Raw genomic sequence first — 137,030 nt, forward strand, 5'->3', positions numbered from 1 at the left:
AAATTAGACCGCAAAAGCACAAGTGGTGGATGCCAATTATTAGGTGCATCACTTGTTAGCTGGTTTAGTAGAAAGCAACATTGTGTTGCTCTGTCTACAACTGAGTCAGAATACATAGCTATAGGCGAATGTGTTGCACAAATATTATGGATGATGCATACTCTAAAAGATTTCAACTTAAATATCACAAATGTAAAAGTATTAATTGACAATATAAGTTCAATTAACTTAACCAAGAATCCTGTGCATCATTCAAGAACTAAACATATTGAAATTAGACACCACTTCATCAGGGATCATGTTACTAAAGGCGATATTGAACTCAAGTACATTGAGTCCAAATCAAATTTAGCTGACATTTTTACAAAACCTCTCCCTGAAAGTGAATTTAGCAACTTACGACGAAAATTATGGATGTGCTTAATAGACTAGGATCTTTCAAAAATGATTTTACCAAATTATAAGTCAAATTTATTTGTTTTCAAACTTTCCATTTTTAGATTTTCAAAAACAGTTTTGGCCTTAGACTAGTTTTGAATCCTTAGAAAGCATGTACCTATAGGACTAGTTTTTGAGCATCTCACCAACACCCTAGGTTTACCTTGCTTGTGTTTGACAAACATAGAAAGGGGTGAGATGCATAGGCCAACTGTCTGGACTTAAGATGCTTATTTCAGTGCATCAACATAAGTCTGGACGTTAAATACAACTCAGATATTAATCAGATTAAAAGTTCATCAGTCAAGTCAAACACTGACTGGTTATAATTAACTTAATCTGACTAACCATGTGAAAGCTACTATCTTCTGATAGCTAGTTAGTACCTAATTGGTTAGACAGCTGGTTAAAGTTAAATATCAAGTTCAGGGGGAGAATTAACTCAAATTTTGTGTGTTTGAAAAATGCCTTTTAAAACCTAACATATGTTTGAACATTGAATTTAACTAAGTATTTGAAAAATGTGAAAGTTTAATCCCACCTGATTTTCAAACCTGATTTGAAAAGTTAACTATTTCAAAATTTAGCTTTTATCAAATTAGCCTTAAAAAATTAATTTTTGACAAAAAAAAAAATTTGGTTTGAAAAATCAAAGTTGAAAAAACTTACCTTTTTGAAAATTAGATGTTACTTAAACATAAAAAGTAAATTTGAAAAACCTATTTTTGAAAATTTCCACACGCTTGAGAGTTAAACTTGATTAACTTTAAATATACTTTTCAAAACTCAACTTGTCTCCCCCAAGTCAACTTGACTATTTTTTGACTTGGTGTTAAAAATTACACTTTTATCTTTCAAATTTTGAACCAAACTTAGATATCTTTCAAAATTTGATTACCTGTTACAATAACTCTTCACTATGATTATTTACCTTTGTTCATTTTTGATCCGGTAGTAAGAGTGGGCCCCCCCCTTCTTGCAAAGTCAACGCCAAGTGGAAGTCACCGGAACAGCCGCCCACCCAGAGGAGAGTGTGGTCCGACCGGACGGACGGCCGTAGACGGTCGGTCCGATTGGACTGTCGGCCGGTCGATGGAATCGAGTACCTGGAGGGGTCCGGCCGGCTCGCACTTATAGTTGGGAGGCACCCTGTCAAATCGGGGTTCCGACGCTCAGTTAAAAAGGTCATGGACCGAGCTGACCTTTTGACCGACCGCAGTCATAAAGCACCCCTGTTAGTCTCCACAAAGCACAAGTAAACCATTGCGGATGTCCGGTCGGATGTTTAGGTATCCGTCCGCTCGGACTACAAGTTTGGAGTAAAGGAAAAGGCCAGAGGATTTCTTTCTTTGACAACCTGTAGGTTTCACGTGTGTGCCATGCTCCAAATCTTGTGACAGGGGATTCTGCTGTCCCATCGATGGCATGCTTTGACTGTAGCGATATGGGTCAGGTAAACTTTCTGACAGCCGCGTACCTAGGAAAGGACAGAGGACACTTATGCACTTCGGGATTCCGCTGTCCCATCGAGGGCATGCTCTGACTGTAGCGATAGGGGTCAGGTAAGCTTTCTGACAGCCGCATACCTAGGAAAGGACAGAGGACACTTATGCACTTCAGTACGCGTGCCCAAACTTGACAACGCTCTATATAAAGAACCTCAGGTTTCACCGGCAGGAGGATTCTGGTACGTACTCTGAGACTTCTGGAGCCACCTTGTTCATCGTGATTTACCTGACTTGAGCGTCGGAGGGTCGTCATTGGATTCCCGGCTCGACTCCTGTGCAGGATAGCCGAGCATCTCGACACTAGTTGGAGATCTACATCAGCGAGCCTTGAGCGCCACGTGCCCAGCCTGCTGACTCGGTTGACAGATCAAATTGGCGCCTGTCGGGAAACGCCCCGCATCCGATCGAGACAATGGACGAGGCCGACGACAACACACGTGACGCTTTCAACGAAGAACTCGGCCTGGTCGAGATAAAGGCCGCCAAACTCATAGAGCAAAACAAAAGCATCCGCCGGCAAGGGCAAAGAAGCAACATCTGCCTCATGGCCGGCGGAAGCACCTCAAGCCACCGTCGCATTTCACCGAGCCTTGTTTCGCACTCCAGAAGCCGCACCAGATAGATCCTCTTCGGATGAAATGCCAAGGCGAGATAGGAAAAGCCCCCCGGGCAGACTCATCTCCCGAGCGGACCAATCGCCAATTTCTAAGATATTTTACGAGACCCTCTGCCCAAGCACCACGTGCCTCGACGATCGCGAATACAATGGAACAACGGACCCGGATGATCATCTGGGTAAATTCGATAATACTACACCAATACACAGATGGAGTAAAGTGTAGAGTTTTCCTTACCACCCTCTCGGGATCGGCTCAGCGGTGGTTTCGAAGGTTGCCGGACGGATCCATCACGAGCTTCAAGGAATTCCGACTTCCTCCACCACTTCGCAAGAGTCGGCGCTATCAAAAGACAAGTGTCAGCTTGTTTGCCATCAAGCAAGAGCCGAAAGAATCGCTTCGAGGCTATATTCAGCGATTCAACCAAGTGGCGATGGATATCCCAATGGCCACATCGGAGACGATGATGAATGCCTTCACGCAAGGCCTTGTGGATGGGGACTTCTTCCGGTCGCTCATCCGAAAGCCGCCCCGAGATTATGATCACATGCTACATCGGGCCAACGAATATATAAATGTGGAAGAAGCGCAAGCCGCTCGGAAAAAGGAAACTCCAGCCGAGCGCGCACCTGTTCATGCCGAGCGGAAACAGCACACCGCTCAGCAGCCACCCAGAGGACCGAGGGCCGAAGCAATTCGATCCCCTCACGTAAGATCGCACGTACAAGAAGTGGATGCCGCTCGGCCCAAGCCAAAGAAGAGGTGGACCCCTATGTTCTGCAAATTCCACCAAACGGATACGCATAACACGAGGGATTGCCGAAGCCTTCCCTTTGTGTCCAATCCTGTTCCCCGGAGAGCCGAACGACGGTCTCCTCCCCTCGACAGGAGGCAAAGGACCCAGGAAGCCGACCGGACCCGCATAGAGAGGCGACATCACCAGACGTCCGATCGGCATAGATCCCCAAGACAGGAGAGTCGCCGGACGTCCAGAGAACGGTCCCGACCGTCCGCTCGGGAGGAGGAAAATAGGAGCAATACTTCCCGGGGCGAGATCAACGTTATTGCTGGCGGACCGACCGGAGGAGATTCCAACCGAGCCGAAAGGCGCCGTCCGACGGCAGATCCACGTCATAGCCAAGAGCGGGCAAGTGGACCGGAAATCACTTTCGGACCGAGACTTGGAAGGAGTAGAAGTGCCCCATGACGACGCGCCGCTGCTCATTAAAGCTGTAATAGCAAATTACACTATTCATCGCATATTCGTTGACACAGGAGTTCGGTCAACATCATATTCAAGAAGGCGTTCGATCATGCAAATTGATCGAGCCGAGTCCGCCCATGACTACCCCGCTCTACGGGTTTACGGCAACGGTTCACGGTCGGACAGATCCCGGTGGCCACCCCTCCGGGGAAGAGCCGCCAGAGGACCAGGACAATAAACTTGTGGTGGTCGACTCTCCATCATCCTACAATGTCATTCTGGGACGACCGACGCTCGGCGAATTCCGAGCGATTGTTTCAACCTTCCACCGGAAGATAAAGTTCCCGTGGAAGACAAAGTAGGAGAAGTGCGTGGAGATCAACTAGCAGCTCGGCGATGCTATATAGAGATGATCCGAGCGAAGCTTCTTCCGCTCGGAAGGGCCCCGAATCGAGGTACACGCCATAACCGAGAAACCTCCTGCTTTAATTTATGATGAAAAGGAGGAAGTTCAGATCCATCCGACCCGATCGGAGGCCACCACTTTCATCGCCTCGGATCTAGAGGAAAAACAGAAGAAGAAGGCGATCCAATGCCTCCAGCAAAATCATGATGTCTTTGTTTGGTCGACACACGAGTTGCCCGGAATTTCGCCGAGCCTAGCGCAGCATGAGTTGCATGTCCGACCTGACGCTTGGCCAGTGAAGCAGAAAAAAAGAGATTTTAGCGCCGAGCAGAATGCCATCGGAAGTAGAGAAACTTCTGGAGGCCGGCCACATACGCGAGGTGCAGTTCCCGAGCTGGCTAGCCAACGTGGTGTTGGTCTCCAAGCCGGGCGGCAAGTGGAGAGTTTGCATTGACTTTCGGGACTTAAACAAAGCATGTCCCAAAGATTTTTATCCTCTGCCCGGATAGATCAGCTGGTGGACTCTACGGCCAGAATTAATTTGCATGCTCGCGCCTACCGGGCTATCACTGTACCGCCGCCAAGATCGGGAAAAGGTTAGCTTCGTGATCGCCGGCACTTTCATCATACAACGTGATGCCGCTCGGATTGAAGAATCCGGGCCACCTATCAACGCTTGATGAACAAAGTGTTCAGGGAGCAGATAGGGCGGAATCTGGAAGTTTATGTGGACGACATTCTTATTAAACGTCCTAGCGGCAGATCTCTTTAAAGACATGGAAGAGACATTCAGAGCACGCAAATCTGAGTCAAGTGAATCCCGTAGTGCTGTCGAGCAAAGGAGGGACGCTTGGGATACGAGTGACCGAGCGGGAATCAAGCCAACCCTAAGGTGAAAGCTCACAAGACATGCTTCCTCCCGAAACACAAGGGAAGTGCAACGGTTGACCGGTCGGATAATCGCTTTGTCCATATTCATCTCCAAAACCGACCGGAGCCTGCCATTCTTCAAGATCTTGCGCTACTAAGTTCCAGTGGAACTAAGAGTGTGACCGAGCATTTGAAGAGTTGAAAACATATCTGAATTCTCTGCCTATACTTGTCAAGCCGATCGGGGGTGAGTCACTTTATATGTATCTATCGTCAACTGAGCATGCTGTAGGCTCAGCACTTGTGAGGGCGAACGGTGAAGAGCAACCGGTGTATTTTCTGAGCCATATTTTGAAAGATGCTGAATCTCGCTACACCGGGCTCGAGAAGTTGGCCTTTGCTTTGGTTCTAGCCGCTCGGCGCCTTCGACCGTATTTCTTGGCTCACACAATCATTGTGATGACCAACAGTCCCTTCGGAAGAGTCTGTTGAATCCGAAGCGTCCGGACGGCTTATCAAGTGGACGATGGAAATTAGCGAGTTTGACATCTAGTACCAGCCTCAAAAGCCCAATCAAGCTGAAGTGCAGAGGCCAGAGCCGGAAGCTCTGTGGAGGATATATGTGGATGGGTCTTCCACTCGACTCGGAAGCGGGATTGGGATATTGCTTATCTCACCGCAAGAAGAAAAGATGCACCTATCCGTCCGGCTGGACTACAAGGCCACCAACAATGAGGCAGAGTATGAGGCCCTTATAGCCGGATTACAGGCAGCACGGCATGTGGGAGCTGGTCGGGTGACTCTCTATTCGGATTCACAGTTGGCCGCTCAGCAACTTTCCGGCACCTTTGAAATCAACTGTGTTCGGCTTAAACTCTACGCTGAGGCCTTTGAAAAACTCAAAGCTACTTTCCGAGAAGTGCTTATTCAGAAGATTCCCCGAACGGAGAACCAGGCGGCCGATGAGTTGGCCAAACTCGCGAGCTCAATAACGCCGATCGCCATTCAGCAGCCAATTGAAAAAACGCTGATGGTGGCGCATGTCGACCGGATGCAAGGCCTCGCGTTTCCAAGTGACTGGAGGACACCTATTATAGAATTCCTCCATTCGGCCACCACACCATCCGATGAATATGCAGCCCGGCTCCTCGGAAGAAGAGCGGTCGGTTTACACTCATCGGAGATCAGCTTTACAAGAAAGCTTTCGCGTCCTCGCTAAAATGTGTAGCTCGGAGGACTCGACACATCCTCCGTGAAGTACATCAAGGATCATGTGGAGGTCATCCGGGAGGACGCCAAGAAGATCCTCTTGGCCGGATACTTTGGCCAACTTTACAAGCGGATGCTGCTCACTGTATCTACATGCCTTTCATGCGGAAGTATCATCTCCCACCGACCGGCAGAGGAGATGAAAGCATCAACCATCTCATGTCCGTTCGATCGGTGGGAATGGATATTGTGGGTCCATTTCCGATGGCGACCGAGGCAGAGGAAATTTTACTAGTGGCGGTAGACTATTTCTCCAAGTGGGTGGAGGCCGAGGCTGGCAAAGATCATCGAGCAAATGGTTAAAAATTCATCTGGCAGCAGACATCATTTGTCGGTTCGGCATCCTCGCCGGCTGGTGTCCGGCAACGGTGGCAGTTCACAGGGAAGATGTTGGAGGATTGGTGCCAAAGCTACGGCATTGAGCAACATTTCACGTCCGTGGCCTATCCTCGAGCAACGGTCAAGTGAAGTCGCCAACCGGAAATTCTTCAGATCGCGTGCTCGGCCGACCATTTGGGAGGAGTTTACTGGATGAAGTGCCGAGCGTCTTGTGGGCTATCCGAACGACGCCAAAAGAAGGGACGGGAGTCACACCGTTCCATTTGGTATATGGCGGTGAGGCTGTCATACCGGTCGAAGTCGGCGTTGAGTCAGCCAGGATCCAGAACTATGATGATGACAACACCGAACGAAGAAACATGGAGCTGGACTTGGTAGAAGAGGAGAGGGCAAAGGCAGCCGTTCGGCTGATGGCGTACCGTCAGCGGATGAAGCAAAACTACAACCGGCGCGTAATTCCCAGATCGTTCCAAGTCGGCGATCTTGTCTGGAAGAAAGTCAAGCCGGTCGGCGACGTCGGCAAGCTTGAAGCGCCATGGGCAGGCCCTTTCAAAATCATCGAAAAGCTCCGCTCGGGCGCATATTATCTGGAGGATGAGGACGGACGGCAGCTAGATAGGCCGTGGAGCGCGAACCACCTCCAGCCTTACCGGGCGGGGTGAAAGGTGTATCACTGTAAATCACCCTGTGTATTTCATTTTTCGACTAAATACTTGAAATGCAGAGATGAAAAGTCAAAGGAGCGAATATAAGGCATTATCATCGTAGCGCGAAGGCCCCCGAGCCGATCGGCCGGGAGGTTTATGTGGTTAAGACTTGTAAGCAAATAACCCGTGCCGTTCGGCCGGAAGTAAATTGGTCGAGCCAAACGCTCGAAGCACGAAGGCCCCGCGCCGTTCGGCCGGAGGTAAATGGGTCGAGCCAAACGCTCGAAGATCGAAGGCCCCGTGCCATTCGGACGGAGGTATATTATCCGAGCCAAAATACTCGATGAAGTAGATCCTGAGCCGTGCGGCCAGGAAGGCATTATCCAAGCTGGGGGAAAGGCAAAGAGCTACGCCGAACGGAAGTGTCAAAATTAGCCTTGACGACCGTCTAGCCCAAGCGTTAAACCAGAGCCGCCACCGACCGCTATAAATATCCACGCCGACGAGCACCGTCGTTAAAGATCAAGAGCGGCGGTGCCTATAAACCCTCCGAGCGGAAGACCGGACGAGCACCGTTAAAGATCAAGAGACGAGCCGGCGTCTATAAACCCTCCGAGCGGAAGACCGACGAGCACCGTCGTTAAAGATCAAGAGACGAGCCGGCATCTATAAACCCTCCGAGCGGAAGACCGACGAGCACCGTCGTTAAAGATCAAGAGACGAGCCGGCATCTATAAACCCTCCGAGGAAGATCGACGAGCACCGTCGTTAAAGATCAAGAGACAAGCCGGCGTCTATAAACCCTCCGAGCGGAAGACCGACGAGCACCGTCGTTAAAGATCAAGAGACGAGCAGGCGGCGTCTATAAACCCTCCGGCGGAAGACCGGACGAGCACCGTCGTTAAAGATCAAGAGACGAGGCGGCGTCTATAAACCCTCGAGCGGAAGACCGGCGAGCACCGTCGTTAAAGATCAAGAGACGAGCCGGCGTCTAACCCTCCGGCGGAAGACCGACGAGCACCGGTCGTTAAAGATCAAGAGACGAGCGGCGTCTATAAACCCTCCGCGGAAGACCGACGAGCACCGTCGTTAAAGATCAAGAGACGAGCCGGGGTCTATAAACCCTCCGGCGGAAGACCGACGAGCACCGTCGTTAAAGATCAAGAGACGAGCCGGCGTCTATAAACCCTCCGAGCGGAAGACCGGCGAGCACCGTCGTTAAAGATCAAGAGACGAGCCGGCGCCTATAAACCCTCCGAAGCGGAAGACCGACGAGCACCGTCGTTAAAGATCAAGAGACGAGCCGGCCTATAAACCCTCCGGCGGAAGACCGGCTAGCACCGTCGTTAAAGATCAAGAGACGAGCCGGCGTCTATAAACCCTCCGAGCGGAAGACCGACGAGCACCGTCGTTAAAGATCAAGAGACGAGCGGCGTCTATAAACCCTCCGGCGGAAGACCGACGAGCACCGTCGTTAAAGATCAAGAGACGAGCCGGCCTCTATAAACCCCCGGGCGGAAGACCGACGAGCACCGCGTTAAAGATCAAGAGACGAGCCGGCGTCTATAACCCTCCGGAAGACCGACGAGCACCGTCGTTAAAGATCAAGAGACGAGCCGGCGTCTGTAAACCCTCCGAGCGGAAGACCGACGAGCACCGTCGTTAAAGATCAAGAGACGAGCCGGCGTCTATAAACCCTCCGAGCGGAAGACCGACGAGCACCGTCGTTAAAGATCAAGAGACGAGCCGGCGTCTATAAACCCTCCGAGCGGAAGACCGACGAGCACCGTCGTTAAAGATCAAGAGACGAGCCGGCGGCTATAGGAAGACCGACGAGCACCGTTAAAGATCAAGAGACGAGCCGGCGTCTATAAACCCTCCGAGCGGAAGACCGACGAGCACCGTCGTTAAAGATCGAGAGCCGCGCCGACCGGCTATAAATATCCGCGCCGACGAGCACCGTCGTTAAAGATCAAGAGACAAGCCGGCGTCTATAAATAGTCCGGGCGGACTAACCGACGAGCTCCGTCGTTAAAAATCGAGAGACGAGTCGGCGTCTATAAATAATCCGAGCAGGCCAACCGTCGAGCTCCGAGGTTGAACATCGAGAGGTTCGGATCGTCTCATAACCAGCGATTCTTGGTAGCAACACAGAATTATGTGCGGCCGAACGGAAGAGCTGGAGAAAATACTCCAGCGATTCTCCAAAGGTGTGATGTGACAGGAGATGAGCGGACAGCACAAGTGTTAGCAAGGGGACAGTGCAAGAAGATAAAATACACTAAAGGAAAGCATTTCATTAAAATTAAAACCTTAGGCCGAGTGGCCTAAATACAAAAGGGTTCATGATCAGCCGAGCGGCTAAATTACAAGAATTACTCGATGTAGTCGTAGAGGTCCCTCGGAATGTTGCTCAGAAGCTCCACCTGATCGCCGCCCGGAATATTGGTGGACTCCGGAAGAAGGCCCTTCGACTTCAGATAGGTCATAGTAGCCGTAATTGCCAAGTCGAAAGCCGAGTACATCCGCTCGCAAATTTTCTCTGAGAACTCGGGCGATCGGATGTGGCTTTGTCGGAGAGCGGCGACTCGGCTCGGCTCGTCATCCTGGTATTCTTTGAAGGTTGCCTGGGAGCTTGTGAGGGCCTCATTCAAACGTTCGATCTTCTCCGCATCAGCCGAGCGGCCTGCCTTCTCCCGATCGAGCTGCTCCGTCAGCTCTTTTATCTTCGACTCCAGGCCCCGGGCCTCCACGTTTTTCTTCTCCAGATCGGAGATGGCTGTGTTCTTCCGAGTGGTGGCCAGAGTTATCTTTGTGTCAAGCGACTTGACCTGTCACTCGGACTCGGCTAGGGCGTGGGCCTGGTCAGCTGTTTTCTTCTGCTCAGCAGCCAGCAGAGTTTGAGCTTTCTTCAGCTCTTTTTGCAGTTCGGAGTAGGAAGGTCCTTGGGAGCCGCTCGGACCACCTGCCGCCCGCAGTTGCCTTATCTCCTCGTCCGCCATAGCCAGACGGCTGGAAACTGCTATCTCTTCCACCCACCTCTGAAACGAGAAGGCGCAGTTGTTAGAAGCCGAGCGGAAATATTTTAGTCAAAACAAAAAACAAAAAACAACGAAGAACTTACCCCCGTAGCCGCTTGCATGTGGCTGTTGGCTAAGTGTGCTACGCGCGCCCGAGCGTCGGCCCACATCTCGGCGAGGGGCCCTTTCAAAGTAATAGTGTGCTCGGGCACGGTTGTCCGGTCACCGGCAGCAACTCTTGATGGGGAGATGAAGAGTAGCCCGTACTGTGCGACCATGACCGAGGATCAGAAGCTGGCGCAGAAGATCGCGAATGGATGGTCGAACGTTGGACCGAGCGGCGAGCGGGGAGAGTGTCGACCGGAGTGGCCTCGACCGGAGTGGCCTCGACCGAGCGCGATCAGCTCGTCCGGTCGGCGTCCCGGACGAAATGGTCTCGCACAGCGCCTTCCCTTCGCGGTCGGCCCGGCGTCGAGGGTTGGACCTGAGGTAGCCGAGCGAAGCGGGTCTCCACTGCGTCTCTTTGCAATGGCTGATCCTCCTCCCGAACGGACCCTTCCTCGGGGCCCGGGTAGCTCCGCTGTCCACTGCTTGTGAGAGGCCTGAGCGGCCGATTCACCTGGGTGCCGCTTTCTCCTTCGTGAGAACCGACCGGTTGAATACCCAGCACCTTCATTTCTTTGGCTGCCACGGCCTCCAGCGCCGCTGCCTTTCTCTTTAGAACGCCGGCCATCACCGAGTGCAGAGAAAAAGAAATCGGTTAGCAATTAAAGCAAGTGCCAAAGCAAAGTTCTTACCGAGTCGGTCGGAAGTGGGGTCCGTATAGGACTCAGCCCCAAAATGTACATCACTCCCTCGTGAAGAAGCTTGTTGATGTCAAGCCGTAGACCGGCTAGTACATTTCGGCGTGAAGATAATCCGGTCGGGTCTTGAATTTCTTCAGTTCGGGGAGGTAGACTGACTTGCCACTGGGTCGGAAAGTTTGGCTGACTGGGCATGCGGAGGTAGAAATAATAGTCCTTCCAATGTTTATTGGAAGTGGGTAGTTTATTGAAGAAGACCAGACCGGGCCGAGCTTGGAACATAAAGGTGCCCGGCTCGGCTTGCTTAGGATAATAGAAGTAAAAGAAGACCTCCGGTCGGAGGGGGATGTTGTGAATCTTAAACAAAACGACAACGCCGCAGAGCAGACGAAAGGTATTTGGTACTAAACTGCCGAGCGGCACGCTAAAATAGTTACAGACGTCTACTATAAAAGGATGTACGGGGAACCGCAGACCGGCGATGAATTGGTCGCGAAAGACACAGAAACCGCCGCGCGGTGGTCTGTGAGGCCGAGCGGCAGGACCAGCTAGGCGAACTTCGATATCCTCGGGGATTTCGAAATTGTCAGCCAAAATATCAAAATCCCGTTGTTCGAAACGAGATCGCATGGTAGTATACCATGGGCCTAGGGATTGTTCTTCGGGATGAGAAGAACTGGCCATGATCGGGACAGAAGAAATCAAAAAGGAAGTTTCAAAGACGAGGAAATGGAGTTTCAAAAACTAGAGCAGAAGTGCGAATTAGATATCGGAAAGGAAAAAGGAGAGATCTAAAACCTTACTGGGGGAAGAGGGATCGAAGAAAGGCGCCGGATAGCGTCAAAGGGCAGAAGCGAGATCGCCGGAGCTCCAGAGCGCAGAAAGCAACAATAGAGGTGACGGAGGCGTGTGAAGGTGAGGAGGAAATGAAGAATTTATAGGGTGAGGGCCGGGCGGCCTCCACCGTCGGATCCAGGTCACGGGAATCAATGCATACATCTAGCCGTTTATTTCGAATTGCTTCGGTCACATCAAAATATCATGCAACCGCCTCCGTACTATGATGGCATTGCTCCACGTGGCAGTCAATCATTCGGAGCATTTAATGAAGGTATGATCGACATTGATGTCGAAGATTGGCGCAGAACGCAAGGAGATCCGGCGAAAGCCATCATTGATTCATTCAAGGATATCTCTGCCTCTGACCGGGCGGAGAGTATTAGCATGGAGGAGCCGTTCGGCTAGACTCACAGTCCAGTCAGTCGGACTATGCGCCTCCTTCGACTAGACTTGAAGGGAAGGCAAGTGATCCAGTAGTAAGAGTGGGCCCCCCCGCTTCTTGCAAAGTCAACGCCAAGTGGAAGTCACCGGAACAGCCGCCCACCCAGAGGAGAGTGTGGTCCGACCGGACGGACGGCCGTAGACGGTCGGTCCGATTGGACTGTCGGCGATGGAATCGAGTACTGGAGGGGTCCGGCCGGCTCGCACTTATAGTTGGGAGGCACCCTGTCAAATCGGGGTTCCGACGCTCGATTAAAAAGGTCATGGACCGAGCTGACCTTTGACCGACCGCAGTCATAAAGCACCCCTGTTTATTAGTCTCCACAAAGCACAAGTAAACCATTGCGGATGTCCGGTCGGATGTTTAGGTATCCGTCCGCTCGGACTACAAGTTTGGAGTAAAGGAAAAGGCCGGAGGATTTCTTCTTTGACAACCTGTAGGTTTCACGTGTGTGCCATGCTCCAAATCTTGTGGGGATTCTGCTGTCCCATCGATGGCATGCTTTGACTGTAGCGATATGGGTCAGGTAAACTTTCTGACAGCCGCGTACCTAGGAAAGGACAGAGGACACTTATGCACTTCGGGATTCCGCTGTCCCATCGAGGGCATGCTCTGACTGTAGCGATAGGGGTCAGGTAAGCTTTCTGACAGCCGCATACCTAGGAAAGGACAGAGGACACTTATGCACTTCAGTACGCGTGCCCAAACTTGACAACGCTCTATATAAAGAACCTCAGGTTTCACCGGCAGGAGGATTCTGGTACGTACTCTGAGACTTCTGGAGCCACCTTGTTCATCGTGATTTACCTGACTTGAGCGTCGGAGGGTCGTCGCTGGGAATCCCCTTCCCGGCTCGACTTCTGTGCAGGATAGCCGGAGCATCTCGACACTAGTTGGAGATCTACATCAGCGAGCCTTGGAGCGCCACGTGCCCAGCGTCTGTTGACTTCTGGTTCGGACAGGATCAATTTTTTTGATGAATGCCAAAGGGGGAGGAGGGTTAGGTGGTTAAGTTAGCTAAACCAATTTGAAAACACAAAACTAACTTTAAAACCACACAAATGCATGTTGTTTCTTGCATATGCTTTCACTAACTTAACCAGGTTGTCATTCCATCAAAAAGGGGGAGATTGTTGGTGCGGCTAGCACTAACGATTTAACCTAGGTTTTGATGAATGACAAATAGGTTAAGTTAGTCTTGTTGTTGTCTGACACTTTGATCGAGTGTGCAGGAGAAGTCCAGCTAGGTCGACGGGTTGACCGGATAGCTGGCGAGAAGTCCAAGCGGGTCGACGGGCTGACCGGACGCTTGGCGAGAAGTCCAGCTAGGTCGACGGGCTGACCGGATAGCTGGCGAAGTCCAAGCGGTCGACGGGCTGACCGGACGCTGGCGAGAAGTCGACGGTCGACGGGGCCGGACCGGACGTCCGTGTAAGTGAGGTAAGTCACCGGAGAGGAGGATGTGAGGACGCGTTCCCGAAGAGGGACATTAGGCGTCGATCCGCTTAGATCCATTTCGGATGTAAGTCGAGATCGTGACTAGATTCCGGCTTCGAAAGGCGGAATCTAAGTCATACTCTTTATCCATCTGTTGAACTTTAACTGTGCTAACAATTTGTTTTACAGGATGTATATTTGCCTCGGACTAACTTTGTTTTGGCAGAAAAGGAGTCTTCTCGGAACAAGGTGGTCCGCGCCGGAGGATCCGGGGCCGGAGGTCGGCACGGAAGGATCCGGCGCCGGAAGGCGGTTTATCCAGCCAAGTCGCCGCCACGTGGAGCATCTTGGTTTGAGCAGCGACGTCTCCAGGCGCTTGGAAGGGATCCAGGCGCCCGGACGATATAAAGAAGCCCAGTGCGGAGCTTGAATCAATTTTTGAGAACTCTTCTACCGGTCTTGCCGCTCAACGTTCAAGTCGACGTTAACAACGCTCGACAAAAGTGCTCCTCCTGTTTATTTAATTTTCTTTGTCGATATTGCTTTATTATTACTAGCATTTCCTGTTATTCGTAATCTTATTTCGACTTGTTAGTGATTGCCCAACGAAGTGGTCAAGGACCACGGTCTTTGAGTAGGAGTCGTCACAGGCTCCGAACAAAGTAAAAACATCTGTGTCTACTTTATTTTTCCGCTGCGTTTATACTCGTCTTTTTCGAATCGATATTCACCCCCTCATCGAATCTAACGGTCCCACAAGAGCACTTTACGTGCCGGGCACGACATACTCCGAATGCATCTTCCCACATGTGGCACACTGAGGGTACTTGGTCTGCTTATTGACCACCTTTCGTTTTATTCCACTGCTTCCTCTTTCCACCGAGTTTCCTTTCCAATCGGTATTGTGCGATTTTGTGCTCCGGTCCGTGCTTGGTTCTTGCCCTTGTTCATTGCTTCTGATAGTGCTCGTAATCAGGGCACTGCCGACTAGCTCCTCTGCAGTCTGCGGTCTATTAACTCCGCCGGCTACGTTCAGAGCTATCTCGGGTCGGAGTATCTTTAACATTAACCGGACCCTTTCTTTTTCGGACAGTTCTGGCACAGACGGGCTAGGCGGTTGAACCTCTTAACGGCTTCATTAACGGATAGATCACCTTGCCGAACTCGGTGAACTCGTTATAGTGCTTGTTGGTCACTCGCATATGGAAGAATTCCTCTAAGAACTCTGTCTCAAAATCGTCCACACTGCATTTGGTTTATTTGTCTTTTCTCCTTTACTCGTCCCACCACATCCGGCATCTCCGGTAAGATAGAACGACGCACATTTGACCTTCTCGTGTTCGGGCCAATCCAATAATTCCATTATGTTCTCCACGGTTTTGAGCCAGGCTTGCGCATCCCATGGTTCACGGCTTCCGAGAATGCTTCGGCTTAAGCCTTTGCCATCGAATCGAGATAGGCCTCTTGTCGGACCATCGAGTAGGGCTGCCGGGCATTGTGCGGCCAGAGGTACAACAGTAGTGGATTCACCGTGGGTGTCGTTGCCTTGCACGACCCATCAAGGTAGTGATCAGCCGTTGCTCGCGATCCGATCGGAGGTCCGCGACTCTACCGTGTCGATCCGTGGAGTCATCGTTCCTCGGTCGGGCATTGCGTGTCCTAACCATGTTTATCTAAATAAGGGCAAACAGACTAGTGTAAGTGGTTATCGTTTTTAGCCAATCTAACCAATTGTTTTGTTTCTATCTATTTGTTCTGGTATTATTCCTAACCTACCAATATGTAATCCTAATCTAATTTATAACTAAAAGTATAGAATAAAGCATCAAACATAAGCAAGTAGAACATGAAACTAAAGCATAAACAACATAAGGAAAAATAAGGAATATAATGACAAACAATGTAACATAAGGAAATAAAGCATAAGCAATGTAGTAAAGAAAATGAAGCATAGGCAATATAACAAGAAAGAAAAAAAAAATAAAGCATAAGTCATATAATAATGAAAATTAAGCATAAACATGTAACAAGAAAATTAAACATAAGCATATAACAAGTAAATTTAGCATAAACATTCTTACTTGGAGCGGCAGGTAGGAGGCTTGATGTGTGTGTAGTGAGCTGGCAATAACCTGGCTCTGATACCAACCTGTAACGCCCGCCCTCCCTGCTAACCCTAAGGGACGGGGCTACGATACTCTACGTACATATTACAGCGGAAGACTTAAAAACATTTTCTTAGTTTAATAAAAACCGAACTACACTAATATGGTTTCCATAACATGATAACAAGATAAATAAAATATAACATCAAGTCAACCATATAGTACTACAATTTACGAAACCAAAGCGTAATTCTTAAAAGGTTCTTAAGCAGGTTCTTATTTGGTTGCCTAGCCACCGCCACACACATCTCTTTGCCTCTCCTGCTGCTCCTTTAGCTCATCCAGCTTTTTCCTTTATCTGTGGTACAAGGAAAGTAAGCTATGAGCAATCATGGCTCAGTAAGTTCCTTTCCAACTCACTAAAACCAAAAATCATTACATAATCAAAGAATATATCAACATAACATGATCTCAACTAGTCATGACATAACATATCATACTCTTTAAGCATATCATGCAACATAACAAAATCATAATTAGTCATGGCATATCATCTCTTAATGCATAGCATGAAATATAACATAATCATATCTAATCATGGCATCTCATCTCTTAAAGCATAGCATGAAACATATCATAGTCATATCTAATCATGGCATATCATAAATCATAGCATTATCACAACATAATCATAAAGTATATGCAATATGATTTTGAAAACATGTATCCGAAAAACATGTGTATGTCTCATGATCTTTAAAACCATTTCTTCTTACATATATATTTGAACATAATATCAACATATTCAGGGCCCCGGCTTGTACCATACATACATAACATAAATGCGCGCGTCCTAAGTATATCCAAGGTAGCAAGTCTTGAATCATACTAGGAACTAGGTCAAGATCACAAAGCATGGCCTAGGGGCTTACTTAAAGAGTCCATCCCTTATCAGCCTAGATCACAAAGCAAGGCCTAGGGACGTACTAAGGAGCCCATCCCTTATTAGCCTAGATCACAAAGCAAGGCTTAGGGGCGTACTAAGGAGCCCATCCCTTATTAGCCTAGATCACAAAGCAAGGCCTATAGACTAATTAGGAGTCCACCCTTGGTACAAGTCTTACAAAGTAAAGTAGCATGTATCAAAATGCATCATTTAGTCACATAGCATAGCATAAAAGTATGCATCACTTAGGCATACATTATGTCATAAAAGTATGCATCACTTAGGCATACATCATATCATAAAAAGTATGCATCACTTAGGCATACATCATGTCTTGAGAAAGTATGCATCACTTAGGCATACATCATATCATAAAAAGTATGCATCACTTAGGCATACATCATGTCTTAAGAAAGCATGCATATTTCTATCCACATAGCATATCATAAAAACAAGCATATTCCAAGCACATAGCATATCATTAAAGCATGTATATTTCTACTCACATAGCACATCATAAAAGTATGCATATTCTAAGCACATAGCATATCATTAAAGCATGCATATTTCTAAGCACATAACATATCATTAAAACATGCATATCTCTATCCACATATCATATCATAAAAAGGTATAAATCACAAGCATACATGGTTAAGCATAAGGGTGTATCATGTGATTATACTATCATAAGAAACATGGTAACATAGTTAACTTGGGTTCTAAGCTTCCTAAACCCTTGGGTTCCTATCATGGCCGAACCCCCTTAGGTCTCAATTTAGGTAAAAACAACCTCCAAGCATGTGAAACCTAAATTATCATTACATGAATTTCATAGGAAGCATTATAAGTATGATTTACTTGGTTTCTAAGTTCTCCAAGTCCTTAAACTCATGTGGCCGAACCCTATCAGTATATAAACAAGGTCCCAAATGTCATGAAAGGATGGAAACCTTAAACCATATTTATAGCATTTTTTTTTCAAGTAACATAGTAAGCATATTGAGCTAGTTCCTAAGTCCTTCAAGCCCTTAACATATGTCATAGTTAAACTTTTAACAAGTGTTCATTAGGGCTAAAAACAAACATACAAGCATGTGAATTTGAACTAACATCATGTATAAATTCATAACAAAACATTATACAACATGTATGGCCGAAACATACCCTAGCCTCAATTAGGTCATTAAACAACATATAGCATGGGAACTTTGTCTTTCTACTTATCATATTCCATGTAAAGTGACATAAGCATATTTAATTCTTGTTCTAGGGTTTCTAGGGCATCTATTTCTTCATGGCCGAAACATACAATGGTCCATTTAGGTCATGGAAAAATTATACAAGCATGTGACACAATCAACACATTATCCTATTTTCATAAGAAGCACTTTTAACACATTTGGTTTCATTTCTAAGGCCTCTAGGTCTTTTAAACCCTACTTGGCTGAAACTCAACAGTATATAAACTTGCTTCAAATATCCTAAAAGCATAAGAAATCATACAAGTTTCATAGCATGTATAAAGACAAGCATAATAAACATACATGTGAATTGTGTCTTAGGCGTCCTAGGTTTCTTTCCCTTTTTCTTTTATTTTTCCTCATGGCCGAAACCTACCATTCTTTAAACTAGGTTTTAAGTGGCCTAAAGCATGGAAAACCTAAGTAAGTTTCATGGCAAAAATTACTAAGAACATCATATACAAAGTTGGTTCATAAACAAGCTAGGACCCTTGTGATCTTACATGTCATATATCATGTAACTAATTTTCCCTATACTCAATTTAAACATAAGAACATTAAAAAACTTTCATATCATAATTTCACAGAGGTCTTGAGCATATTAGAATTTTGTTTAAGCTTTTCTAAACTATCCATCTTATCATGGCCGAAAATCTAAAATAAGAGTTCATGAATTTCTAGCAATGTTCAACATGCAATTCTTTAAGAAAACTCTATATTCTATCATACAAACATGGTTACTTAAATTTAAAGGTCTTCCTAACCCTAAGCCCTTTTCTTGGCCGAAACATATAAATGGATTTCTTTTGGTTCCAAGTAACTTTTAAGCAAGAAAACCAATAAAAGATCCTTAATAGTTCATGGAGAGAATCTTGCATTAGTTTGGTTACACAATATTTTCCCTAACCTCTTTAAAATATTTTTGGCCAAAATTCTAAGGTTAGGTACTCCTCTGATCAAGCATCATTTAGGTATAAAAACATGAAGAAAATCCTTCCTACATAGCATAGAAAAAATATCATGAAATAAGGACTTGTTTAAACCTTCCTAGATTTGAAAACCCTTTCTTTGGCCGAATTTTTCTTAAATTCTTTCCTAGGTTTTCTAATCCTTATAAAATCTGAAAATCACATAAAAAGCCTTGTACCACAGGTGAGGGGAAGCTTACATCCTTTTCGCTTGTGGATCTAAGGTATGGTGATGGAAGAAGTAGCCTCTTCTTCTAGTTCCTTTCCCTTGATTCCCTTGCTAAGTCCTCCTTGTATCTTAGGCTTTCTTAGGGGAAAAACCTTGGCTTTGGGGCCGAAGATGGAGGAGAGGGGACTGATGGTTTCGGTGAGGGAGAGGAAGAATGAGAGAGAATGAGAGAAAAATAAACTTCTCTTTTCTTGCTCCCTTTTATGTTAAGGGGGAAGAGGTAGCAAGATTAATTTTTGCTTTCCTTCTCCCTTAACCCATTTTCTATTTTTCTTTAATTTATTTTATTTTCTAATTTATTCTCACCATTCATGATGAAATAAGGGGGAATGAATCCCCTTAATTCCTCTTTAAATTTTTGGCAAAAGCAAAGAGGAAGAGGGAGAGAAAGGGAGGAAGGCAAGTTGCCTTTCTCTTGCTCTTTTCTTGTCTTCTTTTGGCTAGCTTTTACTCTCACCCTTATCATGAATTTCCCTCCTTTGCTATCAACATCTTCTCTCTATCCCAATTGATTTCTACTAATTAATTCTATGAATAATATAAGAGGTTCAAGGTTCAATCCTTGACCTTCACTTCTTTTTATTTCATTTTATTTATTTTTGCTTCAACTCACTTCCTATTATTTTTCTAAGGCGAAATCCCACATTCATATATTTATCTTACAAGCTTAGTGGGTATTACAGCCGGCCGGAGAGAAGAAAATAGAAAGGGGAAGGTGGCCGCGTGCCCTAGCGCAGAAGAGGAAGAACTCCCAAGAGGCTACTGTGTCGTGCGTGAGGAGAAGAAGAGGGAATTTTCTTAACGGGTCAGGTAAGTTTCTTAATGGTTTCGGGTTTGGGTCCATTAGGGCTTAGATCCGAATCCAATAAGGATTGAAATTGGGCTAAAATTTTAGAAATTGGGCTTTAAGAGTGGCTTTAATGAATTAAATTTTCATGTTGGGCTTCTTCGACCACCGGAATTAAAGGGGAGTTGGTTCTAATTTCACTTTCTTTTGCATTTTAATTCATGCTTTGTTAATAAATTCTTGCTTCATACGTTTCTTTAGTTTCATACTTAGCAATTGCAATTTATTTCCACACTTTGCTTTCATATTTTGCATTTAGTTAGTACATAGCATTTCATTTGAATAAAAGTCCCCATGGGAATTTTCTAAGTAATATTTGTAAGATGGTAAAAGTTTCTTAAATTTGATCATTAAATTTAGGTCATTTAACATGATTGGATGCCTTTCTTACATGATATTGGTTAAAATGGTAGGGAATTCCAATTTGATTGATTGAGCTTGTTTGCATAAATATTACCTAGTGAGGTCCACTTTAAGCCTATACCTCATTATTTTCTTTGTGAGACATGCACTCATAGCAATTGAACTCTAGAACTTGCTTGGTTTCTTTTCAAAGTCACAATAGCATATGGATGCATGGAAAAGAAGGATAATTATCATTGAACTCTTTTCTTTTGTCTATTTCAATGTCTAATTCATTTTCCCCATAATTTTCTAAGAACATTTTCAAATAGCATTCTAACTCTTGATAACTTTGCTTGTCAATCTTTTATTGAGAGTTTTTGGTTGAATTCTTGATGAGCTTGATCGACTAGATGGACAAAGAATTAAGTGTGGGGGAGGAAATTACATATGATCAAAGTTCATGATGATTGGGAATTTTGAGATTGGAGTGGAATGTTTTTCTGAATAGGGAAGATGTGAATTGATGGTGCATTAGATTGAATGCTTAACTTAATCATTCCTTGAGTTTATTCATGTATAGAGCAAGCTTAAATAGTCTTGAATTCTAGAAATTGTTACTTTGGTGATACATTCAAGCTATTTGAAGACATAGGTTGAAGAAGATTTAAAAAAAATACTGAATCTGAACATTGTGTTGGAGCTATCTGATCAGGAAACAATGGAATTCAAGCTTGCATTTACTGGAAGCTAAATGAGAATTAAAGATTATGGCTTGATTAGAGAGAAGGAAAGCTTAAATTCTGAAAATCTCAAGTTGCTGGAAACTCAATGAAGTTGCTGAATTCTATTCTTTGGGCAGTATTCTATGCTAATTTTTGGAGTATAGTTTTTAGCCAAATGAATTGAATTCAAATTAATTGTTAGTGAGCAATTGATTTCCATAGTTCATAAAGATTCAGGAATTTCAGAAATTCAGTTATAAAAACCTGAATGCAGAAGTTCTAGAATTGTGTTTAACAGAATTGTGTTTCAGAATTCAAAAGTTGAAGCAATTCCATTTGAGTCCAAGGTTTCTGTTGGAAGAAAAGAAAAGATGAATTTGTTTGGTTGATACTCAAGTAGGACAGTTCAAAATTTTCTGTGCCAAATTGATTACAGATTATCAACCAGAAGTCATAACCAAGTGAATTCTTTGAGTGCTACTTGACATTTGAAATGCTGTAACTTCAGGTTTGATGCTGAACTGAAAACTGTTAATGTATGAAACTGGAATCTGGAAAATGAAAATCTGAAACCTGCTGAACTGTGCTAGTTTTTGATGTTGAAATGTAGTGAAATATGACACTCGAGCTGAGAATCTGAATTATGCTACTGCTGGAGCAGTAGTGGTTCTGCAGAATGCTGGAATTTACCTGGATTATCAACTCTGAAACTCTAGAATTGAAGGCTGAGTTCCTGAAAGGCAGATTCTGAAGATGTGTTTGCTGAGTTCTTATAATGCTTTTTGATCAGTGAAGGACAATTTCAGAAATGCTGGAAAGACAGGCCACTCATTTTCAGGATAGGTAGAATTTTGGAAGTTGAAAGTTGGATCAGCAGCAACAGATTTTAATTCTGTAGGACTGATGTATCAACTGAGGTTTGTGACCATGAACTTTTGGAAGCCGTAAACCCTTGAATTCAGGGATTCTATGATGAAGGTGTGACTCTGAAATGCAAGAAATGAAGAATTTGTTTGCCACAACTAACACTTGATTCAGAATTCTGAAATTCTGAATTATGGAACTTATATTTAGTGATGTATCAGCTTGAGTTCTCGTTGTTGTTTGCTGTTTATTTATCCTCAAGCTTTCCGAATCCAGAATTCAGTCTTTGTTGAATCTAATAGGTTTTGCTGGATTCCAGAATCAAGAATTCAGGCTTGTTGAAACTGATTTAGACTATTTGAGATTCTATTTCTACGATTCTGGATTTACTGGAAGCTTCAATTAGTAATCAGTATACTGGATTGAAGATTGATGTTGAGTGATTCATGAACCTTAAGCTTGAAAGAGAATTCAAGTTATTGTATCAAAAGTGATGTGCTTATTTCAGAAGTTGTTGAAACTGCATAGTTTCACTGCATTGCTGGAAATTATAGGTTGCTGTAATATTTGACATCAAGGATACAATCTACAAGCCATTTCAAAATGGAAGTTAAGCTTCTCTAAATCTGAAAATGAGAATTAAGAGTGGAACTTCAAAAGAAATCAGAAATGGAATGCAGGAATTGTGAAAATTCTGTAAAAAATTGAGAGCTGTGGGAGTATCAAGAATTCAGAAATGAAATCAAAAGGGAATGATGCTGAAAGAACAGGAAATCACAAAGAGCAGTAATCTGGAAATGCAGATTTTGCAGAATGAAATGCACATTTTTGTGCCAATTTGGGAAATGAATGGTGATGAACTAGAGTTTATGAAACTGGGAATTCTTTCAAGTATGCATTGTAAAGGGTCTTAACAAACAAGACAAAGAAGAATTGAGATTTTTGTTCGCTAAACAATGCAAAGTTGATACAAAGTTATGAGGAAAATGCTGAAATCTGTACCTTGCTGTGTAGAAAGGAGTTTAAAGCTATTTGTTCATGGAAATAATTTGAAACTCAACTGTTGTTTAAGTGTTGATAGATGCTGATCTTGTTTCAATAGAGTTTACAAGATTTAAGACTAAGAATTGGATGAAAACAAATACACAGAGTTAGGAATTGAAACTGGAAACCAAATCTGCAGTTTGGGTTTTGCAGTTTGTAATTGCAGCAGGTTGAAGTTAAATTCGAGCTATATTTTTGTATTATTGCGCATATGTAAGTTGATACATTGAACTTGCGAATTAGCTACCGAGCCATATTTCTGGAACTTGAAGTTGATTTCTGTTAAACACAATTCTAGTATTCCTTGTTCTGTTTAATTTGCAAATTCTGCAAATCAGAATTATTTGTCCAGGATTGGCATTTTAAAAGTAACTTCTTTTCCTCATAGATCTCGAGATCAATAAAAGTAGGCTTCATGGAAACTTGAAGTAGATTAGTATCACAATCAGTTCAGCAATTGATTTGGTTTGTGTGGAGTTAGATACCCAATTTCAGAACTGTCCTGCTAGAGATGTTTATGATTGAATCTGCAAGCTGAGTTCTGGTTCCAACCTCCAATTGTACCTTACTTGTGTAATAATTGTCCAGTTACTATATGCATTTGAATTTCAATTTCAATATCATGGAATTCACTCCATTCCTTGCACCATATCAGAATTGAATTCAAAGGTTGGCACAAAACAGGGCTGATCTCTGATTTCTGAACACTAGTTACAGAATCTGAACTCTAACAGAATCTGTTTACAGAAATCAACAATTAGGAGCAAGTGTTCCGAAATGTTGATACAAGAAGCAACTGGAAAGTCTGTATATTGGTAAGGGTTTATAAACTGAAATTATGAAACAGAATCAGTTGAAGTTGTTGATGCTGTGCTGATTGAAGCTGAATTCTGTAAACAAGACTGCTGAAGGTGTTCAATGATGATCAATTTGGTTTCCTACCAATACAATAGAATTGCACATCTATAGCCGAGTGGAATTGAGTGTTAGTTGTAAAAGCAAGAGAAGAAAAGGTTGTGATTTTTGGAACTCATATTGCTTTAATTCTGAAACTGGAAACTGAGTTATAAATTTCAGAATTCAACAGTGAATTCTGACTTTGATTTGTTAAGCTATCGGTCTTTGATTGTTATTTGATGCTCTATCTTTTTCAAGTCTCTCATGTGCAAAATTTTGAGGCTACAAGAAATTAAAATTCTGATACTAAACCTGGGAAACATCCTGTTGAAATCAGATTTGAATGCAGAAGCTTGTGATTTCTGGAATTGGCTAGCTGCACTTAAGTTCCTAAATCAGTAAGTTGGTATTGATTGACATTAGAGAATTGTTGACACTATTTTGTGCCAGAATTGTATGCAATTCCATTAGTTTCACTTTATCCACTTTATTGCTGAAGAATTTCTGAACTTTTCTGCTAAAATTTTGAGAATTCTGAGAAATAGAGAAAGCTGCAGAATGAAGATAAGTATACTATAATAGTAAAAGAGTATCAAGTTTTTGAATGTGTGATGTATTTCATTGTCCGAGACGGCCAATGCTTTAAGTGTGTGGGGAGGGATTCCTTATTCATTATAGTTGATTTGAGATGATTTGAGTTCAAATGCTGGAATTGAAGTGGAATTGAAGTGCAAAAAACAGTGAGAGAAAAAAAATTAGCACATCAAGAGAGTATCAAGTGGAAGAGAGAGTATCAAGATTCTATGTTTGCCATCAAATTGAAGGGGATGTTAGCTTGATATTTTGAATTGATAAAAACAAATGGTATTCATCTCTTTTCACATCAAAATGGTCAACTTATCAAGTATATTCCTCCAATACTCTTACCTTCTCATTTTCTTCATTAATACTTTTCTTTTGCCATTTTCATTCACTTCAATTGTTCTTCTTGCTTCCATTTCAATTATTCATGATAAATTCCTTTTGATTCATGTATGCTATGTTTTATGGTGGTGGAGAATTAGAAAATAAGCAAGCTTATGGTAGTGAAATGTTGTGAGTTGCATTGAGTTGAACTCCACTAATATGCATGTTTGAGTGTGAGGGCTAGAATAGGTAAATTCCTTGTGAGATTGCAACTTGCTTAATTTTTCAATTGGATTGAAACTACCATACCTACTGATTATTGTTTGGATTGTATTCATGATTGTTAGTGATTTTTAAGATGATCTTAGTTAAATTTTTTTTACCATTTTCTAGGTATTGCTAGGGAATTTTCTATGGAGATGATTTTTAGTTTTCTTTACTTGAACGGGACGTCCAAGATTAAGTGTGGGGGATTTGATAACCATGATTTTGGCTATATTGTCTTGATTCATAATGCATGCTTTTGATGGTTTATTCATAGCTTAATCTCACATATACATTATATTTCATAATTGCATGTGACCTTGGACTTAATTGTAATTTAGCTAATTATCATGGTATTTGATGCTAATCTTTGATTATTATTTTGTAGGCATCAAAAAGGTCATGGATCCGATCAAATCAAACCGCATTTGGGCTCAAATCAAGGGCTTAATGAGGCGATCAAACCTTGGAGCATTATGAGCCGTCCATTGAAGATTTGAGAGATCTGAGCCATCCGTCAAGCATCTGGTCCATCCGACCTAATGAGGAGCAGATCTCATCCATTGATGAATATCCAGAAGTTTTGATCCAGATCTGACCTCATCCAGCCGTTGATCAAGGCCCGGATTATTCTGGACCGTCCGATCAGATAAGAAGGGGTTTAAAACATTGAGAAGCTACAGTGTACACCTTGGGCTCGGCGTGTTCGCGATTTTGCTACAGTGTTACTCCTTCTTCTTCCTTGCGGCGCCGTTGCTCCCAATTCGATTTCCAGATCCGGTGCTTCTTCTTTTTCAACGACAACAATCATCCAGCTGCCGACGTTCATCTTCCGGTGATCAGAGAGCTTGAAGGAGGTCTCCAGATGGCGATTTTGAGTCTGTTCCGCCGCTGCATACCCGGTTGAGGAGGTTTCCAGATCGGCGTATTCGCATCCATCAGATGCTGAAGGGAGGTCTCTTGGAAGCTACTGATTTCTTTCCAATCTCCATTTCACAGCAATACTTGGACGATGTGGCCAATTCGATCCGGTTTGTAAATTCACAGATTCATGCTCTGTTCTTCGGCTGGTGAGGTTATTAGAGGAATGTGAGCTGAAGGGAGGTTTCCTGGAGCTAGGATCGTTCCCTGGTAATAGCTGTAGACTTCGGGATTGTTGTTGAATGCTTATAGGGGTTCCGAGAGCATTTCTGTTGGTTTTACAGCAGATTGGAGGAGTTTGAGCTTGGATCCGGATTAAGGAATGTTTAGGGTTTTAGTTTCCTTAACTTTGTCTTTGAATTGTCCATGAATTTGCTCAGATCATCAGATCTGATTTTGTTCCTTTCCATTTCATTTTGTTTGAATCTCAATTGCAATTCTATTACTGTTTTCTTACTTGCAATCCAATTCCTTTAGATTTCTGTAATTTTAAACCCATGTTCAGTTTCAAAATTAGTTTGCAATTAGTTTTGGTTTCGAATTAGAGTTCTGATTTACATTAGTTATTTAATTTTAGTTATTTAGTTAGCTAACATTGTGTTCAAAATTGAATCTATGGTTGATGTGATGAGGATAAACTTGTGAATGCTTAACTCGAGATTTTTGGTTGTGGTCATCTGTTCAATGCATCTGTGATTGAGAATTTGAGCTTAATGATTGAATTTAGTGTGAGTGAGGATTGGATGATACTTCGGTTTTACAAGTTTGGTTGAAATCTTGAGTATACTTATTACTTGTTATCTTTGCTCTATGCACCGGAATAGTTATGACTGAGAAGGAATTCAAATGTTGAATGCTAACTTTAGCTTGTTGATTGTTACCTAAATTGTATGTTGAAGATCATGTGAAGTGATTGGATAAATTGTTAATGGAAGAATTCGATTTAATGATACTAAATTGATCCTAATGTTTTGAGATGAAGTGGAAAATGTTTGGATAAGAAACACATTTCTTTGAGTCATTTTAAATTGTTCTAGTGTACTTTTGGGGTTTAGTTGTATTCAAGTTAAATTAGATTTTTTATTGGAACCAATTCTAGAATGCACACACATACTAGTTATCCTTGGAAAAATACGACTTGGGACTCCTTACTACACGCATTTTCTTTAACTTAAATGGGTTCCAATCTTTATTAATTTGGGGTGACTTGTGATATGCAAAAAGGTCGACACCACTACTCCTCATGTCTCTATCAGCATCAAATACTAAACAATAGATCATCAAATCAAATACCTACTAATAGATGATCAAAAGATAACATATCATCGCACATGATCTCACCATATCCACCAAACTCCAATCATCCTCAACATCAATCAATCATACCAGATAGTCCCCTAAACAATGATAGAGAAAAATGAAATCATTCAACCCTCAACACCTACTGCCAACAAACTAAATGTATCCCAAAAAGTCTGCCAAATCTCATCATCTCATCCTCTTAAATAATCAAATATCCACAGTAAAGAAATGTCAAGCCAAAGTCAAAGGGCCACGTAACCTACTGACTAAGACACTATCCATCAAGGAGATATCTCTACAACTCTCATAATCATCCCATATATGCCCCTCAACAAATATCGATAAAAGGTCAAAACCCTCTAATCTGAGATATAAACTACAATATCTGGTAAAATGATCATGTGGTCAGGGTCTTGAGCCACCTGATAGAGACAATGTTAGCTGAGTCGTCTAACCATTGTCTTGTACCCCATCACACTGTGATTGCTCCACCCTGAGGTCAACCTCCAGTATCGAGCAATGAACACAAAGATAGAGGAACGCAACAACTAAATAGCAAATCAAAATATCTGTCAATCGACGCTCTACCCCTCGAAGATCATCATCTGAAATTATACCTAGTTACGGTCGAACCTCCTAGGTATTACTCAACTAACACCACTTCCTCCGCACCAATGCGAGGTATATATCCCTAAGTACATCATGGATATCTAATCATATCCAATAGTTCCATGAGTCAGGATCTCCCATGGAACAATGTTAGGCGAGTCGACTGATCATCGCCTTATAATCTATCATGCTAACGAAGAAGTAGAGAACTACTCTCTCTCCAAACACCTCAAGGAAATCACTAAGTGATGACCTGGTCTCCAAAAACATTCTCTGCTTCTTCCTTCACGTGGTACCGAATCACATAAAGGTTAAGCAGCTAACTTCAACTCTCTCATGTCAGTACAAATCATATATCCAAATGTACTCTCCAACTCATACGCCCTAGTAATGGATGTATCTCATAAGTGTTAAGCAGGTAGCTTTACACTTTTCCACATCAGTGGAAGTATCCTATCCAAATGTACCTCCTAAGTCAATCAATTAGGTGCAGACAGTCCATGGTCAAAGTCCCCATGAAATAGGATACGACAATCCTCTATAGGCTAACCCAACCGATAATGGTATACGGCTAATTCAGTCTTTTCTACGATGGTAGAAGTCATGTACTCAAATGTATCTCCTAAATATCTAACCAAGCACAAGTAACCCCAAAGATCCGAATCTTTAGAAATAGAGTATAACGATACCCTAATGATCGAACTGCTAAATAAATCAGTCGTCAACTAACTGATCTAATAAGGGTAAATCAATCCTCGTCAAAATCAACTAAGGTAAAATCGATCCACCACTACCCAAGTCAACGAGGGTAATCTACTAACCTAACCAACATGAGTAAATCAATACTCTACTAGTCAAAACAACAGGAGTACAAAACCAACTAAGATAAGTCTGACCACAACAACATAAGTCAACCAGGTAAATCAATCATAGACTGACTGAAGACACAGGAGTACACCGATTCTCTACCAACAGAGTCAACATGAGTATATAGATACCCCCACTACCCAGCTAAGAATAACAGAGACTGTATAAGACTCTAACTCTCAACCACTAGTAGTAGTAGACACTAAAACTACTGGTAGTATGATATGAAAAATCCCCTGAGATTGTAAATCCTTGATCTCCAATAGGGTCAACCGTGATCAGTGATTGACCCAACACATGAAATGCATGCTACAAGCAACTGAACAAGTACTAACAAAAGTGAACTAGCACATGTCATAACGAACTATCATGGGCAACAATACATACACTAACAGAAATGTATGATCACAATATGCAAACATACCTCCTATAGCCTGGAGATGTCCTGCTGCTGCCTGGTCCCAAAGCCCGAAAAGTCACATCAAGAAAACCGAATCACGGAATCCAAAACACGAATAACAGACAACGAACCTGCTCTGATACCACTAAATTGTCACGCCCCCAAAGGAGTCTCTGCTAGACAAAAATCCGGCAGCATCTCCCTTGTACCGGTGACAATCTGAAGCATCAATACAAGCAAAATACATCAGCCACATGCGGCTGGAATATCTATATACACAACCACGCAGTTATATATAAAACAGCCCACACGGCTGTACCAAAACACAGCGGAAAAACGAAAAAAGAAAGCTCAATACAACACAATCAACACACTGCTAGCCGGTTATGCTTTATACAACAACCACAACAACAAATACAACAACCCACCAAATACAACAAATACAAATAAAACATATACAAAACCAAAAACGACCTTCGGATGTGACGTAGGACCCAGCAGACAGGATACTCCGAACGACACCAACCATCTACAAGCTACCTGAAAACATAAATGTATACATGCGGTGGTGAGTATAGGTAACTCAGCGGGTAATAGGAAAGACAGTGCATAGCCTACAAATAAAACATGGAGATCAAAAGTATACAGTCTCAGTAGGGAATCAAAGAACATGATCCTACTATCATAATCAATGCACCTGAACATATCAGACCTACTAACCTGACACACATACTGTACAAACCACAACCAACATAATGATAGATACATACCCAATCTGGAATCGACACCTGGTACAATGGTCAGTAAACTCACCAGATCTGCAACAACTGCACATACATGTAAAATAAATGACATGTATGCAGCATGACAACCATATGCAACAATCATATCGCAAACAAATGCAACATACCACAAACACATGCAACTAGTATCTACTAGGCATGTATGCAAATATATCTCCAAAGATGCACCGCGCATCAAATGCAAATGTGCATGCATGCTCCATGGTCACCCCCGCCACCTCTCTAGACACCACAACCCCTGTATGGCCGAGAGACTTGGGTCCGTGACAAACCGTACTAGCCTCCAGTACATGCACCGCTATAGGCGGCCGAAGCGGGTGGTCAGCTAAGTAGTTATATAACTACATAGCTAAGGGTCCCTGACCACTCATAACTCAAACCCTCTGCCTACTCTGACAGAACACTGAGCGGCTGAATGATCGCGACAGGACTAGCTCCAAGCTACCACTCTCCAACAGTGGTCGAAAGGACAGCTATAAAAGACTGACGACTCTCTCCACCACAAGGAAGACAATAGTCGTCATCAATGCAATGAATGATGAACATGATATATATATAATCATGATACGAACACCGTCATCATCCATGCAACTCTAAATCCACCTAAGTACCCCACAACATGAGTATAATCATCATGATACCTCCATATATCCCACCAAACATATGTATATAACTACACATGTATAGTCAATCAAAAATCTCCTATAACCCCAACAGACACACATACACACCCCACATGTACAATCAACATGTATCCTCCAGTAAAAACACATCAAACACGTGTATAAACCACAGACATACAATCAACACAACTCCAATCACCACACCAGACAGAAGTATACATGACATACCAATGGACAAACCCCATATGAATACCACCAACGAAGTATCCCCTACCATACATACTCTACATGTAAAAATACCACAGAGTATAGATAACCAAAGTGCAGACTGTATAAGAATTAAATAGATCATCACAAGGGTCAAGCATCGGTATCAAGCAGGAAAACAACAAACGAACATGATATAAGATAAAGCATCCTAAACCATCACATAAAATCATGCACTAAGCTCAATAAAAATCTACATAGAGCCAAGGAAGAAATACCCGCCTTTATCTGTAGATCGCGTCCAAAATAAATCTCACGTCGTGATAATCGTCCCATATTAAGGTCCTGCATCAATCAATATATATATATTTTATTTAGCTAAATTCATATGAATTAAAATAGCTAAGTAAAATCCCTACCCAATCAGGATAACTCCACTCAAATCTATCTCTGATTAATCCTCCAATTAATCCTTTATCACACTCCTTCTAGATCCCAACATAAGTCCATAATCTATTAATCAATCCAAAACTCATTAATCAACACATCTTAAATCCAACTCACATAATTCATCATCAATCAAACACTAATCCAAACTCATCATAAATCCTTCTAATCTTAAACTAAACACCCCACATCTAATAATCAATCTAATGATCCCAATGACAAACCTGAAATCATGATATTCGTCCACCCTACATAATCCATCATTTAATCCATGACTTCGCACAATCAAACACTCATCAACCAAACTACACAGATTACAACCTTAAATGAAATCTGATACACGCTATATTAACCCAATACCATCATCAACACTCCACCAATTCATCACCGAAAGGCAAACGGACTTCCAATTCCATAATGAAATCAATCCAATGCACTAAACAACCATGAATTTATTTCACACTAAGAAGAAAACTAGTGGTAGACACTTACCTTGAGGGATGGCAACAAATCCAGTAGCTCAACAGTGCTACACTCCACTGTCCAGAACTACAACAGTCAAGCATACACCAACTCTTCTAAGTATCAATCCAGAATACCAATTATACAGCAAAGGGTTTGTTGAAACCCTAATTCACAGCCCTAAACTCACCTTCATAGCCCTCCACCTCTTCACCCAAGCCCCTGACAGCCGCAAGAAATGAAGAAGATGAAGTCCTGCTCAAGGAAGATCCATCACTAGATTGATCCGAAACATCCTCCACCCTAGATCAAGAAGAATATCAAGAAAAGAAACAAATTCACATGAGATTCTTGAACTCACAGCATTACCCAACACTGCCCTTACCTCAATCGGTCGCCTCCAATGGTGTCGCACGATCCACTCCAACTGGTGATGCTCTGGTTCACCTTCCAGCGAACAGATTGAAGAAGAGAAGCGAAAGGAGCTCAATTGGCCAAGAATGATACGAATCGACTCCTCCCTGCCGTACCCTAGCCCCCCCCCCCCCTCCGGTGGAGTGGATGCCACCCGCACAACCCCAACCGAAGTGAGGATCACTCCGTCGGAGATGGTCGGAACCGTCTAGATCCGACGATGTTTACCCTCCGATGATGCGACGAAGTCGAGATCGCAGATGGGCAGGCTCTCCGTTGGTGTCGGGTGTGTCGAGTCGTCCGAAGGAGAGAGAGGAAGAAGGGAGGCTCGGTCGGCCGACGATGGGCTAAGCGGCGTCGACTCGATCGAAGAACCCGCAGTGCTGTGGCTCAGCATCGTCGGGAGAGAAATCGGCAGAAGAATGCTCGACGGAGGAGAAAGGATCGGGAAGAGAAGAGATAAGGAATCAGGAAAAAGAGGAAGGAATTTAGGGATTAATAAACTTAGGTTAACTTAATTAACCCCTAAGTTTATTCCTCAATCAACTCCTATTTAAGGGGTATTCCAAACAGATTTTCATTGTACCCCGAATCCATCCCCTCTAAACGGGTCATATGACCTCCGTTTAAATTCCGAAAAATTTCTAAAAATTCCAAAAAAAAATCCAATATGATTTTTCGTCCAATAACATTTATTATTTAAATTTTGCAGTATCTTACATAAAATTGGACCCAAATCAGACAAGTACTATTTTGTAGGATATCCCAAGGAAACAAAGAGATATTACTTCTATAATCCCACAGAAGGCAAGGTGTTTGTTGCCAGAATGGTGTCTTTCTAGAAAGGGAATTTATCTCTAGAAAGACTAGTGGGAGTGAAGTTGATCTTGAAGAAATTCAAGATACACAAACTAGCACCAATGCCTTGATGAAAATTGAACAGGTACCACAAGAAGTTGTGGAACAACAACCTGTTCAAGTAGCACATGCTCTACGCAGATCTGATAGGACCCGTCGTCAACTTAAGAGATATTCATTTCTCTTGTCTGACCACGGTGATGTAGAGCTTATTGGTCTCGATGAGCCTACATCTTGTCAGGAAGCTGTACAGGGCCCAGATTCTGAGAAATGGCTAGAGGCCATGAGATCCGAAATGGAATCCATATACACTAACCAAGTATGGACTTTGGTTGATCCACCTGAAGGGATCAAACCCATTGGGTGTAAGTGGGTCTTCAAAGTGAAGACTGACATGGATGGGCATAAGCATACCTATAAAGGTAGATTGGTAGCTAAACGTTTCAAGCAAATTCATGGTATAGACTATGATGAAACTTTTTCACCAGTTGCGATGCTTAAGTTCATTTGGATTTTACTTGCTATTGAAGCTTACTATGATTATGAGATCTAACAGATGGATGTCAAAACTACATTTCTTAACAGAAATCTACTCGAGGATGTGTACATAACACAACCTGAGGGTTTTATGGATCCAAAGAATGCTGGAAAGGTTTGTAAGTTACAAAGATCCATTTATGGATTAAAGCAAGCTTCTAGAAGTTGGAATCTTCGATTCGATGATGCGGTCAAAATGTTTGGTTTCATCAAGAATGAAGATGAACCTTGTGTCTACATGAAGGTTAGTGGGAGCACAGTCATCTTTCTCATATTGTATGTAGATGACATACTTCTCATTGGAAATGATATCACTACTCTTCAGTCAGTGAAGACTTGGCTTGGGAATTGTTTTTCAATGAAAGACTTAGGTGAGGCAGCCTATATTTTAGGCCTTAAGATCTATAGAGATAGATCTGAAAGATTTCTTGGCCTAAGTCAGAGTACATACATTGACAAGGTGCTTAAACGTTTTTCCATGGAGAATTCCAAGAAAGGATTCTTGCCTATGTCACATGGTGTGAGTCTTTCAAAGACTCAATGTCCCTCTTCTAAGGTAGAAAGGGACCGCATGGATCAGATTCCTTATGCATCTGCTATAGGGTCTATCATGTACGCTATGCTTTGTACTCGCCCAGATGTCTCATATACTTTAAGCATGACGAGCAGATACCAGTCAGATCTAGGTGAAGGTCACTAGACAGCAGTTAAGAATATTCTTAAGTACTTGAGAAGGACTCAAGATTATTTCTTGATCTTTGGAGGTGATGAAGAGCTTGTTGTAAAGGGTTACACTGATGCTAGCTTCCAAACATACTATCGATCGCAATCAAGGTATATGTTTTGCTTAAATGGTGGTGCTGTGAGCTAGAAGAGTTCGAAGCAGGACACAGTCGCTGATTCTACAATAGAGACTGAGTACATTGTTGCTTCAGCTGCAACAAAGGAGGCTGTTTGGATCAGGAAGTTCATTATAGAGCTTGGTGTTGTTCCTAGTATAGCGAGTCCAATAGACCTCTATTGTGATAACGATAGGGCTATTGCACAGGCTAAGGAACCTCGCTCTTATTAGAGATCCAAACACATACTATGGCGATTCCATCTCATTCGAGAGATCATCGATAGAGGAGATGTGAAAATATGCAAAGTACCGACCGATGCTAACATTGTAAATCCTTTAACCAAGGCTTTGGCATAGAGATAGCATGATGGTCACACTAGGTCCATAGGTATTCGATATCTTAGTGATTGGTATTAGTGCTAGTGGGATATTGTTAGTATTAGACCTAGTACCAATTATAAGATGATTGTAAAGGGTACATTATTATATCATATTTCATTATAAATAAAAGGCAAAGTTGGTTATTATATTTATTTTAGTTCAGTGTCGATTGAATAAATATAATAATGTCCTTGAGTAGTAGGTTCTTATCTACATCATATTAATTAGTTGAATTGATAGTGAGATATGTAGATATATATAGAGCACTACTCTTAACTATTCCTAGTCAAACATTAATATACAATGACAATATTAATGTGTTGAGACTAGCATGTAGGTCAACGGATGACTTAATCTCACAAGTCATGGATATGAGATATCAGGTTAACACATGGGTATATATTAGAGAATATATACTGAATGTCCTACCATGAGAATGTTTCATGGATCGTTATATAAGTGTCATAAACATTCTCATGTGACTATTGGTATGAATAGTCCTTGGACCTGAAGTCACTACGGTTCCCTACATAAGGAGTTATGTAATTTGGTATTGGCAAACGTCACCTGTAACAAGGTGGATAATAAAGTCAATCTCTGGGTATGCAATGAATTATGCTGAGGGATGTGAGTGATGTAGATGGGATCTATCCCTTCCATATGAATAAAGTGATATCTATGGGCCCCTTGATTAGTAGGACACAAGAAAAGCATGACCATGCTCAAATGAGTCAATATGAGATATTGAGCTTATTTGATTGAGTGTGTCTACTTAGATATCAAGAAACACAAAGGTTGATAAGAGGATGATACGGTCTATGCCTCATTGATCAATCTAGATATCAAGGATAGAGGGACCAAGTCATACAAGATAATAGCCACGGACAGGTTAGGTCGGATCTTGACCTTCTCGTCACTTGGGTAGCAATGATGCCTTGCTAGATGTCACTCATTGCTTATGTATCTAGATGTTAATTTGGATACATTGCCAACGTTACGAGAACATATTAGGGCACACACAAAGAACAAGTAGATTTGGAGATATATTCATATGATAAATAATTGGATTAAGTCTAATCCGAATTGGACTTATTGAGTTAGACTCAATTGAATCTAATTATTGGATTAAGTCCAATTCAAACTAGACTAGAGAAAGTCAATTCAAATTAATAAAATAGTGTTTCATTGAATTCAAATTGTATGAGGATTAATTGAGTAAGGCTCAATTGAATTAGACTTGAGTTAGACTCAAGTGGATTAGACTTGAGTTAGACTCAAGTGAGACTTAATGGAGGTATTCATTGAATTTTGAATTTAATGAATTATTTCATTCAATTCAATTTTCGAAATTGATTTTAAAATGAGGAGTTTTGAAAATGAGGAGTTTTTAAATGTGGTCCTTAATCGAGATTGAATGAGCATTAAGGCTCATTAATGGAATTAATGATCATTAAGTGTTTTCATTGGATGAAAATACTTAAGCCATGTTTTCTTCTCATTTTTTTGTAACCTCTTCATTGTCTCCTTCCTCTCCTCTCCTCTTTGTCGAGATCCATTCTCAAGGTTGCTAGCACAACCTTAGGTGAAAGGCATCTCCACTTAGTGAGTTTGTGAGACAAACGAACCCTTGTTCATGTGGATACCATAGAGGCGTGAGCGTGTGTTCGTGCTGAGATCCGATCAGTCGGGAGTCCGTGAGCATGCTACATAGGTATATACTCTATCATGTATTTATAAAAACTTAGTATATGTAGGAATTTTCTTTTTCCCTTCGCATGGATCTTCTGGAGGATATAGATTTTTCCGCTGCGCATTTGTGTGTTTAGCAACATATATCCTTACAGTTTTAGGGTATGAAAATTCATGATGATAACCATTTTCAAGACAAAATAGATTAAAATTATGATTCTTAAATTTGCCTCCATTATCACTTCTAATTTATTTAATTTTTTAGTCTTTTTCATTTTCAATTTGTTTGCAAAAGTTTCTGAAAACTTCAAATGTTTCATATTTATTTTTTAAGAATTTTACCCAGGTAAATCTCGAGTGATCATCTATTATTACTAGGCAATAGAGGCTCCCATTTGTTGGGATCTTGTATGACCGGCTAGAAGGGGGGTTGAATAATCTGTGCCCCAAAATCATTAGCTTCCTACACTTGTTAGTTTATGCAGTGGAATAATACAAAACAAACAAGCTAAAGACTAAGAGTGTAACAACCCAAATTTCCTCATTACGAGTTCTAATAGTACTTAAAAATATTTAGAAATGCATTAGAAATATTCTAGAGATTTTTAGAATATTTTTATGTAATTTTTGGAGTTCGTTTGGTATTTTTACCAAAAGAAAGAAGTTTAAAAAAATAAAGAGGTTTGGTCGAGGTTCGAACCCGTGACCTCCAACCCAGTCCAAGCCTTAAGCGAAGCGTGATGACCAAGAATCCAGCAGGGCCATGATGATTAAGGAAGGAGCGAAATTTATTTAAGAAGTAATAGTTAACAGAATATTGGAGTTATAAAGAGAGGAACTTAGGGCTTGATTTCTTACGTGACCTAACCTTTCTCCTCTCCTCTTCTCTCTCGCGCGTGGCACCTCTGTTCGGGCGAATCCGAAGCCGAGTTTAGGGCATCGTCTCCGGCGGCCGGCGAGGGGCTAAATCCGTGGGTTCTTTACACGGTTGAGATCCTCTCGTCGAGGAGAAGCTGTGGGCACAAAGAAGGGGTCGGAAGTTGCACATCTCCGAAACCCTAGAGGTCTTTTGATTCGGATTGTGAGTCCAAGAAGCAAGGTAAGTGCTCTCACCTGCAGTAAGAGTAGTTTCCTTCGATTGGTTTTCGATTGGTTTGGTTTCCGGATAGAAATGGGTAAGCAAGTTTTGAGTTCTTATTGTGATGGTTCATAAGCTATGTTCTAAGGACGTGTTTTAAAGATATTCAAAGTTCTTTAAATAACAGAGAATTAGAACTGAATAAATTTGTTCAACCAGTCAAAAAGGTTGTAAGTATAACAAGTTTTTAAGCATATAGTAATTTCTGTAATAACCTTGAAACTATGAATTGAGACAGATATTATATTGATTTATTTATGGGAAGAGAATGCATAAATTTAAGGGAATATTAGATTCAGAAAAGATGATGATCAAATGTTGATGACGTAAATTAAGGATGGAAACTTTACTTTCAGATTATTTAATTAACACTTTCAAAAATATAGCATTGAGGAAAGAGTTATTCATAACATTAAGGTTACAGAAGCTTTTAGGAGTGTAAGTATTGAAGTTATCGCTATTACTTTTTAAACGGTTCAAAATATATGTACGATTTGGATAACTAAGGTATTCAAGAGAAGTTAACAATTTTCTTCCAACAATTGGAATAAGAGATTTTAGTATTTATTCATACTAATAAATTGGAATAAATATTCTTCTAATTATAAATGGATCATGTTGATGATGAAACAGAAAGTTTAGAAAGCAGTTGTTGATACTAGATGAGTGGGGAAACTGAAATAATTGAAATCAATTTGGAAGTTTTAATGTAGTTTAGATCTCCTTGTAGTGCAGTTTAGATCTCCTTGTAGTGCAGAATTTTAGTGCAGTATAGATCTCCTTGTAGTGCAGAATTTTAGTGCAGTTTCTTTAAGTAACTCGTGCTTTAGCATTAGTGCAGATTTCTGTTAAGGTTTAGTGCAGATTTCTGTTAAGCTTTAGTGCAGATTTTGTTAAGCATTAGTGCAGATTCCTGTTAAGCATTAGTGCAGATTCCTGTTAAGCATTAGTGCAGATTTTTCATTAAGCATTTCAGTTCCAGATTTTGAGTTCCCTATCAGTATTTTGAGTTTGTAAGAAAGATAAAGGAAAGAAAGAAAAAGGCCAAGGTCTTAAGTAGATCCCAAAGTCAAGACTTTAGGGATTTTGGCACACAAGGTGCTTGTTAAAATGCCAAGGCATTTAAAGAAGAAGTAATTAAGATATTTTACTTGAGAGGCTAGTACCCGACTTCCGAGGTTGTCGTTAAACAAATCCAGGTGATCGTTTCCAAGGTCTCGGCCCTGGTAAGACCGAGGTCTTTACCTTTATAGGACTGGTGGCTCGCTACCCCAGTTTCTATTAGGGAGCGCGCATTGGTACTAAGCCTGGGCCCAAGAAAAGATTATTATTTTGAAGTATAAAAGTATAAATTTTAAACAAGTGAAATAAGCTTCACATAGGTTTAAAATTCAACAAGTTTAGTTCTTTATGCTAGCATGATTGTATAGATTTGCTTTATATGTATAGCATTTCAGTATGTTTCTTTGGCTATTAGATGAGCATGAGTAGTATCTTCTTTTGAGCATTCAGTTTCTAGATTTCTTCCAGTCACATGCATATTCGAGTTTTGTGAGTTAGATAGCGCTTACTAAGCAATTTTGCTTATAGTTGCATTTTCCTCTTACTGCAGATAATGGAAAGGAAAAGCTATAGCAAAGGAAGGCGACAAGGAGGTGCAGATGGATGTGTGATGCCTAGACTATAGAAGCCTTGGGATTTAGCATAAGAATTTATTAAGATTGTTTTGTATTCAGATTATTGAATATTTTATGTTAGAACTTTTCCTTTTTATTATCAGAGTGACTTTATGTATTTAGAATTCTTCCTTTTAATTGCTATATACAATAGTTCCATGATTTGAGTTGTAGTATTATTGCATGCATGTTCTGATTAATACATATATTTCAGCATGTTTAGATTGATGTATAGTTTTAGTTGTGTATACATGCTGGAGTAGAATGTAGAGATAAGTTATTCATGTTTCCGCTGTCATTAATTGCATGTTTAGAGAGTTTTATGTATTGATATTCACATATGTGCAATGTTAGTTAAGATAAGTTAGTAGTCCAGTAGCGCTCCGCCCTCACAGACTAGTAGTGAGGAGGGTGGGGTGTTACAAAGAGAGAATAAGCAAACCAATACACGTTGATGTAACGTGGTTTGGAGATTAAGGCTCCTATTCCACGGTTGTCCGTAAGATGGACGATCCCTCAATTCATCAGTGGATTAATCTTTGGCAAACTCTGGCTATCTCAAACCTCCTTGTGGGTGGAGAAACCTCACCACAACTCTAATCAAGACCTCTTTGAACACAAAGAACTCTTGAGTACTTATTGACTACTAATTAAGGTTAACCACCAATAATTTTGTCAGCCTTAACCAAGCTCCAAAGCCTTGGATATATAGGCCACGAGTTGGAAAACTCCACCTACTAGTCGACTGGTGAAGTGTCAGTTGATTGCCCTCTGTGGAGATTTGACCGTTACAACCCAACGGTTTGATACCAGTTGACTGGTGAAAGTACCAATCGACTGCTCTACACTGATCAAGCGAACAAAAGCAGTACTAGTCGACTGCTATTTCCATGGGAGTCAAATAGGTCCAGATGAAATAATTCTAGTATTGAATTAGTTTAAATCTGATTAGTTGATTTATGGGTTAATTTAGTTTACTTTCCTTGTTGACAGACATCACCGATTGTTGAATATAAATTAGGTATTTTTGGTAAGTATCTAACTAAGCCATTTAATTTTGTTAAGTTTCTAAAGTTTGTGTGGGACATTCTTCTATGTCATAACCAGGTTTCTTCTTTTTGTGTCAAGTGACACTTAAGTAAAGAGATGGTTAGATTGATTGGATAGATGTTTTCTTTCCTAAACCTTTTTAGGTTTATATTAGGGTTATCTAAGTGCTTAATTAAGCATTCAGAAGATAGGAACCTAACCTTATATCCAGAATCACACAATTGAATAATCCTAACTAGATTGTATTTAAAATTATCAATAAGTAGTACCTTTTTAACAATAAAGTCAGTTTTGAGTTTGATATTACCTATCCCAATTACCTTAAGTTTGTCATTGTTTCCAAAGGCAACCATTCCTAGGCTTTTGTATGTTAGTTGAGTGAACTTTGTATGATCGTCAGTCATGTGTCTAGAACAACTAGTGTCTAAAATCCACCTAGTTTCCTAAAAAAGATAGAAGTTTTTTTAGTTAAATTTTTAATTTTAATTTTCAATTTAAGTTTTAAATTTATTTTTAAGTTTAATTTTAGTTTTAGTTTTTAAATTTAAGTTTTAACTTTAATTTTTTATTTTATTTTAATTTGATTTATTTTTTAAATTTGAATTTTGAGTTTGAATTTTAAATTTTGATTTTTGAATTTCCATTTAATTTTGAATCCTTAATCATCTCACCCAATCTACTTTTTCAATCAGGGAATCCTAAAATTTTATGAGATGAGTTATGTTGAATTTTAGGATTTGGTTTAACTTTGTGTTAGATTCAAGTTTAGCTTTAGGTTCAACAAACAAACATTCTTTGGATAAGCTTCTAAGTTGTGGTAAGTCACCTGGACATCATTAGAGTAACCACTCCTTCGAAGTTTTCCAAATAGTTTTATCCACTGAACTTATTAACAAAACATTGGTCTAACCAGCTAGGATTGGTAAGGGGTAGCTTCAGTTAATTTCACTAAGCCAAATACACCAGGTCGAAGTCATATCTCCCTAGACATGCATAGATAGAGCTTCTCTAACCTACTATTATCCAAAACTTCTCCAGTGCTATTTTTCAAGTTAAACTTTTATCCCTTTTTGACCTAATCCTAATTACTCAGCCGGGTAAACTGTTATTTTGGAGGTGTCGGCTAATTTGGAGTCTTCCCTTGAATTATTGACCTTTTAGGTTTTGGGTTTGTGTCAATTGATTTTATAGTTATAATAGACTTGGTTGTAGTTCAAGTTTAGGTTAATTTTTTTTTATTTAATTTAGATTTATTTGATTTTATTTTATTTTTTTGGTTTAAATTTTTAATTTTTAAGATTGAGAGTGAGTTATTTGATTTATTTTGATTCATGTAGTGAATGTTAATTTTTGGTACATAGTATTGGTTGAGTCCTACTTGCATGGTTAGACACGCTTTTAGAACCTTAGTTTGATTTTTATTTTGAGTGACTAGAGATATAAATGTTTTATTAGTTGAGCTAGACTCATATTCGAGTTCAGACTTATTATACACATTTTTTTATGATCCAAGTATCATATCTAGGTACTTGGATCGAGTTGTGAATTTTTCTAATAATTGTTTTAGTTCAACTACTTCTCCTTTCAAACTGAAATTCTCCTCTTCAAGTTTTGTAACTTGAGTTGGAGTTTTAGCTTGAATCGGCTCGGTCATTGAGATTGATTTTAATTGTTCATTAATTATTTTCTTTTAGAAATTTAGTTCATTTATTTGATCTTCATACAAGGTTAATTTCTTATGTAAACATGCAATTATTTTTAAAAAAAAAATCTGCTTAAAGTAGATTGTACCTCATCTGAACCTTCATAAACAAGTGCGGACTTGTGGCTTGATTTGATTTTGCACCCGTCTTCCGATTCGCTTTTTGATCCTGGTCCATATGCCATTACCATGAGGTAGTTGGTGTGTTTTGGTTCGTCGCTGTCTGATTCATCCGCGGATGATTCATTCTATGTTGCTTTGAGGGCTTTCTTTTTCTTGAGATTCAAACAATCATTCTTATAATGTCCCTTCTTGTTGCATCCAAAGCATGTGACGTTCGTCTTGTTGTCACTGGAGTTTGAAGTGGAGTTAATCTTCTGCAGATCTCTTTTGGTGAAGTTCTTCTTTCTCCTAGTGAATATCTTTTTTACCAGGTTCACTAGGTATTCTTCATCGTTTAAGTCTTGGTCGGAGTCAATTTCAAGTTTTGGTTTGGTTCTGGCTTTTTCTTTGATGTTCCTGCAATAAAAGTAGCACCTTTCTCGGGTTCTGCGTTAGTCTGTTCGTGCATCTCTAATTCACAGAAAAGTTCATCTAATTTCAATTTAGATAAATTTCTCGAGATCTTATAGGTATCCACAATGGATGCCCATAGTGCATTTCGAGGAAATGCATTTAGAGTGTACCTTATAAGATCTCAGTTCTCCATCTAGTGGTTGATTGTGTGAAGTCCATTGAGGATGTCTTCTATTATCATGTGCAGTTGACTGGCAGTCTCACCTTCCTACATTTTGATGTTAAATAATTTATTTAAAAATAGGTCTCTTTTGTTACCTTTGTGTCGTTGGTTCCATCATGTAGCTCTATGAGTTTGTCTCATAGCTCTTTTGCATTTTCGTGTGGGTTGACGCGGTTTAGCTCCTCCTTTGTTAATTCACACTGGATTGTGTTGAGGGCCTTGAAGTCGATCTGGGCCTTCTTCTTCATTTCTGGATTCTAATTTTTTGGGTTTATTGAAATTTAGGCGTTGTCGATGAGTACCTTCTATCCTTTGGTGACACGGAACTACTGGTTGAAATCAGTCTTCATGTACACTTTCATCCACCTCTTCCAGTAGGGGAAGTCGTCTCCATTAAAAAGAGGAGAACGAGCAGTGTTGTATCCTTCATTTTAGGTCATTTAGATCTGAAATAGAAAACTTGAAGAAGGTACCAAGACTTGGTCTTGGATTAGCAGAGTTTGAGGAAAAAAAAGTGTATCGAGGAACTCGAGTGGTACTGCACCAACTTTGAAAAAAAATGGACGAAAAAGAGTTATTTGAATAGATAAACTTTTACCAATTCAAATAGAATGTGAAAAACTAAAATCCAAACTAAAACGATTTCCCCTTGGCTTGATTGGTGGTTGCACCAATTCAAAGCAGAACCTACTCTGATACCACTTAATGGATCGAGACGCATGTGAGAGGGAGAGGGGTGAATCACGTGGTTTTGCAAAACAAGTATTTTTCATTTTTAAGAACAAAGCGCATAGCGGAAAACTAAGTAAGAAAGTGAAAATAGAAAAGCAAGTAAAAGAACACACGTTCGGTTTTACTTAGTTCGGAGCCTTCGGCGACTCCTACTCCAAGACCCAGGTCCCACAGATCTATCGATGGGTAATCTATGAAAATATCTCTTCTGGTACCTCCGGAAGAGGGAATCGAATATAAAAGAATTCGGAACAAGAGCAACACACTACACTTATCCCTTTGTAGTAATTAAGTACATAAATGAACAAGATTACCAAACACTCTTTCAATAGGGTCGGCTTGAGCTCGGTGTTTGGTCGGCTTCTTAGTACTAGATGAGCATTGCAACATCACAGCAGAGTTGTAGTAGGAAGCCGGAGTGTTCGGAAGTCCAATCAAAAGCGTAGATGATCGTATGAGTGTTGTCTTTTGAAGCTTGGTCGAGTTCCCCTTATAAAGGGTGTGGAAAGTGTCTTCCATAGCCATTGAAGACACCTTTAATGTGACAAATTCTATCTCGACTTCGTTGTACCTTATCTGCGATGAGGTCCAAAATTTATCTCGCAGAAGGCGCCTTCTATTAATAGTGTTAAGGCGCCTTCCACTGATTAAAGGCACCTTCCACTGTTTGAAGGTACCTTCCATCCCCTGGAAGGTACCTCGGGTACTGTTCACATGAGGCTTTTTTCTGCTCTTCTTATCCTGCAAAGCGTGTTAGTCCAATAAACTAATAATAACCTGCAAGACAAGTGTTATCACAATAATACTGAGTAGTAATTAGACTCTGTCTCCCCGAGACCAGGATCTAGTCAAGGTCTCAGTTTAGGGATCTGAAATGGTCCTAAACTGGATCGACACCTATTGTCCCTCAACTAGGATGCGTCCTCACCAAGTCATTCTTCTCTAGTGATTTACTTTTACTTATCAATTTACAGTCGGTTTGACTAGTCTCTTGACCCACCAGGTCTACAAATCCAACTAAACTTCTACCAATTGTCCACCAGACTTCCTTCCAGATATCAGGTCAACTCGTTGACCTATCTGGACTTCGCACAAGTTGTCCGGTCCCACAGACCTAGCTGAATTTCAGCCTAGTGTCTGGTCTTCCAGACTCGTCAATTTCTGCACACTTGGTAAACTACTTAGATCACAAAGACATTTAACTTAACTCATTTGTCATTTATCAAAACCTTATTTAGACCGTTAGTGTAAATTGCACCAATAGAGAGGAGGCCGACAATCGAAGAACACCGACAGCAACACTAACGCCGAGATTATCAAAGGTATGCCGGGGCATCTGCCGAGCGAGAATGCCCATCAACTCGAAAGGAGGAAAATCATAGCAATGTTGCTTGGGGATACATTGGAATGATCGCAGGAGGCTTGACCAATGACGACTCTAACCGGGCTCGGAAGTCGCATGTCCGACGGTTAGAAATTCACGTCGTCAGATGCAGCAAGGAAAAAGTAGAAGGACCAGACATCAGTTTCGGTCCTCAAGACTCAAAAGGAGTGGAAGTTCCTTATGATGATGGGTTAATCATCTGAGCGGTAATGACTAATTATAGTATTCATCGAACTTTTATAGATATTGGCAGCTCGGTGAACATTATATTCAAGAAGATGTTTGATCAACTGCAAATTGACCGGAGCAAGTTGCAACCCATAATAACTCCCTTGTACGGGTTCATATACAATGAGGTATTATCGATCGGACATACTCGGCTGACCATATCCCTCGGAGAAGAGCAGCTCAAGAGGACGAGGACGATGAACTTCATCGTGGTGGACGCCTCGTCTGCCTACAATGCCATTTTGGGCCAACCGGCGCTGAACGTGTTTCTAGCAGTCATGTCCACATTCTAACAGAAGATCAAGTTCCCCATGGATAACTTAGTTGGAGAAGTCAAGGGCGACCAGTTGGCTGCTCGGCGGTGCTACGTCAAAATGATGAAAACTGAGTCACGAGCCGCGCGGAAGGCTCAAGGATGGGTAGTAAGCTCGTGAATTAATTTGTATAACATGTAAAAATGTTCATGCTATGAATGTAGAAAGTTTTGAATGAAAAATGATCAAGTGTCAAAGACTCTTGACCCAATCAGGCGAGTTATAAGTGAGCAGTGCTCACACACCTCCAAACTCTTGAGCCGTTCGGCCAAGTTATAAGTGAGCGAAGCTTTCACACCAAGTGTCAAAGACACTCTACCCGATCAAGTGAGTTATAAGTGAGTGGTGCTCTCACGTCTCTAGACTCTTGAGTTGTTCAATCAAGTTATAAGCGAGCGAAGCCCTCACGTTATGTGTTAAAGACTCGCAGGCCATGTGGCTAAGTTATGAGATCGCTAGACTCCATAGTGAAGAGCTTAAGAGCGGCGACTATAAATCCTTGAGCAGCAAAAATCATATCCGAGAGGTGGCTCTAAACCCAAGGACTCTTGATCAGAAAAAAGAGTTTTAGAACACACTAACTATCCAATCAGTTGGACTTACAACCTCCTTCGACTAGACTTGAGGGGAAGACTTGTGATATAGTGATGAAGAGGGGCCCTACCAATGGCTCAAAGTAGAAGAAAAGTGGCTAACATGGAGGTGAAAGTCAGAATAGTCAAAGGCCTAGGCCCATGAAGCAAACCAATTAAGTCGAGCGGCGGTATCATCTGTCTGGTCGTGTGTGACCATCCGGTAGACCCAAAGCGCGTTCAAACTATTGGGGATCGGACTACCGGCTTAAAGGGGAGTTGGATAAACGGCGCCCCCAAATCGATCGCTCTTTCTACACTTGTTAGTATGCGCAGTGGAATATACAAAAACAAACAAGCTAAAGGAAGTTAAACTAAAGACAAGAAAGAATGCAAACCAAGCTACACGATCATTTACGTGGTTCGGAGATAAAGCTCCTACTCCACGGCGTGTCCGTAAGGTGGACGATCCCTATCCATCGGTGGATTACTCCCTGAAAGACCTCCGGCTAGCTTACGTAGCTCCTTGTGGGTGGAGAAACCTCACCACAACTCTCACCAAGGACTCTTTACAAGCTAGGGCACAGGTAGACTACTAATAAGGGTTAACCACCTCTATTTTGTCAACCTCAACCAAGCTCCCAAGGCTTAGTTATATATGCCACGGGTTGTAAAACCCCGCCTACCAGTCGACTGCATGTTTTTGCAGTCGACTGCCCTCTGTGGAAATTCGACCGTTATATCCCAACGGCTCGATACCAGTCTACTGCTCCACACTATCAGAGCGAACAGAAACATTCTGTTCACTGCCAGTCAACTGCACCAGTCGACTGTTACAGTAACGTTACAGTATTGCTATAGTAACGCTACAGTAAAACCCTAAAACTAGGATTTTACTCCGAGTACAATCTCTCAGCACTCGTATCCTCACCCTTATGACTCACTTGATGCTTCTTTGCAGCCTTGACCTCTTGTCTTCAAACTCACTTCCTTTGGCTCTCGTCCCTCGGATGCATACAAGCTCGTGGCTCGTCCTCAATGTCATCCTTCGCGTATGCCTTGAAGTAGCTTCCCTCAGCTCTTGTCCTTGCTGCCTTGTCCACGGTCCCTCGGATGCTCCATCCTTCACCGAACCCGAAGTCATTAACCTAAGTCACATGTGTAACCTGCAGTCCTGCACAACTCAAGTACACATATCAAATACAAGGGTGAACCAAACTTAAACTCTTTGCCCAAACACCAAAACACATGGTCGCACGGACCATTGGGATTGCTCCAACACAAACGACTGCTCTTCAAAAGCCCGCGACTAAGGCTAATAGATAAGCAGCAACTCTCCCGGACTACTGCCCCCAAGTGGGAGGCGTGTCTGGTCAGACAAACATAAGCCCTCCAACAATAGTACAATCGAATGAAAAGCAGGACAATAGCTCTGCTCATTACGTCCGGACTGGGACTACCTGGCCGAGCAATGGTCGGTCGACCGTGTACAGACAAATCGTACTTTAGAAGTTTCTAGTCTGTCACATCAGAAAGTTATATGACTATTTAAGAAATGGTGTTAGAGATACTTTTTGAATTGTCTTTTCCTAGGATACCTAGGAAAACGTGCCTATGGTTTGAGATGTATGCACGAACACTACAGTGATACTATGAAAGGGGGTTCTCATCTACAGACGGAGGTATGCGCAACTTCATTTTCTACATGTTTTAGCTACAATTCTTCATTTTTTCCACTAGTCAAAAATTGACTTGAACTTTGGAGGGTCAATGTCGGGAACCTCTTCCCAGCCCGACACTGATATTTTTTTGTGTTGCAGGACTACATGGAGTTTTTGTTTCGTTAACCTTCAAGTCACATCCCCAGCTTGTCATCTTCTTCATTTACAGAGAGGATTACTGCTCATTAGCAACGTTCAAAGAATTGAATGTTGTTAATGTGGGAATATTATAATACCCATCCACCTTGATTTGTAATTGTTGGTCCCTTTGAAGGTCGGTAAGAGGGGAGGGGTGAATTGCCCTGAAAAATTAATTCAACCTTTCTCGGATTTTTAACTAGATAACAAAACTTGTAATTAAAAAAAAATAGAGACTAATTAAAAGCAGACACAAACGAGTTACTTGGTTTGCAATCAGGGGATTGCTAATCCAAGGAAATGATGGTGCACTATCTGACGATCTCCTTCGGGCGGAGTACCCTTTTTACAGCGTTGACAGCACAAAAGAATAGTAAAGCATAGAGAAAATGGATTACAAGTTGATTGATTTAACTGTGCAAATCAGTGCTATATTTATAGCACTGGTCGGGGCACCCCGAAGGGTTCGGGCGCTCTGGCGGGGATAAAACTTTATCCCCCAACGTGCAGATCGCATTAGAATCGATCTAGTCAAAATCTTCAGTCCGGGTGCCCGGAAGGGTTCCGGGCACCCCGGGTTGTTCCGGGCGCCCAAAGCCCTAAAGTCAATAAGAGTTGACTTTTTCCGTTTGCGACCTCTTCTCCGGTTCAGCTCATCTCGGTCCGGTATTCCGCTCCGGCTCAGCTAACATGGGTGATCTCGGCCATCCGAAATAGGGCTCACCAGAACCCAAGTTCCGGCTTCTCCTCGAGCAGCCTTCCTTCCCGGTTTCTCATCCCTCGAACGCCACGTACGTTCTTCTCGTCCACCAGTGTACTCTTCCGCGGCACCTCGTCCCTCGAACGCACCGAGCCCATCGGCTCTCTCCCCGTGTCGTCCTTCTCGCTAGCCGCGTCTTCCGCTCGACTTCCTGTGTTTCTAAGCTCCTGCACACTTAGACACAAGGGTTAGACAAAATAGGACCTAACTTAATTTGTTTGATCACATCAAAACACCTTGGGGTTCCAATAATCTCCCCCTTTTTAATGTGAGAATTTGGAAAAAAAAATTATACCTCCCCTTAGACTTAACAATCCTCTCTCCCTTTGATCACATAAAAAATGGGGTTCTTTAACAAGTCTAAGGTTAACTCTAACTCAAAAAAAAAAAAATAAGTGTTTAAAAAAAAACTAAGTTAGAAAATTTGAGAATTTTTCAAAAAGATTTGCAAAAATTTCTAAGTGATCAAATTTCTAAAAGAAATTTAAAGCAAATTGCAACAAAAAAAAATTCTAATAAAAAAAATTCTAAGTTTTTGAAAATATAATTTTCAGTTTAAGTTTCAAACATAATTCAAAATTTTCTTTAGAAGAAATTTTCATAAGTGAAAAAAAAAATAGTAGGAAAATTTCTAAAAAATTCTCTAAGTTCAAGTTTTCTTTTTAAGAAAAATCATAATTTTTAAAAAAAAAATAAAGTAAATTTAAATTTGTAACATAAAGTTTTTAAAAAAAATTGTAAATTTTTGTAAACATAAATATTTTTGAAAATATTTTCTAAAACAAATTGAATAACCTTTTAAATCATTAATTAATTTCAATTTTAATGTTTTTTCAGTTAGTCAATTAAACTTTTTATTTTAATACTTGGCTTCCAGGTAGTGGCGAGGCACTAGGCCTTCTTGGTTATTGGAGCAATAACCACTTCTTTAGACAAAGCCTTATAAAGAAATTATCTGTTTAATTTTCTCATTGAAAATGCTAAGTCTAATTTTAATTTTTAAATTAAACAAGTTTTTGGAACTCAATAGAGGTTCCTTCCTACAAGGTTAATCAAGTATTTTCTAGGTACATAGACTTTTGATATTTTTCTGATTTGATTTTGGTGAAACCTATAGTACCAATTTAATCCTCTATAATTTTTAAAAGCAGAAATGTTTGAACATGTAGAGTTTTTCAATCTTTCTATTTCTTCCTTTAATTTTTCATTTTCAAGTTTAATTTTATCAAAATCCTCTATTAGACTGATTTTGCCAAAATTCTTTTTATTTCTAATTTTTTTTTTTAATTTGGTATTTTTATTTTCTAATTTATACATGGATTTAGTCATAGCCTTAATACCAAAATAAAGCTGATCAGGAGGTAAGAGACATACCTCACTTACCATATCAGACTTGTAGCCTGACTCTCCCCCTGTTTCGCTGCATTCATCTGAGGTCGCTCCCCCTTCATCAATGTTGTGTTCTGATGTACTTTGCCCTTCATAGCTTGCCATCAGTGCAATCCCAACATATTCTTCTCAGATGATGAAGTGTCGTCCCAAGTGGCTTTAGGTTCTTGTGCTTCTTGGGTATCTTGACGTTGTCCTTCTTAAGTTCTAGGCAATCCTCTTTTAAGTGTCCTTCCTTTTGACACTGGTAGCAACAAACCCTTCTTCTATTTCTTGGATACTTCTTATTCTGCATTTCTTTAAACTTATTAGATCTAAAAAACTTTTTAAAATTTCTTACCATATACGCTTCTTGATCTTCTTCTGAGTCAGACTCGGGTTCCTCCTTCTTGGTTGCGTGTAGCGTCATAATCTGGCTTGAATCCTTTGTTGTCCTGCACATCTGGTTTCATGTAATTCAAGGGTAGAAAACAACTCCTCTAGGGTACTTACCTCCAGGTCCTTTGAAATATAGTAGGCGTCGATGATTGACGTCCATTCTGGAGTTCTGGAAAAGGCGTTGAGTGCATAGCATATGGTGTCCCGGTTTGTTATCGTTTCACCGAGGTTCTCGAGACTGGTAATCAATTCTTTTACCTTCGTGTGTAGATCGGCTACCTTCTCACCTTTTTCCAGACGAATGTTCGTTAGTTTGTTCCGAAGGATGTCTCTTATTGCTAGCTTGGCTTCAGATGTCCCTTCATGGAGTTCCAGGAACTTCTCCCAGAGTTCTTTGGCCAACGAGTAGCTTCCTATGCGGTTGACTTCTTGAGGTGGCAGCACGCTCAGTAGATGATATTCCGCCCGATTGTTTGCTACGGAGTCATTTTGCTCCTTCTTCATCCAAAGGCTCTCTTCTTTTTCTTCTCCATTTTGGTTCGTCGGAGCTACAAAATCGTATTTTATAATTAAACGAATTTCGAAATCAATTTTTAGGAATACCTCTATCCGACGCTTCCAGTGTGCGAAGTGCCCCTCGAATTTTGGTGGAATGATGCTTGGTCTAGCCATCTTGTTGCTTCGATTGGCGGTTAGTCCTCTTGAAGCGTCCTTTGCTTTGATACCACTTGTTGGTCCCTTTGAAGGTCAGCAAGAGGGAAGGGGTGAATTGCCCTGAAAAATTAATTCAACTTTTCTCGAATTTTTAACTAGATAACAAAACTTGTAATTAAAAAAAACAAAGACTAATTAAAAGCAGACACAAACGAGTTACTTGGTTTGCAATCAGGGATTTGCTAATCCAAGGAAATGATGGTGCACTATCTGATGATCTTCTTCGGGCGAAGTAGCCTCTTTACAGCGTTGACAGCACAAAAGAATAGTAAAGCACAGTGAAAATGGATTACAAGTTGATTGATTTAACTGTGCAGATCAGTGCTATATTTATAGCACTGGTTGGAGTGCCCCGAAGGGTTCCGGGTGCCCTGAGAGGATAAAACTTTATCCCCCGACGTTCAGATTGCGTTAGAATTGATCTGGTCAAAATCTTCAGTCCGGGTGCCCGGAAGGGTTCCGGGCACCCCGGGCTATTCCGGCCGGCCGGAATGGTTCCGGGCACCCCAAGCCCTAAAGTCAACAGGAGTTGACTTTTTTCGTTCGCGACATCTTCTCTGGTTCAGCTCGTCTCGGTCCGGGTCTTCCACTCCGCCTCCGCTAGCTTGAGTGATCTCGGCCATCCGGAATAGGGCTTACCCGAACCCAAGTTCCGACCTTCTCCTCGAGCAGCCTTCCTTCCCGGTTTCTCGTCCCTCGAACACCGCGTACGTTATTCTCGTTCACATGTGTACTCTTCCGCGGCACCTCGTCCCTCGGACGCACCGAGCCCGTCAGCTCTCTCCCCGTGCCGTCCTTCTCGCTAGCCGCGTCTTCCGCTCGACTTCCTGTGTTTCTAAGCTCCTGCACACTTAGACACAAGGGTTAGACAAAATAGGACCTAACTTAATTTGTTTGATCACATCAAAAAACCTTGGGATTCCATCAGTAATACCAATTGAGGGGGCGTTTAGTTCTTTCCTAATAATAGGAATCGGAATGGGAATCATTATATTGTGGAATGGGAATGGATATGAGCATGGATATCACTCTTAAAAGTAATGTTTGGTTGGTTACATATTTTCTATCGGAATAAATCAAAATTTCTTTTTTTACCCTTAAAGGAAAATAAGAGAAAAAATTATATATGAGAGAAAGATGAATGCGAGAGAAAAATATGATGAAAGAGAATGATGAGAGAGAAAGCATGATGAGAGAGAAAATGTGATGAGAAAGAATGAAGAGAGAGAAAGTGTGATGAGAGAAAATGAGAAAAGAGAGTGTGATAGGAGAGAGCATGATGAGAGAAGATGAGAGAGAAAATATGATGTGAGAGAAAGTATGATGGGAGAGGATGAAGAGAGAGAAAATGTAATGAGAAAAAATGAGGAGAGAGTGTGTGATGAGAGAGAAAGTATGGTGAGAGAGAAAGTATGATGAGAAAAAAAGAAAACAGTGAGTGTGATGGGAGAGATTGAGGAGAGAGAAAGTATGATGAGGGAGGAAGTATGATGAGAGAGAAAGTGTGTTGAGGAAAAAAAGGATGGAGTGTGACAAGAGAGATTGAGGAGAGAGAAAGTGTGATGAGAAAAAAAGAGAAAAGAGAGTGTGATGGGAGAGATTGAGGAGAGAGAAAGTATGATGAGAGAGAAAGTGTAATGAGAAAAAAAAAGAGGAAGAGAGTGTAATAGGAGAGATTAAGGAGAGAGAAAATGTGTGAAAATATTATGAGAGAGAAAATATGATGAGAGAGAACAAGGAGAGAGAAGTGATATGAAAGAAAAAATAAATAAATATATTTTGATATTTGATATTAAGGGAGAAAATTTTAGTTTTAGGTCAAGAGTATTTTTGGAATAAGGGAATATTTTGATTGATGAAAATAGGGTGATGGCTCATTGAAGGGGAGTACATGGGAATGAGTTATTACCCAATTTCAAGGATTCATTCCCTTATTTGTATTCCTATTCGTATAATCCAAACATTAACAATGACAATCAATGATTCTCATTCTCATTCCCCACTCCTATTCCCCTAAACCAAACGCCCCCTGAATATTATAACACCTACAAATTAATAAGAATGTGGAATGCTCTAGTGGAAGCGCCACATCAGCGGCCCCCCTAGAACCGGTCCCACGGATATGGAGGGAGGTAAATGCAGATACACAGGTGGAAAGTGCATAGCGGAGATGTTAACCCCAGACAGTGACACCCCGGGGATCGACCCCTGGACCTTTCAGCCACAGAACCATGCACTTCCCATCTATGTTACGCCCTGGGGACAATGTGGATGCTCTAGTGATTGCATTATGGGTGGTAATGTCTTACCCCATGTCACATTCACAAAGAAACAGGGATCCTCAGAATTGAGGTTTCAAGACTTAGAAATCGAAGATAAACATCTATAAGTAGTGTTTCTTCAGAGGTTATATATTGATGTTTATCCATATATACCTGGTGTAGCCTCAGGTTCTTCCTCTTTCCATTAGGTTCCGAAGGACTGGGAGTTAGATCCATATTGGGATGATGAACCAAAACAGCCACTACAACTGAGTCATGTCAGAAAGTTTCCCAGCAAATAGAGGTCGGCTTATGGTGCAGACCCACTCAAATCTGTGCGTCTTGTTGACCATTTCGTTATCCATCGGAAACCAAACTCTGCTGTCGGTTCAACCAGTTGATTCCAGTTCTGGTTCAGATCTAAACTAATGCATGAACTTTCTTGCAAGTGAACAAATTATCACGGGCAGAACTGTTCCATACACTTCTATTAATGCTCCTGCTGCAGGTTTAGTCAACTTTGTAGCATAGCATTATCATCATTCAAACGCCCCTCGAGTCAAACCTGACTTTCATCGGTGGCTTAAGTTCTGATTTGATGTAATTATTAGTATATGTCCAGCAGCCATAGTAACGGAAAAACATGAGAAGGATTATGAAACTCTGGTTTGTATGTATCGAATACTACATTATCAATTGTTACACACACAACATCAATTCCTGAGTTAACAGAAGCTTTTTGCACTCTGAACTGGCTTTAGTCTCTTGTAATTCCTTGTTTTTTTTTTTTTTTTTTTTTTTGCCTATAATTGCATTCTAACGTACTTGTTTTAACTTTTAACGATGCTAAAGTTTCAAAGGAATTTTCGGACTTTTTTATTATTCTTTTTTTTTTCTGTCTTTTCATTTTGTTTTCATAATTGTATCATGCTCAAAAAAAGACGTTCATGTGGATGCTGGTCTTGCAGTGAAACTTCTCGAACTCTACCATCATTTCGAATAACAAATAAAAAGGCTTCTCCTCTCTATTTTATGTATGAGCTGGCATAGACTAAATTTCAGTAAAAAACATAATTATTTCATCGTCATTGAAATTATATTCATTTGTTTACGAAAATTAGTTGCCTTAATTTATTTCTTTTATTTTCGTCCAATTAAATTTCTTTAGGGTAATTTTATTTTATTTTTTTTTCTAAACAAATTATAAAATTAATAATAATTATTAATTTATTACAATAAAAATCGCGAAAACCTAGTCCTGGCTGTAGACGAATACTTAATTGGCATCGAATCGATACCAAGGTTTGATGATCTATAGACCAGTCGTTCGGGCACCGCCGCGCCGCCGCACATCTCTAGAAGCCGAGCCCGATGAACACTTTCTTCTCCTCCCTACTGTTCTCCTCCGCTTCGGTTGATCTCTCTTATGTCCTTACTGGTTCTCTTTTATTCATAACTCGCAAATATCAATTATGAAGACATTCAAGAAATCTTTTTTACCGGACTACAGAAAACATTCAAGAAGTCATTTCACAGAGGATTCTTTTTTATCGGAATACAAAAAACATTAAGAACCTATCATCTTCCCCGCAAAGATCGTTCTGTACCTAGCTGTTGATACGTACCACCAAGTCCGGTTCGAAGGCTTAGGGAGGCGTTTGTGTCGTCGTCTGAGTCTCCGGGGTTTGAATCCGAGTAGTTTGCGACTGAGTCTGTTTTTGCGTCGTCGTGGTCGTCCTCATCGTCGCCGTCATCTTCTGTGTCATCGTCGTCGATTGAGTCTGGGATTGAGTCGTCGTCGATTGTGCCTGGGATTGAGTCGTAGTTGATTGTGTCTGGGTCATGCTGCTATGGCACCGGGGGTCACGAGCCATTGGAGGGGTGGAGGGTGGAGGGTTGGAGGTTGGGGAGAGATTTATATGCAGATTTGGATGATGTATAAGAGAAAAATGATATGCACAAGTAAAAAAATTTAAAGAAAAGTTCAAAAGATAGATATATAAAATGATGAAGCCCATAAACAAAAAATGATGGATCATAACTTTACATGTTTATCCTTAACTTTTCGTTGAGCATATCATTACTATTGCTGTTTTAAATGTAACGGAGCATATCATTAGTATTGCCGTTTTAATTGGATCAGAATTACCCTACTTTATGTCAGCTTTCACTCGCTCCTCTACCTGTCTCCGCCTCCAGTTTATTGGTCTCCTTCTCTCGCCGGGATCCAGAACCCTAATTTTTGAAAAGCGGAGGAGCGAAGATGAGAGAGATCCTTCACATCCAGGGTGGGCAGGGCGGGAACCAGATCGGGGCCAAGTTTTGGGAGGTAATCTGCGACGAGCACGGCATCGACGGCACTGGGAAGTACACCGGCGATTCGGACCTCCAGCTCGAGAGGATCAACGTCTATTACAATGAGGCCAGCGGTGGGCGCTACGTCCCTCGCGCGGTGCTCATGGATCTTGAGCCCGGAACTATGGATTCCGTCCGATCTGGGTCCTTTGGCCAGGTTTTTAGACCGGATAACTTCGTCTTCGGCTAGTCCGGTGCTGGTAACAATTGGGCCAAAGGGCATTACACGGAGGGTGCTGAGCTCATTGACTCGGTGCTTGATGTGGTCAGGAAGGAGGCAGAGAACTGCGACTGCTTGCAGGGTATGACCTTCCTAGTTCAAAATAGGATTTAGTTCTTAGTGGATCCGTGCTATTTTCATGTAATTTCTGATCGTTGTTAAAATTAGGCTAAAGTGTGGATCTGTAGGTTTTCCTTTATTTTTCAAACGTCTTGGGTGTTGATTGATCCCCTCTAGTTTGAACCATTTTATCTTAAAATATTCTGAATACTGTGCTCTGTGTTTAAATTTTCATATAAATATATGAAATCAGCGTGTAAAAATGTGAGTTCTTTTCTTTTCTACTGGATAGTATAAGGATCTGATTCTTCAGTTTTTATCGAAAGATGGTCTTGTGTGTGGGGGGGATTTACTCTATCCATCATAGAAATAGAACCGTTTGTTGTGAGATTTACCATACCATCAGTCTCCATCTTTTTTAATTTCTTGTTTTTCTTAAATTTGTCATTGATTATGTGATATCAATGTTGGTACATCTACATCTGACTAATGTAATTGATGATACTATAGTTATTTTAGCTATTGTTAATAGTGGCATACATGTTGGCCGACTTATATAAAACTTCTGATCGATCAATATGTGTTAATTGTTGGTAATTTTAGCTATTGTTTTTCTTATGTTCCCTTTGACTCTTTTTCTTTGTATGTTAGATTGTCTAGCATTTGTTTTCTGTTATTCTATTTACTCAACTTTAGTAAATTCTTGTCCCATGGTATGTTGTATAACGTGGTTCTTTTGAGTTATGAAATCATTCCTAGAGTTCGTTCATAGAAACCACTGGTTCTAAACAATCTGCGATGCTAAGAGATTGAATATATATATATATATATATATATATATATATATATATATATATATATATATAAACCTCATTCATGTAGTAAATAATCTATCCAACAAAAGGGGTGTGCTGTGGATGTCAGACTTTGGAATCTAACTTCTCCGTCTTACTTTGTTGTGGCATCATTTGTTTGCCTTTTCCAATCTCAGATGCAGAAAAGGAGCGCGGTGGCCTCTTTCAAAATCCTTTTATTATTGTCATTACATGGCGTTTGTTTATTTTTTATTTATTTTTTCTTGGTCATGTCATTGTCCTTTGTCATATGCCTGAGAATGTTTTTTTTAACCTGTTTCTTTCATTATTCTGTAGGGTTCCAAGTGTGCCATTCTTTGGGAGGAGGTACTGGGTCAGGCATGGGGACCCTTCTTATCTCAAAGATCAGGGAGGAATATCCAGATAGAATGATGCTTACCTTCTCAGTGTTCCCCTCTCCCAAGGTGTCTAATACTGTTGTCGAGCCATACAATGCTACACTGTCAGTTCATCAACTTGTTGAGAATGCTGATGAATGTATGGTACTTGACAACGAAGCACTGTATGATATCTGTTTCCGCACCTTGAAGCTTTCAAATCCTACCTGTGAGTATTCCTTTGCATGGGGTTCTCAGTTTCTTGTCTATCAATTTTCCATTTTGAATATTGGGCTAGTGTTTGTTCCTCTCTGTTATGATCAATTATCGTTTAATGCCAATGTTTCTTTTTAATGTCAGTTGGTGATCTCAATCACCTAATCTCTGCTACAATGAGCGGTGTCACTTGCTGTCTTCGCTTCCCTGGACAGCTTAATTCTGACCTTCGGAAGCTTGCAGTCAACCTCATCCCTTTTCCTCGCCTCCACTTTTTCATGGTAGGATTTGTACCCCTCACATCAAGGGGCTCGCAACAATATCGGGCTCTCACTGTTCCTGAATTAACCCAACATATGTGGGATGCCAAGAATATGATGTGTGCTGCTGATCCTCGCCATGGCCGATACTTGACCGCTTCAGCCATGTTCCGTAGGAAGATGAGCACTAAGGAAGTTGACGAGCAAATGCTCAATGTACAGAACAAGAATTCATCCTACTTTGTGGAGTGGATACCAAACAATGTGAAGTCCAGTGTGTGTGATATTCCACCCAAGGGACTCAAGATGGCATCTACTTTCATTGGCAACTCGACCTCCATCCAAGAAATGTTCAGGAGGGTTAGCGAACAATTCACAGCCATGTTCGGGAGGAAATCGTGCAGAATGAAGCAGCAACATCGTTTAGTTAGAAATGATGATTCAAAGCAGAGGCCAAATGCGGTGGAAAATAGCTCTCGGAGTTAAAGACTCGTCGTTCGTGGAAGGAATAAGGACTTGGAAGATGCTACAAGATCAAAAACGAATAGGAGTGAAAGATTTTTCATTCGTGTAAGGACCAAGGACTTGGAAGATGCTATAGGATCAAAAAGGAATAAAAGTGATGACCAACGAGGTTTGGATGAAGGGATGTTACAGAAAGGAGCCCCAAGGAGAAACAACAATACTAGTAATCTACACAACTATGGTAATGGTAATTCTAGAGCTTTGAGGAAATTTCACTCGCAAGACGAATTAAATGATACAGGACACGACGCAGATGGCTAGTATTTTATTAAAAGAAAAGTGGGTCATTTTGAGAGACAGATGGATATATCTCAAAAGAATAGGGAAACAGTAGGAGTTGATAAACTTGAAACTTCCAGCGGAAATAGTACCAAACATAGTAGCTACTCCCATTAATCAGGGGGTGAATCTCGCCCTAGACGCTCAAAGCCTGTAAGTGGAGAACTAACTGAATCAAACAGTCCATGGTCAAGTAATGCTGATTTAAATGGAGGCATTGATGATCACGAGATTAGTTATATCAATGACCATCATCCAAAAGATAGTAAGGTGGCAAAGACTGTGCACGGGTGTGTAATTAATAATTCTATAAAGAGGTTAGATTCTACTGAAGAAAGTATAGAGAGAAAGTCAGAGGAATTCGTGATGATAAAAAAGGAACAAAATGCTAAGAAATTTTATGCAAGTGATGCAAACAAGGTCAGCCCTGGTTCAAATATGACTACTAATCACAAGCTCCATTTGACAAATTAATAAGAATGTGGATGCTCTAGTGATTGCATTATGGATGGTAATGTCTTACCCATGTCACATTCACAAAGAAACAGGGATCCTCAGAATTGAAGCTTTAGGACTTAAAAATCGAAGATAAACATCTATTATAAGCAGTGTTTCTTCAGAGGTTATATATAGATGTTTATCCATATATACCTTGTGTAACCTCAGGTTCTTCCTCTTTCCATTAGGTTCCGAAGGACTGGGAGTTAGATCCACATTGGGATGCTGAACTAAAACAGCCACTACAACTGAGCCATGTCAGAAAGTTTCCCAGCAAATGGAGGTCGACTTATGGTGCAGACCAGTTCTGGTTCAGATCTAAACTAATGCATGTACTTTCTTGCAAGTGAACAAATTATCACAGGCAGAAGTGTTCCATACACTTCTATTACTGCTCCTGCTGCAGGTTTAGTCAACTTTGGAGCATAGTCAGCCATTATCATCATTCAAACGCCCCTCGAGTCAAACCTGACTTTCATCGGTGGCTTAAGTTCTGATTTGATGTAATTATTAGTATATGTCCAGCAGTCATAGAAACAGAAAAACGCGAGAAGGATTCGGATCATATGAAACTCTGGTTTCTATGTATCGCATACTGCATTATCAATTGTTACACAGAACATTTTTTTTTGGGCTAACAGAAACTTTTTGCAGTCAGAACTGGCTTTAGTCTCTTGTAATTCCTTGTGATTTTTTGCTTTAACTTTTAACGATGCCAAAGTTTCAAAGGAATTTTGTGACATTTTGGCTATTTTATTTCGGTCTATGCTTGCCCCCGCACTCTCGTTAATTCATCTTAGGATCAATACGGAGGAGGTAAATTACGGATGACTACTAACCCATCTTATCTCGGCTTTACCGAGATTTGAATTCGCTAACCATTATACTATCCCAAGGGGATGTGTGTTATGTGGATGCTGGATTTACAGTGAACCTCTTGAACCCTACCATCATTTCGAATAACAAATAAAAAGGCTTCGCCTCTCTGTTTTATGGATGAGCTTGCATAGATTAAATTTCAGTAAAAATCATAATTATTTCATTGTCATTGAAATGATAATTATTCATTTGTTTACGAAAATTAATTGGCTTAACTTATTTCTTTTACTTTCGTCCAATTAAATATCTTTAGGGTAATTTTATTTTATTTTCCTTTTTTTCTAAACAAATTATAAAATTAATAATAATTAATAATTTATTACAATAAAAATAGCGAAAACCTAGTCCTCGCTCAAGACGAATAGTTTTTGGCATCGAATCGAGACAAGGTCTGCTGCTCAAATCAGTCGTCCGGCCGCCACCGCATCGCCGCTCATCTCTCGAAGCCTAGCGCGATGGCGTCGAGAAGGGTTGCGAGCCTCCTCCGCCGTTTCGCCATCTGCTCTGCGTCGCGGCATCCCACTCCTATCCACAGTCCTCTTCCGTTCTTGTTGCTCCCGCTTCCGTCGGCGACCGCTGACTCGCCTTCTCACCTCGGCCTCTCCCCCCCGAACCCTTTCTTCTCCTCTCGACTGTTCTCCTCCGCTTCAGGTGATCTCTCTTATGTCCCCCTTTTTTTTGTGCTATGCTGGTTTTTGTTATTGAGTTCGTGAATGCAAGCAGGTCCGTCAAACATTGTTCTTATTCAGTCTGGGGATCAGCTCACTGACGCGCTGAAGAAGGCCCAGGGTTAGTTGGTTCTTATGCTAGTGTTTTATTTGCTCATTGTCAGACCCGTGTGAACTTGCTGTCGAGAATCTATATTCTGAGTGGTTGCAGATGATAAAGTGCCAGCCATCTTTTACTTCACGGCTGTGTGGTGCGGACCTTGTAAGATTCTCTCTTGATGCTGGTTGCATGTTATTTTACTTTTGATGTCTAAGTGCTACAATAACAAATAGTTACCAACGGTCAGGTTTGCATAACTTTGACATGATCTTTCGCTTGTGCATCAACCAGCATTTTTGCATGTCGTTCTTGCTTTGTGGAATATCTTGTTAGATTTCTAAATCCATGTGTGTATATGGAATGTGGATACTTAATATCTTGGAATAACTTGCCTCAATTTGGTGTTACTGAAAGTGAAAGAAAAACTGTCATTTCAATGTATGTCTGAGCAATGCACACTTCCTATTATATTAACACTTCAAAGTGACTTTGGTTTACAAAATAGTCCTTTACTAGTTGAGCATTCTTACCCCCTTGTGGATAGAAGATCTTTATTTTGAGAGCTGGGAACAACCTCTTTAATATATGCAAGGCAAAATGGCACATTGACTCTTCTTTGATGCTGCACTGGTTGGAACCTCCTGCAGTTAGATCCCCGTTTCTTAGATGAACATATTGCTGTGATTACTTGAACAGGAGTATTTGTTTTACTTGATCAAATATTCTTTGAAGTACATTGTTATCACTTAAAATATGATTAGTACTTTAATGTGATAGATTGGTATACTTCATTCTGCTCAAAGACCACAGTGGTGCATAAAGTTTTCCACCTAGATGTCTGGACAACTGCTACTTATGTGGTTATCTTAATGAAAAATGTGGCATGTGTTATTATTTAAAGTTGATCTTTTTTTATATAAAAAAAATCATGTTCAGGCAGGGTTATAGCCCCATTTATTGAGGAAATGAGCCACAAATTTTCGCATGTCACAACGTACAAGGTTGACATTGATCAGGTAATTAACTTGAATTTCTAATTTAGTTTTTGTTTTATTTTTTTTTTTTTAAGTTATGAAAGTGGCCGATACTAAAATGGTTGAGGGTTATCATTATTCCATCATAGTTTACTATGTCGTGATTATTTCAGATTGCTCTAGATTAGCCCTTTAATAAAAGCTCTTATCATGAGTATTAGGTAAAGTTGTCATTCAATGATGAAAATCTCCTCTCTTGAACCATGGTTGCTATATCTGCACGGCAGCTTATCTATTCTTCCTTCTTCTAATGCCTAAACGATTGCATTTGTAGGAGTTACACTTTCTTTTTTGTGTGAAGTAACAAAGAAATTTTGGTTCCTCTTCAAGTTCAATTAATAATTTAATATAATCTCCTCTTTTTTTTTCTAATTTAAGTACCCTTTGCTTATTGCTGTCATATCAGTTAAACAGAATACAAATAAAATTATTTATAATTTTATTTGTATGAACTTCTTAGCATATGTCAAATTATTACTTTTGAGAATAACTGATTTTTTTAGATTTTATGATTAGCTTCCACTTAATTAACAGCTTGTTTTTATCTGTACTAACCAGGAATAAAATTGTAGCACAATTTAAAAGTATGGCAAACCCATGGGCGAAGTTTTAGTTGAAATGCTCATTATGGTGTTAATTCTTAATGTTGGTTTTCTTTGCCATTATTAGGGAGACATGTAAAGATACAACCTCTTACAAAACAATGCTAGTTGGGTACCATTCTTAGGCTTGCCTGAATATCAAAGGAGCATCTATAATCTGCATTCCATGGCTATATCATGACTGATTGGCAAATGTTCATATCTTTGTTCACTTTGATTTTCTGTAGATTTTTTTTTTTCATGAAGACATTTATCTACTGAAAAATTGACAAGATTTAATCATTCTTTCCATCTCTCTTTCTCTCTGCTTCTTCTTCTTGGACAAATGATTTTCTGCATATACAAAAATTGTATGAAAAAGTCTAGATTTGGGAACATATTTAGTCTTTTTTGTTAGTTTCACAATTTAAATATGTAATTTGGTTTTTGAGATTTCGCTGCTGTACAAGTTTTGTTGTTTCATAATAATCTCACCCTTGGACAACTGACTTGGCTTGTAGGAGGGCCTTGGAAGTATACTGAGCAGTCTGCAGATTCACTCTGTGGTATGTGTGATACAGAACCATCTAAAAATAAGAAACGCGTGTCAAGTCAAAATTCTTATTTTCCATATATTGTTATATTTTGTCATGACGATTTTGGCAGATATTTCTTCTTCATGATTCATTGTATTTAATTATTTTGAAATATACATTGGAAGAGGATAAAGTAAGTGGTATAGAAATAAAAGCTCTTTGTTTTGTGCAAACTAGGCATTTTATCTATAGATGGAACTACCAGATGTATTTCGCCGTGAAATTGTTGGTCTGTGATGCATATAAAAACTAAATTTGCGCCCTTCGAAATGGCATTCTCTTTGTTATCAAATGCTGTTGAAGTTGACATTTTAGGATTAGCCATGGTGGCATTGTTGGCAATTTCAGCTGATTGTCCGAAGAGATAATTGTTGAATCTGTGCCTAACCCGAAGTGGGCCTAATGATTTTAATGAAAACAAATTTTGTAGTGTTATCATAGGTAGCTAGTTCTCCAATCTATGTTAAAAAAAATTCCCTCAGATGTTGATGTGACCTGCTTATGTTGCTCCCAAGAAGTGCATATCTAGTTTTCTGTTATCCAAGCACCAGTTTTGTGCTTGTAACAATTCCTTAATTTGGCACCTTTTTATTTATCAGTTATCATTACAAATTTGTTTCTAACAAGTCTTTTTAATATGGCATGCCTATATTAAGCTAATCGGTATTATATTTATGTTCTAACAACTCTTACACATGCTTGCTTTTTTTTGTTTTCCTTTCTTGATTACAATGCTAATTAGAGAGAATGTTTCTTCGATTATGTGACAATCAGCGATTGAGCAATTATATATGCATATCATGTCAATCTTCTGTCAAAGATCTTATAAATATTTATTATTTTGCTCATATGTTACAATGTATGAACTTTTATGCACAGATTGTTTACTAGCTTATACCTTTCCACTCAAGTAAACTCGGTTATCATGTAAGATAGATGCCTAGATGGAGCTACCTCTAGTCAAATCTTTAATATAAGCATGAGGGTGGGCGCATGACATCTTTGACGTAATGACCAGGGGTTTACCTCACCATGCACCTAACGCCTGTGTACTAGTATTTACCTCACCTTCATATCTGTGGAGTCGACACTAGGAGGCCATTAAGGTAGCGAATCTACCCTTTTTTAATATAAGCATGACCAGGAGTTGATTCTCGAGAATTGACGGCTTGTGGTCACCCCATCATGCGTCTAACACCTGTGTATCTACATTTTCCTCCCTCCATATTCGTAGGGTCAGCACTAGGGGGACCGTTAAGGTAACAGATCTACCTTTTTTTAATGCAAGTATGTTCGTCCTCATGGGATGTCTAGTTGGCTAGAGGGTGGTAGATTTACTATAAAGAGACAAGGTCAATTCTCGATGGGCGCATCCCCTCAGGGAAAAATTTCTTCCATCCCCTAGCTACTTTGCGGTCGGCTGGCTATAAGCTGACCTCGTAACCTAGGAAGATTTCTTGAGTGAGTGTAATCATCTTTTTGCTATAATTTAATATAAGCATGAATGCATTAATTTTAGAATAAAGCTCTATGCAAATAAATGCTATAGTTTTGTTTTTTTTACAGTAAGAGTTTGTTCTCAGTAAGTAGACATCTCCCTCCCTCTGGATTCTCTCAGAAGAGGTGGTTTTGTCGCATGTACTCTGTGCATTGAATATTTTCTTAATTAACATGCCGTTTCTAAGTTAATGTTGTCATGCCGTTTGCCTTTCTTAATTAATGCAGCCAACCTTTCAATTTTTCCACAATGGCAAAAAGGCTACCGAAGTTGTCGGTGCTGATAAGAAACAACTCGAGGAGACATTTAAAAGCTTGTACAAGTAAATATTTGATCCTACTGTTTGGGCGTGCCCTTGTTCTTATTGTCAACCTTGTATTGTCTGTTGGAGTAAATGTCTAATTATTGGCTTGTTAAAAACAATTAAATTCAGTGGCTGTGTTCATGGCTTTTGTTTTGACTTTTTCTTTATTTTATGTTTTTGGCAGGCAGGAATAAGACGGCGACGCTGAAGAATTGTATTTTGCTGCCTATGAAACTAATAATAACAACGCTTTTCTGTAATGGAAGAATTAGATTCGAGCGTTGATTTCTCATGGTGTCATTCGAAAGTGTCTAACTTTGTACTTCCATTTATTTATTAAAAGTGAAATCTGCTCCCCCTACGATCGTTCCACACAATTGAGAGTAAATTAGGAATTTAAGCTATGGGTACTTCTGTTTGTTGGTTTCGTAGGGACTCGATCTTGTTCAATTCCCAGCTTGGCTATGTCCTAGGGTCAGATGCTGATTTATAATATTTATTGGCAGAATAATTGGCGGTTCGTCCTTTACATCAGAAAGTTTGGTCTTGTGTCTTCATCCCTTCAACTGCAAGGGTCTCTGTAGCATCCAGACTCGTAATATACGATAGCTTTAGGTTACTTGTGTTGGACGGTAGCTTATAAAAGCCATATCTTATGATCAATTAATCCTCAATTAAACTAAGTAAACCAACACGACAAAACCGAAAGCCAAATGCCGACAACAATCCCTCTTTGCCAACTCATGTTTTCGCATTATTACGTCATCAATTCATTACTTTCATCATAATCCCGTGGGCCCCATTCAGTGGGTCATTTGCAATTGCCGACATCCATTGGCTAGTTTCAAGACTTGCCTGTCGGGAGAGTTGCACCGAAGGGCGTCCCCTGTGTGGTGGGGAACTGGATGCGGCGTAATATCATGTGGCCTCGCCGTCGCCTTCGATCCGATGCTTCAAATTCGTCTGTTCTACCCTCTTTTGCTCGGACGAGATGAGCGGGATGGTGGTTGGATCCGAGATGGGACGGCGGGGGACGCCGTCACCGCCTCCGCCGCCGCCGCAGGAGCTTCTGGAGCGGCTCAAGGACTACGGCCAAGAGGACGCCTTCGCCTTCTGGGACGAACTTCATCCGGATGAACGCGACATCCTCGTCAAGGACATTGAGGTTGCTCATCGCTCTCGGGTCTTTGATCGTACTTGGATCTGATCGTGTGACGTGTTTGCCATGCTTCTCTTGTCTAGCACTTGAGCTAATCTGAGGAGTGAGGATATCCCTTTTTTTTCAGCGTTCTTGCAAAGTTATGCTGAACTTAATTGAATTCTGACTCGAAGTTTATTACTCTATTCGAATTGTAGATTTCTATAGGCTACTTCACTAACAAGAATGAAAGTAATTTTTTGCCTCGTTCCTACCTTGATCAAAGACCGACTATTGGTATTTGGTTTTCGCGTCGAAAATGTGAACTTCTGATTAGTATTTGGTTGTTGTTGTTTAATCGTTGATTTGAGAATTTTCAGTTCCATTTATTATCTCTTGGCCATTTGTGTATCAGAGCATGGATCTTCCAAGGCTTGATCGGATCATTAGATGTTCGCTTGGTTCTCAGGGTGAATGCTTCTTTAATGTTCTTTTACGAGATCTGTTCTCTTTGGGCACAATGAAGATCATTTCTCACCGTTGTTATTAACTGACAAATAATCAGGGCAGTCGTTGCCTGCCATTGAGCCAGTGCCAGAGACCAGCGTCTCAACTGTGGAAATGAGATCTGCAGAGGAAAAGGAAAGGTGGTGGAAGCGAGGTTTGAAGGTCATTTCAGAAGGAAAGTTAGCTGTCGTACTTCTCTCTGGTGGACAGGTAATTTGGCTGGGATGGACTTATGTGGAGCTCATTTTCTATTCTAAATTTACTTCAGCACAACAATCCTACGGGCTTTGGCTTTGAAAGCTATTCTTCTTTGATAGTCTCAAATTTTGATGATGCACATATCATTACAAGGAATCTTACACTTGAAGCTGTTCTTGCACTCTTTTGTTGCAGGGTACCCGACTTGGAAGTTCAGATCCCAAGGGATGTTTCAGTGAGTTACAAATTGACCTTTCACATATCAAATGTACTCAATGTTGTATTAACAATCCACTTTTTTAGAGAGAAAAAGAAATTGAAGCTGGGGATGCTAATAGTTCGTTTGTCATGCTAAGAGTGGAAAACTAAATGGCTTTGATTATCTAATGCTTTTGTTTTTTAGTAAGTTTCCATTAGAGGAAAGAGAACTGTATCTAATATTCAAGAGTAAGGTTCCTACATAGGAATGAGAAGAGGCTCATAGGTTCAGATTGTAAAATTAGAGTGAATGATCATGACATCCAACTGTATATTAAAGATTTTTGGTACTGTATTTGACGTTTATAATTTATCATATATTAACTTTCAATTCATAATGTTAGTATGAACACCTACAATGATATCATTCTAATATCGTTAAGTATAATTAAAATTATTAATATAGTAAGTATATGAAAAACACAAGATCATTCTTAAAATCTTAAAAGTATTCCATCTTTATATAAATTCCTATAAGATGAATGATAATGATAATGACAATGACAATATTCATCTACTTAGGAGTTAAAAAATAATGACTGAAAACATTCTCAAATTAGATAACCTAAAAAAAATTATGCCTGTAGTGCATGTCGATTTTTAAAATGTCCAATTGAATGTAATTATATTTTAACTAATCAAAGTTGTTAGGATTGAGTTTCTACCTTCGAATGGTAAGAAGGATAAATTATAGGATTTTAAGATCAAAGCCCAATTCAAATGCTACTTGGAATCTGGATTGATTCGGTCTTCTTGGATCAAAGATTGTAAGATTCCATGGTCCGGTTTTGCAATCTTGATATCTATATATCAATGTTACCTCTTTCTTACGGAGGTCTATATGAACAAGACTATCACTTTTTGCATGGTTGCAATGAAATTTAGGAATTCTGAACATCGTGTGTTAGAACTTTGTTATGGAAATTATGATATGTTCCGACTTCTGTTTGAACTGCTCCTAGTTTTTTCTGTCTCTTTTGAAAATTTTCCATTTGTTAATTACTTTCTAGTTTGATGTTAGGATTCATTCAGTTTCAATCATTTAACAATATTGGATATGTAGAAATTCATTATCTCTTGCTGTAGATATTGGACTTCCATCAGGAAAATCACTTTTTCAACTTCAAGCTGAGAAAATTTTGTGTGTTCAAAAACTTGCAGCTCAGGCAAATGATGGTAACTGTGGATCTTTTAAGCTTGTTTTTAGTCTGCTAAACAGAACAAACCTTTTAACTTTGACCTTATTCTGTTACTTGAAATAGTTGGTATTACGCCAATTCAATGGTACATAATGACGAGTCCATTTACTGATGATGCTACTCGTAAATTCTTTGAAAGTCATAAATATTTTGGATTGGAAGCTGATCAGGTTAGATTTTTTATTGCTGCAAGGATGGTTTATAAACTTCACCACCAGAAAGTCATCCATTCATATATGTTAATTTCCTTCCAGGTGAAATTTTTCCAACAAGGTACTCTTCCCTGTGTTTCCACGGATGGCAGATTTATCATGGAGACGCCGTATAAGGTACTACATTCATATTACTTATGGCCATCAACTTTTTTTCTTCAGAACTGAGTAGCCATTCAACAATCATAAATAATTAATCCATAGCTGTTAATTGATGCGGTTTGGTTTTTGAGCTCGAACGAGGTTTCAAGTTGTTGCTAAATCTTGATTTGTAGTATATGTGTCTTATTATATTAAAAAATTAGAAACTTTTGATTTGGTTTGTGTATTTCCTCTTCTGCATTCCTTCTGCAGTGGAAGTTGTAACCGTAATGTTTTTAAAACTCAGGTGGCGAAGGCTCCTGATGGAAATGGAGGGTTGTATTCTGGTATATTTTTTTTTAAATTACCAATGATTTTCTAGCAGTTTCCCTATCATTTAAATTTGTTGATCAAATATGGGTTATCTTTTGACAGCTCTTAAATCTACAAAATTACTAGAAGATATGTCCTCGAGAGGGGTCAAATATGTTGATTGTTATGGGGTTGATAATGCACTGGTGAGACAATTGGTTTATTGAAAAAAATAATAATTTCTCTGCTAGATTTTACTAACTCAACATCCTCAGAGCAGGTTCGTGTTGCTGATCCAACATTCTTAGGATATTTTATTGATAAAGGTGTCGCTGCAGCAGCAAAGGTTGTTCGCAAGGTAAGAGAATTTGATGCCTCATTTGCTGACAAACAGGAAGGTTGCATATCTTATTTCTGATAATAGATTATGATTTATGGAATTTCTACTTTGTAGCTAGAATTTTTCCTGGTTTAAAGAGAATCTTGAAGATATTATCCTCAGCACTCATTGCTCTTTAAACCTGCTTGATAGGAACAATAAAATGTATCAGAGTTTGTCATTAGATGCTTCATTAGGAGTTCAACTTTAGCATAGCTGCAGTTTGGCATTTGAGTATAGAACTTCTTTAATCATTTACAAAGACTCTTTCCTTTTAGTTGTTATTGGCAGTTGGATGATAATGATTATGCATAATCATTTTCTCCATGCCATGAAGCATCTGATTGAAACAAATTTTCCTTGCACTCTTTAAAATAGCTCAGGGCTTCTCGTCAAGATTTGGTGGCATTTAAATCTTTTATCATGGACATGTATAGAAATATGTAAGATTGCACGTTTAACTCATCAGGTTTCTTGCTGTAAATATAACAAAGAATTCTGCAGTTTGGTTCATATTTACTATCAGTTCATGCTCTCTTACATGTGCTGTGCAATCCACGTTTAACATGTTTTCAGATAACCATTAATTGGGCATAATACTGCCAGTGCCAGCTTGAATTATTTCTGTAACTTAAATTTGTTTATGTGATTTTTTAATCAGGCTTATCCACAAGAGAAAGTTGGGGTCTTTGTTCAACAAGGCAGAGGTGGGCCTCTCAGGGTGGTTGAATACAGTGAGATGGATGCATCAATGGCTACTGAGACCAACCAGACCACTGGGCGCCTTCGCTATTGCTGGAGTAATGTAAATTGTTATTCCCTTTGTTATTATCTTGCTATATTCTCTATTAGTAGCGTTTCTTGTGTGAATGTGGGATAGAAGCGACCTTCTCCATTAATTACCCTTTATAAAAGCAAAAGGATACAGGTGTCAATGTTCTAAGCCACGACATTTTTGGCTAAGAAATCATTTCCTCCTATTTCACTTGGCTACAAATTATGGATTCTAGATAAAATATGAGGTTATCTTAGTTGTTTATGTTGCATAGCTTGTGCAACATTTATGATCAATGCAATCTAAATGCTACATTGTCTAACAACCAAATAAATATCTCTACAATTTCATATTACGGTTAAATGAATATTATCTGGATGACCTCTTCTAGGTGAAGGATACTATTCACCAACGATGTTGCAGTACTATTGGGAGAAACACATGACAGACCTGTCAATGTATTTTTATAACACCTAAATGTTTTATGATTTCAGTCTTATTGAAATATGGTCTTCCAGGTTATGCTCGGTAAAAATTAAGGAAATTTTGTCAAAATAGAATGAAAATTGAGATGTGAAATCTAGGATCTCAATATAATGCTCCTTTACCTAGAATCTATACATTTTCTGTCTTTTGTTGTGCACCGATTCTCAGACTTGGTTATATTCTTTTCTTTTATTAGTCTTTATTAAAGAAGTTTATTCTTGGTTATCTTGAGTGTTGTTTTTCATTTATTCTTTTAGGAGTTATCACATTCAATATCATTTTTGAGTTCTGATAATGTAGCTTCTAATATATCTTAAATGATGTGTTTGAGACATTATTAGGTATGCTTGCATATGTTCACTCTGGATTTCCTGAATCAAGTGGCAATTAACCTTGAAAGGGACAGCATGTAAGCTCTTACTAACTCGACTTGCTCATGCTACCATGTACTAGGTTGCTATGCTTGACTATTATCTAAATGCCAATTTACTGATTCTGTTTTTCCTAGTTATATCTGGCTGTAGTTAAGTATTCAATTTAAATTGTCTATAAGCTTAAGACTCAAGCTTCCGGGGATCTAAGAATTTCAAGTATTGTAAGTCAATTTGTTCTGGTACAACTATATCATTCTTGGTTGTCCTTTTTTTTTTTGACAATAGTTGGTGATGGAGAGGGCTGCAAAGTCTGCAAAGGAAGATTGATTAATTTGAAATTATGAAAAAAAAACATTTATATTATTTCTCAGGCTCGGGCACAAGTATCCAACTCGGATGTGCATGCAAGCTTGTAACACAACATTTTTTTTTAATTTTTTTACACTTGATCAATTGACCTACCAAGTGTCCACTCAGAATGTTGGTATCCAAGTGTTGGCCTCCAACATGGGCATGGATGGGTAGATGCAAAGTTAAGTGTCATAGAGGAGACAGATGTATGCAAGGGGAGTCATTCTACAAAAGAAAAGGTCTACTCTATGAGGTTTGGGAGGGATAGTAATGTTTTAATCTGTCCAGCGTGCTCTTTTTGGAGAAAACAAATCAATTTCACACAAATATGTGATATGTAAAGTTTTTTTTTAATTTTTATTTTAAATTTTCTGTGTTTTTGTCTTGAGATTTGCAGCCGCCATCTGTTATAAGGGTTCCTATTTAACTGTTCAAGATTTTCCATCCAGCCTAACTATTTGATATTTTAAATCTTCCTTTTGGAATTAGGTTGATTCAGTAGCATTGTCAATCATTATGTTAACTATCTCAAAAGCCCCTGGTCAGGGACTCATAAAAGTCATATTTGAAATGCAGTTACCACCTCGCCGAGAAGAAAATTCCCTCTATCCATGGATCCACTGTTGGGTTTAAGCTAGAGCATTTCATCTTTGATGCATTTGCATATGCTCCATCTATGGCACTTTTTGAGGTTGGTTACCATAATTCAAAATCTAGGATAATTTTGATCTCTTCCTTTGCTGATGGCTTAGAAATTCGAATTGCTGCCTATGAACTGGAAAACAGATTTTGAGGGAGGAGGAATTTGCACCAGTTAAGAATGCAAACGGGGCAAGCTATGACACTCCTGACAGTGCCAAACTGATGCTTCTTCGCCTCCACAGTCGCTGGGTAGTCGCTGCTGGAGGATTCCTAACACATTCGGTGCCTCTGTACTTGACTGGTATTCTTCCCATCGCTATAATTTATGTTTCTTCTTGCCAAAGAGATGTTGCAGTAGACCATTGTGGAGACTGGATCAGGCTGCACTAAGCCGTCGACCATTTCTTTCTTGCAGGCGTTGAAATCTCTCCACTTTGCTCCTATGCCGGGGAGAACCTCGAAGCCATATGCCGTGGAAGGACATTCCACGCACCTTGTGAGATCACCTACTAGGCATGAGACTGCACTCTACATTCCACTTTGCTCCTTGGATTTTTTAATTATTTTTTTGTGTTTATTTGTTTTGAAAGTGGTGTGTGATTGATTATCACATGGAATGTTGTGGCGTGTCTATTTTCTTTAGCCGTCCCATTAACAATATGCTTATCTTTTATGCATTATCCTTATTCAGTGCTGCCCCTTTTGGCCAAGCACTGAAGGCCACGAGTCAACAAGTGTAGTGTTCGCCTATCTTCTCACTCAATAAAAGTCAAGTTTCCACAGCGATCACTGCATGCACCAATTTTTTAAAATAAAAAAGTTATATATTTTACTATTGTGTTTTTTATATAATTAAATGGGTAAAAATTAGATGGGCATTTGTCATATGTGTTTTTGTCAGATGGATATTTTAGTTTTTATTAAAATCGAATAACATCTCATTTAAAATGATATGTTTAAAATAATTTTATCATTTTGCTTTATAGAAGAAGTTAGCAATTAGCTTTAGAAGTTAATATCTCATGTCTACACTACATTATCTAGTCATTTGGCTGTGTAAAAGTTACGATGTATTATTTGGTTAACTTCTACATGTAGAAACTAACTACTATCTTCACACGTCTATTTACTAGCTTCTATAACAATAACTATATCCTTTGTTATTTTATTTATTTGAGTAATAATCAGTTTAAAATAACATTGTAACCGGTAAAATAAATGATTGGAATATCATGATATTTATTATACTTCAAATGAATATTATTTGATCATGATTAATCAGGTAGAAGTTAACATGTAGCTTCTATAACGTACATAAATTAGTTGCTAGATTCTATGATCATGTAGAAGTTAACATGTAGCTTCTATAACGTACATAAATTAGTTGCTAGATTCTATAATGCGTAAAAGTTAGTTATTAGCTTCTACCATAATAATTTTATATCATTTTGATTTTACTTTTTTCGAGTGATAATTATAACAATATTTTAATGAATAAATCAAACATTAGGGATTTCATAACAAACATTATATTTCAAATGAATATAATTTAATCATGATCGAGTATGTAGCTAGTAAGATTAAAGAGTTCATCAAAATTAGTTATTAAAGGATTAAATTCTTAATTAAATAGTAAGATAGTAAAATTTTAATTCATATATCTAATTTTTCTGATCAATTAATTTTAGAAGTCACCAATTTGACTTTACAAAAATTCATTATCGATCATCAGAATAAATTGAGAAGTATAGATGGATCATAACAGAAGATTCAACATCATAAATTTTCTAAATTCTCTTGATATAATATTAGAAGTAGAAAAGTCCGTCCCACTTCTTACTATCATACTATAGCCCCGGCAAGAAAAATATTAGATTATGCTCCAAGAAGCTGAGCCCGCATCATGAGCATGCACACATATTGCATTTACATATAATATAATACATGAATATATATAAATTAGCGTCTCGGACTCAGAAATTGAACTTGGTAAGAGTGCGCTCATGTAGTAGTGCAGCACAAAGGAGAGCTCGAGACGGACTCTCCCTATAAAAAATTAATTTAATTTTTTATATCAGATATTAAACTGATAAGAATAAATATTACATTTGATTAAAAGATCAAAAAAGATATATTTTCTAACGTCGTCGGCCAAAGATATTTATAAAAGCTTCTCTACCCATGATATTATCGATCATAAAACATGAGATTAAAGAGAATTATGACATCACAGTGGATATTTTTTATATAAAAAAATTATCAAAAAAATTGTTAATAAATTTAAAAATTATTTTTAGTATGAAAAAAAATATTATCATAATTTTATTTTAGATCTCATAAAATTTATTTATTAAAGGAGTATATTCTTAATTATATAATAAAAAATATATATAATTTAAAAATATAATTTTAATAGGGCAGTGGTGTCTTTTAAAAATACCTTATCGCCTTCCATTTCTAGTTTCCAGAAAACTCAAATGGACGCTACGGCTCTCGGGCATCTCCCGACTGTGATCCATGGCGGATTCCAGCGTCTTCTCTCCTTCTCTGCTACCCATTCTCCCCACTCCATTCCCTCCTTCAATTCCCGGTTCGCCAAATGTTCCTCTGGCATTCGGTGGGCTCCCAAACTCCCTGCGATTTTGCTTTTTGGGCCGATTTTTCTTTCAGTGCATGCTGATTAATTCTGCTGTTCCAATTTCTAGTTGGATTGTCTTACTGTTTCTGGAATAATTATTGGTTCTCGAGGTAAACGAATTGGCATGTTTGCTCAATTTAAAAATATAGGTTTTTTGGTTACTGTGGCTGCTGATATCCATCTTCATTTTTGCTCCGTTCCTTTTTCTTTTCGATCTTTCTTTTGCCTATGTGAGACTAATTTGGCGTGGAGCATCTTAGAACCTTCTCATGATGGTCTGAATGATTTGTCTCGTGCAATCTAAAGTCACAAATTGTCATGATATTGCGGAGTGGACCTATGTTGCCCAAATCCACATTATTTTCTTCTTCTTCATACGTTTCTGGAAAATAAATATGCATGGAAATTTAAACTACGAACTTGACCTATTTGCTTCGAGCTTGTGCAGATGCCAATCAAGTAGTATGGAGAAATCAAAGACGTCAAAGAAAAATCTGCTTGACAATGCAAGCAACCTTCTTACTAATTTGCTAAGTGGGGGTCGCCTTGGATCGTTGCCCACCGCTGAAGGTGCTGTCTCGGATTTGTTTGGTCGGCCACTTTTTTTTTCGCTCTATGATTGGTTTCTCGAGGTACTTCTACCATCTTTTATATATATATATTGCTTTTTCTTGTTCGGTGCAGGTTGTAGACTTCATATGTTCTAGCTGATAAGTAGTAACTGAAGAGTTCCATATGAAGCTGATGCATAGAAAATTACAATAGAATGAAATTTTTTTAGAATGATTGAACATATATTTGGCTCAGTAACCATGTCTACAACTGTTAAATACAACAAAACTATAATATATAGTCTGGGCGCCATTTCAAGTTTTTTCACTAATTCATTTATGTTTGGTTAGAAATGCAAAGAACCATAGAAGTTCAATTTGACTCATATTTTCCTTGATATTAGCCAAAATAACTGACCCTGCATTTAAATTGTCTTCATTAATCTAGCTTTCATAATTGAGTTCTTGATGTTAGCTGCACTGTAGCTCCAAGTACGAATGAGTCACAATAAAAAAAGAGAAAATACCCCCCAAAAAATATCTTGTGTTGACTTGCTCCAAGAATTTCTAATCTTCGGAACTTTTCTTTCAAGAGAAGTTATTTCTTTTATTAAATTGAAGCTATGCATGTCATAAACAATGTTTTAGCAAGAACATAGTAATTTTGTCTAGCTAGCAACAACTTAAAATCTTTTTCCGGGTTTTAATAGGTTACAGAATGCTCTTGCTTTCCTGTGTTAATGATGATGTATGTCATGATATTTTACCAGTAGAGCAAACATGCCACTGTACTAACAAGATTCTTATTGCTTAAGCAGCATGGTTCAGTTTACAAGTTAGCCTTTGGGCCTAAATCATTTGTTGTTGTATCCGATCCCATTGTGGCAAGACATGTCCTTCGGGAAAATGCATTTTCTTATGATAAGGTATTTAATCTACCATTTCATTCACCCTGCAACTGAAGTTTAATTATATATTCTCCTATTCTTATACATTTCTACACCATTTATTTTGCGGGAAGTTAAAGTTAGTTTATACAGTCGTGACTCATAACATCATTCTATTTTCATTCCTTATGGTGTATTGAATTTGCTATAGGTTCATTAGACTTTCGATTTGTGAGATTTTCTATCAAGAAGATATAAGATAATTTATTTGCTAGGATACACCAGCATCTATGATAATTTGACAATATATGAATGATTCTCGATTTACATTGCAATTTTATTGCAATGTTTGGGTTGTCGATACTCATGTATCGCTTTTTCCAGGTTCATTTGTGCTTTTGTGTCTATACTGATTTTATTGAAAATCAATTATAACACCTAGATATTTGAAGTCCATGTATACTTATGTTAATTATGTGCATTGATTGAGCCTGCCATGCCATTTTGCATTTATTGTCAAAAACATCTTCAAAACGGTGCATACTAAGCTTAAACCTTTGTTGACCAATTTTCATGTTACACATTTTTATATAAATTCTTCCAAAAGTGATTAGCCAATGTATTCAACTTAATCCAGGGAGTTCTCGCCGAAATATTAGAACCAATAATGGGAAAAGGGCTCATACCTGCGGATCTTGGCACTTGGAAGCAGAGGAGAAAAGGTTAGAAGTCCATCCAATCTTTAATTTTTTACATAGATTAAGTTTCAAACGTTTTATTGGATCGTAACTTGTACAGTAAACTCTGTTAGCTAGCACAAGTTAATTTTGGCATGATTTGCTTCTGTTAGAAACAGTCTCACGGTATATAATGGCTGGTATATTGGAAAGTATAGCAAATATCAGTTTTACTCAAAACTGAGACTTGATTGTCTGGATGACTAGTAGTACCATCCTGGTAGGCAGGCTCTCTAATTTAGTTGAACTTGACTTAGTATGGAAGAATGATTAAGAAATGTTCTTCTGCTAACTATGACGATGACAACAATTTGTATGTCTTAAATAGAAGTGAGATTTTGTACGAAACATATTGTTTCACCTTAAAAATCTCCTTTGTTTCATTTTGTATAATTTGAGTTTAGAATGTTCTTCTCTTTAATTACCATGATGGTAATGTTGAAAAGAAAAATAAAAACATAGGTGATGAACTTCTTGCGAAAAGTGCTTTTGAATGTTACAAGACAACAACACTTGGAAAAAAATATCTCATATCCTATTATGGTTAAATCATAGCAGCAGTGGGGTCTCCTGGGTTTCTGAACCTAGCACAGATCTTATTTTTTGTGGTTGGCTAAAGGAGGTTAAGATGGGTGGAGTTAGTCAGGATGCAGTTGGAATTGTGTTGAATTTGGCTGTGAATGGTGTTTGATCTAGGTAGATTCTGTTGGATCATCATGATTAGTCATGATGGAGCAAGAAATCATTTTTACATTCTCTTGTGCAGTTGTCTTTTATTCTACTGATGTTTGTGATTTGCAGTTATTGCACCTGGATTTCATTCTTTATTCCTCGAAGCTATGGTAAAAGTTTTCACGGATTGTTCTGAGCGAAGCATATCGAAGTTTGAGAAACTCCTTGAGAGTGAGAATTCTGAAATAGAAGAAATTCAGTTGGATCTTGAGGCTGAATTTTCAAATTTAGCACTTGACATAATTGGGCTGGGGATATTCAACTATGATTTTGGTTCTGTGACTAAAGAATCTCCTGTTATCAAGGTTTGGTCATTTGAATGCTATATATTCTACTTATGTGTTTTCTCTATTTCGCATTTTTTTTTTATATTTGAGCATGCGCATACTTCAAATACTCTTAAATTTTATCTCAGATATCTTATGTGTAGGCACACTCCCAGTGATCCTGGAAGTGGATGTCAGTTTGTCGTGGTTCATAGAGCTAAATCAGTTTACCAAAAAATTGGGCATCATCATTTATGAATGATTTCAAACATTAGATTGATTGCCCTTGTAGGTAGCGTTATGTGGTAGTGAAAGATAATTTCAGCTAGCTAAAAGTCATTTTGAAGCTTTATCATTACTTGCCTTTAGTGGCATCATTCTACTAATTGTATCTGGCCGTCTGTACTGATTTTTAGCGGATGTTGATTAAATGTATACTTGACACTGGATTTGTCTATCTTAGATCACTGCTGATAAATTTAAAATATTTATGCCTTAGATTAGCTTCTTGAGTTGAATGTTATCAACCAACACAAGAGACTTCACTTATTTTCTTGTAACAAACAGGCTGTTTATGGAACTCTATTTGAGGCTGAACACCGATCGACCTTCTACATTCCTTATTGGAATCTCCCTTTTGTGAGATGGATAGTTCCTCGGCAGATTAAGTTCCACAATGACCTGAAGATTATAAATGACTGCCTTGATGGGCTTATAAAAAATGCCAAGGAGACAAGACAGGTCGGTATTAATTATTAGACTAACATAATTTGTTCCTTAACCTTATAGGTGCAACTATGATAATTTAGAATGCATAACATGGTTAGATATTTTATTCGTTTGTCTCAATAAGATTGCCCCTTTTGGAACATTATCTTCTTACTAAGTTATTAAATCCATTGGCATTTTAACCGAACATATAGTACTGCTTGGGTTGTTAACATGTTGATGCCTTGATGGGAATAGGTTCAACCTCATCGCTAACGTGGATATTAAATCAAGTCTTGGTATTCTAACTAGAAGTATCCTAAGTTATCAGGGATATAACATTTAGTTTGTTGGTCCACCATGTAGATATAGTTGTTCATTTTTGTTTACACATGTTAATAATGGTTAACTCTTCACTTAACTCTTGTTTAATGCAAACTACAGACTGATAAAATAAAATCATTTGTGTATACATCCATTCGTTTCAGCTTTTATAAGAGAACGAAAAGTACTCGTTCCAGTAATTTACATCACTAGCCATAGCCAACCAACAGATCAAGTTGTTCTGTGTCATTTAAAGTATCCTACCTGAACATCAAGTGGCCCAGTGTTCTTGCCTGTGGAACACATGTTCTGATGGTTGTACGAGTAAATCTTTTGTTACATGTATAAATTCAACACTTTGTTATGTACAGTATCTTTTAATTTGGCCTCATGAATCTCTTTTGTCTTTTCTACGGTTTTACCTCATCAAGATTTGTCACCATTTGATGATGTTTCATTAGCGATATCCTTGATTTCTTGTTAATCTTATAATGTTCTTTTTTTGTTTGTTTTGAAGTGGTTTATCATTCTTGGTACTGATTTTGAGTATTTGTCAATTGACATAGCAGTTAGCAAAATGCTTTCAAGTTCTTGTGTTTGGCATTTCATTTTTTATTATTATAAAAATATTTCAAATCTTATTTCATCATTATTCATTCTAGGAAGATGATGTTGAGAAACTTCAGCAAAGAGATTACTCATCTCTCAAGGTTTGTTCATTATATACCCTCTTTACTGTGTGATGTCAGTTCTCTTCATTTTAGAATAAAAATAGATTCCCATGAGGCCTACTATTGAACTTAACGTGAAAAGCATGTAGGACGTCAGTTTGCTGCGCTTTCTTGTTGATATGCGCGGTGTCGATGTTGATGATCGCCAGGTAAATTTCACTTGTTCGAACCAACTTTTTGACTTAAAGATATGAGACTCTGAGTATTAATAGCAACGTACCTTAGAGTTTAATGACATAAAATAAACCATACAGTCAACCACAAAATTGTTTGAGCTATTAACTGTAAATCCTTAATCTTAATAGATTATTTATATAAGAAATAATTCATTCTGTAGCTAAGGGATGATCTCATGACAATGCTTATTGCGGGACATGAAACAACTGCTGCTGTTCTTACATGGTCAGTGTTTCTACTTGCTCAGGTAATGTGACATTTAATGCAAATGTCAAGGTATTTCTTCACTGAGTTAATTGAACGGGTAATCATAGAAGTCTTAGATAATTAAATTTTCTTGTGATGCAGAACCCATCAAAGATGAAAAAGGCCCAGATGGAGGTAGATTCTGTTCTCGGTGGAAAGAAAATAACCCTTGAATGTCTAAAAAAAATGGAGTATGTTATACTACTACTAGTTATAATTAAAATTTTCAGTCTAGACAAATTTGCAATTTGTTGTGTGGCACGCATAATACTTGGATAAAAAATGATAGTTTTTTTTTCCTTTTTGAGACAAATCTTCTACTTATTAGTTCAAATTTTGTTCATGAGATGGTTTCTTAGTTTGTGGGCACAAATTTATACTTTTCTCTATATAGTTACACATTTTGGAGAAAATTATATGTGATTAGAAACATTGCACAAGTTCATATATGACAACGTTTTTTGATTGAAACATAAAATGACAGTGATTTTATGAATTCAATAATTTATATCTTCACTTGACCATAAGAATTTGACTTTCACATTAAAAAGGACTCTTCTACTTAGGAGATAAAAGAATCTTATATAATTGAAAATTTCTCAAATGATATGACAAAAAAAATGTATTCACTATACTACACATATCAATATTTAAATTTTCTAAATTGGTGAGCATATTCTATCAATTCAAGATTGCTTTGATTTAGATCCCTTGTAGGAATTGTAAGCAGACGTACAATCAGATTGTAGGTTTATAAGATGCTTTGTAATAATACATTTTTTTTTTGTGATTGTTTCAATAGGGTATTTGCTCAGGTCCAGTTAGCATTATTTTAAATGGCATCGCCCTCAGTTGTTTTCTTATACTACTTCAATAACTGTTACATCTCCAGATACCTGCGTCTTATCATTGTTGAAGCTCTTCGTTTGTATCCTCAGCCTCCATTACTTATTAGACGAGCTCTCAAAGAAGATAAACTTCCTGGTATTTTTTCTCTTTCCATATTAACTAGAATCTTAAGTTATATGATCTCCTTAATGAACTTATGATATCATCTGTTTCATATGTTTTTTTTTTTTTTGGTTCTCATCAAATCTATAAAAATTGGGCCAACATAATTTGAGACATTAGAGATCAAGCCATGCCTGTTGAGCCAACTATCTTGATTGCCTTTTCTTTTAAGCGACAAATTGCATTAAATTTTCCAATATGATTCCTTATCTTCAAACTTCCATTTGATGCATTTACTCTTTATTTTCAGGAGGTTATATGGGTAATGAAGATGGATATTCAATTCCTGCAGGGACCGATATTTTTATTTCTGTGAGTTAATCCAAGATATATAGTAGGCATTAAATGCACAAGTATTGTTTCAGAATTCTACTAGCTAGCAACAATTAGTAGAGCACCCAATTGTCGTTTAGGAGGTATTAATGGATAATGGATTCATCTACTCAACCATAAATATTTCAATTAAAGAGGAATAAATGATTGTTTGTGATCTCAAATCCCATTGTCCAAATGTCCACTTGTCTTTTATGATGTCTTTGGTTTTCTGGAGTAACATATTCAAATTCCAATTTTATCTGCAATCTGAATTTAGGATTTTTTTTTGAATGCTAAAATCTGTCACCAAGAACTAATACATGTCTATGTTGTAGGGTTTAGTGATCTATCTAATGTTTTTTATTCACGAAACTGAAACTGTCGTATTCAGGTATATAATCTCCACAGATCACCATATTTCTGGGACAAGCCAGATGAGTTTGAGCCAGAAAGATTTTTAACTCCAAAAGCAAATGAAGGCATTGCCGGATGGGCAGGCTACGATCCAAGTCGCAGCCCTGGAGCGATGTACCCAAATGAGGTTGTTAAGTCGTTACTTCATAAAATTGATAGATTTATAAAGCTTTACTGCTTAATCTTCAGCTATCATCTTTATAGATAACTTCTGATTTTGCCTTCATACCATTCGGTGGAGGGCCGCGTAAGTGTGTCGGCGACCAGTTTGCACTATTGGAATCGACTGTTGCTTTGGCTTTGTTGCTTCAGAAGTTCGATGTCCAACTGAGGGGGTCACCTGATGAAGTACAGTTAATCACCGGCGCAACTATACATACAAAAAGTGGCCTCTGGTGCAAACTGAGGAGGAGGGCTTCAGTAGGAGCTAAGCAAAACCAACTTGTCGAAGTATAAATGTATAAAAATTAACAAACCAAAGAGATCTTCATGTAGTGTCTTATGATCCGTGTAGACTAACTCAATGTTGTAACCTTCCTAAATAGTCGTGATAAGAATTGGACATTAAGTCTTGACATTACAGCTTTCTTCTTCCTTCATGGTAATAAATTTTTATTTCCAATGATATTAGTTTCTGATGTGCAAATTACATTTTGATTTCAGTTTTAATCCCATTATTTAGCTGTTAGACTAAACCTTTTTACAGTTTATGAACTAATTCTTCCGGTATGAAGTTCTTAAGAAAACTTGTAGTAATGGTTCAAGTCTGCAAAATTCTTAATCAACTTCAGCACGCTGGTCTCTTCTTATTTTGACACTGGAGCATTCCTGAGCTAAATAAACCTTGCAAGGTCAAAGGGGAAAACAAGTTTTTGGTTTCGATACGCCTAAAAGTGAACTCGCACACAAGGTAATTCTTTTCAGAACCTTAGTTTACAATCTTGGTTTGGATAATCTTGTTGAAAGTCATATGGTCTCACAAAGACACGGAAAAGAGATCGTGGCACGCAGAGTTGCACTACGAACAAGGTTCTTATCAAAATCGAATTGAAAGAGTATTTCAAACTTTTGTTCGAACGAACCAATGCCAGTTTGCACAGTTCAATTCTCCTCAGCATGCCGAAGAGGAAGGTGGCTTACATTATTAATGAATTGTTCAGGAGATCTAACTCTTTTTATGAGGAAGAAAAAAACCAAGCTAATCCAAGACTAGAGTTAACTCACTTCTGTTTGCCATATCGAAGAATGCCATAAGCGTCAACTATGCCCGGAGGAAACACTGGATTGGTAGCAGCTCTGACCGCAACTTTTGCGACAGAGGTGACATTAACCGGAGGTGTGAAGAGAGGACCAACAACCGGGATGCGACTAAGTGGCTTTGCGTGCTGAAGAACCTACATAGTAGAACATGAACTATGTGAGATCAAGTTTCAAATTCTCTGACCATCACAAATGGAGAGATCACAGAAAGACACAATGAGTTGTACCATCTCCAATGGCGATCCAATTAGCCATAGAGGAATCTTTATACTCCCAACTCGGCGCGTTCCATGCACAAAACCAGGCCTGAGAATTACCCCTGTACAAAGCAAGTTTTGAAGGAGAATTTTGTAGGAACACATGGCATTGATTCAGATTGAGTTTGAGTTGAGCATGAGTCTAAGCATTGACAGTGGATGCATACACTTGTGTTCATCCATGGAAATTATACCTAGTAGCAAATTATTAACATTTATGTGTTGGAATAGGAAGACTGACCTCCAAAGGCGAATTTCAATAATAGTTCTGCTTCAGCATCCCTCTGAACCATAAAATCATGTAAGTAAAATGTTATATAAGAACAAAGTTATTCATGATCAGCTGATATTCTTAAGATAAATTCCGAAAATATATTAGAGGAGTGTATTTTTAGATGCATTTCTTTTACTTGAACCTTTGGAAAAGTCAATTCGATTTATCATGTTACAAAAGGAAGACAGAAGTTCAAGCACAAAGTAGTCCTTAAGGTTGGCTAGCACTATAAACTCCTACTAATATAGTAGAGCAGACAATAAATACACGTATCAATTAGGTTAATATGATAAAACTACTATAACAATAAAACAAACATGGGATTGATCTACCAACATGTCACGACTGAAAAAACAAAAATCCTTATTATAGAAGGCATCTTAGTCAACAAAAATGATAATTCAGATATCATACCTTCCCTTCATAATATCCTTTCAGAAGATAATTAACTGGACCAAAGTCAGCAGCTGAAACATATACAAATCTTTTTACACCTGCTCGGAAGAACAAAACAATTTGTCAATAGAAGTTCTAGTTTATATAGTATATTTTTAAAAGGAAAACTAACAGTCCAACACCTTCAGAATAGCATCCTACAATGAAACTAGAAAGGCAAGAAAAGTGTCCTTTTAAAACTTGTATTGATTCAATCTATTTCTTCTTATACAGTTCCTTCATTTAAAAAGAAATGTTCATTTAAATAAAAAAGAACAATTAAATATTGGTTATTGAAGAATAAAACTGAAAAGAAGATGCAGTACCAATGTAATACCTTTTTCAGAAGCAGCCCTGATGGCATTGATGTTGGCAGTCCCATTGATCTTGTACATGTGAGAATTAGATCCAAAACCCCCAACACAAGATATCTGCAAAAATTTATCTAGAAATTACAAAAGTGCATCAACTTATATCATCAAATCATATCAAACCAATTCAATTTTCAAGGACCGCTAATCAACAAAAATCTAATTAAATGCCAGGCTAAAATGCATAACTAAGGACTAAAAAACAGGCGTACCACTGCAGTCACATCATTCAAAGCATCCCTCCAAGTTTCAGGTACAAGAAGGCTTCCTGCCAAATAGAAAGATTAGCCACAGAAAGCTGAACTATATGTTTATCCTTCACAGGGAATGAGCCTTCTCTTAATTTTCAACCTTGGCGCCACTCAACTTTATCAGCCCATTGTTCACGTATCGATGATCTTCCAGACCTGGGTAATAAAAAAAGCATCAATCCTGAGCACATTCTTCCTTTAGATAAGTTCAATCAAAACAACATGCAAATGGAAAGAAGATATGGAATGAGCTAAAGTAATTCATCCATTCATACTTTAAAGTCAAAATAAATAGTATCAAATTAAGAGAGTAATGCCATATTTCAGAATATTTTACATGAATTGATTGTTGGATGATGATACTTTTACAAGAAGAATACAGCAATCATTCCATGGAGGGGCAACATCCATGTATCCCAATTCCCACACAAAATAGTTTAGAACAAACATGAGTTGACAATAATATGATTATAAAGAAACTGCAGGACCACTAGAGGTGCATTAAACAGTGATTAAATAATTCACCATTTAATTTACTAACCAGGAAAGCTAGTGATCAGACAGATTAAACTCATATACTGAGGAGAGGATAAAAAGGAGGGTTCCTAAGAAATTGAGAAGTAACGACTAAAGTTTTCTATTAACGCGGACATCTGATTTTGTTATAGATAAGATTCAGATGTAGAAACACAACAGTGCATTGTGCCCAGGCTACAAAATTAATTGAGACTGTGTGCACCTGCTGAGACTAGAAACTGATAACCCTTGATCCAAAGCCTCTTTGCAAACATGTGAACCAATGAAACCATTGCCACCCAGTACAAGTAACTGTCATTAGAAGCATATAAATTAGACTAAACAAAAAGAGAAACTAGAAAAAGGTTTACAAACATAATAAAGTAAAATAAAGCAAAACAAGGAAATGCCACCTTTTCCAACGGTGGAGGTGGCGTTCTTATAGTTTCTACTTCCTCCAATTTATGAGGCTCGTCCACATGATTCGACTCAGTTGAAATTGATCTTTCATATCTCAACAGACGAGCAGAGCTGTTTTGATCATTCACAAAAATATGTAAGGAAAGGACACAGCTGAAAAACAAATACATTCTGCGCAGAAAAAAAAAACTTTCTTTTAAAGGTTCCATCATCAGTTTGTAAATATTGAAGGAAATTGAACCATGTGTCATTTAATCGCCACAACACCTTGAACTTTCAGAATCTCACGATCAATATGTACACAACATAAGAACGCAATCAGCAACTGTCTACGACCATGCCCTAGCCTAAAAGACTGTTTTTCACCACGATCTCGACTCAGGAAGCGATAGAAATAGAAAAAGGAGTACCATTAAACTTGGGGAAAAGCGAATAGGCAAAATGCAAGAGATGCTCACCATGAACGGGGGAAGGAAGAGGGCGAGTGGATCAAACGCGAAGCTATCGATCTCATTCTCGGATCCCCGCTTCTTCTTCTTCTTCTTCTCAATAAGGCGATGTCTTTCTTCACGGTGATCGAATCGCTGTCGCAGCTTCTCGAGCGACGCCGTTGCTTGCGTTGTCATTCATTCTGCGTGGCGTTAAAAAGTAAAAATGTCGCTGAAGCCGTGTGTGGTGATCGACCGGTGAACGCAGCGGCCTCGCGATTCAACTGCTGGGCGACGATTATCAAGCCTACGTGGCCTCAAGATTGATTGGTCAAAATTTAAACCGCTCTGGTTCGTCTGATGAATGATCCAAATCCGGCCCGAGTTAGATTTACTGGCATACGACTCCGGTTCAAATAAGGTAGGATCGGGTTCAGTCAGTTTTCCTTTTGATACAGTTAGTATTCTCCCATATCTATCCATAATAATAATTATAATAATAATAATAATAATTTTCTTAACAGTTATAATTCAAATTTATTTAAAATTACACGTGCTCATGAAGATCTATATATTTTGCCCATTTAAATTACTCAATATCATGAATTCGGGTACTATCAAAACTAAATCAAATATCAAGACTAGAGGAAAATTCAACAAAAATATTGTAAAAGAAAGGAAAATTCAACAAAAATAGTGCATTCCCAGCAGGTTGTTCTTCAAATGCAATCATATAATAAAGCGCACGTCCAACAAACTTATCATAAACATAAAGTCTCTTTTTTTTTTTTGTTGTTTTTGTCCACGCCTCAATTCAGCAAGTTGAAATAGAAGCAATGAGAATGTTTTGCTGAATTGTTGAGTGAATCCAAAGGAAGACATCTATGCTCGCCTCCATGAAACTCCCAAGAGCAAAAATCACAGTTCTTTGCCCAGACGAATAATGCTGTATAGATCGACTACGCCAGGAGAAAATGTTGGATCGGTTACACCTTTCACAATAACCTTTGCGACTTTGAACACACTAACTGGAGGCGTGAAGACAGGACCTATAAGTGGGATGCGTCGAAGTGGTTCTGCGTACTGGAGAACCTGCGGAAAACATGACAATGCCATTTCAAGTCTCAAAAACCATCTTCTATCACAAATATATAGATCAATGGGGTGTACCTTCTCAAAAGGTGCAAAGATTATTGATTCCGATTTACCGTATATGTAACCTGGTCTGAGAATTACACCTGTAGAAAGAATTTTTTGAAGAATTTTATGGGTTCTGAGAGTTTGAGTGATTGTAGACATGCAGAGTATGGGACTTCCAGAAGCCTCCATTATAAAATCATTGATCATCGTATAAATTCCAATTTATTGCATATGTAAAAGAGGAAGACTGACCTCCATTTGGGAACCTGGATGATATTGCTGCTTCAGTCACTCTCTGAAACATAAAGAATGTTCTTCCATAAGCAGTTCAGAGACCAAGATCAATGCTATGTTTTCACTAGCCATGATACCACTAGTTTTGTGCTTTTGAAATATTTATCTCTTAGGATAGTTTGCATATATGGAACGAAGTCTCATGTTGGAAGTTTAGTAATCAAAGGAAAGTCTATAGCATTCATGTCATATTAGTTGTATCCAATTAATTGGGCTTTTAGATGTAATTAATGGAGTTAGGTTAAGGCTGGTTAAATTATCTTGCCAAGTGCACTTGGGCACTTGGGTTAACTCCAAAATAAAAAATCATTTCTATTTTTATCCCAATATTTCAGATTTATTGAAATTATATCTATGATTTTGTAAGAGTTATGCACATTTAAAAAGTTGTACCTCTTGCACATGGTGACAGCTCGAAATGACATTCTAGATTATATAAAAGAATGGCTTCAATTGAGATTATGATCATTAAAAAATTTCAGCATCTTGAGATAATTTTAGCAGCTTAGTTGTATCATGAGGCAATTTTACCTTAAGAAAGTGATAACACACCCCTAAGCCATCAATCACTTTGAATTCTTCTCCTTTCTCTCTCTCTCTTTTTTTTTTTAAAATGTTTTCCGACACAAGGTAGATCTCTATGTTTTCACTAGCCATGATACCGGTAGTATTGTACTTTCAAAATATTGACTAGTCTGACAAGATAAGGCAGATTACAATGATGAGATGAGAGCAATTCAAAAGACAAACCTGTCCATCATAATATCCTTGAAGAAAGTAATCTATGACACCAAAAGAAGCTGCGGATACATATGCAAATCTTTGTACACCTGTCAAAAGAAAGAAACAATGAATTAACTAAAAGTCTGGCTTAAGATCGAACATTTCTCAAGAACAAAATTTAGCATCATAAATAATTATATTTAGTGACATTCAATTAAGATAAAAGCCAAGAATAGAGCATAAGAAAGCAAGCAGAGTTAACCAAAGTCTGGCTATGATCATAGAGTTTCTTGAGAGAAAATTATACATTGTCAAAATTGTGATTGCGTCATTCAATTAGGCTAGAAAACTAAGAATAGAGAAACTAAACAATTGTGTTATACCGATCCCATTTCTAATTGCAAATCAGAACTCTTACAGGTTCATAAAGTGCTAAAAGAGTTCATCATCGGATGTTGTGGTTTGTCAGAGAACAATGCTGTGGGCAATCAAGTCAAAAGCATTGTAGAAGAAAACAAGCAAATTTATCAAGACAAACTAAACTGGCCTGGGATTACAAAGATAAAAATCTAACAAAGACATCAGTCAGGGTATATTAGTAAAGAAAAATAACCAAGTTATTCTATAAGTTTATCCAACATTAAAACTTTAAAGGAGGTGATGTTCTCAAGGACATGAATTGTTATTTGAGAAAATGCAGCACCTGAAACCTGCCTCAACATTCTTGGTTATCTCCTAAAAGGATTCAGAATAAATTATTTCTCACATGTGAAACGGGTTTCAAAATGTACTATTATAGACTAATATTGAAAATGCACATCAGGCTCTAACTCTTTATGTCATAGCTATGCTATGCACAACAATTCAAAAACCAACCTAAACGTCAAAAGTGAGAGAAAGGGCTGTTAAAAGGATACGAAATGCAAGGAATAGGAAACAAATGCAAACATTCAGTCCACAACTTCCACCAACATTTGGTAATATACTTGATCATTCAAAAGGACTTTTGCATTTTTAGCATTTAATCAGGTCCAAATGCAAATAACCAGTAAACATTATAGTTCACAAATGTTACTAATTTTTCTAGTATTCTAAGCTTTTCTTCTTAGAACCCCATTTATGAAAAGCAAAATTGTTATATGAGCGTTCTGAATTCTTAAAAAATAGAACACACAAAAAAGATGTAAACCTTGCTCAGAAGCAACTTGTACAGCATTAACGTTTGCAGTCCCATTAAGTGTGCGCATATGGGAAGGGGATCCAAAGCCTCCGACACAAGATACCTGTGACAGATACAATTATTCCCATAGGAATATTGCCACAATATATTATTAAAAGAAGCTACCATTAGCTGTCCACTTCAATTGAAGAAACTTTGCTCATTTATCTATCACTTAGAACCACTGATATAATCCCATTTAAACAAGAGGATTCAAGGATTACATTTGTTATTCTCAGTTCTTACTTATTAGCTTAAAGTGTCCAAGTTTAAATTAATAGTAGTTTGCACCTGAGTTTCTAAGATTTTTTCATTAGCCCACAGCTCCATGTGAGACGAAACTAAAATGTCATAATATACTGCCTTAAGGTCTAACAACTCTGTTGGGACCCAAAGTTCAACTCCCACCCCAAAGTCATTCCTAATCGGTAACATTTGAAGAATAGTGATCCTTCGTCCATCACACAAGCAACTATTTCCAAATACCTTGTCATACCTAAGATTAGATCTAATATAATTCCAACTTTAAGGCCCAAAATACTTAAGCCCACTCTAATAGTAGTTTACCCATCTAATCCAATAGGCCTTCCTTGTTAGATGACTAGATCACAATCTCCCATCTAGGATTAAAATTGGGTCGTCACAATTCAAAAATCATTAAAAAAAAAAAAGGAAAAAAAACTTAGAAGAGCCATGATGGAACTAAAGATCTATAATTGGTAATGCAATTTCTCAGTTGTTGAAACTTTCATATGCTAAGGACAGATAAAAGAAATTTTCACAATGTGTATATATTTTCCGATTCACTGTAACTAATTATCTGACTTCAAATTTCTAACTTCCTCTTCACCTCTCCTTGTATATTATTCCTAATTTCTTATTCCAAATGTGATATTTAAAACTTTAAATAAAATCTTACATCTTGGCATCACCAGAGCACTACCTTCCTAAGTGTTTGGTCTGTGAACCTACTTCTCTTGGAGGGCTTGGTTTTCTTAGTCCAATGGAATGTAATTGGGTGCTTCTAGTCAAGTGGTGGTGGATTTACCTATCCAGCTCTTTTGCCCTGTGGAGATGCATTGTAGCCTGAGTTTTCTTTTTGAGCAAAGGTCGGGAGGTGGCCTCTCTAGATTGTTCCTGGTCATATATTATAGAATATTGTAGAATATTCTTGTTTCCTTATTTAATTATAGTTCTTAATTGACTAATTAATCTCCTAGGATATCTTTGAGAATATGAGCAGCTATTTATCTGATTCTCTTTATATATATATATATATATATATATATATGGTTTTTGTAGCAATGTGGGATAGATTTGGGATGCATCATATTTGGCTGTTTGAATGAACACAATTGTCATGTATACTATATCCTTTTTTTTAAAAAAAAAACATCTTACAAATTCCAATTTTTGTAACCAATCCTCTAGCTTCAAGCATCTAAAGCCACTTCACATCTACTTGTATGTTCTTCCTAATTTCTATTTCAATTGCGATTTTATTTAAAACTTTAAATGACACCATCTTAAGTCTTTATCAGGTTAAAAAATACAAATTAAATAGAATGCGGAATAAAGAATTATACAAGCAATTCATACCACTGCAGTTGCATCACTCATAGCATCCCTCAAAGATTCAGGTTCCAGAAGATTCCCTGCAGAATAAAAGAATAACAGTGTTGAACTAGACATATTTTGAGAAGGAAATTTATTCTTTTCCTCTAACCTTTGTGCCACTCAACTTTCTCAGCCCAAGATTCACGTGTTGATGGTTTGCCTGACCTGGATTAATAAACTAACTGTCAAAGATCAAGCATAGTTCATTTTTCCTTATAGAAAAATATATCTGTATTGTAACGACTAGCATCTTAAAAGATCAAATAGAATTTAACCAAGCTATAAGCAAACAAGAATCTTACATGAGTCAAATATTCTCCAATTAGGACTCACTAAACAGAAAGATAAACAAAGGTTGATTGGATTAATTAAGTGAAAATTTTAATATCTGAAACAGAATCCAGAGCTTATCTTTAGTATCAAAAAGATATTTAAGGTGAGACTTAGATAGTGGCCTAGAGCATAAAACCAGTGTTCCATTTAGTACAACAATATCTCAAACTGAAGAAAAAAAAACATAACATTCACACAAGAATTTAACTTATCATTGAAAAATCAAAGAATGTTTTCTAAAAATACATAAATTTACTTCAGAGTACATAGGAAGAACACAACAAAAATAATGAACAGATAAGCTTTAAAATATCACTCAAAAAAAAATTCCAAACCATCCTTTGGCTTAGTTATGTTCAAAACACACAGCATAAGATTAAAGAGAAGATCTCATTGTAGATAAAGTGATAACTAGAAAAGCAGAAATTGGATTTGCAGTCATAGACAGATTATACAGGAAGCTCAGCCTACTTAAAGAGTGTGACGCGCATGAAAAATAAAGCACCTGCTGAGACTAGAAACAGAAAATCCTTGAGCTAATGCCTCTTTGCAAACATGTGATCCCACGAATCCATTGCCACCCAGTACAAGTATCTGTTACGAAAAGCATACAATTTATAAGAAAACAAAAAAGGGAAAGGGAAAAGTAGCGAAAAGTTCATAATCTTCATCATGGAACCCATCAACACCTTTGCTGTTGATCTAGACGTTTCTCTTCCTGCTTCCTCCGCTTTAAGAGGCTCAGTCTCCGATGATCTTCCGTATCTGGACAGACCAACACGACAGTTTTCACGCTAATGAAAAAACATGTTGCACAAACAGATTGATCTGACGCAGCCCGCACAAAAACAACCTACTAAATATTATCCATCATTACTTCTTTTTTTTTTTTGGTTTTTTGTAATTACACATTCATGAAGTCATCTCCATCAACAATTTCTCCGAATTCCCGCTCCAAATAAACGATTAGGAGGCATAAAACGTTGCTATTGGTCAAGATCCCAATCGCAAAACCAAGATTAATTTTTACCGTGACCTAGAGATATAGGAATCGCAAATCGACAGGAAATTTGGGAAGGGGAGAGAAGGGAGGGATACCGCGACGCGACGGAGGTCATCCTTGATCCTTGGAGCCCTAGATCTGGTCGTCTCCTTCCTTCCGAGGGTCTACGCTCGAGTGGGAGACGGGGACGACGGAGGCCCGCGTTTTAAAAGTTCTCGATCTGCTACGTCGCGTAGGTGCCATTTTTCTTCTAGAAGCGAGGCGGTTGACGAGTTGCTCCTAAAATCGTTGACTCGTAGTGCCATTGTTCTTCTAGAAGCGAATCACCTTTTTTTTCTCAATCCCGAGGCACATGACCGTTTCCAGATTTTTCAAAACGGGACAGTTGCTGTTTGATAATTTACTCCTTCCAAATCAACATCCGCACCGCCAGGAATGAACAGATCAAGGGAAAATGTTATTCTTGAAATGAATTGGGCTAAAACGCAGAGATGCACATACTAATGGCTTACATATCACAACTGTGTAGACGATCGAATTATCTTTTCAACACTGATAAATTACTACAACAACAATAAACAACGCGCAAGGAATAAGTACACAGTACATCGATAGAGAGCCAGAGCTTGTTTTGAGGGAGCACGAGTGAAAACACTGGTTAGTTTTGTTTGCCCAAGCGAATGATGTTATACACGTCGAGTATGCCGGGAGGAAATGTCGGATCAGTTGCGCCGCTCACTACCACCTTTGCGACTTTGGCAACATTAACCGGAGGTGTGAAGAAAGGGCCTATGAGGGGGATCTTGCGAAGGAACGGTGTGTGCTGGAAAGCCTGTAGAGGGCGCAATCATATTACTTCATGTTGTGAAATCTTGTTTCTTTGCGGAATGGATAGAATAGGTGATAGATTGTACCATCTCAAAAGGCGTCCACATTCGCCCAAACGGTATCTTCAAAGGCCCGATGGGGCGTGTTCCATATATGTAACCTGGCCTGAGAATTACTCCTGCAAAAGCATTTTCAAGAGTAGCAAGCAGAGAATCATGTGCTTTCAATTCAAGATGCAACCATTCACTTTCGGAAGAACGATATTCTAGTTCATTGCACAAGAACCAAAATTTAATTAGCACATGGAACACAAGTAGCAAGACTGACCTGCATCAGCAAATCTTTTCTTGATTTCTGCTTCAGTAGCTCTCTACATCACGAAGAAAGCATGATGATGTAGAAGATGGCATAATAACATTAATAACCAGCTAACGAGAATTGTAACGATCATGAGATCAGTGTTCAATTTATGTTCCCAATGAATTCCTCTTTTTTGGCAAGTGGTTTTGTTAGTGTTTCCATAATGTTTGTGTGTAGAGGGGATGAAAGCAGCAATACAGTATCTTTTTCCACTTTTTCTTCCATAATGAGCTTGCATTGCCATGTTAGAACACCTGGATATAGAAGTTCAAATACAAGCATTATCTTTTCTCGTTTAATATTAAATTGAAATTAAGCAGTTATTATATAGGTGGCCCAATTTTTGGTGCTTGCAATCGAGGGATTATTAATAAGCGATGTCCTGCTAAATAATCGTTGGTCCATGGCCCAACAAAAAATTTTGTTACTAAGAGTTCAACTTAGTAAGACCTTAGTAAGACATAACTAAAAGAAAAGATGAATTCAGAAACTGCACCTGTCCATCGTAATAACCTTGTATACAATAGTCAATTACACCAAAAGAAGCAGCTGATATGTATACAAATCTTTTTACACCTGCAAAAAGAAAGAAGCAGTTAGTTTCGATGAGTAGTCTCAAACATCAGCATTCAGAATTCAGAATAGCATTTGGCAGAAAATGAAACCAAGAGTGCAAGTACTATTGGAATCCTTTCAGTCTAGTCAAACTGTTAACTAAATTAGGTTTTGTAAAAACTTCCAAGAAATGCACGATCCATATTTTGTAGTATGTCATGTAAAACATATAAATGATCACATCTCAACACAGAACTGAAGAGGAAAAGCAAGAAACAAGAAGCAGATGGCAAGTTGATCTGCCAGCATTCACTGAATTTTTTTTATTTGCTCAACTATTTATACTGCTCTTTTGCATGTCAATTCTCAATACAGGTTTAAGTGCACACAAGTGATTTTGATTTTTTGTTCTTCCACGCATCTTTTCAAATCAAGAAGGCAATACTATAATGTTCTCGATTACGGAAGAAAAGTCTAAGAAAATAGAAGAAAACCATTTTCTGCAGCAGCTTGCACAGCATTGACGTTTGCAGTCCCATTGAGCGTGCGCATGTAGGAAGGGGATCCAAAGCCTCCAACACAAGATATCTGTAACATTTATCTTTGAGTTACATGAGTTCATCAATTAATAGCATAACAACAAACATTTTACAGCTCCAAAAATTTCCATATTCTTTATGTAGCAAATTACCATTTCTCAAAGAAACTATTCAACTCGCTACTTGTACAACACAAATAAATGGACACCATCCAACATCAATTCTAAGTCCACCAATTTCATCAACATTAGCTGACATCTAACAACACATGAACAAGGTCTTAGAATTAACAGCAACCTAACTAGCAAGTCGCCTGACATATTACTGTCATTAACACTTGGCTTATAGACTAAACCAAAGCTAGCTTCAAGAACATAATTTGCCAAAATATTGAACCACACAACTGAATCTGTAATAAATATGTTCACTTGTCAGAACATATATTACTCAAGTAATGCAGATGAATGTCCATCCTGAACACCTAAACCTGGATATTCCTGACATACATCCTTATGAAACGTATGAGAATGTCAAGCAACCACAGGCATAAACCTCAAGATTCCACTATACCCAACTAGTTTTAATGGGTACCAATTTCTTTTGTTGGAAAATGTATCTCATGCGTGTTTGCAGTTTGAAGAATAAAGCCATGCAAGCATACCACAGAAGTTGCATCCCTCATAGCATCCTTCAAAGATTCAGGTTCAAGAAGATTCCCTGTCAAATGAAAGCAATTGTCTGAGTTTGGAATTGGATATATTTGAGTTGGAAAAGATTAGTCTCACAATTCCCCACCTTTGTACCACTCCACTTCATCAGCCCAAAGTTCTTTTATTGATGGCCTCCCAGACCTAAGCAACATATCAAATGTAAAACACTAAACATATTTTTTTTATGCTCTTAGATAAGTCTGTAGCAACATGCAACTAGCATGTGGAAGATTAAAATAGAATGTATCTTTAAGTCAGGGCACAACAATACGCATGTGGGTTAAAAGATGTTTTAGAATAACACACGCAAGAAGAATAAAAGAAAAGATACGTACAAGAAGAAAGACATGTAAAGCTTGATTTGATTGATAAAGTTGAGGGGGCATTTGGTTCTTTCCTAGGAATAGGAATCGGAATCGGAATCATTGTATTGTGGAATGGGAATGGGTATGAGCATAGATATAACTCTTAAAAGCAATGTTTGGTTAGTTGCATATTTTCTATCGGAATAAATCAAAATTTCCTTTTTTACCCTTAAAAGAAAATAAGAGAAAAAATTATATATGAGAGAAAGATGAATGTGCGAGAAAATTATGATGAGAGAGAAAGTGTGATGAGAAATAATGAATAGAGAGAAAGTATGATGAGAGAAAATTAGAAAAGAGAGTGTGATAGGAGAGAGCATGATGAGAGGAGATGAGAGAGAAAATATGATGTGAGAGAAAGTATGATGGGAGAGGATGAAGAGAGAGAAAATGTAATGAGAAAATGAGGAGAGAGAGCGTGGTGAGAGAGATTGAGGAGAGAGAAAGTATGATGAGAGAGAAAGTGTGATGAAAAAAAAGAATAGTGAGTGTGATGGGAGAGATTGAGGAGAGAGAAAGTATGATGAGGGAGAAAGTATGATGAGAGAGAAAGTGTGTTGAGGAAAAAATAGGAGGGAGTGTGACAAGAGAGATTGAGGAGAGAGAGTGTGTGATGAGAGCGAAAGTGTTATGAGAAAAAAAGAGAAAAGAGAGTGTGATGGGAGATATTGAGGAGAGAGAAAGTATGATGAGAGAAAAAGTGTAATGAGAAAAAAAGAGGAAAGAGAGTGTGATAGGAGAGATTAAGAAGAGAGAAAGTGTATGATAAAATGATGAGAGAGAAAATATGATGAGAGAGAACAAGGAGAGAGAAGTGATATGAAAGAAAAAATAAATAAATATATTTTGATATTTGATATTAAGGGCGAAAATTTTAGTTTTAGGTCAAGGGTATTTTTGGAATAAAGAAATATTTTGATTGATGAAAATAGGGTAATGGCTCATTGAAAGGGAGGTACATGGGAATGAGTTATTACCCAATTTCAAGGATTCATTCCCTTATTTGTATTCCTATTCCTATAATCCAAACATTAACAATGACAATCAATGATTCCCATTCTCATTCCCCACTCCCATTCCCCTAAACCAAACGCCCCCTCAATATGTGAAAGTTTTGACAAGATTTTTTTAAGGCCTTGGATAGTATTGAGGAGTACCTATGGGATTCACTTGGCTAACAGTAAATTAGATAGTTCTTATTTCAATTTGGAACAATAGTTCTTATTTCAATTAGGGAACAATTCTTAATACATGAAATTGATTGCATTTGTTTGATCGTGGATATGAAGTACCTACTTTCATTATTGATAAATAACCAAGTGACTTGACTCATTAATATGAAACACCTACTCTTGTTATAGATAAAGTTGAAGTTATAGAAATAGAAGAAGTGGGTGTGCTAACTATAGACAAATACCCACAATGATAATGCTACCAAAAGAGTGTGGGAAAAAAATAAAACACCTGCTGAGACTAGCTACAGAAAATCCTCGTGCCAAAGCTTCTTTGCAAACATGTGAGCCGACAAATCCATTGCCACCTAATACAAGTATCTGATATGAGAAGCATAAGATTAGAATATGAAAGAAAAACTAGCAAACAACTTCTAAACATGAGTGACTAAAATGTCCAGCATGCAATCTAAAGTCACCTTGATTGATGATGGTGGTGAATTTGACTCAATTGACCCATACCTGAACAAATTGGCATAGATTTTGGTTAATCATTAAAAATAAGGAAAATGTTAGATAAATTACTGGTCTCCTAAAGTCCAATTATAAACCAAAGCTTACATGTGGAAATTAACAAGTTTAGATAAACTTGAATAGATAGCTAAATATGACTACAGTAAAAGTTTGGAATCATCCACTTCTTCAATTAATGATGCGGTGATGATGAAGAGTCCCACCCCGCTGCCTCGGTGGAGGTCAAAGGAGGTCAAAATTAAGGCGGTCAACGCGTAAAAGGCATCGACCGATCGGGCGAAACATGCCCCGACCGGGGAGAAGGCCCCGACCTGTCGTCGACTTCGACACGGGGAGCATTCAAACAACTGACGCTCAAGGGAGAATGACGCGCAGAAGCCGAGCCGAACGGCTACCCCGCTCGGCCAGACAACGAGGCCTGGCATCGACAGAGTTCAACTTCGGCCGAGCGACTACCCAACTCGGCCTGACAACAGAATCGACATCAGCCGAGCACGCGGACAGTGGACTTCCGGCCGAGCGGTTATCCCGCTCGGCCCAGCAACAGAGAAAACGGCAGTGGACTTCCGGCCGAGCGGCTATCCCACTCAACCTGACAACGGACAGCACGTGGACAGTGGAATTCTGGCCAAGCGGCTACTCCGCTCGACCAAGCAACAGACACTGTAGGCTATCTTTCGACATCCTTTTGGGAGCTAGTGCCGCTGACAAGCGGCATAGTCAGACAGAGGATCGTACGACGGAAACTTCCACTGTCACTTCAGAGATATGCTCGGCATGTTAAGGTACTGTGTCAGGAACACTTTGGGAAGTGTGCACGTGCGGTACCGAAGCTCTATATAAAGGGGGGTCCAAGCATCGACGGAGGTATGCGATATTTTACTGTTGCACTACAGTCTTCTTGTTGCTCCGCTTATTACTTCTTCTTCTTCTCCGTCGGAGGGCTATCACCGGGGACCCCTTCCCTGGCTCGACACTGACGTCAGTTGTGTTGCAGGTTAGAGCGTAGTCCACAGGAGGTCGGCGGGAGCGCCACATCCCCAGTATCCATCTCATCGACTTTCTCGGACAGGATCAGGCACAATCATTGCATATCATTCATTCTTCTCCACAAGATGTTAAATAGAACAAAATTAAGTTGGTACATCCAACTCTGATCATGATATAGCATAAACCACCAGATCCCAAAATCAATAGTGAACGTCTTATTATCTATTTGCTAAAAAGAGCAAAATCTACCAACAATTGCTTGGTTTAGTAGTAAACAAGCTAGATAGGAGGAATTTTCGCTAAAGGTAAGGGATTTGAATCCATATAATGGCATATTAGGAGGGGTTTAGCCTTATCACTCCTGTCATCCAATGTGGTGTGTGTCCATCTAAAAAATAAGCAAGATCTCCAGTCAATTCACATTCACAATCCAATATTTCTTGCATTCTCACACAAAAGTTGTTCAATTTAGCAAACAAATTGTTTCAAGCATCTATAACCATGGCACATGTGTAACTGACCAAATCATCAAGACTAAGGACAAAACTCAATGACAATATCCTACTTCATAAACCAAGTGAGATTTCTAGAAAAACATGTTCCAGGCAGAGTTTTGTCCGCTCTTCCCCTCACAATACTATGGTATCGTGTAAACAACCGGATCCTCATGAATAACTACCTACCTTAGTTTTTATTATCCCGTTTGTTTAAGAAAGAGCGGGATCTCTATTCAAATCGCACTCATGCTCCATAATCCCTCGACTTCTTACGTCCCTTCCAGTTCCCACTCCGAGTAAACAATTAAAACCGACTAAGGCGTTGAATTAGGCAAAAATTAAGTTATCAATGACCACAATACGGTTTAAACTACAGATCCTCCAGACTAAAAACCAAGCTCAAAATTTGCATCCAGACTCAATACTCATATTTACAGTGACGACGCAAAGTTAAGGCACCACAAACTGATTGCACGAGCTCAATATACACTAGCAGATAGTCAACAACATACTCACTAAGATAAACGCAGGCCCGCCCTATTCTTCCTTTCCAAAAAAGAAAAAAAAACAGTCAAACAACAGAACTGGTTTGCAAAGAAAGAGATGCTTACATGGAGCTCATTGCTGCAGTCCGAAATGGAGCTCCGGAGGAGATGGAGAAGGAGGCGGCAGCGAAGGGATCGAGTGCAAGGAGGGCGAACGAGGAATCCTCTTTAGCGAGATATGACGAAGCACCGCCGGAATTAAGCCGATGCTAAGGCTTCTAGAAGCTGTGCGCTGTGCTATTAAACCGGACCGGTCCTATCCGGCCTGGTTTGTCCTAGAAGTCAGGAAGCAATCGGCTTATTTCCCAAATTCAATTTAACCATTCTATCATTTTAAATTTAAACGTTAATTACTAAATATATTTACAAAATTTTCTTTTTTAAAAAAAAAATATTGTTCGGTGAAATTTTGTTAAAAATTTAAATGTAAAATTTGTCAAGAATTTAATAATTACAAATTCTTATTTTTATTATGTACCACGAAAATATATATTAAAAATTTAATTGATTCATTATTGGAAAATAGAATTGATGGAATCGAATAACACAGCAAATTCGGGTGAAAATAATTCTTTGGTCCGTCGGGATTCAACTATTATTTAATTCTACAAAATTATTACGTAAAATCAACTCGGCTACCTGAGGATATGATAATATAAAAAATGCACCTCCCAATTATGTACCTCTACCTCATCCGATCATTGATGCGGGCCCAAGTTGTTTAAGCAAAATTTAAAAGTTTTCTTGCCTTAGGATTACAGTACGATAGTAAATTTATTTTTAGCTCCAAAGATAGGGGTAATTGATCCGGTGGTAAAGAAGGGAAGGAGGGATCCTGGCCGTATAATGGGAACGACACGCGGAAGTCAAAGTCAAGATGGTCAGCCCAAGGGTCATGCCAAGCGGGGGTGTCACCTCGCCGATCGACCGTGATAGCGCCCAAGCCGACGCAAAGACAGCCCGATCACACGTCGGGCTTCCGATGCTCAGGGGTTCTCGTGTAAAAAAACCGACGAGCCGAGCGGCATGTCCGCTCGGCCAAGCTACCAAACAACTAAGAGCATATGCCCGTCCGAGCATACAGCCAAGCGGCTCTCCCGCTAAGTCTAGTAATGGGCAAGAGGAGGACAAAATGAACAACTGCCGATATCCTTTTCGAGACAAGCGTCGCCGACCAACGGCATGGTCGACGGACAGACCGGACAGAGAATTGCATGGTGGAAGCTTCCACTGTCATATCAGAGATATGCTCGGACGGTTGCGGTATGATGTCAGACACACTTTTCTGACACGACCATTCTGAGGTATGCTTTGAGAAGTGTGCATGTCTCGGGGGAAGCGTGCACGCGCCCCCCCCCCCCCCCCCCCCCCCCCCCGGTTCCTATATAAGGACCCCCAGACTTCGACGGAGGTATGCGCGATTCTTCACTATAACTACAGTATCGTTACTCTGCTTCTACTTCATCTCGTCGTTGCCTGACTTGAGCGTCGAAGGGTAGTCGCTTGGAACCCCTTCCCAGCCCGATTTTGTGCTTGCAGGTTTCCACCGGAGGCTCACACCAGTTGGAGGATCATACGCCGTCAACGAGAGCGCCACGTCCCCAGCGTCTATCGACTCAGCACTCGAACAAGATCAATTTGGCGGCGTCTGTGGGAACGCACCTGAATCCAAGCCGAGAAGATGGAGAAAGTTGGACGTTCACACACCGTGACACTCTCTCCCGAAGAACTTGACGCGCTCATCCAGGCGCGAGCAGCAAAGATAGTGGAGCAGCAGCAAAAAGCGTTAGCCGAGCAGAGGGCGCAGCAGGAGACCTCGGCGTCGGGCGGCCGAGCGGCCCAAGAAGATCAACCGAGCAATACTCCACTTGGGCGTAGAATAAAGGTCAGGCTGGCACACCAGGAGACGTGTCGTCCGCCCCTATTCCGTTCCACCAAGCCTTGTTCCAGACTCCGTCCGAGCTAGCTCAAGCCAACCAGGGGTCATCCGACGAAGCGGCCGTGCGAGACGCCAGGAAGGGGAAGCTGCCTCAGACCGAGTCATCCCCCGAGCGGATCAATCGCCAGTTCTCTGAGGCGATTCTGCAAGATCCACTTCCAAAGCATTACGCCCCCCTAGCGATCGGAGAGTACAACGGCACAACCGACCCGGACGACCACCTCGGTAAGTTCGACAACGCCGCCACTCTACATCAATACACCGACGGAGTCAAATGCAGGGTCTTTCTCACCACCCTGTCCGACTCCGCACAACGCTGGTTCAGGAGGTTGCCGGACAAATCGGTACGAAGCTTCAAGGACTTCCGAACGACGTTTCTCCACCACTTTGCCAGCAGCCGACGCTACCAGAAAACCAGCGTCAGCTTATTTTCTATGAAGCAAGGGCCGAGAGAAAGCCTCCGAGCTTACATCCGGCGTTTCAACCAAGCAGTCATGGATATCCCCACGGTCTCATCCGAGACCATGATGCATGCCTTCACTTAGGGCCTAGTCGACGAGGATTTCTTCCGCTCTCTCATCCAAAAGTCGTCCCGTGACTACGATCACATGTTGAAGAAGACAAACGAATACATTAATGTGGAGGAAGCTCAGACAGCCAGGAGGAAAGAAGCACCACTCGAGCCTTCAGCGTCGACCGAGCATAGACCGTCGACCAGTCATCAACCCCCAAGGGGACCCCGCGCTGAAGGAGCACGCCCTCATCAAGAGGCAAGGCAGCACGTCGTCCAACATGTGGCAGCCGATCGGCCCAAGCAAAAATGCAAGGTATGGACTCCCATGTTTTGTTCGCTTCACCAGTCAGCAACCCACAACATCCGTGACTGTCGAAGTCTCAGCCCGATTGCTCACCCAGCGCCGAGAAGCTATCGTCGTTGATCGCCTTCGCCTGACCGACGACATAATCATCAAAATACCGGACGACGAGAAGCCAGACAGTCACCCGAGCAGCGACACCCGCACCAACCAAGAAGCAACCCTCAAGCCTCCCATGAGCGGGCCAGACCGTCTGCTCGGGAGGAAGAAAATAGAAGCAACACCGCTCGGGGGGAAATCAACATCATCGCTGGTGGGGCAACCGGCGGTGACTCCAACCGAGCCCGGAAGATGTACGCCCGATGGCTGGAGATCCATGCCGTGGGATGCAGTCAAAAGAAGGCGAACGGGCCCGAGATCAGCTTCGGCCCTGGGGACCTCGAGGGAGTTGAAGTGTCTCACGACGACGCCCTCATCGTCCGAGCGGTAATAGCAAACTACACTATTCATTGCATCTTCATTGACACAGGGAGCTCGGTCAACATTATCTTCAAGAAGGCATTCGACCAGCTTCAGATCGATAGGGCTGAGATGCTGCCTATGACAATGCCCCTGTTCAGATTCACTGGTAACGAGGTTCAACCGGTCGGCTAGATTAAATTGGCTATTTCACTTGCGCGAAGAGCCGTTCAGAAGAACACAGACCACTAACTTCATCGTAGTGGACGCGCACTTGGCGTACAACGTCATTTTGGGCCGACCAGCCCTCAGCGAATTTCGGGTCGTCATCTCGACATTCTATCAGAAGATCAAGTTCCCTGTCGAAGACCAAGTGGGAGAGGTCAGAGGCGATCAGTTGGCAACACGGCACTGCTATGTGGAGATGGTCCGAGCCGAGTCGAGGTTCGCTCGGAAAGCACCACGGTTGGAGGTAAACGCCATAACTGAAAAGCCTCCAACTTTGGTTTATGAAGAAAAAGAGCAGGTGCAAATCAACGATGGTTGACCAGAGGCAACCACATTCATTGCATCCGACCTGGAGGCGGCCAGAAGAAAAACTTGATCAAATGCCTACGATGTAACCACGATGTCTTTGCCTGGTTAACACACGAGCTACCAGGCATCTCGCCAAGCGTTGCGCAGCATGAACTCCATGTCCGGCCAGACGCACGACCGGTAAAACAGAGGAAGAGGGACTTCAGTGCTGAGCAGAACGTCATCATCCGGGCGGAAGTCGAGAAGCTTCTGGAGGTCGGCCATATACGGGAGGTGCAATTCCCGAGCTGGCTCGCGAACGTGGTTCTGGTCGCCAAGCCAGGTAGGTAACAAGTGGAGGGTCTGCATCGACTTTCGAGATCTGAATAAGGCGTGCCCAAAAGACTTTTACCTTCTGTCCCGAATTGACCAAATGGTGGACTCAACTACGAGATGCGAACTGATATGCATGTTGGATGCTCATCAGGGATACCACCAAGTCCCACTCGCCCAGAATGATCAAGAAAAAGTAAGTTTCATCACGGCGGACGACACATACTGCTACAATGTGATGTCGTTCGGACTGAAGAACGCCGGCACCACATATCAGCGTCTCATGAACAAGGTGTTCCGGAAATAGATTGGACGAAACTTGGAGGTATATGCGGATGACATCCTTATTAAATCACTCTGAGCGGTCAACCTATGTGCAGATATAGAGGAGATCTTCCATACACTGAGGATGTACAGAGTCAAGTTAAATCCTCAGAAGTGTCTCTTCGGAGCAAAGAGCGGTCACTTTTTGGGCTATATTGTCACCGAGCAAGGGCATAGAGGCGAACCCCAACAAGGTAAAGACATTACAGGACATGCCACCTCCCAGAAATTTGAAGGAAGTACAACGCCTTACCGGTCGGATAACGGCTATCTCGCGGTTCATCTCCAAAACGGTCGCTCGAAGCATGCCCTTTTTCAAGATTCTCCGCCGAGCCACCAAATTCTAGTGGGACGAAGGATGTGACCGGGCGTTCGAAGCTTTGAAGGTTTATCTGAACTCTTTACCTGTATTAGCCAAGCCGACTATCGGCGAGCCGCTTCGTATATACTTATCCTCAACTGAGCATGTTGTTGGCTCGGCATTGGTAAGGTCGGACGGCGAAGAACAGCCTATGTATTTTCTGAGTCACATCCTAAAGGATGCTGAATCCCGCTATATTGGTCTCGAGAAGCTTGCCTTCGTGTTAGTCCTCGCCGCCTAGAGACTCCGACCGTATTTTCTCGCGCACACAATTGTCATCATGACAAACAACCCTTTGGGAAGAGTACTTCTTAATCCCTAGACATCCAAACGATTGATCAAATGGACAATCGAACTCAGCAAGTTCGACATACAGTACCAGCCCCGGACGGCAATTAAGGCGCAATCCTTGGCGGATTTTGTCACCGAAGTGTAGAACCCTGAGCCCGAAGCCACTTGGAGGGTGTACGTGGATGGGTCAGCCACGCGGTAGGAAAGCGGCATCGGTCTTCTGTTGATTTCACCACAAGAAGAGCGGATGCATCTGCCCATTTGGTTGGATTACCGCGCAACCAACAACGAGGCGGAGTATGAAGCCCTCGTAGCAGGATTGCAGGCCGCTCGACACGTAGGAACCAGTAAGGTGTTAATTTATTCGGACTCACAGTTGGTCGCTCAACAGCTCTTGGGAACCTTCGAGATCAACAACGCAAGGTTGAAGCTGTATGCGGAGGCCTTCGAAAAATTGAAGACCAGTTTTCGAGAGGTGCTCATCTAGAAAATCCCTCGAGCGGAGAATCAGGCTGCAAATGAGCTGGCTAAGCTAGCCAGCTCGATATCACCGATCGTTATTCAACAGTCGATCGAGCAAGTATCTCTGGTTGCCCACATCAACCGGATGGAGGGGCTCGCATTTCCAAATGATTAGCGGACGACTATAGCAGAATTTCTGAAGTCCGGAGCAACACCTCCGACCGGGAGGAAGCGCAGTTGCTTAGGAGGAGATCTGGTCGGTTCGTCCTCATTGGCGACCAACTCTACAAAAAAGCATTCTCCAGGGCTCTGCTCAAATGTGTTGGTCCGGAGGATATGGACTATATTCTGCAAGAAGTACATCAAGGGTCTTGTGGAGGACACCCGAGCGGTCGCTCATTGACAAGGAAGATTCTACTAGCCGGGTACTTTTGGGCGACCCTCCAGGAAGATGTCGCTCGGACCATCGCCACATGCCTTTCCTGTCAAAGATATCATAGCTTCTCCCATCAACCGACGGAGGAGATGAAGGCCTCTACAGTAGCCTGCCCGTTCGACCAGTGGGGCATGGATGTTGTAGGACCCTTCCCCATGACGACCGGACAATAGAAGTTTTTACTTGTAGCGGTGGATTACTTCTCCAAATGGGTCGAGGCCGAGCCCTTAGCGAAAATAACCGAGCAGATAGTCAAAAAGTTCATCTGACAGCATATAATATGTCGGTTCGGCATTCCACGTCGGCTCGTATCCGACAACGGACGATAGTTCGTCGGACAACAGCTCCGAGAATGGTGCGAGGGATACGATATTCAGCAACACTTCACCTCTATGGCCTATCCGCAGAGCAACGGGCAGACCGAGGTTGTCAATCGGGAGATCCTTCTCATTCTTCGGGTTCGGCTCGACCATGTCGGTGGCAGCTGGGTAGATGAGCTACCAGGCATGTTATGGGCGATTCGCACCACCCTAATGAAGGAACGAGGGTCACGTCTTTCTAGTTGGTGTACGGAGGAGAGGCTATCGTACCTGTGGAGGTCGGAGTAGGATCCGATCAGGAGCAACAGTACGATGCAAGTAACGCCGAACGGGGGCAGCTGGAGCTGGACTTGATAGACAAAGCGCGAGCCAAACCAGCCATCCGGCTAATGGCGTACCGGCAGAGAATGAAGCAGAATTACAACAGGCGAGTAATTCCCAGGGCATTCCAGGTCGGCGGCCTTGTATGGAAGAAGGTAAAACCGGTCGACAAGGTGAGCAAGCTGGAGGCTCCCTGGGTCGGACCCTTCAAGGTTGTCGAAGTGCTCCGATCGGGCGCATATTACCTTGAAGACGAAGACGAACGGCAACTAAAGCGACCATGGAACGCTAACCATCTCCTGTCATACCGAGCTGGTTGAAAGGTGCGCCAATGTAATTTATTAAGTGTACTTCCGTTTTTCGGTAGCCTTTGATCGCAGGAAGGAATTCATGAAATACAAGGGTATAACCGGTTTGCGCCGAACGGCTACACTCTATCAAACCGTCGAGCGGCGACGTTAAACTCTAGAGTCGAACTAGCGACTATAAAAACCACGACTTGAAGACCGTCAAGCGGCAACGTTAAACTTTAGAGTCGAACTGGCGACTATAAAAACCACGACTTGAAGACCGTCAAGCGGCAACGTTAAACTTTAGAGTCGAACCGGCGACTATAAAAACCCTGGCTTGAAGACCGTTGAGCGGCGATGTTAAACTCTAGAGTCGAACCGGCAACTATAAAAACCCTGACTTGAAGACCGTCGAGCGGCGACATTAAACTCTAGAGTCCGACTGACGACTATAAACCTCCCGGCTTGAAGACCGTCCCCCGACCATAAAGTTCAGCCTTATCACCGCGTAAACCTAATGGGAATTACGAAAGAGTGATGGTCTGATATTCGATTGCCGAGCGGTAGCTCGAAGGGCAAGAGGCGAAGGCCCACACGAATCAGACAACTCTCTCAGATATACACAACACGTGAAGCAAACAGTGAAAGGACAAAAATTCATTAAGCAAAATAAGCTGAACGACGAGTACATAAAATGAAAAAGATCGAACGGCCAGTACACAGCCACGACTTCACTCTAGATAATTGAAAAGCTCATCCGGAATGGTGGTTAGAAGATCAGCATAATCACGAACAGAAATAGTGAAATCCTCTTGAAGACGACCCGTTGTCTTCAGATAATCAGCCGTGGCGATGATGGCGAGCTCGAACTCATGGACAAGTCGAGCGCAGGCTTTCTCAACAAATTTCTCCAAGCGGATGTAGTTCTGCTGCATGACAGCAAACCGGCTCGACTCAGCTTCTTGATATTCTTGGAGGGCGGCTCGAGAGGCCTCAAGTGCATCCTTGAAGGTTTTCAAATCGCCCTGGAGAGCAATCACCTCCGCCGAGCGGCCAACCTTCTCGGCAGTAGGAAGATCAGTCAGCTCCTTGACCTTCAGCTCGAGCCCTCAAGCCTCGACATTTTCGCCTCCAGGTCGGTGATGACTTGATTCTTCCTGGTGATGGCCAAAGTGATCTTCTTGTTGTATGTTTTGACTTGGGTCTCGAGCCGGTCCACCATAGTTTGCAAGCCTGAGGATTTGTGTCGCTCGCCCTCTAGCAGTTTATTGGTCTTGTCCAGGTCGGCCTTCAGCTCGGCGTAAGAGGGGCCCTGAGGAGGGGCCCCGAGGAGGGGCCCCACCAGAAACTTTGAGTTTCTTGAACTCTTCCTCCAAAGACGCCAAGCGTTCGCATACCGCTACGCTCTCCACCCAGTACTGTAACCAGGTCAGAAGGGAAAAGGTTAGTACCGAACGGAGATGAAAAAAGGAAGGTTGCGGTCAAAGTTACCCCCGGTGGCTTGTTGCAGATGGCTGTTGCCGAGCAACCCCGCAGGCATCAGGGTGATACACGCTCGGGCATCCTCCCAGACCTTCGCCAGCGGTCCCCGGATGGTTATTTGGTGCTCGGGGCTCATCGATCGGTCGGCCGCCTACACATATTCCTCCGTAGGTAGGTGGAGTATGGCATTGATCGTCCTGCGCCCACCCGATGCAGACTGAGCAGACGCTGTAGGGGCAGAGGATTGGCCGATCGGCTCGGAGCGAATGAGAGATCGCCTGCTTGCCCGCGGAGCAGGAGGAAGTGAGCTGAGGGGCTGAGCCGCGAGGGGATCGGAAGGCCAATCGCCTTGAGACAGGGTCCGGTCGGAAGACAGCGCTTCCACAGTCGCTCGAGCCATTGGAGGGGGATCGTCCATCTGCTCGGACACATGTACGGCTGAGGTGGCCGAGCGGGTGGGTGTGCCTATTCGGCGTCTTTTGCGTCCAATCAATGGAAGTTCGTCACCTGAAGACTCGACTTCCTCGGGCCAAGTGGCCGGTTGCGCACTCGAAGGAGCGGTCTCTCCTGCTGCCTCAGTAGTGGCGGTCCGAGCGGCAGACGCATCGCCCACCAACTGCACCTCTTCGCTCTCGCCTTCATGAGAGCCGACTGGGGTGATGCCGAGTCTCTCCGCCTCCTGCGCGACAACCGCCTCTATCTCGGCAGCCTTGCGTTTCAGCATGCCGAACACCACCGATTTCATCATAGTCTCGGCTGCAAGAAAAAGAAAAGAAATCAGTTAGACTCAAGGAAGAGGAGGGAAAGTTATTTCTTACCCGGGCCGTTCGGAAGCCGCGTTCGGATCGGGCTTAAGCCGAATAGATACATCATCCCTTCGGGCAGCAGCTTATGGATGTCCAGCTTCAGCTCGGCTAGCAGGCTAGCGGCGTGTAGGAAAGCGGGCTCGGTCCTATACCTCTTCAGGTCAGGGGGAGGCGACAGTGAAGTTTGCCATTGGGTTCGGAAGGGTGGCGGCTCGGGAAAACTCAAAAAGAAGAAATGGTCCTTCCAATGCTTGTTCGAGGTAGACACTTTATTAATGAAAACCAAGCCGATTCGAGCTTGAAACAAGAAGGTGCCTAACTCGGACTTCTTGGGATAGTAAAAATAATGGAAAATCTGAGGCCTAAGGGGGATATTGTGCACTCGTAAGAGCACAACTACGTCACACAGCAGCCTGAAGGAGTTAGGCACGAGTTGGCCGAGCGGAATGCGAAAGTAGTTGCACACTTCTATGATAAACGGGTGGATGGGAAACCTAAGGCCACCTACGAATTGGTCACGGAAGAAGGTAACAACGCCACCCGATGGGTCCTGAGGCCAGTCGGACGGCTTGGCCAGGGTGAGTTTGTGGTCAACAGCGATGTCATATGCGTTGATCAGTTTGAAGGCGTCTCCCGAGTCGAACCTGTAGGACCGTTGGGCCGGCTAGGAGGGGGGTTGTAAGATAGTCCTGTAGAATAAAAACAAAAACAACCTTCCTCGAACTCTTTAAGCTAACACTTGCATAAATAGATTAAACAATAAATTAAAAAGCATAAAATAAGAGGTGCTAATGTTTACTTGGTTACAACCGATGTGGTTGTTAATCCAAGGAAGATTAAGCCCAATATCAATCTCCTTCAGACGGAGAAGCCTCTTACAGCGTTGACGTACAAAAAGAAAGAAGCTCAACTAAAACTCTAAAGCGCACAAGTGTTGGATTTACAGTTCTGAGTTCGTTGAAAAGCTTTTGGACCAAGGCTATATTTATAGCCTTGGTCGGGGCGCTCCGAAGGGGTTTCGGGCGCCCTGGGGGGATAAACTTTATCCCCCAACGATCAGATCGAGTCAAATCTCGATCCTCGTCAAAAGTCTGGTCCGGGCGCCCGGAAGGGCTCCGGGCACCCCGGAGGGCTCCGGGCGCCCCGGAGCCCAAAGTCAACAGATGTTGACTTTTTCGTCCAAGACCTCTTCTCTGGTTCAATCCCGCCTCGGTCCGGTTCTTCTCCTCCGGATCCGCTCGGTTGGGTGATCTCTGCCATTTGGAAAAGGGCTCACCCGAACCTAAGTTCTGGTCTTCTCGAGCAACCTTCCGCTCCGGCTTCTCATCCCTCGGAATCGCCGCGTGTTTCCTTCTCGTCCACCAGCGTACTCATCCGCAGTCTTCGTCCCTCGGTCGCACCCCGTGCCGACCTTCTCGCTAGCTGCGTCTCTTGCTCCCCGAGCAATCTTCCGCTCTGGCTTTCGTCCCTCGGAACCATCGCACGCTTCATTCTCGTCCACCGAGGTACTCTTTCGCAGCACCTCGTCCCTCGGACACACCGCGTGCCGTCCTTCTCGCTAGCTGTGTCTTTCGCTCGAGTACGTGTGCTCCAAAGCTCTTGCACACTTAGACACAAGGTTAGAAACACTAGAACCTAACTTAACTTGTTGATCACACCAAAACAATCTTGGGATTCCAACAGAACCGACTCTCCATGGCGTGATAGCAGAGGCCAGGAGAGGGGGCGGAAGAACTGGACATGGTCGGAAAATGAAAATGCAGAGGGTTCGCCGAAAAGATTGACGGAAAGAACGACGATAAAGGCAACGTCGAGGAAAGCAGAGAGAAGCAAACGCGAAAACAAGAGAGGATCAGAGAGCTTACAAAAGGAAACCTAGAAGGGAAGTAGAAGATCGTCGGAACGCTGGAGGCCAAGGGAATCGAGGAAGCACGCGGGGGGCAGTAACGATGGAGAAGAGGTCGGCACCGGTGCTTTATAAACATAGGGCTCGGTCAACCTCAGCCGTCCGATCCAGGTCACAGGGATCGAAGTTAACATCCGACCGTTGAATTCAAAACACCGCCTGCCCCATCGGAGCTGACGCCCTCGCCGTACGATGACGGCGGTGGCACCATGTGGCAACAAATTAGGGGGCGACATTTAATGAACGTCATTACGCAGGCGTGGGCGCGTGCTCGGCCTCAATAGCAGGGATTTGCACGAATCTCGAGGAGATCCTAAAGACGTCAGCATTAATCGCCCTCGGACCGGCATGACAATCAGCGGCGAGCAAAACTTTCCAAGGCCTAGCAGGTAGGCCGCCGAGAGGTTGCCTGACACCCTCGGAGTGCCCGAACGGCGAAGCATTCGCCTCAGAGGCCGAGCGGCTGCTACACCACCCAACTAGTAGTCCAGTCAGTCGGACTTTCGGCCTCCTTCGACTAGACTTGAGGGGAAGACACGTGATCCGGTTGTAAAGGAGGGATCTCGGTCATACAGTGGGAAATTCACGCGGAAGTCAAAGTCAAGATGGTCAGCCCAAGGGTTATGCCGAGCGGGGGTGTCACCTCGTCGATCGGTCGTGATAGCGCCTAGGCCGACGCAAAGACATCCCGATCGCACGTCGGGCTTTCGATGCTCAGGGGTTCTCGTGTAAAAGAATCGACGAGCCGAGCGGCATGTCCGCTCGGCCAAGCTATCAAACAACTAAGGACGTACGCTCGTCCGAGCATACAACCAAGCGGCTCTCCCGCTCGGTCTAGTAACGGGCAAAAGGACAAAAGGGATAGCTGACGATATCCTTCTCAAGACAAGCGCCACCGACCAACGGCATGGTCGGCGGATAGACCGGACAGAGAATCGTACGGTGGAAGCTTCCACTGTCATATCAGAGATATGCTCGGACGGTTGCGGTATGACGTCAGACACACTTTTCTGACATGATCATTCTAAGGTATGCTTTGAGGAGCGTGCATGTCTCGGGAAGCGTGCATGCGCCCCCTCAAGATCCTATATAAAGACTCCCAGACTTCGACGGAGGTATGCGCGATTCTTCACTATAGCTACAGTATCGTTACTCTGCTTCTACTTCATCTCGCCGTTGCCTGACTTGAGCGTCGGAGGGTCGTCACCGGGAACCTCTTTCCGGCCTGGTTTTGTGCTTGCAGGTTTTCACTGGAGGCTCACACCAGTTGGAGGTTCGTACGCCGTCAACGAGAGCGCCACGTCCCCAGCGTCTGTCGACTCAGCACTCGGACATAATCAGTAATTTTTAACCGTGTATAACTTAAAAAAAAAATTCTTTCCTTCTTTAATCATTTGACGATCGACTATAAGTTGATTATATGATTTTTCTTTTTTTTTACATAATCTAAAGATGAACGATAAGAAATATAAGAGACATTTAAGATGGATGTAATCACTTTGGTTAAGATGAATATAATTATATTTACTATAATGATTGAAAGAAATGATAATCTCATCTAGCGCACATTATATTTAAAAAGTTTGAAAAATTTTATGACACTAAGTTATCCTTCAAGGTCTACCTAAATTTTATGACACTAAGTTATCCTTCAAGGTCTACCTAAATTTTATGACACTAAGTTATCCTTCAAGGTCTACCTAAATTTTATGACACTAAGTTATTTTTCAAGATCTATCTATACTTTTTTATTTATATCGTCGATAAAAAATTTTTTTGGTAAGATCAAATCGATCATATATAGAATTAGTTATATTATAAAAGTTAGTTATCGCAAGTATAAATAATAATAATAATCTAACAATTTTACTAATCTTGCTTCACTTATAATTTATTAAATTTATCATATATTTTTTTAAAATATTAACAAGTTTATGGGGAAACAATTAAGTTGCACGTGTCCCCATTTGAGTATTCGTTTAATGATGTGTCAAAATAAGAATAAGGAATTTAATTGAAAACTTATATAAAGAATAAAATGATGATTTGTTTTTAAAAATTAAAACTAATAAAATAAATAAGGTAAGTTTGTTAATTAATTTTTTTCCGGTACAATTTCTTTTGGCAATTTTTAAAATTTACCAAGGGGGCAAGGGGCCTAAATTACAAATCACAAGCCGAGCAGCGAAGCATCGGAAAAAGAGGAGACGTGTCAAAGGAGAGTGATGGAAGCGGAAGGCGGCGCTGGAGTGGCCCTCGAGAAGGCAGCAAGCGGGGCGGGGGCTAAGGAGGAGGTCGCCGGGGCGTCGAGCGCCAGTGTCTCCGTGGGTTCGTCGCAGGACGGCATCTCGACCATCAAGCTAGGATGGTTCTCCGAGATTAGCCCCATGTGGCCAGGTTTGCTGCGTTATACGCCTTTCTTTCAAGAGATTTCGGCCATTTGGAATTGATTTCCGTTCCTTCTTCTGGCACTTTTTCCTTTTTTTTTAATGTTATCCGTTTGATCTCCGCTGCTTCGGGTTTTGTTCTGCGGATCGAACTCTTGTGGTGATGTTTTTGAGGGGGTTTTTTTTTTGTGTTATATATCTTCCTTGCTAAAAGGCTATGGAGAAGGAGGACATGCAGATTGGTGGGAACGTTTAATGATGTCTGTATGCCTTGCGAGGTTCCTTCACTCTATTTTTTTTATGGTTTTTGAAACTTCTACCTCTTCATGATTGTGCTTTTGTTTTGTTTCTATTTTCTTTATCAGAATCAGTACAAACGTATCTCTCGCCATTTTATCTGCTTGCTGTAAATTTGTGTTCAACAAAGTTTCAGTGTTTTGTTTAAGTCCTTTGCCTTTGGCGCCATTCCGTTTGGTTTTCTTTTGGCTACTCGATGATCCCCCTTTTAACTTTGTTGTCTAGTTTGTTGCGATTATTATTCGATTTTGGAATGGGAACATTTTGGATTCACCGCCAACCACCCTTTTGTTGTGTGAATGCTTCTGGTTTGCGAGGCTATCATTCCAAAATTTCTAGGATTTTTTCTTCTAAATTATTCATAGAAAGCAAGGTTTTCTTTGAAGCATTTAGTGGGACTTAACATGCTTAAGGTTTGAAGACAATCCTAAAAACTCGGAAGCATTTAAAACAATAAAGGGGAAATTTTAAGAAATTGTAATGAAAGAATGAAATGACTGTGGTGCCTACTAAGGTTGCATTTATATGTGACGTGCTTAGTGCCTAAAATTTCTGTTTTCATTCTTGATCCTTTTGATAGGAGAAGCTCATTCCTTACAAGTGGAAAAGGTGTTATTTCAAGGGAAATCTGATTACCAAAACGTAATGGTGTTTCAGGTATTTAATGATGGAAGTTCATCATAAGTTCAATTCTTTTGGTGGGCATCAATAATTTATTTATTTTTTTACTCAGAACTCAGCGTATGGCAAAGTTCTTGTCTTGGATGGAGTCATCCAATGTACAGAGAGGGATGAGTGTGCTTACCAAGAAATGATTACTCATCTTCCTCTTTGCTCAATTCCTAACCCTAAAAAGGTGAATTTTTATTGATTGTTTCATGTTATTTCACGCAATTATCTAAAACTGTAAGATTCGCTCGTCTGTTCCTATGATATGCCTGACAAATAAACTTAAATCTTACACTTTGGACAGTTAGTAGTAGAGATTTACTGATTTTTTTTTCTTTGCTTCTACTGACATTACCACATTAAATTTACCTAGAAACTTGCAACTTGTTTATTTATATGCTACAGCATGATGCTACCCTTCTATGCTAATTGATTATTTTGTGAGGTACGAGATTAAGCTTTCCCTTTAAAATATCCAAATTGTTTTTATTGTGAGGATAATCTTTTAAGCTATCCTCTGTCCTCTCTAACATAGGCATTTTATGTGCAATTTGCAATGAAGCATACAAACCATAATTGTTCTTCTTTTTTTCACCCTTTTATCTTCTGGGAAATCAATTACCAGCTAAAATGGATTTTGCATTGTATGCATATATGTGCTCACACTCTTTCATCTGGCTGATGATGCTATTATTATTTCAGGTTCTGGTTATTGGAGGAGGTGATGGTGGTGTCCTCCGAGAAGTATCACGATATTCTTCAGTGGAGCAAATAGATATATGTGAGATCGATAAAATGGTTATCGATGTGAGTAATTACTTTCTTCCCACAGTTGCTAAAGAAATCTTGCTCCATAAATGTTATATTATTATATGTTTCACTGTGTCAAATTAACTATGTAAAGATTGAAGAAAAAAAATTGCTGTCATAGAGCAAGGTGATGAAGATTACCTTCCTCTTAAATATGTAGCTTGAATATGAAGATTACCTTTACTATCAGATATAATGTTGTTCTCTTTCAGTCCTTGCGATGATCCTTCACATCATGAAAAATCTTTCTGGGCTCATGCTCATCCAATTTATCTCCACTATTTGTTAAATAGGTTTCGAAGCAGTTCTTTCCCAAAATGGCTGTCGGATATGAAGATCCTCGTGTGAATCTTCATGTTGGTGATGGTAAGCCGTAAGCAACTTATGGTTCTCTATCTGGTTATGACCTTTGTGTCAAGTTGGTTGCCAAATGATATGATCACTGCCAGTTTTCCTAGTGTGTAACTTCCACTGAATCGAAACTTATCCAATTTGCCAGCGAGTTGGTATTGATTTTACTATGTCAATTTGTCATCCAGTTTTTTCACATTCTGGTTGAACATACACAGGAGTTGCGTTTTTAAAAGATGTTCTGGAAGGAACTTACGATGTAATCATTGTCGATTCCTCCGACCCAATAGGTAAGTTATCTTCTCCCCCTCCTTAATGCTTCCTTTCAGACTTGCTTATGACTTGCTTCACTGCTTGCTCAGGTCCAGCTCAGGAACTTTTTGAGAAGCCTTTCTTTCAATTAGTTGCTAAAGCTCTCCGGCCCGGAGGAGTTGTATGCACTCAGGCCGAGAGCATATGGCTTCATTTGCACATCATTGAAGATATTGGCTCGAATTGTCGCCAGATCTTCAAGGGCTCTGTCAACTACGCTTGGACGTCAGTGCCCACATATCCGAGGCAAGGAAAATGTCTAAATCTCTAGGGTTTTTTTTTTCCAAGTAGTATCCTCCTTTTCTTTCTTCCATGTACTGAATGGTTAAACGCTGCTACTTCCTTGGATTCTGAATTTAGTGGAGTGATTGGCTTCATGATCTGCTCTACCGAAGGGCCGCCTGTCGATTTCCGACATCCTGTGTACCACATAGAAGAGGACCATTTGAACGAGTCTTTGGGACCATTAAAGTTCTACAACTCAGAGGTACCTCTCAATCTCTCATTCTAACAAATAATGCTAGTGCCTTCTCCACGTCTAACAAATACATTTTTCTTGCAGATTCATGCTGCTGCTTTTTGCTTGCCTTCTTTCGCAAAGAGGGTGATCGACAATAAAACAAACTAAACAATCCTATCTCCCGCGGTGAAGTTGGAGAATGATGAGTTTTATGCCGCAAACAAACCTTCATTTTCTGTCACTATTTATGATTTATTAGAACATGCATATGAGAGTTTTTGGCATTCGGATTTATCTAAGAAGCAACATGCTCCTGATCATATAAGAAGCTTTTTCAAAGTTTCAAGTGAAATTTTGTTAGATGAAACAGATATCATGATAGTGATTATCAACTACCTCTCATTTCATGGCATTGATTATTACGAAAACGACTTTTATTAAATAATAATAATAATAATAATAAGCTTCAACTTAGAAAATAACTTCTTTCCACTAAAACCCGTGCTAATTTTCTCTTGAAAAATAATTCACTTTTACGAAACTGTTAAAAGAATATGTTTAAACCAATAAAATAATTAGGAAAAAACCTCTGTTGTTTGGAAAAACTGTAAGAATAACCTGTTTTTTAAAAAAATAATAACAAACGATAAATAATAAAATAAATATTTAAAGGATCAAACCCAAGGCAATGTGCAAATCCTTGACGTTGGGCTTTGAAGTCGTTGGGCTTCATCTTACATAAATGTTGCCATTCGCGGGGCAGGGATCTTCTGATTCCGGATCAATCTTGGACCTTTGCATGTTAATGGTATTAAATAGGTGGGGTTTAGTTTATTCTATCAATGAATATACAGGACCTCCTTTGATCCAAAAGATTCTGGATCAGAGGATCTGACCTCCCATTCGTCGGCCTTTTCTGTGCATCCCCAAATCATTGCTGACCTGGTCCCTCAACCGCGTGACCCCATCTCTGCGTGCCGGAATACTAGCGGTTAACTTATTGCCACTTGAATAGGAGAACAGATATTATAAACATTCCGAGATCATTCAGAAACATAGTCACTGTCAAAATATTAATAATAATCAAATCAATACTAATTCATTTTAGTAATATTAGATTAAAATTTCTTCTCCTTCTTCTTCGTGTTTTTTAGAAGTTAATACAAAACATCAATTGTAGAGCAATAAGTCACCTGAAGAGTTTGAGAAAACCCACGAGGGGGCCATCAGCCATGCCAGCAGAATCTTTTAACTTATCATTATGTTCATTTTTGCACAGTATATAATTATCTAAGATATGATATTTAATTTTTATTTTTTAAAAAGGACTTCTTATTTTATCCAATTATAAAGGCATTCCATTTTAATTTTTTTATTAAGAAAAAAGTATTTCATCCTATTGTTTAATCGTTTTTCAATAATATTATTCTCGTTATTTATCTTTCATCTAAATGTTCCATCTAAATTCTGATTATAGGAGTTATAAAATATAAACTTCCTACTATAAATTGAATTTATATTGTAATAATTATCAAATTATAATTACTTTAATCTAAACATGTTTGAAGATGTATACATTGTAGGAACTATGAAAAGTTGTTATATATATATATATATATTACGAAATCGTAATTATAGCTGTTATAACATGCTCCAACATATGATTTAAAGGAAAGATTTATATAAAAGATAATAAATATTAATATAGAGGGTAAGTATATATACACTGAATGGTCAGATGGGATGCCGTAAAATAAAAAAAAATTAATTGGGAAGTGATTTAGACGCCTTTTGACTTTGAGCCGAATAAATAATCTCACCCCTTATTTAAAAGTATTATTTTAACTACATAGCTTTGAATGGGCCCTAATTGGGCCTAAATTAACCAGATTTTTGGATCAACGGGCACAAACAGACCGAACCCGGTTCAGAGTCCGAATTAGTAGTGCGAGAACTCGATCGTCGGGATTCGTCGACGTATATCTCCGCCACCGCTTTCTCTCTCTGTCTGTCTCCTCCGATCTCTCAGCCACTTCTGCAACGACGCAGCGACCAGAAGAACCCTCCTTGTTCATGTTCTCTGCCAGGTAACGGAAAAACCTCTCATTATTCAATCTGTCGAAGAAAGTAAGATCCCTTTTCATCCTCGAATTGTGTTGTCACATGTAACCATAGAAGACTACCTAACTCTAGATCTCGCTTCATTTTCGTTTAAACATTTCCCTTATTGATAGTTGATTCCTTGGAGTAGAGTTGGCTTTAGGTAATTGAACAAGCTTCCTTGTGGTTCTGTAGGTAATTTGCGCGTTGATTATCGGTTGCGCATTATAGATCATCGATTGCTGCTTTGAAAGAAAACTGCAATTCTGGGAGGAGCGAAAAGGTTCAACAGGTTTCGTCCATTTGCTGAATGCATACCAACTGTTTATCTTAATGTCTGAGATAAGTCTTTGTGATAAACAGAGCTCTGGCTGCTGGATGAGTCTAAATGTCAAGATGAATATTTATATTATTCTGAAGGGTGCCAACTAGCTCAGTAAGGGCCTGGGAATTAAGTTGTGTTATCAACTGTACATTTTTATAATTGAATGAACAATTGGAATAAATTGTATGTGTGATAGATTTATGTTCATCACTGCTTTTCTTGTTTAGGGGAAACAGCAGTCACGGTCAAATCAAGAGAGGCCGAGGTTGCTTATATATGCTCCTTCAAATTGCTAGTGAGGAATGGAGTTTCATGGTATGATATGATTCTCTTTTCTTAATATTGGAAGGACATAGATTGCTAATTTTGTTAGTCTTTCTATATGGTTAAACATGAATTTTGTGTTCTTTATATTCTTTGATCAATCAATATGCATCCATTTATCTCGTTTGTGCCTCTCCTACTTGTCGGTAAATGAGTAAATATACAAGTGGCAACCATGCTTTATATTTCTACCTACAAATTTTCTGTTGATGTTAAAAAATTTGCTCTCTTTATCTGAATTTTGCAAAATCTATTACTAATTCATATACATATCAAAGATTTGGCAATTGCTTAAGCCATTAATCTATCTTCATTTTAACTGTTATTTCAGGTTCTTATTGCTTAGGCCATGATTTATGTTTTTTTTTGCTACTAATTAATCACTTTCTTTTGCTTCATTTAGGCACATCCAATACCTCGAGGAAGAAGAAGCAACTAGAGAACCGAAAAGTAGACTTAAAAAAGGCAAGATTTCATTAACACCTCTCTCTCTCTCTCTCGTCCTTTTTGTTTATCAAAGGAGATTTAACGTTCATCTTTAACTTGCTGGATCATAAGGTTATCAATTAGATTCTTATTCAAATCGTAATTATAGTGGTAGTTGAGATTACCTTTGTCCATCAAACATGTTAAAAGGAAACTTGCTATGTCAATGGATTAACCTTGTCTCTTCATATAATTAACTAAATCCCTTCACAAAGTAATCACAATTGACAGGCTACCAACTTTTAGCCATCAAATGCTAATCTAAATTCAAAATTAAATAAATAAATGAATATTGTTATCTAGCCTTCTCAACTTGAGCGAGCTATGAAGCTATGTCACAACTTTTTTTGAATTTCTTAGAGTTGGTCCATATGTAACTAAGTGAAGGTGTCATTAATTAATGGCGAGGCCAAAATGATTTGATTGATCAATCAATTCAAGGTAAGCCCCACCATTATGCATTAAGCAAGCAATTAATAAGCAAATCATTTGTTAACTGGATATAATTGGGGCTTTTTTTCTTGTATGAGAAGCAAAACTAGATGACAATGAAGAAGAATAAGACTTTGCTTTATGTTGTAGACCACTTCTCTAGTTTGTGGGTCTCTCTTCAAAACAAAGTGTGGCTAAATTTGAGTTCAGAGTCTCGGTCGTCATGCGAACCATAAATTAGACCATGTTAATGTTTACTCACTTGAGTCAGGACATGTGATTTGGACCCGACTTGGCTTGTGAACCAACTCGACCCCATCACCATCATGGTTATCCACTTCATCGGACCCTACAATCGTACCATCCAAACCCTACCACCCTCAATATTGTCATAGGAGTCAGTAGATGGTCGTCATTACGAATTAATTAATAGTTATCGGTCTATCTTTCGAATTTAATATTTGATAAAGGACAAGTAAATTCACTAGGTGCATCTAAATGAAAGTTGATCATCACTTCTCTATTTTAATATTTAATTGGTAAAAATAATTAAACATTCTTAATGAATGTTATCTTCCAAAACATAATTATAATGTTCAAAATAATTAGTAATGATGTAATTTGGTAATTAAGTTAGGGGCTCCATTATCAGGCTGGAAACAGAGAAGCCATGAAGCTTTATTAATTTGGGGGCCCCTAAAATCTAAATCTCACATGTAAAAAATGGTTTAATTCCCAGTTTAATCATTGTCATTAGGTCACATCCCCGATTAACCGGTTCAATTCTCATCCAAACCAAATCTATCTCGACTTTTTTTCTCTAGATTTTCGAATTTATTATAGATTCTTCGATACGTGTTTGATCCTTGTAGATTCGGTCACATCGTCGTGAATGTGTCTTGATTTTATTTAAATATATTTATGTAAAATTAGAATAAATTACTTTTGATTAATTGATCTTCCCACATCCAAAAAAATAGTGATTGAATTTATTTATTTATTTTTAGAAATTAAAAAAAACATGAAAATCACATTAAAAAGCTCAGCTCCTCTCCTCCTCCTCCTCCCACCATCTCTTCTACTCCTCGGTGAACTTAACTTCTCCTCACCACCTTCCCTCCCCCTCCGGGCAAATGGGCGGCCCCTCCTGGTGCCACAAGGAGAAGCTTCGCAAGGGATTGTGGTCACCGGAGGAGGATGCGAAGCTGATCGACTACATCACCAGACACGGCCATGGATGCTGGAGCTCTGTTCCTAAGCTCGCAGGTCACCAGCATGAACAAAAAAAAAAAAAAAAAGAAGCATTTTTCTTCCTAAAGATTCGATTTTGACGATGATTTCGTGCTCGATTTAGGTTTGCAGAGGTGCGGGAAGAGTTGCAGGTTGAGGTGGATCAATTACTTGAGGCCCGATCTGAAGAGGGGCACCTTCTCCCAGAAAGAGGAGGACCTGATCATCCATCTCCATGAATCTTTAGGCAACAAGTTAGTTCATTTCTTGGATTTCAATTCTGTTTTTGGAATTCTCAATTCGGCTGGCTTGTCGTCTCAGGTGGTCTCAGATCGCAGCGGGATTGCCAGGGAGAACGGACAACGAGATCAAGAACTACTGGAACTCATGCGTCAAGAAGAAACTGAAGCAGAGAGGCGTTGATCCGAGCACCCACATCCCACTCGACGGCGGAAGCGAAGACAAACAAGACCCATCGCCATTGTTGCCAGCTAAAGAACTCTTCGCGGAGCCTCTCCACCACGACCCGCTCTGGTTGGCGCATAACGCCGTCGGCAGTGAATTCGAGTTGCAGAGCAGCAATGGCGGCAATCTCTTGGATGGCGGAGTCTTGCAATGGACGGGATTGCCGCCGCCGGACAAAGCCGCTCAAATCCAGTTCGACGGCGGCGAGCCAGAGGATTTAAAATGGTCCGAGTACATCACTGGATCCATTTCCATGTCCGCGAGTTCATGGCATGAGAGCCTTCTGATTCAGAAATAAAAAAACAGAGATGTCTCATTTCCAACGGTCCTTGTCTTGCAGGAATAAAGTTTCTCTTGTTCTGCATCGATTGCTTTGTTTTCGAGCTCCATGAACTCCGTTTAGTTTGAGGATATAAGTGTGGGAGTCGATTTGGTTCTTACTCATCGAGAAGTTACTGAATTATCACATCGATTTCGAGCAATAAGCCTTTCGGAATAGAAGAGACTAGGACTTGATCTGTGACTGATTAGGGAGGAATTTACATTCTAAAGGATGGTTCTGAGGGGGGAATGATTGTGGAGGATGATTAGGGTGTTCTAAGACGATTGAACGCTATATTTGGTCGAATTATCTCTAGGAGACTAGAGAACGCGCGGTGGAAGTAGATTCGGTAAGGGTACGACTACTTTTTGTGCATGTTTAGTCATTTATAAAGTCTCGAGGATACAACTAAATGATGTTGGATCAATCGAATGTCTTACGGTGGCCGTTGCCCTAAACCCTAAAATCCTACAATGTGGCTTTTGACCGATGACTACAAAATTTTCGATATAGACGAAGACGAATGGATTTAGGGCTCCTCTCCTACCCATTAAGCTTTCCTACACTATGGATGAAGCAAGCACTATCAAGTTTAATTCTTACATTTACCATTACATGAGTTTTTGTTGAAGTTCTTTCTCGTAAAAGAAACAATCGAGATCAAGGACTGATTGAGACATATAATTTGATTCTTATTTACACTTAATGTTTTTTCTTTTTCACGAACCTTTTGAGATTATATACGCTATCGAAATCTATTCTTATCCTAACCTTTACACGAGCCCTTTGGATCCTTTTGGCACGAAGAAGACTATAAAATTCGATTCTTTTATACTTTTGATTGTTGTTCATCTAACTTTCGTCTCCACTTTTTGTGTCCATTGCACCCTTTTACAACAACTTTCAACAATAATTTTCATCCCATGTGAGATGAGTATAAGGAATTTTGTTTGTTTTAAAATCACTATAATTAAAGGGTATCAAAGTAGCTTTAATCATTTGTTTAGATTTTTCAATTAAACATCTAATCATGATTATTATCCTATTTAATCCTTGAAACAATAATGCTCTCTCCAAAGAAGATAATATTTTAGACTCTAAACAATTACTAAACTAACAATAGGCATAAATAAATGATTAACATAATAATTGTGCGATAATGACCCTTGGGGCGGTGCGATGATTAAGACATGGGGCGTTGTCACATGAGGTCTTGGGGTCAAAACTCGGCGTGACCGAGCATAACCTCCCCCATGTCTTGGCCATTTGCACTAATAGCTAGTAGCCACCCGTGATTTACCTCCTCCGTGTTGGCCTAGAGACGGGTTGGCGGGGGTGCTGGGGGCGAGCGAATTGCCTTTTGCCACATGTTGTAAATACTCTTAGTCCCCTCGGATGGTCTAGTGTCTAGCGCATGAGGTGTTACTACAATAAGGTATGAGGTTCGAATCTCGGCAAAGCCGAGGTAAATACCTCTCTTATGTGCTAGTCATTATTCCAAAGGCTAGTAGCCACCCGTGATTGACCTTCTCCGTGTTGGCCTTGGGACGGGTTGACGGGGGCGCTGGGGGCGAGCGTATTCGCCTTTTGCCATAATGTTGTGAATACTCTTAATCGTACCGTGCGCTGTAAATGCTCTTAATCATAGCGTACTATCATAGTGCGCAGCAATGCTTTTAATTGTAGCGTATGGTGCGCGTTGCGAATGCTCTTAATCGTAGCATGCGATGCGCGTTATGCAGTGTGCGATATGAGTTGCAGATAACATAACTGTGCGTTGTAGGAAGTCATATTTGTTGTAGTATTTGCTAGGGTTTAATTTGATCTTGTACTCCCTTAGCATGCCACAAGTTTCTTCAATATCAAAGATCAGATTCATCGCTCGAACAAATTTAATTAGAATGTCGTTGATATAAACTTCAATATTACTTTTGATCTACTACTGAAATATTTTGTCTATGAGCCGTTGGTAAGTTGCTCCTGCATTCTTTAGTCCCAACGATATAACATTATAACATAAAGTTCTGTTAGAGGTGATAAAGCTAACATTTTCTTGATCTTTCAGGGTGAGAGGAGCTTGATGATAGCAATGATAGGCATCCAACATGCAGATTAACTCACTTTCATAAGTAGAATCAACCAACTGGTCGATATGGGGAAGAGGATAGTAGTCATTCGAACAAGCTTTGTTGAAGTTCTGAAAGTCGATATAGACTCATCATTTGTTCCCAAGCTTGAGCACCAACATAACATTGGCGAGCCAAGCTCGGAATTGAACTTCTCGAATGTGCCCTACTCCCAACAGCTTATCTATTTCTGCTCAGATGATTTTGTTCTGATCGACACCAAAGTCTCTTTTTCTTTGTTTGACTTGCCGGGCATTTGAGAGAATGTGGAGTCGGTGCTCCATCACAATGGGAGACACACCGGTGATTTCCTACGGCGATCAAGTGAAGATGTCTCGATTGCGTGATAAACACGTGATGAAACTCTCTTTGAGCTCGGGAGAGAGATCTGTTGCAATTTTGGTAGATTCTTCGGGCCGATCACGGTGGATTTGTACCTTTTCTTGATCCTCGATCAACTGAGCTATAGGCGCCTCCTATATAGCTTGCACCTTCATTTGTTGAGTCTTGTTGTCTTTGTGCAACTCCTTCTTGATGATGCCAACATTATATTTTTGAGCCACCAGTTGGTCTTCTTTCATCTTTCCCACTTGATCTCCTATCAGGAATTTAATTTTTTGGTAGAAAGTGGAGATAACAGTTCTGAATTCATGTAGAGCGGGTCTCTCTAAAATGACATTATATGCAGAGGGAGCATCCACCACCACGAAAGTAGTGCTCTGAGTTTTCATCAGGAACTCTGCTCCTAAAGAAATTGCCAGTCGAATCTGGCCCAATGGCTATACTTCATACCCGATAAGTTGAATGCCTTCTTAAAGATGATGTTTATAGAACTTCCCATGTCCACAAAAATCTTGGCACATTGTAATTAACGATAACGACCTTAATGATCAAGCATCATCATGAGGTACTTCTGTCCCTCTTAAGATCTTGAGACCCAAAGCCAAGTTAGGGGCCCTCCGCCTATGTCCGACTTTGTAGATCTCCAGTTGGCGACCATGAGACTTTTGTGCTCGATTGGAATCTCCTTCAATAAAGCCTTCGGAGATTACGTTGACATTTCCCTAAGCGGCATTCCTCATGTTTTCTTGTTGGATCTGCGAGTGTTTTGTGCCTTTATTCGGGGTGTGAGTTCCACTATCTTGTTGTAGCAAAGCATCATGCTGCCGATATACTATGTAAGATATGAAAAATAAATAATAATAAAATAATAAGTATTAATTAAGAAGTAATCTTACAGAATTTTTTAGAAAATTTTAAGAATTTTTTAAAATTTAAATTGAATTCATATGACATATTTAAGGAGATAAATCTATTAGGCCTGGAGGAAACCTGTTTAGAATATCACTTAAGTCAGAGTTGATCGATTTAATTAACCTAAAGTTATTATTAACCTAAGTATATAAACCTAGATTTTTTCCATTGCCTCTCCCTATCCATCTTCATTGCCCTGTTCATCACAGTTGCCCTCACTTATCTCCCGATCGCCACAAGTGATTGTCGCCTAACAGCTATGCCACCCCTACCTCAAGATGTCAGCGCCTTGTGTTGTCAACCGTCGTTGTTCACTACCGTCACTGCCCCTTTCTTCTTTCGATCCAGCCATAGATGTGTGCGAGACACCGCCACCCATTCTCCCTCTCATCGCCCTCTTTCCCAATCCACCACTCTATCTATGTCGCCTACCTTGGTTGATCGTCGTTGTTCTTCATTTTCTCCAAGAAGCCCTCGTACTGTCGTCTCGAGAGGCCAGCCACCGCCACAACTTCCTCTTCCTCACTGAGGGTTGCCTAGCTCTGGATTGTGGTCTTGGCTTCTCACGAGCCTTGGTGATCATTTCCCCATACCAGCTTGAAAGTCTTCCTCCCTCGTTGTTGCATTGCCATCACAAGCAAATCTCGACACCGTCACCTATCATGAACAACCATCAGCCACGTGCCTGCATTCACTGTGTCGCCGATGTTGTGAACGCCGCCATAGCAACCTCACCAAAGCCCTCACCAACGCCGCTGGCCCGACCTATCGTGTCCTGTTGTGCTACCGAAGGAGGAGAAATAAATATCAAACTAAGTTTTGTTCATTAAATTCATTAGGGGAAAATTAGCGCAGAATGTGAAGAAATTGTGAGATGATTAGGATGATTCAATTAGGGTTTCTAATCAGTTTAGGATTATGGTGAGTTATTTAACTTATGGTCGAATTGGTTATAATTTGTATTCTATGTTGCAGGATTTTGAGTTCAAGGTAGGTCGTTGACTTGAAGGCTATTAAAATGAGTTATAGATAAAGATGAATATTTTCTTCCCTTGCTTCATTAGTTATTGACCTTGGTGCATGATTGTTACGTTGGATGGTAAATTGCATTTACCTTAACTCTATTCCATTACTTCATTAGTTGATACTTGCCTTGCTTGATCTTTGAGTTGATTAGTTATATTCATGCAGTCTTGTCTTTGTTATTCATTATATGTAGTGTACACACGTGTATGATGTGTACAATAGGATGATGCTTATGTTTGATTATGCATATCAGATAGTGTATACACGTGTATGTTGCGTACAATAGAAAGATGTTTATGTCTTGTTAAGTATATATATATATATATACCATGTAGTGTACGCACATATGTGGTATGTACAATAAGATGATGCTTATATTTTATTATGTATATATCATGTAGTGTACATATGTGTGTGGTGTGTATAATAGAATGCTTGTCATTATAGCTAACTTACTAATAGTATATACGTGTTCGACCTGTGTAGATGATAGCCTACCTTACTACTATTGATTGTGTATTGATGCTTAGACTTCATATACTTCTACTGATGTGATTAGTTACCGTTTAAGTAACATTGCACTGTTCATTTCCTATCTATTATGTCTCCCATTTATAGTCGAGAATATCATCAGTGATTGTGATTTATTGACTGCATATGATATTAATATGCTTACTACACTGTTATCATTGGGTCATTATACCTTAGGCTGCCCATGGGGTATCCATGGTAGAGTGATCTCTCACAGTCCGTAGCTAGATAACTATAACTTGTCTGCCCACAAATTGTCTGTGGTAGAGTGATCTCCCGCAGATAGAGACCTTGACATTTCAAACTTCTCATGGGTTATCTATGGTAGAGTGATATCCTGTAGTCCATAATTATATAGCTAGGTGTCTTGGTTATCTGATATTTCTTGTGGTGGAACGTTGCTCCCATATATGATATGACAAAAGGCAATTCGTTCACCCCCAGTGCTCCTGCCATCCCTCTTTAGGTCAACACGGAGGAGGTAAATCACGGATGATTACTAGCCATTAGTGCAAGTGGCCAAGGTATAAGGGAGGGCATGTTCGAATACGCTGAGTTTCGACTACAATACCTCATGTGGCAACACTCCATGCCTCAACCACCACACCACCCCGAAGGGACTTTGCTCCCATATATGATGATATTCCTTCTGATGGAGAATTGCTCCCACATATGATGATCTATTACTGTTTCTTGCACTGGTATATGCTTATGATATACAGTACCCATGTTGATCATTACCTAACACTACCCATGGTATTATTTGCAATCAAATAGGTTGATTATGTAGTAGATGCATATTTATGCCATCTTCAGATGGTGAGTATCTTCCTTTGAGACTGTATACCACTTAAACTCTTACATAATGTTAATCATACACTATCTTTTATCTATTACCCGTAGAGTCATTTAGACTCATTGATAACCAAAATTAGTGTCGTGATAATCTTGATTTCAAATGTTAACTAAAATCTTCCTCAACCTAAATTGGTAAGTAGACTCCAAGGTCGGTTCACAAAGACTTCACAGTGCTATTAATTCTCTTAATCTGATTTACTGCACAGTTCATATGGGTTTCTTTTACTAATAATGCAGAACCTATTTGACTAAAAATTCTAACTCGCATTCAAGTTTTCATCGTTGACATTTTTCTAGATGAATGACTATTAAAGCCAAATTCTGAGATCATCTACTTAACTAAAAACATCACTAATAGAATTCTGTCTAAAATTGGAAATTGAATTTAACAGATTAAAACTAAAAGAAACAAATCTAGATGACAAAATAATTGCAAAAATCTAATTCGAAAGCAAATTGAATCAAGATTAAGAGATTTGAATCCAAGATCAGGTCATTGTTACATGTAAACAAAAACAGGAAAAGAAAATCTTCTGCATCGGGCTACAGTGGTTCGATTAAAGTAAACAGTAATACTCTAACAAAGGAAAGAAGAAATAGAACTAGATCTGGAAAGAAATAGAGTATAAATTCAGTGAGCTGGGATCCCCCAAGCACTCACAAAGCTGGAAGAACTGTTAATAAACTCTGATGAAGAAACTCTAACCCAGATCTGGAATACGAACAACTCGATTATCATTCCCCAGATCTGAATGACAAAACAAGAGTAGATCAGCATCTTCCTCCCAGATCAGTGACACCAGAGAGGAGTTGTTGAAGATGAAAGCCAGCGCTTGTTCCGATCTCCAGTTCTTCCTGCTCCCCAGAGAAAATTGTCGATCCCCTTTCCTGTAGCCTCCCTCCCATATTTATAATCTTGTCAGAGTTTAGATTTTCTGTATGGCTCAGATTCTTCAAAGCTTAGATCCTACGGTCTAGGAACTCCAAAGCTTAAGTCTGGATGAAATCCTTCTCTTCAATACTCTACAAAGATTAATTAAAATTTTGTCAACAAAATGCCCCACAATTACTTCTTACATCATAGTTCCAGATAATGACCAGAATTATTAAACGTAAACGAAAATGCACTTAAAACTTGATGAAAGAGTGAGATTCTGAAGAGAACAATTGAAAATGTTTAACCACAAATAAACACTATCACTCACTACCCTATTATACTTTCATTTTTCATGTAATAAGTAGATGCTATATATATAGATTCACTTAGAGGATCTTGTTTGTCAATCCCATGTCACATTTGAGATTATGTTTCCACACTATTTCCTGTTACTTTACTTGCACTTTGGTTCTCAGACTTGGTTATGTAATAATTACCTTGTTTATGTTGGTGCAACCTTAGGTCAAGGTTGACCTGGTTGACCTGACTCGAGTTGACCTGACTCGAGTTGTATTTTGATGTTTGACGAGAATAGAAAAGTTCTATTCTGATGTTTGATGAGAGTAGAAAAGTTGTATTCTGATGGTTGACAGAATACAAACTTGGGAGATTGTGGGTGCAATCTTTGGTCAAGGTTGACTTGGTTGACCCGAGGTGAGTCGACCTGATTCGGGAAATCCTGGTGAGTGAAGCCAGGTGAAAGTCCTGGTGAGTGAAGCCAGGCAAGGGAAATCCAGATAGGTCAAGATTGACCAGACATCTGGTGAAAAGTCCATGCAGGGAGCTTGGCACGAGAAAGGTCCAAGTATGGAGACTTGGCACAGAAAAGTCTAAGTATGGAGACTTGGCACGGAAAAGTCCAAGCAGGGAGCTTGGCACGGGAAAAGTCCAAGTATGGAGACTTGGCACGGAAAAGTCCAAGTATGGAAACTTGGCATGGGAAGTCGGAGAGGGCTTGGGAGCTCGTTCTCCGAACTGTGGTCAGAGAGGGCTCGGTAGCTCGTTCTCCGGACTATGTCAGAGAGGGCTCGGTAGCTCGTTCTCTGGACCGGACATGGGAAGTCGGAGAGGGCTCGGTAGCTCGTTCTCCGGACTAGGTCTGAGATGGCTCGGTAGTTCGTTCTCAGGACCAGGTAGGGTTTAGGGCTGGGAGCTCTAAACCTGGATCGGTCTGGTGACCGATCCAGTGATACGCTGGTTGACTGATCGGTCTGGTGACCGATCAGTAACCAAACAGTGTGTTTCTGTGAATTACCTGATCGGTCTGGTGACCGATCAGTAATCATACAGAAGCGAAGAAGATCAGAGGGGGATCGGTCTGTGGACCGATCCACCTGAGTCCTGATCGGTCCACAGACCGATCAGAGAGTTCGGCAACTCTCTTGGGACCGATCAGCATAGGTCCTGATCGGTCCCCAGACCGATCAGAGAAGGTCTGGACCGATCAGGGTGGAGCCTGATCGGTCCAGCTCTAGCCGTTGAGTCACAACGGCTAGCTTTCTGCTGTATCCTCTGCCATCTCCGCAGGTTCGCAGGTTCAGGGATATAAAGGGGTCGAGTGCCTCTACAGAAAAAGTGGTCTCTCTTTTCTTTCTGATCTTACTGCAATCAGAGCTTTGCTGAGCTCTCATTTTCCTGAAGCTTCATGGAAGCTTCCTTCGGCTGGTTCCTGCTGTTGTAGGTGTTTCGTGAAGTTGCTGCTTCATCCAGTCGACGAGAAGGCAAGCTGTGTTTTTACATTCTTACTGCCTTTGTATTGTGCTGTATCTTTGTACTCCTATCTTGCTGTTGCAAGAAGTTTGTAGCGAGGTTCTTATCCACCGACGGATTGATAGACTTCGTCCACCTTACGGACACGCCGAGAAGTAGGAGTTTCATCTCCGAACCTCGTTACATTGTCGAGTTTAAGGTTTGCTATTCTTTGTTTCATTTCTACATTGTATTTCCGCTGCGCTAACTAAAATTGTGGGAAGAAACACGAATTTGGGGTCGGCTATTCACCCCCCCCCCTCTCTAGCCGCGACCGTCGATCCTAACAGTTTAAGGATTTTAGCTTTGTTGTACTCTTTTATTTGGTTATGGTATTTGCTATATGTTAAGTCGTGTCATCACATAGTCATCTTATGTTTTTTTTTATGTTTTTGAGTGGATTGAGTAAATCTCTCTATTGTGTAGTTGGTTGTCTTATATCTTCTGCTGTATATTTATTCTTTATTTATGGACTTATATCATGTTGTATCAAACGTTGTCATTAGGAGGTATGCCATTTTGTCGAACAAGTACACTTCCAGGGCATGACAGGCTATGCTAGGACCAGATGTTGGAGGTCCGCTCGGCAAATGAGCGATTTGAGGGGGTTGTTGGCCTTTAAGGCGTTGATCAGCTGCTTGGTGAAATTCTCAAGCATGTTGGTAATAGTCATTGGTGTTGTGAGTTTTGGATTTGTGATATGTATAAATAAAGTGAGTATCCATTGACGAGGAATGAGGTCCGAGCGACTTTTACATGCTAGACTGTTCTCCCTTCATAAGTTGGTGGATGACTTGATTGATGCTCTCTGTGGCCTAGAGGGGGTGGAGGGCCCTTGCGCTCTACTTGAAAGGAGGAAGTGGGAGCATCAACCTCTTTTTTCGAGCGACTTGAGTTTCTTCAACATTGATATATTTGACAACCTGACCTAACAGACCATCGAAATCCTTGGGGAACTTTCTTGCTAGGGAATGAAAGAGATCCCTATCGATGAGTTCTTCAGAGAGTGTACACACTAATATTTTGGAGGTGGCATAGGGGACATTCATAGCAACTTAATTAAATCACCTGATAGGGATTGAGAGGATGTAGGGGAGCAGAGCCCCATGATCTTGTGGGTTAATTGGGAGGAGACAGGGGAGCAGAGCCATGGGAGTAGGAAATCCAATTGGGAACCGAGTGTAAGGATTTATGGGAGTAGAGCTTCATGAGGCAGAGTTCTGATTGGGAATCGAGCGGAAGGATATAGGGGAACATAGCCCGATGATCCTGTGAGCCGATCGAGAGGAGGTAGGGGAGAAGAGCCCTGGGAGTCGGAGATCTGATCAAATGGTGGTCTCTAATATCCTGATCGATCCTTCACTTGAGTTGATATTATTGGTACAATTAGCACCAATAGTCAAATTCAGATTTTGATGAATGAAAAATGGTTAAAGTTAGGTTTTGTGTGATCTGATATCTTTACCAAGTGTATAGAAATTAATGGGGCTAGAGGATTTGACACTAGGCTGAAGTCTAGTTAGGTTTGAAGACCTGATAATTGGCACGAAGTCTAGATAGGTTAAGGAGTGACTTGATATCTAGAAGGAAGTCCAGTTGGATCTGCATGAACTGGTAGGAAGACCTAGTGGGTCAAGAGACAAGTCAAGTGATTACAAATGATAAACAGGGTAAGACGCTCGAGGAGAGTGATCTATTAAGGGAAAGTCCCTGTTGAAACTATAGGTGTGGTCCAACTTAGAGCCATTTCGAATGTTTAAGCTAAGACCATAACTAAATCTTGATTTTGGTAAGATAGAATCTAATTAATAATTATTCTATTTTATATTGTGATAATTTTATTTTACAAGTTATATTGGGTCGTACTAATCTTGTGATATAGGAAATCAGATGGTTGGAAAAAGGGTCTCTAGACACTCGAGAAGGATCTAAGTGCTCGGAGGTCTGGGCGCCTGAACCAAGTCTAGACGCCTAGATTGAGAACTTAGGCACTTGAGCAGAGGAGTTGGCACATGCTAATTAGCCATCACACATTAGAGTCTAGGTGCCCTAACCGGTCTAGGTACCTGAAATGGATGAATTTTCAGAGATAGAGCTTCAATGAGGGGAGGACACGTTAGCGGTCCGAGCGCCTGGATAAGGATAAGTTAGTGAGTCCCAGGATCTAGTAGGCCTCGTTAGAGGTGCTCGGGGTGGTTCGAGAACCTAAAAAAATCCTATTAAAAGGACTTCAACCAGAAGCATTAGGACATCATTCGCTCCTACTTTCGTACTCGCGTGATGCTTTGAGAAGACTCCTATGACTTCGAAAGACTGCTCCGATAACCAGCGATCAAGCATCTATTCCTTTTATTGTCAATATACTTTTATTTTTCCTACATTACACTTAAATCTTTGTAATCTTTTCGAGTTTATAGTGATTACCTAACGAAAGCACTTAACGAGTGTGTGCCTTGGAGTAAAAGTCATCGAAGGCTCAGAAGCAAGTAAAACAAACTTATGTTAGCGCTTGCTTTTCTTTGTCTCACTTTCTTTTCTTGTATTTCCGCTGTGCACTTGATTTCAAAAAGAAAATAAATATTTTTAAAATCACGTAATTCACCCCCTCTCATATGCATTGGTCCTGTAGATATGACTATCATGTTAATCAAAAGATTGACTTTCTAATTTTATGTGGGAGCCCCAAAAATATCCACCACATCTATGATTATTTTCCTATTTAATCAGTGCCCCGAGGGCATAACCCAATTGGTTATCACATGGTCGATTTGCAGAATTGAGCAAGGGTCGAATCCCGACAAAGATCGATGAATTATCCTGGCTAACTTCAATTTCCTGATTTACTCCCTACCAATAGTATAGGGCAGTTGTGAGAGGGGTCACCAGGGTGACATATTTCACATTTTTACTGAATTACCCTATTTGATCAATAATGCTCTCTCTAAAGAAAGTATTTAGACTCTAAACAATTACTAAACAGACAATAGGCATAAATAAATGAATAACATAATAGATTAGAGCTCACACTTTATAAAGCAATTGATTATATGATAATTTAGTGTACACGTAAGTAACACGTTGCTACTGCGATCAGGCATGGCCAACGTCATCCACTTAAGGCTCCATAGATCGCCACCATCCCTACCTCCACCTCCTCGCTGGTAGCTGAATAAATCCTTGTCACCATGGTTGTCGTCATAGTTGCCATGATGGAGCGGTATTGATGACAGACCCTCAAATTGCCATGTGAACAACCGGTCGAATGCAGTCCAATCTCCAACTAGTTTAGCATCCGTTGCTGCTATTGCCGCTTGGTGCAACAACACATCATCGTGAGGGATCTATAAGATTGGAAGGTTCTAGAACATCTCTTGCAACGAGCTGCAGCTGTCGTCGTTGTCGGCAGTCGAGGTCACACCCACACTAACGCTGCCCGTGATTACCTTCTCCAAGCCCTTGGCATCGCTGGCGACGGAGGAGGGCTCGCTGTTGCCGCTCTTTTGGTGGTTCTTCTTCTTGAACAACTGGAACACCATGCACCCAACAACCGTCTTCTTACTTCGTTGTTGATCTCGTCTGGAAGCTTAGTAGATGGGCAACTGGTGAGGTGGCAAGAATATTGACGAAGGAAGAACTTCGTGCTGAAAACTATAGATCTTGAGCTATGAGCTATGAACCTGTGCACACCACAGACAAAGCCAATAGGAGCGTTAGAGTGAGAACCTGGAATTAGGGAAGTGCTCCTTGACGCAGACACTCCAACGTTCAAGTCAGAACAATGACAAAGTAAAAATGAGGAAAAGATGAACAGTAGAACAATAAATATGGATGCATTCACCTACATCCGCGTACCTGACCAACGGAGAGGTCCCCTTTTTATACCAACTCTTATATATAACCTCCTCAATAACGAGGTGGTAGAGAATGTCTAATATTAGAATATATCGGGTGGTGGAGAATGTATGATAGCCTTCCTCTAGGCAGAGGAAAGTTTCATTGTGTGTATATATCAATAATGGAATATTTTCTGGTAAGTATTTGTTATTCTTCGACAGGTTTTTACGATTCTCTGATAATGTTGTCTCCCAGAGGGAGTACGATCGGCCTGGAGCCGACCAGGGTTAAGATGAGAACCATGCCTGTGTGAAGAGTGGGGAGCTGAGTCCCGTAGGTCCGATTGGCTCTGTGTTTGCCTGAATTTATGCTGGGAGTTCTGCTTATGAGTGAGAAGCTCAACCATGTAGATCCAATCAGCTCTGTGTCCACCCGAGTTTATACTGGGAGTCATGCTTTTGAGAGGTAGTTAGTTCGGATACATACACCCTAACTTTGACTAGCACCTTACTTTGACTTTAATCTCCACACCATCTTAACTATCAACCCTACATTGCTTTTAGGGTCATTTACAATACGCCGTATCACAAGCCTCTCCTTTAAGTCTGCTTGAAGGAGGCACAAGCCCGACTGACTAGATAGCCTATCATAAGACTCAATCGCTCTTGACCACAAAGTTAAATCATTGGACCTGTCACATAACATTGAGCGAATAGCTATGGCCAGATCGAGAGAGTGGCAGTATGAGAATAATGTCGAGCGAGAGGTGATATATGAGTAGTGCTGAGCAAACGATGATATGAGAGTAATGTTGAGTGAGCATTGATATGTAAGTGGTGTCGAGCAAGCAGTGACATAAGAGTAATGCCGAACAGGTGAGAGTCATGCCCATTTGAATTGATGCTGGGTGTCATGTCCAAGTGAATGAATGTTGGGAGTCATGCCTAAGCGAATGCATGTTGGGAGCCATGCCCAAGTGAATGAGTATTGGAAGTCATGCCCAAGTGAATGAGTATTGGAAGTCATGCCCAAGTGAATGAGTGGCAAGAGTTGAGAACAACTGATTGATTGGTCATTGGGTGCATGAGCCATGCATACATATAACTCATAACTGAGGCGAGAGCCTGGGATAGCCGACTAGATAGTCATTGGGCGCGAGAGATTGGGATAGTCTACCAAATAGTCGTTGGGCGTGAGAGTCATGCTTACTTATAACTCACAATTAAGCGAGAGTCTAGGACAACCAACCGGATGATTGTTGGATGCGAGAGTCATACTCACTTATAACTCGCAGCTGGGAGAAAGTTTGAGATAACCGATCGGATGGTCATTGGGCGCGAGCTGTACACCCTTATCACTCACAAGTAGGCAAGAGTTTAGGATAGTCTACTGGATGGTTGTTGGGTGCGTGAGCTATGCACGCTTATAACTCACAATTGAGGTGAGAGCCTGGGATAGCCGACCAGATGGTTGTTGGGCGTGAGAGCCATGCTCGTTTATAAATCGTAGCTGGGTGAGAGTCTAGGATAGTCGACTGGATGGTCGTTGGACATGAGAACCATGCTCGCTTATAACTCGTAGCTGGGTGAGAGTTTGGGATAGCCGACCGGATGGTTTTTGAATGCGTGAGCCGTGCACAGTTATAGCTCGTAGCTGGGTGAGAGTTGGGACATTTAATTAGATGGTCGTTAGGCGCGAGAGACATTCTCACTTATAACTTACAACTGGGGGAGAGTCTGGGACATAGGTGTGATGTATAACTTGAATGCCTTGGATATTGGAGGCACGGTGTATGACCCTAGTACCTTGGAGATTGGAGACATAATATATGACCTGAATGTCAGTCCATTCTAAACTTCCTACTTGATAAAGAGATATTTTAGAATTCAAATTCTAAAATTCAAGTTCATACTTATCTTGAGATGGTTTGAATTGATAATCTCAAATTGACAAGAAGGGATGAATGAGGTACGATGCCAAATTTGAAGAGTGGTGGATCAACTAGCAAGAGACACGAATCAGCCAGGAAGAGTGGTGGATCAGCCAGGAAGAGTGACAAATCGACCTTAAAAAAGTTGATCCTTGAAGTTGCTGATCGAATGTTTGGTTTGAGCATCAATTATGATCTTTTATTCGTTTCTCTTGACTCTGTCATTCAATGGAGCATCTTAGCATATTTATGACATTTACTGGTAGAATAATGATGGAATTGATGATAAGTGCAATATCAAGATATCCCCTAGAGGGGTTAGGTAAAAGAGGTCCTAACAACCTCAATGTGTTGTACCACTCTCGCTTCTCAAACTGGTGGAAGATGCAGTCAAGGGTCTCTAGAGCGTACTGGAGGTGGTGGTGGTCTTTGATCGGCTTAGCCAATCGGAGTTGGGGCAATCACCTCCTTCTTTCGGGTAGCCTGAGCTTCGTTTACATTAATGTATTTAACCGCCTTCCCTAGCAAATCGTCAAACTCCTTTGTGGGCTTTCTAATGATGGCTCGGAAGAATTCTTCTTCTAATAGGCCTTGAGAGAAGACACTTATTAATATTTCAAAAGTGACAGACGAAACATCTAGTATCACTTGGTTGAATCGCTTGATGTATGCTTGTAGGAACTCCTTGGTCCCTTACTTGAGCATGAACACACTCAGGTTGGTCTGTTGATATCTCCTACTGCTAACAAAGTGGTGCACGAAGGCTTTTATGAATTCCTTAAAATATGTAATAGATCTGACTGGTAGTCGATTGAACTATCTTTTTGTCAAGCCTGATAGAGTCATTAGAAACATTCAATATTTTATTACGTTGCTATACTGATGCAATAGAGCAGTGTTCTTGAATCTTCAAAGGTGGTCTTCAAGATCGGTGTTGCCTCTATACTCTTCAAATGACAAAGGTCAGAAATGATTAGGTATCTTTTCATCTAATACCTCTTGAGAGAAAGGCACACTTGGTTGTTTAGGTGATTCCCGGGTGGCAAGAGCCTTCCCACACCTTGGGTCCTGTTGGTGCTGGAAGCACTAGTTAATCAAACTTGTATTTTAATATTGGAAAATATTTAAAGTTAAGCTGTATAATTATTCTAACAAGTTTAATTGAGTATATAGGAAAGTCCTAAGTTATCTTAAGTAAAGAAGTTCTAGTGGACACTAGGCAGGTGAAAAGTCCTAATTGCGGCTAGGCAACAAAGTCTTGGTTCGAGAGACTGGGTGAAGTCTTGGTAGGTCGAGGATGTCAGACAAAAATCCTAAGATTGATGATCCTAAGTGAAAGTCCTCGAGGTCGTGAACACCAGGCGGAAAATCCTAGGGTCGAGGGCACTAGGTGAAAGTCCTAAAGTTTCAAATGCTGAGAAAAAGTCCAAACAGTCTGGAGTAAACTCTCCTGAGAGGAGTAGGTGAGGAGACATTCCTCTTTAAGAGAACAGTAAACATCAATTCAACCTAGGGTTTTATAGGAAATTCGAAAGTCAGAATCGGATAGTTTGGAGACTGTCAAATATTTTATTTCTATATTATTTGTTGTGTTAACTCTATTTGTAGGGTATCTTTGTGTATTTGGACTAATGTGTTTTGCAGTAGCTGAAACACATAAGTTAGCCTCGGGTGAACAGTGCTCGAGGCACCTCAGAGCTGCTAGGAGGTGATTTTGATACAATGG

The 137,030-nt window shown here is 40.3% G+C and overlaps 8 protein-coding genes and 2 pseudogenes across 9 annotated transcripts; 6 read left to right on the forward strand and 4 right to left on the reverse strand.

Moving 5' to 3' along the window:
- The first annotated feature begins 55,652 nt into the window (after nucleotides 1-55,652).
- On the forward strand, nucleotides 55,653-59,696 carry LOC121997077 (annotated as a pseudogene).
- A 622-nt stretch (nucleotides 59,697-60,318) lies between these two features.
- Nucleotides 60,319-65,104, forward strand: LOC121997078 (thioredoxin O, mitochondrial-like). Of its 2 annotated transcripts, XM_042551322.1 has the most exons (7): nucleotides 60,319-60,613; nucleotides 60,686-60,751; nucleotides 60,842-60,892; nucleotides 61,667-61,746; nucleotides 62,867-62,911; nucleotides 64,667-64,761; nucleotides 64,928-65,104. In XM_042551322.1, the coding sequence occupies exons 1-7, from the start codon at nucleotides 60,418-60,420 to the stop codon at nucleotides 64,935-64,937; spliced, it is 543 nt and encodes a 180-aa protein (XP_042407256.1). In that variant the 5' UTR covers nucleotides 60,319-60,417; the 3' UTR covers nucleotides 64,938-65,104. The 2 variants fall into 2 exon arrangements, 1 of the variants encoding a protein (XP_042407256.1); XR_006116218.1 differs by having other exon boundaries at nucleotides 62,867-64,761.
- A 525-nt stretch (nucleotides 65,105-65,629) lies between these two features.
- Nucleotides 65,630-72,321, forward strand: LOC121997076 (UDP-N-acetylglucosamine diphosphorylase 2-like). The gene is made up of 15 exons (XM_042551321.1): nucleotides 65,630-65,908; nucleotides 66,297-66,351; nucleotides 66,447-66,598; nucleotides 66,782-66,821; nucleotides 67,931-68,020; nucleotides 68,107-68,213; nucleotides 68,298-68,372; nucleotides 68,644-68,683; nucleotides 68,772-68,854; nucleotides 68,929-69,006; nucleotides 69,689-69,832; nucleotides 70,630-70,697; nucleotides 71,590-71,704; nucleotides 71,800-71,956; nucleotides 72,071-72,321. The coding sequence occupies exons 1-15, from the start codon at nucleotides 65,735-65,737 to the stop codon at nucleotides 72,166-72,168; spliced, it is 1,476 nt and encodes a 491-aa protein (XP_042407255.1). The 5' UTR covers nucleotides 65,630-65,734; the 3' UTR covers nucleotides 72,169-72,321.
- A 1,324-nt stretch (nucleotides 72,322-73,645) lies between these two features.
- LOC121999033 lies at nucleotides 73,646-73,788 on the reverse strand (annotated as a pseudogene).
- Nucleotides 73,789-74,110: 322 nt separating this feature from the next.
- LOC121997079 (cytochrome P450 97B2, chloroplastic-like) lies at nucleotides 74,111-82,017 on the forward strand. The gene is made up of 14 exons (XM_042551323.1): nucleotides 74,111-74,272; nucleotides 74,742-74,925; nucleotides 75,663-75,770; nucleotides 76,369-76,453; nucleotides 77,270-77,505; nucleotides 78,034-78,207; nucleotides 79,161-79,208; nucleotides 79,319-79,378; nucleotides 79,567-79,653; nucleotides 79,755-79,843; nucleotides 80,545-80,636; nucleotides 80,914-80,975; nucleotides 81,370-81,519; nucleotides 81,597-82,017. The coding sequence occupies exons 1-14, from the start codon at nucleotides 74,133-74,135 to the stop codon at nucleotides 81,846-81,848; spliced, it is 1,767 nt and encodes a 588-aa protein (XP_042407257.1). The 5' UTR covers nucleotides 74,111-74,132; the 3' UTR covers nucleotides 81,849-82,017.
- A 417-nt stretch (nucleotides 82,018-82,434) lies between these two features.
- On the reverse strand, nucleotides 82,435-85,906 carry LOC121997080 (uncharacterized protein At1g32220, chloroplastic-like). The gene is made up of 10 exons (XM_042551324.1): nucleotides 85,635-85,906; nucleotides 85,170-85,287; nucleotides 84,980-85,068; nucleotides 84,341-84,396; nucleotides 84,202-84,257; nucleotides 83,956-84,049; nucleotides 83,598-83,677; nucleotides 83,151-83,193; nucleotides 82,880-82,971; nucleotides 82,435-82,786 (listed from the first exon to the last, which is right to left on the reverse strand). The coding sequence occupies exons 1-10, from the start codon at nucleotides 85,688-85,690 to the stop codon at nucleotides 82,613-82,615; spliced, it is 858 nt and encodes a 285-aa protein (XP_042407258.1). The 5' UTR covers nucleotides 85,691-85,906; the 3' UTR covers nucleotides 82,435-82,612.
- Nucleotides 85,907-86,287: 381 nt separating this feature from the next.
- Nucleotides 86,288-92,198, reverse strand: LOC121997081 (uncharacterized protein At1g32220, chloroplastic-like). The gene is made up of 10 exons (XM_042551325.1): nucleotides 92,029-92,198; nucleotides 91,620-91,695; nucleotides 91,436-91,524; nucleotides 90,707-90,762; nucleotides 90,580-90,635; nucleotides 88,951-89,044; nucleotides 87,789-87,868; nucleotides 86,997-87,039; nucleotides 86,775-86,842; nucleotides 86,288-86,696 (listed from the first exon to the last, which is right to left on the reverse strand). Exons 1-10 carry the CDS (start codon nucleotides 92,046-92,048, stop codon nucleotides 86,523-86,525), a joined length of 756 nt encoding a protein of 251 aa, XP_042407259.1. The 5' UTR covers nucleotides 92,049-92,198; the 3' UTR covers nucleotides 86,288-86,522.
- A 171-nt stretch (nucleotides 92,199-92,369) lies between these two features.
- Nucleotides 92,370-99,248, reverse strand: LOC121997083 (uncharacterized protein At1g32220, chloroplastic-like). The gene is made up of 10 exons (XM_042551326.1): nucleotides 99,095-99,248; nucleotides 96,942-96,984; nucleotides 96,755-96,843; nucleotides 95,011-95,066; nucleotides 94,877-94,932; nucleotides 94,171-94,264; nucleotides 93,618-93,697; nucleotides 93,089-93,131; nucleotides 92,848-92,939; nucleotides 92,370-92,765 (listed from the first exon to the last, which is right to left on the reverse strand). Exons 1-10 carry the CDS (start codon nucleotides 99,103-99,105, stop codon nucleotides 92,592-92,594), a joined length of 738 nt encoding a protein of 245 aa, XP_042407260.1. The 5' UTR covers nucleotides 99,106-99,248; the 3' UTR covers nucleotides 92,370-92,591.
- Nucleotides 99,249-112,258: 13,010 nt separating this feature from the next.
- On the forward strand, nucleotides 112,259-115,727 carry LOC121997084 (spermidine synthase 1-like). Its single transcript, XM_042551327.1, has 9 exons — nucleotides 112,259-112,486; nucleotides 113,354-113,430; nucleotides 113,507-113,629; nucleotides 114,145-114,249; nucleotides 114,546-114,618; nucleotides 114,822-114,893; nucleotides 114,966-115,161; nucleotides 115,276-115,402; nucleotides 115,478-115,727. The coding sequence occupies exons 1-9, from the start codon at nucleotides 112,315-112,317 to the stop codon at nucleotides 115,541-115,543; spliced, it is 1,011 nt and encodes a 336-aa protein (XP_042407261.1). The 5' UTR covers nucleotides 112,259-112,314; the 3' UTR covers nucleotides 115,544-115,727.
- A 4,358-nt stretch (nucleotides 115,728-120,085) lies between these two features.
- Nucleotides 120,086-121,105, forward strand: LOC121997085 (transcription factor MYB86-like). Its single transcript, XM_042551328.1, has 3 exons — nucleotides 120,086-120,308; nucleotides 120,397-120,526; nucleotides 120,594-121,105. The coding sequence occupies exons 1-3, from the start codon at nucleotides 120,176-120,178 to the stop codon at nucleotides 121,033-121,035; spliced, it is 705 nt and encodes a 234-aa protein (XP_042407262.1). The 5' UTR covers nucleotides 120,086-120,175; the 3' UTR covers nucleotides 121,036-121,105.
- The last annotated feature ends 15,925 nt before the right edge of the window (nucleotides 121,106-137,030 follow it).

Source organism: Zingiber officinale, chromosome 6A (genome assembly GCF_018446385.1).
Source record: "Zingiber officinale cultivar Zhangliang chromosome 6A, Zo_v1.1, whole genome shotgun sequence".
Classification (NCBI taxonomy): domain Eukaryota; kingdom Viridiplantae; phylum Streptophyta; class Magnoliopsida; order Zingiberales; family Zingiberaceae; genus Zingiber; species Zingiber officinale.

Excerpts from the sequence above, each read along its gene's own strand:
- LOC121997078 (XM_042551322.1), top strand. The coding sequence starts at position 60,418 with ATGGCGTCGAGAAGGGTTGCGAGCCTCCTCCGCCGTTTCGCCATCTGC. Across the intron at positions 60,893-61,666 it reads GGCTGTGTGGTGCGGACCTT|GCAGGGTTATAGCCCCATTT; the intron begins GTAAGATTCTCT and ends AATCATGTTCAG. Across the intron at positions 62,912-64,666 it reads GTCTGCAGATTCACTCTGTG|CCAACCTTTCAATTTTTCCA; the intron begins GTATGTGTGATA and ends TAATTAATGCAG.
- LOC121997076 (XM_042551321.1), top strand. The coding sequence starts at position 65,735 with ATGAGCGGGATGGTGGTTGGATCCGAGATGGGACGGCGGGGGACGCCG. Across the intron at positions 68,684-68,771 it reads AAATGGAGGGTTGTATTCTG|CTCTTAAATCTACAAAATTA; the intron begins GTATATTTTTTT and ends ATCTTTTGACAG. Across the intron at positions 68,855-68,928 it reads ATGGGGTTGATAATGCACTG|GTTCGTGTTGCTGATCCAAC; the intron begins GTGAGACAATTG and ends TCCTCAGAGCAG.
- LOC121997079 (XM_042551323.1), top strand. The coding sequence starts at position 74,133 with ATGGACGCTACGGCTCTCGGGCATCTCCCGACTGTGATCCATGGCGGA. Across the intron at positions 75,771-76,368 it reads ATGCATTTTCTTATGATAAG|GGAGTTCTCGCCGAAATATT; the intron begins GTATTTAATCTA and ends AACTTAATCCAG. Across the intron at positions 76,454-77,269 it reads TTGGAAGCAGAGGAGAAAAG|TTATTGCACCTGGATTTCAT; the intron begins GTTAGAAGTCCA and ends TGTGATTTGCAG.
- LOC121997080 (XM_042551324.1), bottom strand. The coding sequence starts at position 85,690 with ATGAGATCGATAGCTTCGCGTTTGATCCACTCGCCCTCTTCCTTCCCC. Across the intron at positions 83,678-83,955 it reads CAGGGCTGCTTCTGAAAAAG|GTGTAAAAAGATTTGTATAT; the intron begins GTATTACATTGG and ends TCTTCCGAGCAG. Across the intron at positions 83,194-83,597 it reads AAGGATATTATGAAGGGAAG|AGGGATGCTGAAGCAGAACT; the intron begins GTATGATATCTG and ends TTTATGGTTCAG.
- LOC121997081 (XM_042551325.1), bottom strand. The coding sequence starts at position 92,048 with ATGACCTCCGTCGCGTCGCG. Across the intron at positions 91,525-91,619 it reads CGTCTAGATCAACAGCAAAG|ATACTTGTACTGGGTGGCAA; the intron begins GTGTTGATGGGT and ends TTTTCGTAACAG. Across the intron at positions 89,045-90,579 it reads TGAGTGATGCAACTGCAGTG|GTATCTTGTGTCGGAGGCTT; the intron begins GTATGAATTGCT and ends TATCTGTCACAG.
- LOC121997083 (XM_042551326.1), bottom strand. Across the intron at positions 96,844-96,941 it reads CACCACCATCATCAATCAAG|ATACTTGTATTAGGTGGCAA; the intron begins GTGACTTTAGAT and ends TTCTCATATCAG. Across the intron at positions 92,940-93,088 it reads GAAAAGATTTGCTGATGCAG|GAGTAATTCTCAGGCCAGGT; the intron begins GTCAGTCTTGCT and ends ATGCTTTTGCAG.
- LOC121997084 (XM_042551327.1), top strand. The coding sequence starts at position 112,315 with ATGGAAGCGGAAGGCGGCGCTGGAGTGGCCCTCGAGAAGGCAGCAAGC. Across the intron at positions 114,894-114,965 it reads CGATTCCTCCGACCCAATAG|GTCCAGCTCAGGAACTTTTT; the intron begins GTAAGTTATCTT and ends CTGCTTGCTCAG. Across the intron at positions 115,162-115,275 it reads TCAGTGCCCACATATCCGAG|TGGAGTGATTGGCTTCATGA; the intron begins GCAAGGAAAATG and ends TTCTGAATTTAG.
- LOC121997085 (XM_042551328.1), top strand. The coding sequence starts at position 120,176 with ATGGGCGGCCCCTCCTGGTGCCACAAGGAGAAGCTTCGCAAGGGATTG. Across the intron at positions 120,309-120,396 it reads CTCTGTTCCTAAGCTCGCAG|GTTTGCAGAGGTGCGGGAAG; the intron begins GTCACCAGCATG and ends TGCTCGATTTAG. Across the intron at positions 120,527-120,593 it reads CATGAATCTTTAGGCAACAA|GTGGTCTCAGATCGCAGCGG; the intron begins GTTAGTTCATTT and ends TTGTCGTCTCAG.